Below are 144,179 nucleotides of genomic sequence, written 5' to 3'. Positions count from 1 at the left end.
AATGTGACCTAATCAAACTTACAAACTTTTGCATAGCAAAGAAAAGCATAAACAAAATGAAAAGATAACCTACAGACTGGGAGAAAATATTTGTAAATAATGCTATTGACAAGGGCATCATTTCCACAATATACAAAAACTCGACAACAGAAACAAACAACTCAATCAAAAAATGGGCAAAAGACCTCGATAGATATTTCTCCAAAGAAGAAATAAAGATGGCCAATAATCACATGAAAAAGTGCTCAACATTGCTCATTATTAGAAAAATGCAAATCAAAACTACAATGAGGTACCACCTCACGTCAGTCAGAGCGGCCATCATTAAAAGTCTACAAATAACAAATGTTAGAGAGGGTGTGGAAAAAAGGGAACCCATTCACACTGTTGGTGGGAATGTAAAGTTGGTGCAGCTGCTATGGAAAACAGTATGAAGGTTCCTCTGGAAACTAAAAATAAAATTATTGTATGATCCAGCAATCCCACTCCCAGGCATATATCTGGACAAAACTATAATCTGAGAATAAACATGCATCCCTATGTTCATTGAAGCACTATTCACAATAGTCAAGACGCAGAAATAACCTCAATGTCCATCAGCAGATGAATGGGTTAAGGAGTGGTACACACATACGACGGAATACTACTCAGCTGTAAAAAAGAGTGAAATCATCCCATTTGCCACAACATGGATGCAACTAGAGATTATCATACTAAGTGGAGTCAGAAGGACAAACACCGTATCACTTATATGTGGAATCTAAATTCTGACACAAATCAATCTATGAAACAGAAACAGCGACACAGAGAATAGGCAATGCTTGGTGGTTGCCAGGGAGATAGAGCTGGGGGAGAAATGGAGCGGGAGGTTGGGGTTAGCAGATGTAAGCTTTTATATACAGGATGGGTAAACAACAAGGTTCTACTGTATAGCATAGAACACTATATTCAATATCACATAGTAAGCCATAAGGGAAAAGAATATATATATCATTTTGTTGTACAACAGTAATTAATACAACATTGTAACTCAACTATACGTCAATAAAAAATTGGTAAAAGATAAAATAAAAATAAAACAAAAACCTTTAGCATGTATTTTTGTTGAAAAGCTAAGTAATTTTTAGGATGATTTCTGAAGGTTGTATGCAAATAAATTGACTTTTCCAGGACTCATCTGGTTATGTATACTTTATTGAATGATTTTTTTTTCTATTTGTTACATTGCTCATTTGTCTCATGTTATCGGCACGAGTGCAGATCATGAGAGAATAGTTTTGCTAAGGTCTCCTAGAAAGCTTGTATGGAATGTGTTATATGAGTGTAGGAATTGGTAGATTTATCTGTGCTTTAGTCCGGACATGAGCTTTTCAAAACCAACTGTTAGCTCTGATAATTTTCTTTATTACTTGTATTCTATTTCATCAATTTCTATTTTTATCTTTATTATTTCCTTCTTCCTACTTGATGTTATTAGCTTCTTAATTTAAAAACAAATCTTGATTTTAACATTTTAATTTTCTGATATGGATATTTAAATCTCTGAATTTCCTTTTAAGTCTTTCATTGGCTGAGTTTCAAAAATTTTGATAAATTATGTTTTCAAGTTCAAAATATTTTCTAATTTTCCTTGTGATTTTGATGCATTATTCCAGGATACAAATATTTGGGGGATTTTCTAGGTAACATATTGCAATTGATTTCCAATTTAATCTCACTGTTGTCAGAGAATACATATGATTTCAATCCTTTTAAATTTGAGATTTACTTTATGGCTGAGCAGATGGCTATTATAGTAAATGTTCCGTGTGCACTTGAGTAGAATGAATATTCTGTAGTTTTGGAGTGTAGTGTTTGGTAAATGACAATTAGGTACATTTGATTAATAGTGTCATTAAGATTTTTGTATCTTTACTGACTTTTTCCACTTACTCCATCCAATTACTGAAAGAGGGATGCTATACTCACCAACTGTGACTGTGGAGTTTTCCTTTTCATTTTTCAGTTTTTAACTCGTATTTTTTTTTCTTTTATTTAGGCGCATATATATTAAGGTTGTTGTGTCTTTTTGATGTCTCTTTATCTCTTCTAATACTTGTCTTGAAGTCTAATTTATCTGATAGTGACATAGTAATGCCAGTTTTGCTACGTCCACTGTTGTATATTTCTTTCTGTCCTACATATTTTCAGAGTGTGTTTCTTATAGATATCACCTACTGGCCTTGCTTTTTTATCCAAATATAAAATTACTGCCTTTTAATTGGAGTTTAGTCCATTTACATTTATTGAAATAATCCATAAAGTTGGATTTAAATTCAGCTGCTTGCTATTTGTTTTCCATCTGCCGATGGCTCAGCAAGTAAAACGTCAGCCTGCAACGTAGGAGACCGGGGAGATGTGGGTTCAGTCTCTCGGTTGGGAAGACCACCTGGAGAAGTAAATGGCAACTCACTCTGCTATCCTTGCCCGGAGAATCCCAAGGACAGAGGAGCTTGGCAGCCCTGCAATCCATGGGGTCGCAAAGGGTCAGACACGACTGAGCAGCTAAGCGTACACGCCTGCATTCTGCATTTTGTCTCTGTTGCTGTTTCCCGCCTTCTTTGGGGAAGGAAAAAATACTGACTACTTTTATGTATTCTATTTTATTTTCCCAGTGCCTTCTTAGTTATATTCCTTTTATTTTAAATTTTTAGTTGTTGCCCTCAGGCTAATGATATGCATGCATCCTTAACAAATTCTGTTTCGAGTCATACTGTACTTCTCCAAACTTCACACTTCATATCTAACCTTTGCACTTCTACCTTGTCCCTCCTACTTTACATCTGATACTTTTCACTTGCCATTTTATAAGTGTAATAAGCTTACACTTACTTACTCACCCTTGTCCTTTGTGCTACGTTGTCATGTCTTTTGCTTCTAAAAATGTAAAATCCCCTTATAACCTTATTAATTTTGCTTTAAACAGTCCGTTCACTTCTAAGAAAATTATGAAAAGAAAAAGATCACTGTCATTTAAATGCAATCTCTTATTTATCATTTCTTTGCTCATATGTGACCCAGTCCTCAGCCAAGGCTTCAGGACAAACTCTCCCCTCCTCTGTGCAGCTCCTCCTCTCGACTGTCCTATTTTGCAGATTCCAGCCGCTTTAGAAATCCCAAACTCTGATCTGCGCTTTCAGCCCATCAGGACTACTGCTCCCTGCTCAGATTCCAGGTCTCCACACAATGGTTAGAAAAACACCCCAGGCAGAAAGCTGCAACCATGTGGGGCTTACCTATTGACTTCCTCTCAGGGATCATCCTTTGCATTGTCTAGTTTCCAATGTCTGACAATGGCTGTTTCACATGTTTTTCCAGTTTTTGTGACTGTCTGTCACAGGAGGAATAATCCAATACCAGTCATTCTATCACAGTCCTAAAGCAGAATCTAGCCAGCGTTTGTATGAAAAAACCCAAAATGAAAACATTCTTGGAAGCTCTTGCATATTCTACATCCAATTTTCCAATTCTTAAATATTCATAATTATGAAACATAAGAAGAATGTAAATGCTTTATTTCATGAAGGAGTTTAACGTATCAAACTTGTAAAACTAAGCCAATCAGAGGAACCTGGCCACTTTCAAGCACTGTACTGCTTTGAGATGGGCCATTGAGGCTGAATGATTAGCCAATAAGGCCTCCTCGACCACCACGGCCCAAACAGTCCATCAGAACTGGGGACCCGCAGATTGGGTGGCTTACTGAGTCTGTTTTACAGGGTCTGTTTTCAGCTTTGCATAATGGAGGAGTATGGATGGAAAAATGGAAAACATTTGAGTCTATAAGAGGCTACAGCTAGGGACGCACACCATCAAGCAGCCCAATTCTCCTGCAGGGCAGGAGAGCTAACGATCTATCGAGATGTCAGAGAGAATAAACAAAAGGACAAGACTGCCTCATATTTGAATAGTGAGTGTCTTCATTGGGACCTTCATTAACCCTCAGAAAAAGCATTGTCATTCCCATTTTACTATGCAGAAACTCAGAATCAAACAAGCTACTTGATTTATCCAACATCGCATAGGTAGATGATGATAGAACTCAAAAGGCAGAGTTGTTGTGACTAAATTTACCGATAATTCCTTACTACAGGGACAACTCGGGCCAGCCCTGGGAACAGACAGAATACATGACCAACTATGAGGTGCAATTTGAGAGATGCCAAATCATTCACATCCTAACTTATTAGAGGGCCTAAAATTTCAACATTAGTCATTCATTTTAGCATGAGCCATCAGTAACTTTTAAATGGAAATCTAATTACCTTATATTTGTACAGTAATTCACATTTTCCAAACTGTTTTACATCACATAATAAACAATACCTAATATTTATTATGAGTACTTCTATGTGGTAGGCACTATTTCAAGTGTTTGTGTATATATCGACTACTTTTATCTGTACAATAATTTTAACAAGGGGTACTATAAATATTTCTATCGTACATGTGAAGAAACTGAAACATAAAATGATTAAATATCTGGCCTATGTATTAGTTGCTCAGTCATATCCAACTCTATGTGACCCTACGGACTGTAGCCCACCAGTCTCCTCTGCCCATGGGATTCTCCAGGCAAGAAAAATATCTGGCCTAAGGTCATACAATTAGCAAGTAAGAAGTTAGGATTTGAGTCTAGATCCAGAAGTTCTTGCTTTTAACCATAAACTATTTGTTATGCTATTACATCAATTCAATGTCTTGCAAGATAAAGGAATTATTAAATCATCTTTTAAGGATGAACCAATAGAGATCTAGAAAATTTAAGTGACTTGTTCAAGGTTCTTCAACTAATGACTGGATTAATTCTGGGAATCATGACTCTGAGTCAACTCTTTCTCATTACTAAGCCAAAAGGATTACTAGTTAAGTCATCATTAGCAAAAACACAGACTGGAGCAAAGACAGTAATATTTTCATGAGAGCAAAAGTAAGATATTCTGAGAAGCCAAAGAGCAGCTTGAGAACTCTGAGCTTCTAACTAGTGACAAGAAATATTAATTTCATTCTGCAACCATTTATTGATTCCTGAAGTTCCCAGGACAAGAATATATCTATGAACAAAACAAGCAAAAATCTCTGCTTCCATAGGATTCACATTCTAGAAGGACATAAGAAAATATTACTGTTGATACGGAAGAAGTCTGTTGAAAATAAACAGGTACAATATGAAGCAGAATTGAAAGTGAATTCACCTAGACATTTTTTTCAAATCTACTCCTGTAACAGTTCACTTATTTTCCATATACTTCTTCTAGGAAATAACCCACTGATGTGTCAAATGTAGGTAATTTGAGATTTTTCAAGAGTACAATATCAAACTTATTGTTGATGGTGTAAACTTCAGACTATCACAGGAAGAGATTAAGTTCCTTCAAATAATAAGATGGGATCAGATGGAGCTGGACACAGTTTCACAGCTTATTAGAACACATAAAATCTTTGAGAAATTTTCCATGCCTTAAACAGCAGAGGGTCATACTGCATCAATAAAATATTCTAAAATTCTTCCATTTTAAATCTTCCTTTAGGTTATCAAAGGTTCTTGCTACTAAAAGATGGAAGGCTCGCATCTAGAAGAGGTGGGGACCACTGAGAGGAAGGAAGGCTGCCAACTAACCCTAGTTCTATGCAAACTACCTTCACCGCCATCACTTTAACAGAGGTCTAGCTTCTCCAGTCTTCATTTGGACTCACTTTAACAAACTCATCAGAATTGACAAGGGATGAATTCTTGGTTCAGGGTAGGAAAACCTCTGCTTTGATTCTTGAGCCCAAGTTGCTAGGCAGCAGCTGTTCCCACGCTGAGGGAACCAGCTCTTGCTTTTATCAGCAGTTGTCAATCATGCCCAGCAGTGGGAACCTCCATGGAAAGCTTATTTTTCTTTTCTCTTTTGCTGGCCCCAGCCTCAAAATCTTGTGGGATCTCACCAGAGCCATGCTTAAACTTCAGGGATTGAGGATTCCCAACTCAGAGAAGGAAATGGCAAACTGCTTCAGTATTCTTGTCTGGAAAATTCCATGGACAGAGGAGCCTGGCGGGCCACAGTCCACGGGGTCGCAAAGTGTCAGACATGATTGAGTACACATAAACATACACAATACACCTTTGTTGCTATGATTCAGGAATGTGTTTCCCTCTCCCCAAACAATGACATCCAAGAGAGCCTGTAGTTCCACAGGGCTTCACTCTCTGCGCCCAAAGACTCTACCTTACATTGAAATGCAAAGCCAGTTCCTGTCACTGACAGGCTTGGGTGAATGAATTTATCAAACTATTTGCACTGGAAAGGTGGGTGTGGTAGAGGCATGGGGGGGTAAGCAGAAGAGCACCTGGCAAGAAAGCAGGGAGCAAGCAGGGGAAGAGGTGTTGGCCAAGGGAACAAGGAGTCCAGGAAGGGAAGCCAGGATCACTGATGACAGATCTCAGTTTCCCTAAGAGCTGTCTTGTACTTGGCAGTTAAGCCCTGGTCTCTCACTAAACAGAGCAACCATGTTGTCCAACCATATAAATCAGGAATGGGAACTGGAGGTCAGGATGCAGGCAGGAGTGGGGACGCTGGGATGCGCTGCCAAGATCCCTCTTCAGGAATAAAGGACAAATTACTCACAGCTACTGGAATTGCTTCTGGCATTCCACCCTCTCCCCTTGGGGGAACAGCTCAGCTAAAGGAAACCCTCCCCCACAAGAGGCCCCACATATAATGACTGATTAACACAGTGGGAGAAAGGCCCAGCCCATGACACCTCTGCAGTTTCATTCCCTCTTTATAATTCCCCATACAGTGGGCAGAGACATCTGTTAAGACTGCATCACGGCTCAGCTTTTCCCTCTTCCGAATCTGGCTTCCTCTCCTTCCCTTCCGCAAGGGATAAGTTCAAAGGCATGCCCTAAAAAGTCTTGAGGCCAATATCCATCTGAGGGTTTACTGCTTGGAGACACCAAACTGCGATAATCAAGCAAACCACATCCTACATGGTTAAATGAATGAAAAGACTAGGATGCCTTGGTGTGCCACATGGGGCTGCATATTGCACAGTTTAGGCTGGAACTGGGAAATCTGGCTCAATAACATAAGAAGTCCAAACAGGTCCAGTTTTCCTTTTTCCTTTGAGGGAGATCCTGGAAACCTAGCTTCTCAAACATTCAGTTGAGTTCAGTTCAGTTCATTTCAGTCGCTCAGTCGTGTCCGACTCTTTGCGACCCCATGAATCGCAGCACACCAGGCCCCCCTGTCCATCACCAACTCCCGGAGTTCACTCAGACTCATGTCCATCGAGTCCGTGATCCCATCCAGCCATCTCATCCTCTGTCGTCCCCTTTTCCTCCTGTCCCAATCCCTCCCAGCATCAGTCTTTTCCAATGAGTCAACTCTTCACATGAGGTGGCCAAAGTACTGGAGTTTCAGCTTCAGCATCATTCCTTCCAAAGAAATCCCAGGGCTGATCTCCTTCAGAATGGACTGGTTGGATCTCCTTGCAGTCCAAGGGACTCTCAAGAGTCTTCTCCAACACCACAGTTCAAAAGCATCAGTTCTTCGGTGCTCAGCCTTCTTCACAGTCCAACTCTCACATCCGTACATGACCACAGGAAAAACCATAGCCTTGACTAGACGGACCTTAGTCGGCAAAATAATGTCTCTGCTTTTGAATATGCTGTCTAGGTTGGTCATAACCTTTCTTCCAAGGAGTAAGCATCTTTTAATTTCATGGCTGCAGTCACCATCTGCAGTGATTTTGGAGCCCCCCATAATAAAGTCTGACACTGTTTTGACTGTTTCCCCATCTATTTCCCATGAAGTGATGGGACCAGATGCCATGATCTTCGTTTTCTGAATATTGAGCTTTAAGCCAACTTTTTCACTCTCCTCTTTTACTTTCATCAAGAGGCTTTTTAGTTCCTCTTCACTTTCTGCCATAAGGGTGGTGTCATCTGTATATCTGAGGTTATTGATATTTCTCCCGGCAATCTTGATTCCAGCTTGTGTTTCTTCCAGCCCAGCGCTTCTCATGATGTACTCTGCATAGAAGTTAAACAAGCAGGGTGGCAACATACAGCCTTGACATACTCCTTTAGACAACAACCAAAAAAGGCGATCCATTTCATTCATCAAGCATTGGACAGAGTGACTTTAGGACTTCTCTGAGCATATGTGATATCTCAGAGTCCATCCCCAAAAGCAAAACATGAGATCTTCTGTTTTCTCACATACGACTTTTCATTCACTCTCACTGACATTCAGCTGATAATTTTCTGGTGAGCTATGATTATTTTTGTTGTTTGACATTTCACTCCTTCAAACAATTTACTACCTCCTGCAAACTTAGAAGCTTGACTACAGATGTCCTTTGCCAGTATGTTCCTAATCATGAGAAACGAGATCTGCTTGCATCCCTCTGGAATCCATTATTTAGACCTCTATTAAGTACTTATATTCCTACCTTTTCTTTCATGCCTGTAATTTATACTGTTTTTTCCTCTCCAAAATAATCCTACAAGTTTCATAGTGGTGCATGCTGGGGACTAAGACAATGTGGGGAAACCACAGGGCGACCCTAAGAGAGATACTGATCCAGACCTTCCATGAAAATATACACATCATTGGTGATTGATCTGTGGCCTGGAAGCAAAAAGTCTGGGAAAGCTTATTCATATTTCCCCTTAATCAGTGCTTCAGTGGGCTCTGAACTCCTTCACTGGCCTTGAACCTGGTCCTCTCTCTGGTTGTGACCTGACCAATTTAAGTGTCCTTGCTATGATCTCTTAAGGTTTAAATTTACTCCCTAGGGATTCCAAGTGGACTCAAGAAAAATAGGCCACAAATGTTCTTGTATAATTATTATCTCAAGTTATCTTAGAAACAATAAGATCAGAAACTTCTGACACAGACAGCAATGAACTGTGTAAAATCTCACCATTGCATTCAATATGTGATGAGCTGGCAAATCCAGTGTTACTTTTCAAACAAACTTTAGACAAAATCTTGCGATTCTGGTACTTATTAGAGACTGGTAGGAATAATGTGTGTATAACTTACAACATCACAAAGCACGAAAAAGCACCTATTCCCTCTTATTGATCCATGAGGAACTGGCAAAGGGGAATTTTTGTGAGGTATGAATATGAAATCTCTATTCTTCCTGGCTGTGAATCATACCTCTAAATATAGATTTGCGTGTGTGTGCATGCACACAATTGTGGCATCTTCCCTGTTGACTCAAAAGATTTTATTTCAACTTTTCATTTCTAAGAAGTCACTGTTCTCTCCTATTCCTGTATGCCTGAGTCACCCCTCTCCCCACATTAGCTCCCTGTAAGATAACGCGAGGCAGATTCACACAACTAAAGTACAGGATTTTTTTTTAGGAACAAGCTGCTAATGTTAGTCCTTTCGATGGGAATCAAAACCACCATATCGTATCTCTAGACAAACCTACTTATCTAATGACCACCAATAAGGCAGCATACCATTCGTGCATCTTGAATCATACATATTGAAAACACCTGGGGCTCAATGCTCTGTTCTCATGAATTTATAACCATACTCTAAATCTATTTAGCTCATTGGTAACAATAGGTAGGTAGGTAGGTAGATAGGGACAAGTTTAACTTACACATTTGGATGCATTTTTAGTCCCTCCTAATACTTAACTTGGTAATCTACCTGTGCTTAAAATAGATTTCTTTTTTTTTTTTCTTCATTGCTAGTATTATTCCATAGGACACTCAATGATCGATCACCCAGCCATGTAGCTGAGTAGTGAACAGTTGGAGTTCAACTACTTAGCATATAGCAATATACATGGCAGCTACCCTGCATCCGAGGCCAGGGGCGGTGGCCGAAAGGAGCTACCCCACGTCCAAGGTCAGGGGTGGCTGGGAGGAGCCACCCCGCATCTGAGGTCAGGGGCAGCAGCCAGGAGGAGCCACCCCATGCCCGAGGCCAGGGGCGGTGGCTGGGAGGAGCAACCCCACATCCAAGGAGTGGTGGCTGCACGGGCGCAGGAGGGCCTAGAGGAGCCATCCCATGTTGAAGGTCAGGAAGGGCGGTGGTGAGGAGATACCCTTTGTCCAAGGTAAGGAGCAGCGGCTGTGCTTTCCTGGAGCAGCCGTGAAGAGATACCCCACGCCCAAGGTAAGAGAAACCCAAGTAAGACGGTACTTGTTGCAAGAGGGCATCAGAGGGCAGACACACTGAAACCATACTCACAGAACACTAGTCAATCTAATCACACTAGGACCACAGCCTTGTCTAACTCAATGAAACCAAGCCATGGCCACAGGGCAACCCAAGACGGGCGGGTCATGGTGGAGAGGTCTGACAGAATGTGGCCCACTGGAGAAGGGAATGGCAAACCACTTCAGTATTCTTGCCTTGAGAACCCCATCAACAGTATGAAAAGGCAAAATGATAGGATACTGAAAGAGGAACTCCACAGGCCAGTAGGTGCCCAACACGCTACTGGAGATCAGTGGAGAAATAATTCCAGAAGGAATGAAGGGATGGAGCCAAAGCAAAAACAGTACCGAGCTGTGGATGTAACTGTGATAGAAGCAAGGTCCTATGCTGTAAAGAGCAATATTGCATAGGAACCTGGAATGTCAGGTCCATGAATCTAGGCAAATTGGAAGTGGTCAAACAAGAGATGGCAAGAGTGAACATCAACATTCTAGGAATCAGCGAACTAAAATGGACTGGAATGGGTGAATTTAACTCAGATGACCATTATATCTACTACTGCGGGCAGGAATCCCTTAGAAGAAATGGAGTAGCATCATGGTCACAAATGAGTCTGAAATGCAGTACTTGGATGCAATCTCAAAAATGACAGAATGATCTCTGTTTGTCACCAAGGCAAACCATTCAATATCACAGTAATCCAAGTCTATGCCCCAACCAGTAATGCTGAAGAAGCTGCAGTTGAACGGTTCTATGAAGACCTACAAGACCTTTTAGAACTAACACCCCAAAAAGATGTCCTTTTCATTAAAGGGGACTGGAATGCAAAAGTAGGAAGTCAAGAAACTCCTGGAGTAACAGGCAAATTTGGCCTTGGAATGCGGAATGAAGCAGGGCAAAGACTAACATAGTTTTGCCAAGAAAATGCACTGGTCATAGCAAACACCCTCTTCCAACAACACAAGAGAAGACTCTACACAAGGACATCACCAGATGGTCAACACCAAAGTCACACTGATTATATTCTTTGCAGTCAAAGATGGAGAAGCTCTATACAGTCAACAAAAACAAGACCAGGAGCTGACTGTGGCTCAGATCATGAAATCCTTATTGCCAAATTCAGAATCAAATTGAAGAAAGTAGGGAAAACCGATAGACCGTTCAGGTATGACCTAAGTCAAATCCCTTATGATTATACAGTGGAAGTAAGAAATAGATTTAAGGGACTAGATCTGATAGAGTGCCTGATTAGCTATGGAATGAGGTTCGTGACATTGTACAGGAGACAGGGATCAAGACCATCCCCATGGAAAAGCAATGCAAAAAAGCAAAATGGCTGTCTGGGGAGGCCTTACCAATAGCTGTGAAAAGAAGAGAAGCGAAAAGCAAAGGAGAAAAGGAAAGATATAAGCATCTGAATGCAGAGTTCCAAAGAACAGCAAGAAGACATAAGAAAGCCTTCTTCAGTGATCAATGCAAAGAAATAGAGGAAAACAACAGAATGGGAGAGATTAGAGATCTCTCCAAGAAAATTAGAGATACCAAGGGAACATTTCATGCAAAGATGGGCTTGATAAAGGACAGAAATGGTAGGGACCTAACAGAAGTAGAAGATATTAAGAAGAGGTGGCAAGAATACACAGAAGAACTGTACAAAAAAGATCTTCACGACCCAGATAATCACAATGGTGTGATCACTCAGCTAGAGCCAGACATCCTGGAATGTGAAGTCAACTGGGCCTTAGAAGCATCACTACAAACAAAGCTAGTGGAGGTGATGGAATTCCAGTTGAGCTGTTTCAAATCCTGAAAGATGATGGTGAAAGTGCTGCACTCAATATGCCAACAAATTTGGAAAACTCAGCAGTGGCCACAGGACTGGAAAAGGTCAGTTTTCATTCCAATCCCAAAGAAAGGCAATGCCAAAGAATGCTCAAACTACCACACAATTGCACTCATCTCACACGCTAGTAAAGTAATGCTCCAAATTCTCCAAGCTAGGCTTCGGCAATACGTGAACCGTGAACTTCCAGATGTACAAGCTGGTTTTAGAAGAGGCAGAGGAACCAGAGATCAAATTGCCAACATCCACTGGATCATGGAAAAAGCAAGAGAGTTCCAGAAAAACATCTATTTCTGCTTTATTGACTATGCCAAAGCCTTTGACTGTGTGGATCACAATCAACTGTGGAAAATTCTGAAAGAGATGGGAATACCAGACCACCTGACCTGCCTCTTGAGAAATCTGTATGCAGGTCAGGAAGCAACAGTTAGAACTGGACATGGAACAACAGACTGGTTCCACATAGGAAAAGGAATACATCAAGGCTGTATACTGTCATCCTGCTTATTTAACTTATATGCAGAGTACATCATGAGAAATGCTGAACTGAAGAAACACAAGCTGGTATCAAGATTGCCAGGAGAAATATCAATAACCTCACATATGCAGATGACACCACCCTTATGGCAGAAAGTGAAGAGGAACTCAAAAGCCTGTTGATGAAACTAAAAAGAGGAGAGTGAAAAAGTTGGCTTAAAGCTCAACATTTAGAAAACGAAGATCATGGTATCTGGTCCCATCACTTCTTGGGAAATAGATGGGGAAAGGGTGGAAACAGTGTCAGACTTTATTTTTCTGGGCTCCAAAATCACTGCAGATGGTGACTGCAGCCATGAAATTAAAAGACGCTTACTCCTTGGAAGGAAAGTCATGACCAACCTAGATAGCATATTCAAAAGCAGAGACATTACTTTACCGACTAAGGTCCATCTAGTCAAGGCTATGGTTTTTCCTGTGGTCATGTATGGATGTGAGAGTTGGACAGTGAAGAAGGCTGAGCACCGAAGAATTGATGCTTTTGAACTGTGGTGTTGGAGAAGACTCTTGAGAGTCCCTTGGACTGCAAGGAGATCCAACCAGTCCATTCTGAAGGAGATCACTCCTGGGATTTCTTTGGAAGGAATGATGCTAAAGCTGAAACTCCAGTACTTTGGCCACCTCATGCAAAGGGTTGACTCATTGGAAGAGACTCTGATGCTGGGAGGGATTGAGGGCAGGAGGAAAAGGGGACGACAAAGGATGAGATGGCTGGATAGGATCACTGACTCGATGGACGTGAGTCTGAGTGAACTCCAGGAGTTGGTGATGGACAGGGAGGCCTGGTGTGCTGCGATTCATGGGGTCGCAAAGAGTCGGACACGACTGAGCAACTGAACTGAACTGAACTGAGTGTAACAAGAAGAGTAGGCTACTTATAAGAACCGTTCAGTTAAAGTGATTGAATTGAATTGAAACAGGTCTATAGGCAAGGAATTTTCAGGTCTATGAGTGACAAGGATATACTCTTGGTCTATGAGATTATTCACTTCTAACTACCAACCTAAATCATGAACAGTTACAAGACCCATGTGTTGACATAATCTGATAGATGGTGGCACTGAGATCTCTCCACTCTAGGCAAATCCAGTTGCTACTCTACCTCTGCTCCTGCGGCTAAGTCGCTTCAGTCATGTTTGACTCTTTGCAATCCTATGGACAGAAGCCTGCCAGGCCCCTCTGTCCAAGGGATTCTTCAGGCAAGAATACCAGCGTGGGTTGCCATGCCGTCCTCCTGGGAATCTTCCCAACCCAGGGATCGAACTCACATCTCTTAGGTCTCCTGCATTGGCAGGCAGGTCTTTACCACTAGGGCCCACCTGGGAATTCCCCTACTCTATCCCCATCCTGATGAAATAATGAGAAACTTGGACTCACAGGTTAGAAAGGTGAACGCTAGGATAAAGAGCATCACGTCTGGGATTTCTTACTTTCTGTTAAAACACAAGCATCATCATTTCTTCCTTGTTCTTCCCCAGGAAGTAAAAGTCAAAAGAAATGCCAGTGAACCACGATTTATTCAATGATTGTGTGTTATCCACAAAGTTATACTGGGATTGAATGATTCCTATTTCATTCTACTTCATGCCATTTACAAGTTTTCAATGACCGTTTCTAATATTTTCCTCTTTTCCTTTTTCCTTCTTTTCCTCTCTTTCCTCTGCCTCCTTCCCTTTCTCCCTTCTTTTACTGAAACCTATATGATTTCCAGTTGTTAATTCTATATGGGCAAAGACAGCTATGAAGAGAAAACTTTGTCAGACAGGAACATTTTTTTTTGTTTTACACTCAGAGCTATTTGTTCTTTTGGCACCTTCTGAATACAGCTGAAGAGACAGTGTGTCTCTCTGCATCTGGTCTCTAACAGACTGCCAGACTACTGTGTTATTTCAAGGGTTTGGAGAGTAAACTAAAGGGTTTTCCCTTCCTAGTTTCCTTTATCATCTCAATTGTTTGAAAGGAGTAAGGGGAGGGAGGGAGAACGCAGTTGCCATATGCCAGTCCCTTTCATCTGTAATGATTTTGTGTTTGCTGCTTGGCTATTTGTTTGCTCTTGCTTTGAGGAATGAAAACTGATTTATGAAAGTCAAATTTTATTAAGTTATTCTAGGCTTCCAAAGTTATTTGGCCTTTGGAAACATTAGTGCTTCTAAACAGAGCCAACAGAACTTCTTCTCTCACAACTTTTTGAGTCCTGCAGATACAATTAACAACAATACAAATAAAAACAACAAAAATTCCCTAAGTGTCAGCTTTAGGCATGGGACATGTTTTCATTTGTAGGCTTATGCATACTCATGCATGCATTAAGGAAGGAAGTCAGCTTATGGAGATGAAGAACACAGACCAGTGGTCAGCAGAACTGGGTTCTAGGCTTCATTCTGCCATTCTCTCCCTGCCTGATTCTGGGCAAGTAAATTCACCTTGCCAAGTGTTAGTTGTCTCATCATATTTTAAAGGCTTTATTTCTACACTGATTTTTTACATTTCTCCTTGTATTACTTCAATTTTTTTTTAATTATAAATCTTCACTGAATGAAGATTTGGCTCATGAGGACCCATGACTCTCTTCACTGAGGAAACTATACTTTATCACAATAAAAGTATTTTTATCATGTATTGTACTTTCTCTTGAATTCTACATGAATTATATAAAGACTCTCTTCTTTACCCATTTTGACTGAGGTATGTTGACTCATTAGGAGTATCAACATGGAAAAACTTCATTATACAAATAACTGATATGAGCTAAACTGAATAGACTCTTTCCAATATTTTAATATGATCTTATAACTTAAAATTTAAACTTAAAACTGATACTTAAAGGTTAAACTTTAAATGTATAACTTGTAACTTAAAACAAGACCAGAAGCTGACTGTAGCTCAGATCTGCTGCTGCTGCTGCTAAGTGGCTTCAGTCGTGTTCGACTCAGTGTGACCCCATAGACAGCAGCCCACCAGGCTCCCCCATCCCTGGGATTCTCCAGGCAAGAACACTGGAGTGGGTTGCCATTTCCTTCTCCAATGCATGAAAGTGAAAAGTGAAAGTGAAGTCACTCAGTCGTGTCCGACTCTAGCGACCCCATGGACTGCAGCCCACCAGGCTCCTCCATCCATGGGGTTTTCCAGGCAAAAGTACTGGAGTGGGGTGCCATTGCCTTCTCTGGTAGCTCAGATCATGAACTCCTAATTGCCAAATTCAGACTGAAATTGAAGAAAGTAGGGAAAACCACTAGACCATTCAGGTATGACCTAAATCAAATCCCTTATGACTATACAGTGGAAGTGAAAAATAGACTTGAGGGACTAGATCTGATGGACAGAGTGCCTGATGAACTATGGACAGAGGTTTGTGACATTGTACAGGAGACAGGAATCAAGACCATCCCCAAGAAAAAGAAATACAATAAAGCAAAATGACTGTCTGAGGAGGCCTTACAAACAGCTGTGAAAAGCAAAAAGATAAGGAAAAAAGGAAAGATATACCCATTTGAATGCAGAGTTCCAAAGAAGAGCAAGGAGAGATAAGAAAGCCTTCCTCAGTGATCAATGCAAAGAAATAGAGGAAAACAACAGAATGGGAAAGACTAGAGATCTCTTCAAGAAAATTAGAGATACCAAGGGAACATTTCATGCAAAGATGGGCTCAATAAAGGACAGAAATGGTAGGGACCTAACAGAAGCAGAGGATATAAAGAAGAGGTGGCAAGAATATACAGAAGAACTGTACAAAAAAGATCTTCACGACCCAGGTAATCACAATGGTGTGATCACTCACCTAGAGCCAGACATCCTGGAATGTGAAGTCAAGTGGGCCTTAGAAAGCATCACTATGAACTAAGCTAGTGGAGGTGATGGAATTTCAGAGGAGCTATTTCAAATCCTGAAAGATGATGCTGTGAAAGTGCTGCACTCAATACGCCAGCAAGTTTGGAAAACTCAGCAGTGGCCACAGGACTGGAAAAGGTCAGTTTTCATTCCAATCCCAAAGAAAGGCAATGCCAAAGAATGCTCAAACTACCACACAATTGCACTCATCTCACACGCTAGTAAAGTAATACTCAAAATTCTCCAAGCCAGGCTTCAGCAATATGTGAACCGTGAACTTCCAGATGTTCAAACTGGTTTTATAAGAGGAAGAGGAACCAGAGATCAAATTGCCAACATCTGCTGGATCATGGAAAAAGTAAGAGAGTTCCAGAAAAACATCTATTTCTGCTTTATTGACTATGCCAAAGCCTTTAACTGTGTGAATAACAATAAACTGTGGAAAATTCTAAAAGAGATGGGAATATCAGACCACCTGACCTGCCTCTTGAGAAATCTGTATGCAGGTCAGGAAGCAACAGTTAGAACTGGACATGGAACAACAGACTGGTTTCAAATAGGAAAAGGAGTACGTCGAGGCTGTATATTGTTACCCTGCTTATTTAACTTCTATGCAGAGTACATCATGAGAAATGCTGGGCAGAGGAAGCGCAAACTGGAATCAAGATTGCCGGGAGAAATATCAGTAACCTCAGATACGTAGATGACACCACCCTTATGGCAGAAAGTGAAGAAGAACTAAAGAACCTCTTGATGAAAGTGAAAGAGGAGAGTGAAAAATTTGGCTTAAAGCTCAACATTCAGAAAACGAAGATCATGGCATCTGGTCCCATCACTTCATGGCAAACAGATGGGGAAAGGGTGGAAACAGTGTCAGACTTTATTTTTCTGGGCTCCAAAATCATTGCAGATGGTGATTGCAGCCATGAAATTAAACACACTTACTCCTTGGAAGGCAAGTTATGAGCAACCTAGACAGCATATTCAAAAGCAGAGACATTACTTTGCCAACAAAGGTCTGTCTAGTCAAGGCTATGATTTTTCCAATGGTCATGTATGGATGTGAGAATTGGACTAGAAAGAAAGCTGAGTGCCGAAGAATTGATGCTTTTGAACTGTGGTGTTGGAGAAGACTCTTGAGAGTCCCTTGGAGTGCAAGGAGATCCAATCAGTCCATCCTAAAAGAGATCAGTCCTGGGTGTTCATTGGAAGGACTTATGATGAAGCTGAAACTCCAATACTTTGGCCATCTGATGTGAAGAGCTGACTCATTTGAAAAGACCCTGATGCTGGGAAAGATTGAGGGCAGCAGGAGAAGGGGAGGACAGAGGATGAGATGGTTGGATGGCATCACCGACTCAATGGATATGGGTTTGGGTGGACTCCAGGAGTTGGTGATGGACAGGGAGGCCTGGCGTGCTGCGGTTCATGGGGTTACAAAGAGTCAGACATGACTTAGTGACTGAACTGATCTTATAACTTTCGATCTCTACTTCTATTTTAAGTTTACTCAAAGAGAAAGTTGTGTTGAGTCCCAGCATCTGTCTATAAACAGAGTGTATAATTTCTCTTTGTTCCCTTTTATTATTTCTCTAGCTACCATCAAAATTCTTGTCTTCACTCACAAGCTAAAAAGCTACCTCCTAGATAGTTTTCTTGGAGAAGGCAATGGCACCCCGCTCCAGTAGTCTCTCCTGGAAAATCCCATGGACGGAGGAGCCTGGTAGGCTGCAGGCTATGGATTGCTAACAGTCAGACATGACTGAGCGACATAACTTTCACTTTTCACTTTCATGCATTGGAGAAGAAAATGGCAACCCACTCCAGTGTTCTTGCCTGGACAATCCCAGGGACGGGGGAGCCTGGTGGGCTGCCATCTATGGGGTCGCACAGAGTCGGACACTGCTGAAGCGACTTAGCAGCAGCAGCAGCAGGTAGTTCTCTGGGTACTGTGACTTTTTCTGGTACAAACTGCAGTCCTTAGGGTATGTCTTTTGATCTTTTCACTTGATTATCTCTCCATGAGGCGTGGAGTTTATTCCAGAATTCTCTGAAACCTTTGTATTCAGAAACAGTTTCAGACTCAGCTGTCCCTTGCTACAACCAAATTCACATCTCCAAATTAGTGTCCCAGCCATCTTACACTATCAGAAACAGTAGCTCTGAGGTAGGCAGAAGGGTGAGTGGCCATGAGTCTGGCAATGCTAGGAGGGAGCTTTTGGGGTCTCTCTCTCTCTCTCATGAGGTAGATGGAGTAGCCCAGTGCTACTGACTCCGAGCTTCATTGTGAATGTTAATCAATAAATTAATGGTGCCATTAATTTATTTTAATCACTTTTTTGTAATTTTCAAAACAGCAATGAATAATCAGGAGTGTTGGAAATGAATTTGAAATGAGTTGAGAGTGAGAAAGCAGGAAGTCAAATTAGAAGGATACAGTAAGAGTCCAAGAGAGCCTTGGCAAGCCCTGGACCAGGGAAGCAGTGAAGATGGTTGAGGAAGCTAGAGATTCGTGAGAGGTTTATGAGGTAGCATTGACCTGAGTGAGTCCCTCTGTGGTAAGCAGGTTAGTTCAAGGTAAACAACTTTAATTGTGCAAAATGGAGAAAGTGGAAGCTTCTATGTGGCTTCCAAGAAGTACACGGTAATGCTGAGCTGTTTAATTTACTGGGGGAGGAGTAATGCGGCAAACTTTCCTACACATATTTACATTTTTTTTTCTCTTAGTTATCAGTATCCCTGAATATCATGTTTACTTAACTCTCAGTCACAGCCAGGTAACTTTTAAGGACGTATCTTTATTCTCTGATAACAAAGAGTGACGAGCATTAACTTGCCTTAAATGGGTAATCAAAACTGGAGAAATCATAGGACCAGGTGATGCTGCTATCTGGGTTGCCAGCCCGTGAATACAATTCTGCATCACAGACAAGCAGCCTGAGAATGCTGTAACTGAGAGCGGTCCTAGCCTTGAAATTCCTGTGTTGTTACCCTCACATTCCAGTAAAAACGGTGGATGTCCATCAGATAAAATCTAATTACTAGGAGTGGGAGTGTAGCAATTAACTTTATCTCAATAGGTCTCGTTTCCAAATCTATAAAACATAAGCCTTGTGTTAGTTTATTTTTAAGGCACTAAAAACGCATAATACTTCAATGACTTGCTATTGTTGCTGTTTTATTTGTTTAGAAACAGGCCCAAACAACTATCCAGAATGAGAAACATACTTTTTTATTTTTTTGGCCACCAAAATCACATACTGTAAAACTAACTTAAGGTCCTATGACCTCAAATTTTGAGAGCTTACCTTCAGCAGTTTAATCTCATTCCAGGTTCCCCATGAATTCAAGTAATTGACCATATTATTAACTCTAGTGATTTTTCTAAAAGTCAAATCAGATAATAATATTATATTACTATTCAAAACACTCCAGTTCATCTTTATAAATCACAGCAGTCAGCTCCAAAGTGTTATTCACTCTTATTTGAAAAAAAAGAACATGCAACTTCTATAAATAATATATATTAGTAATATTTTTGGCTGATAAACACTATGGATGAACACTGCATTAATTTGTGATAAATAAAATGTAAAAACAAATGTTTAAAGAGTGAAATAAAATCATGTTATTTACGGATTTCAGGAAAAAAACATCTCTCTCTTACTAAAACAATATCCAGGCCCGTTTAAAAGAAGTTTCAAAATAAGAAGGGAAAAAAGTCTGTATTAGCCCATATATTTATCATTTCAAGTGCTTTTGTTTCTGCACATAGATTCAGATTTGTGTTTTTTTTTTTCCTTTGTCCTTAAATATGTCCTTTGACATTTCTTATAGTTCTGGCCTGCTGATGTTGAATTTTTAACTTTCATATGCCTTTAAAAAAATCTTTATGTTGCTTTTTTTTGGAAGATGTTTGCTGGGTATAGAAATCTAAGTTAACCAATTCTTTTTTCTTTTGGTACTACGAAGATGCAGCTCTGCTGTCTCTTGTTTACTTGCATTGTTTCCAACAATAAGTCATTCTTATCTCTGTTCTATATATCATTTGTGTTTTTATTCTCTTTTTAAAGATTTTTTATCACTTATTTTAATCAATTTGATTAGGATATGCCTTGGTGTTTCTTCATCTTTCATCGGCTTGTCTTTGAGATTCTCAAATCTGTAGATACACAGTTTTCATCAAATGTGGAATAGTTTCAGCCATTATTTCTTAAAGAAATTTTGTTTCCAGTCTTTCTGCTCCTTTTGAAACTCCACCTATATTAAGCCACTTGAAGCTGTTTCAAGGTTCTCATGCTCTTTAGTGTTGTAATGGAATAATTTCCATGCTGTTTTCACTATTGTTTTCTTCTCAAATATCTAATCTACTGTTTATCCCATTTGCTGTTTTTCATTTCAGGCATTGTCTTTTTCATACTGAAATTTCAATCACCTACATCTCTCCTAAAAGAGCTCATGTTTCTCTGTAGATACTTAACATATGGAACATACTTAACATATTCCATATATGGAATATATTCATTGTAACTATTTTAACACCCTTCTGTCTTAATCCATCATCTGTATTATTTCTGAATCTGTTATTGATTGATTTTCCTCCTCATACTGGATTATGTTTCCTGTTTCTTTGTACGTCTGAAATTTTTTGGTTGGATACTAGATATAGTGAATTTTGTATTTTGGCATGCTGGGTTGTTTATGTTCTTTTCAATACTCCTAAACTTTGCTCTGGAATGCAGTGGAGTGCCTTAGAAATGGTTTACCCCTTTTGCAGCTTGGTTTTAAGAGCCACTAACAGACTTTAGTCTCAGCAACTAATCTCTGCCAGGGATAATTTTGACCCTATGAGAAGGGAACATTTGGTTATGTATGGAAACACTTTCAGTTATCACAACTGTAGGAGTGGGAGTACTCCTGGCATCTAACAAGTAGAAACTAGGAATCCTGCTAGACATTCTATATTGCATAGGACAACCCCCCACAAAGATTATTTCACTCCAAATGTCAATAGTGCCAGTGCCAAGATTGAGAAGCCATAGTCTAGGGCTACTGTGGTTCCATTACTGAAACACCCTTCTGAGCGTTCTACCTGGCACTCAGATGTCCCTGTATATTAAGAGAGTTCTCTGCTCTGGCCATGGGGAAGGTGAACTATTTCAAATCCTGGGGATATCCAAGAATTCTTTTCTTTACTCCTTTCTGGTGGCCTCAAGGAGTTTCTTTACACACATGTGCCAATCAGTTTACAGCTGAAATGCAAATGGACCCTTCTGTCAGTCTCCAGAACTCTGTCTCTGTGATGCTCCTGCTTGTCAGCACTTTGCCCTGTGCATTCCAACTATTTGGCTTCTCTGGGTTCTCAACTCCATTTTCTGAACACAGGATGTCTGTCAGGCTCTGTTTGGGATTTCCTTCCCTATGCTCTGGCCTGGAAACTCTCTCTGAGCAGTAAGCTGGGGTACCTGTAGGGCTCACTTTATATCCGCTTCCCTTCTTTTAGGGATCACTGTTCTGCACTGCTTATTGTCCAATGGTTGAAAACCACTCTTTCATATAATTTTGTCTTTTTTTTCAGTCAAGTGATTTTTAAACTAGGCAAAATATAGGAAACAGAGGTTTTGATCTTTGAGCAGTGGCTAATGTCTTAAGATACAATGTGCAATTAAATCAGGGTTCATCATTAAACATATTTCAAATAGTTTTGGTAACTTGAAAGATCTTCCCCAACTTTGTGTTAGCACTAGTTAGACTATCATTGCTTTTATTTCACTGGATAGCTGACAAGAGGCTCACAGTAGGAGGAATGTGTCAGCTCTGCCATTTTCTTGTGGTCGGTATTTGCCTTATTAGTATTGTTTTCAATTTGTCTTATTTGTAAAAAACTATTTTGTTTTTATTATAGAAAAGTGCAATCACAAACAAAGGGAGGATAGCAGAATGAACCTTGACCTGCCCTTCACTCAACTTCAGCAGTCAACTCAAAGCCATCTCATCTCTGTTCCCACCCACTTCTCCAAGTACCCTTCCAGGCCCTGGGTTCTGAAATGAATCCCAAGTATCATATCATTTCATCTATAATTATTTCAGTTGTGTATCACTAAAAAGAGATGACAAACCTAGACAGTGTGTTGGAAAGGACAGACGTCACTCTGCAGACAAAGGTCCATATAGTCAAGGCTATGGTCTTCCCAGTGATCACAGAGTTTGAGAGCTGGACAGCAAAGGCAGAGCACCAAAGAACTGATGCCCTTGAACTGTGGTGCTGGAGAAGACTCCTGAGAGTCCCTTGGACTGCAAGGAGATCCAACCACTCCATCTTAAAGGAAATCAACCCTGAATACTCATTGGAAGGACTGATGTTGAAACTGAAGCTCCAGTATTTTGGTCACCTGATGTGAATAGCTGATTCACTGGAAGAAATTTCCTGATGCTGGGAAAGATTGAGGGCAGAAGGAGAAGAGGGCATCAGAGGATGAGATGGCTGGATATCATCACTGATGCAATGGACATGAATTTGGAAAACTTTGGGAGGTGGTGAGGGACAGAGAGGCCTGGCGTGCTGCAGTCCATGGGATCACATAGAGTCGGACACAACTGGGTGACTGAACAACAACATCTCTGAAAACAGAACCCCACAGTTCCATTACCTCACCTAAAAAAGTAACAGTAATGTCATAACATATACATCTAGCTTAAAACTTTCCTGATTATTTCAAACTTTTTTTATGTGCAATTATTTATTTGAGTCAGCATCCAGATACTGTTCATATATTGTAAATGGCTATATGTCTTTTAAGTCTCTTAATTTACAGGTTCCCTGCTCCATCTTTTTCCTCCTCCTCTTACTCTCTCTGCAACTTACATGTTAAAGAAACATATGTTTGTCTTGTAGTGTTTGCCACACCTGGATTTTCCTTGTGCTTAGTCGCTCAGTCATGTCCAGCTGTTTGTGACCCCATGGACTTCAGTCTTCCAGGCTCCTCTGTCCATGGGGATTCTCCAGGCAAGAATATTGCCTGGGTTGCCATGCCCTCCTCAAAGGGATCTTCCCAATCCAGGGATCACACCCAGGTCTCCTGCATTGCAGGTGGATTCTTTACCATCTGAGACACCAGGGAAGCTCCTAGATTTTGCTTAGCGGTCAGGTATCATTTAATACATTCCTCAGTTCCCTACATTTCCCATAAATTGGGAATTATATGTAGAGATCTGAACAAATTCAAGTTCAATAGTCTTGCAGAAACTGCTTCATGGATAGTGTCTAATTCTAACGGGAGGCACATTTTGCAATGCTAATAGCCCTGGATAATCCCTGCATGAATGATTTCATTAATTCATTAGGGATATGGTATTAGTCTAATTCTATCATTCTTTCATTTATTAATATTAGCTAGAATACATGTATAAGGGCAATCTTTTCTTCATGGTTATATTCTAATTCTCTCATGTCTTCTCTATGTAGTAAACTGGGTATTTCTATAAAGTTAATACTTTAACTTCAACTCCTTTTCCCCATGGGGTAGAAATTGTGTAGGATAAAAGGAGATAAATGTTTAATACATGCTAAGTAGCTTCAGTTGTATCCAACTCTTTACAACCCTATGGACCATAGCCTGCCAGCCTCTTCTGTCCGTGGGATTCTCCAGGCGTGAATACTGGAATGGGTTGCCATGCCCTCCTCCAGGGAATTGTCCCAAATGTTTAATTTTCCCTTTATTTATCAGCTCTCAAAATAATGATTTCTCCCTACCATTCTCCAAAAGTAACTCCCAATTTTTTGTATCATTATGATCTCATGTATTTAAACATATTTGATGTTTCAATTAAATTGCACTTATTCTTGTTAATGCTCAATTTGTCCCATCTCTGAACATTGGGAGGCAATTCAAGTTGATTCTTATAACTGTTTGGTACCTCTCCAGCAGTCCTTGATAGCTTCCGTGTTATCGGTTTGACAAGAGATTTCAGGCTTATGTGATTTTGCTAAATAGAACCAAACCCTCTTCATAGCGATGGTACCATTTTGCATCACCCTACACCACTCCCTAACAGTATATGAGTGCTGGTTTCTCCACAGTCTCACCAAGAAGAGAATTGAGTCAAACTTGAATTTTTGCAAATCTGATAGGCGGGAAGTGGTATCTTGAAAGAATGTTAGTTTTAATTTGCGTTTATCACTGTGAGTAAGACTGGTCATCTTTTCATATGGTTAGAAACCATTTGCTGTGAGCTGTCTGTATCCTGGTCTGTTTTGCAAAAAGCTCCTGGTAATCTATGGTTTCTTTGCAAGACTATGTTAAGCCACGTGTTCACTTTGTAAAGTCAGGTGGATTTCAACTTAGAGAAGCCCAGAGCAGCAGCATTTCAATGTGATTCCAGAGGGAAACTCTTCTGTCAGCAAGTCATTCCCTTGGAACGTCCACCAGGTAGAGTGGACATTGTTTCAGCATGCTTCAGCCTCTTGTCTCTGGACTCACCCAATTGTATCTGACCTCACCCCTGCTCTCCATGCAGAAAGCCCTCCTTGTCAGGGTTCTCCAGCCTCAGGCCTGGAAATGCCCCAAATCTAAGTTCTAATAGGCAGCTGGGAGGCCTCAGATTATACGTCAATCTAAGCCTGACTAGAGAATGCCAACTAAATAAAACCAACATTTAGTGGCCATTTGACTTCTCATATTGGCATGGATTGCACTTCTTATATTTCACTGGAGCAGAACCCAGAAGGGAGGATGAGCTATTGGCTTCCTAGATGTCACAGATAATAAGTTTAGTTGGGCAAATCAAATGTACTTAACTAGAAGACAGACTGAAAAGAAAGTGAATGGTCAGCCTAAAACCACATGTAGACTTCGTAAATCCTGTGGAGAAATTGTTGAGGTTATAGGACTTTTAGATTTTGATTGTGGAAAATCTGGGCATTTGAATATTTAAGTTTCCCAGTGAATTTAGATGCAGGTATTTTGAGACCAGACTTTTGAAACTGTGACCTAGAAGACAAAAGGGGGAGATTTAAAGCACCTAACTTTGCTGGGGTCATCTAAGCACTGCCAGGTGTATAGTCATTCTGTGTTGGCTGCATCCCTGCTGAGAGTGATGTAGCAACACACCCTTGTTCTGACTGTGGGCTCATCTACAACCTTCAGCCCACATTCCTACTCCCCTTGTCACTTGCCTGCAGGGAGCCAACCTACAGATCTGACGTGAGGACTCTGCTCTATCACAGCTGTCTTTCTCATCATAAACCAATATATTGGCATTCTCTTTTATTTTTATGTGTATGATTTTGCTCACTATGGGTCACTCCTGAAAGCAGAGCTTCTCCACTTGCGGCTCTGATGAAAACTGTTCTTGGAGTTACAGAAACAGAGGCTTACTGTCAGCTGATCACTCTCCTCGGGCACCAACAGGTCCAGAAGAATGTTCAGAACAGCAACTTCCTGCTCCAACCATCTGCTCTAATCCCAACAGCGTCTACCCTGCTCAGAGCTCCGCCCCCACCCGGCCTTTGTTCTCATCTCCCAGGGCCACCCACGACTTCACTCTCCCCCAGGGCCCTGGGGAGTCCCTCCCTTTACAGTGCTTTGACTCCCCACCACCTCTTGTCTTCCAAATCCCTCTCCTCCTCCCTGATCTCCCTTCCCCTCCTGGCTTTGGGTCTCCATTGTCAATCACTCAAATCTATCTGCTTTTCTGTTTTTTTCCCACCTGGCAGGATGGAGCTACTGAGTTCCCAGTGTCTGCTGGTGGCAGAATCTGGTTGACAAAAGACCCCTTTCTGTCATCCTGCTCAGCGCATGCCTGACCCAGAGGAGCCGGCTGCATGCCAGACCACAGGGGGAAGGGGAGGGGGGAAAACAGCCGCCCACAAGGTTAAAGCCAGACGCTCCGTTCACTCCAGGGAGTGTCACCCTGTGCTGTGTCTTGGCAGCCAGCTGGCTTTCCTGGGTGATGTAGCATTGTGAATCCTCTGAGCCACATGCATTAGCATCCACACCGCATCGCCAGTCAAGGCAAAGAGCAGAAGGCAGGCTAAACTAGATTAGAGCAATCTGCCTTCACTGGCAGTCCTGGGCTCTTAATAGCGCCAGCGACTGACAGGTTGCCCTTTGAGCTATTTACCTCAATAGACTAGGGGCAGGCCCTGAGCAGCTGCTTTTCTTTACTAACCTGTTATTTAAGCCTCTCCTTTATTCCCTCTATCAAACTGGTCATCGTGTCCTGCCAATTTCGGTTGCTACCGTGACTGTTCTAATTGTTCTCATCCTCATTATCTCATATCCTGGCCCGAGAGGGTCTGATTTCTGTGTTGTCTTCCCTCAGCCCCACTAGAGCGCTTCTTCCTGGCTTTCTTCACCTCACTTGCTCGCTCAGAACCTATGAGGACAATTAGATCCAGGCGCCCCTCCACAGGTCGCAACAACCTAGCTCCACCAGAGACCCGCCCTTCCCAGCATACCCTCCTCTCGGCATGCTGGCCCCAGCTTGGTCCAGTGTCCCAAGACTTCACCCTCATACCTGCCTGCCATGCCCTCACTTGTACTCTTTGCAAATTCTACCTCTTTTTAAAATGCAAACCTCAACCCTCGCTGTTTCAAGCGGGCAGCTGGGATGCAGTGAGAAGGCACTGGGCATGGTGTCACAGGTCCCAGCTTTCCAGCCTTGAGACCACTTCCTGGCCATGTGACCTTAGGCAGGGAATTGATATTTTCTGAACTGCAGTGTTAATAGATAATAATCATACTTTGCAGGGTTTTTGTGCTTTCAAGCAGTTTGTTAACCTGAATCTGATGAGGAACAAACAGGAAATGGTTTTATTTTCTCCAGCTCCTACCCTCCACCATGTTATATCACCTCTCCATTCCTGGCTGTTAAACAACAGGTTCAAATTAACTTACAAGGACAAGTCTCACTTTCAAATTTTAAAAAATCCCATCCAATTCAAATACCCTTCCCTGGTGGTACAGTGGTAAAGAATCTGCCTGCAATGCAGGAGACACAGGTTCGACCCCTGGGTCAGAAAGATCCCCTGGAAAAGGAAATGGCAACCCACTCCAGTATTCTTGCCTGGGAAATCCCACGGAGAGAGGAACCTGGCAGGCTACAGTCTAAGGATTTGCAGAGTTGGAGACGAGTGAGTGACTAAACAACAACAATCCAAATACAGATCTCAAAGCTTCTCCCCCACCCGCCTCTTCCCACCAGCTCAGCTTGACTCATGGCTCAGGAAGCTTTTCACTCCCTATTCCTCTTCCCCTCCTCTTTTGCCTGCTTCTAGGTCTTCTCGAGTCAGGACAGGAGGAAAGAGAAACAGAAGGAAAGTGGCAAAGTCTTTCACTTACCTGGCTCTCTCTTAAGACATCCGTGCCCTCTGTCACGACAGAAGACTAAAGCCTGGCTCTTGTGTGGGGGGCCAATGTGTAGATTCTTTGAAGATTCCTCAAGGGCCCCTGAAATTCATAGGCCTCTATGGCAGGGGGTACATTACCTGCCACCGGCTTCAGCATCACATACCCCTCATCTTTTTATGTGGATGTCTCTCCTTGACAAGAAGGCCTTTTCATTTCAAGGGTTCCGTTAGGATGGAAGGAGCCCACTTTTCTTCCCCAGGATCTAGTTGGCCCTGAAAAGCCTTGTGTTTCTCTGCCCTACCTGCACCAAGCATGCACGCTGGCACCTCCATGTCGTCTCCTGCACCCCTGCCCTTGCGGGTGACTGCAACCTGGCCCCCACCTTCAGACTCTCCAAGCCAAATGCAGCTCAGTCAGAGCCAGCTGGGACAGGAGACCCCGTCTCCCCTTGTTGCAGCACCCCAATCGTTCTCAGCTCACATCTCATGGAGCTTAGGAGGGGGTGGAGCACAGAACTTAGCTCTAGGTCAGCAAGGCAATAACTCTTCTTCTGTTATGACACTTTCAGCCCTCTCTCTCTTCCAGCCTTCTCTTTACAAAGACCATGGATGGGTAATGGCTGTGAGGGATGAAAGACCAGTTTGGCAGCCTCTCAGCTGGTCTTGCAGGATGTGTCTAACAACTCCAGTTTAAAATGTGGGACTAATAATAAAGAATGAAATACTGCCGTTTGCAGCAACGTAAAGGGACCCAGAGAATATAGTACTTTTAGTGGAAGAAGTCAGAGAAAGACAAAACACTATATATGTGGAATCTAAAAAATGACATGAATGTATATTCAAAACAGAAACCTATTCAAAAATAAATTTGTGGTTAACAAAGGGGAGAGGGTGAGTGGGGGGACAAATTAGGGAAACAGGATTAACAGATACAGACTGCTATATATAAAATAGATAAGCATCAAGGATTTACTTTATAGCATATGGAAGTATACTCATTATCTTATACACAATATACACTGCATTGGCCAGAAAATTCATTTGGGTTTTCTGTAACGTCTTATGAGGAAACTCAAACCAATTTTTTGACCAACCCTGTATACCTTGCATGATGGAGTATAATCTGCAAAAGTGCTGAACCGCTATGCTGTATACCTGAAACTAAGACGATAAGGTAAACCAACTTACACAATTTTTTAAAATGTAAGTTATCATCCATTGTACCGAGATTTGCAGGCCTCAGGAGAAGCCCCTTTGAATATCCATCTTATGTAGAACAAAGCGAATAATGTCAAAATCTCTATATAGACACCGGCATAATACACACTCCAGCGGTCATCGTGATATGCGTGTGCTCTCAGAATGGTAAAAACGGTATATACATATGAAGCGTGCGGATGCTGGTGCTCTGTCAGCTCGGGGCAGGGTTTGTTATGTATGCACTGCAAAACGAGATCTATTATATGCCATCTTTTTCAACTATATATATGCATGGGGCTTCCCAGGTGGCTCAGTGGTAAAAAGAATTTACCAGCCAATGCAGGCATCACAGGAGACATGGGTTCAATCTCTGGGTCGGACAGATCCCCTGGAGGGGGAAATGGCAACCCACTTCAGTATTCTTGCCTGGAGAATCCCATGGACAGAGAAGCTTGGTGGGCTACAGTCCATGGGGTTGCAAAGAGCTGGACACAACTGAGTGCACACACATGGATATATATGCACTGAATTTTTAATTAGAAGGTAAACTTCTTGAGAGCAAGTAGTTTTTTCTCTATTCCCCGTAACATCAGAAATGGGGTGGGGCATATCATGATGGTTTAATATTGTTGATTCATTTATTCTCACTTTTTCTTGTTTGATCTTCAATAGTATTTGATTGAGAATTATATTTTCCTTCTGTGATTTTCGTATTGTTTTGTGGGCACAGTTTGCTATAGCAAGGAAGTTATAAACTTGCTGAGTGTAAGTGTCAAAGAAATTGCTTCTTTACCATCTCCTGCTCAGACTAATTAAAGAGCAAAGGTGAATCGAAAGGAATGGACACAGGTTGCAGGAAAAAGGTGAGTCCTCATGAGTTTATTGGATAGAATATAGAGTTAGGTCATTAGTAATATTCTGAAGAATAGTTTAAGTCTTGGAGAGTCTTATCCAGGATATCAGACTAGTTGAAGATAGGAATTGTAAGCCAAGAGCAGCAAGTCTAGATCAGTGTCTGTCTGTGTTTATACTATAGCCATAATACAAAGCCGTAGAGGCTGTGAGGCGCTGAACATTACTGGTGCTCCACCTCAGCTAAGTGCCCAGGAATGTAGTCCCTTGCAAACTTGCAGCCCTGGCCTGGTGACCACCTCACTATGGCCCTCCTGATATAACTCGGCATGTAATTTACACAGACACAACCACCCACCCACCCACATACATTGTGTTAGACATAAGTAAATGACATCCATGTGATGTGAGTATGTTAGCAATGTTCATCTCTACTTGGGATTATCGGTAATTCTTATTATTACATCTATGTCAGGAATTGAGGCCACAGAAGAGAGTTATGAATTCTCAAATTTTCAAAGATAATCTGCCTTGTCTTTTAGAAATAGAAAATTCCCCAGGTAAAACTTGTATATGCCAGTAGGTTAATTTCCCTCGGCACAGAAATGCTGAGTTGAGCTCTTATGTTGTTTTGGACTCCATGAAATACACAGAAGTGGAGCAGTCACGTCATGTTTGCTATTTACCTGCTACCAAGGACAATGACCACCCACCTGGGAGGATATTGTACATAGAAAAATATAACTTTTATTTCTTTCTCAAAACTTGGGAGGTAGGAGGAGAAATTAAAAGAAATGTGGAATGCAAGCAAATAGGAGTAATTATATGTGCAAATGTGTAGTTACACATTCTTTGAGGGTATTTCATTTTTGCCCTTGCAAATTATGTTCTGGAATCACACAGGATGATTGGCATATACCCTAGATCTATACCTTAACTGACTCATTGATTTTGGTGTTCCTCAAAGAAAAGACCCAGGAGAGAGAGGGGAGTGGTATATTGGGAATGAGGGTTGCCTTTGTAACAGCAATTCTCCAAAAATTCTTGTTAAGCCCAAACTCTCTGCCCTCTTTTCTATGGGTTAGAAATGTTTGTCTTTAATGCCAAAATAAATTTATTCTTTGGCATTTAAGAGAAATACCCAAGTAACTTAATCTCAATGTGTTAAATCAATTTCAATTTCTGGGAAGTGAAGGAGTATGTATGTGTGTGTGTGAGTGTGTATAAACCCCTTTCCAGGTCTCTTGGATTGTATTGACACCATTGTTATTTCTTGAGAATAGATTTTTCCTAAGTCGCCCACTCATATTTTGAAACTTGCCAGGATTTGAAATAATTTGGTGCTAAAATTATCCTTGGAGAAAAAGTTCTACACACCAAACGTTCACCCCAAAAAAGGACTCTAAAATGCAAATGTTTGGTTGTTCCTGCCAGGAATCAAGGTTAGAGAAGAAGAGATTGCATCCTTGCCCAAGTTAGGGAGGCAAAAAAATCTGCTGTTATCTCACAGCACTCCATCACCACTGTGGCTTGGACGCATGTTCATCACGCTGCTGTGGTGCTCACTTACCTCACTTCTGGCATTCTGATTTTTGCAAGGGCAGTCATGTCTGACTCTTTTGAAACCCCATGGACTGTAGCCCACCAGGCTCGGGATGTTCCAGGCAAGAATATTGGAGTGGGTTGCCATTTCCATCTCCGGGGGGGATCTTCCCGACCCAGGGATTGACCCATGTCTCCTGCCTTGGCAGGCTGATTCTTTACCACTGAGCCACCTGGGAAGCCCAAGCGCCCTTTGAGAATAAGCAAAGGCAGAAGTGAATCTATGATGTCCACATCCACTGAAGGGCTGGGTTGCATGCATAGGATGGGCAAATGCAGAGTGAATAAATGAGCCCTACTGTTAGTGAAGCATCTTTTGCTACTTTTTAAGGTAGTTTTTGTCATCTAGAAAACGCACACGTTTAAGGAAAAATGTTGATACATCACAGGACTATCTATGTATATAAAACAGTACTGGCACCATAACTCCATGGACGATTATCATTACTCTGATTAGGGTTAGAGAAATTGGTGACTTAATTTTCTTTCATTTTTAACTGTAAGATGGCTAAGTTATTTTGGAAAGCGGTAATGGTTTGTCTAAGAAACTTCAGTTACCTGGGCTACAAAGCCTGTTCATCTCACAGCACCGCATCGACCACACACATAAATATGAACAAATTTGACAGCCTAGAAGATTTGATTGCAAATGTGGACCTCATCATCTAGCCTCAATAATTTGTGTTCCCTCTTTCTGAAAAAGTCCCACTCTAGCACCCTTCTCTACCACCCTCATTCTTTCTCAACCCATCATCCCCCATGCATATTTCCTCTCATTATTCACAAGAGAAACTCTGTATTCTTTCCAATTGGCTTTACCTGTCCCTCTTGCTGGAGAAGGCAGTGGCACCCCACTCCAGTACTCTTGCCTGGAAAATCCCATGGATGGAGGAGCCTGGTAGGCTGCAGTCCATGGGGTCGCTGAGGGTTGGACACGACTGAGCGACTTCACTTTCACTTTTCACTTTCATGCATTGGAGAAGGAAATGGCAACCCACTCCAGCGTTCTTGCCTGGAGAATCCCAGGGACAGGGGAGCCTGGTAGGCTGCCGTCTATGGGGTCACACAGAGTCAACAAACCTTTTAAACTGGTTTTCGTATCAGCCTCACCCTACCTGGCTGAAGGGGCTTCTGGAGGGCAGGGATTAAGCGCTTTACTTCCAGCATTTCATTTGGCACAGGGCAGATTCTCAGTCAACTGTGGGTGAGAGATGTTAAGATGAACTTCCTCCCAGGGTTGGGCAAGGATTCAATGAGATGAGACTTATGAGATTGAGTGTCAAATGGCAAGGTGCTTTCTGGATGTTAGGTAGTTCTGGCAAAATGGAATAATGTAAGTTATTGCACTGTGCTCAGGTTTAAGTAGAAGTTTGCGGCAGCTTATGTTTGTTACAATGTATGAAGGGTGTTGGGAAAGGACTGAATCTTTACTGGTCACTTTCTGTTAGCCAAGTAAACTTTTCATGTATTCTTATTAATTCCTCCAGCACTCCTGTAGGTAGATGTTAATACCTCCACTTTACGGATGAGGAAACTGAAGCTCAGGAAGACCAAGATATTTGACAATTCACACAGCTAGTACGAGGTAGAGCCAAGATTTTGTCCCAGTCTGTCTGTCTTCAGAACCCAAGGTTGCCCCCTACAGGATGCTGCTTTTGCAGAGGAAAGAATCTTGGGTCATAGATTGCAATCACACCTCCATCCCTCCACAGACCTGGGAATGGGGTGTGGAATGGGCATCAGGAGAATTGCCTAAGGCATGCATCTCAGCAGTGGCAGAGCTGAGGATGGTCCAGGACTCTGCACAATTGTTGACTAGAAGTCCAGAAGCCAGACAGGTGCTATCTCTTCTGCACAGCAAAAGGAAAAGATATTCCCACAACGTCAGTCAGTAAATGCACTGGAATTGGAGTCTGACAGTTCATTGTATCTTTCAAACTCTTGATTTTTTTTTCCAGCAAATTAAGGAACACAGGAATTTTTAAAGGGATGGTTAAAGAAAGTCAGTATTATATATCCAGGAAGGGGAAGATGGGAACTAGAATGTATGTCAAAACAGTGATCTGTATTATCACTGTGTGTTTAGAAAATACTTCACAAACTAGAAAATTAGAAATTTATATCTATTATAAAACTGTATTTTGTATCGTATGTAATTTATTGTTCAAATCATGCTAGAGCTAAATCTTGACTCTAATATAAATACCTATTTTATTAGTTTGTCCCAATCTTTCTAATATACAACCTGCAGTAAATCTGTGCAGTGTTTTGCGGGGATTCAGGATTATAACAACAGGACGAAGCAAGTTTGAATCTCACATGAAAGGCACCTGGCTGTCACCTGAACACATTATGCATTTTAATAGTTAATAAAGAACTAACTTCCTTTACTCAGGTTGCTCCATCAGTCATGAGGCAACACACACACACACACACACACCCCTGGGAAACTCCTATGAATTTTTTAAGGTGTTGCTTAACTGTTAATTTGTTTGAAAAGCCCTTCCAGACACCCTTAACGGGGAATTAACTTGCTTTCTCGTCTGTGTACTCATAGATCTTTGCACGGCCTTCTCTGGTAGTTCCTTTTCACACTATGCTATGGTTAAATGCCTCTACTGACAGGCCAAGAAATAAGCAAGAGTAGAAACTGTGTCTTAAATGTCTCAGTCTTCTCAGAACCTACCTCAATGCTAAGTGGACAACAGATGCTCCATAAACATTGAATAAGACCAAACAGAAATGTTTGTTGCACGTACACCCTCATGATACCACTAGAGGGCAATGTAACCAAGAGAACTATGCACCACGAACGCAGTGCCATGATGGCTAAGAAAAGCAGCTTTTTAAAAAACGTATATTATTTCCCAGATGTTCTTCGTATTTTTTGCCATGTCTTTTAGTCAATCCTGTATTTAGGTTGGAGGAAACATTCCACAAATTTAGAAAGAACGCTGGAAACAGAGGCTAAGTGCCAGAGTGCAGAGACTGGGGATTACAGCTCCCTGACCTGGGAGAGAAGATGCTACCAACTACCAGTGTGACTGGAGATGCTCTTCCTTCCTCTCAGATATGAAGCCGTTATTTAATATTAGAGCTGGATCTCTTCGCATTTTAAAATGCTTGATCCTCCACATTAACCTCAGTGTAAAGTTCAGCATCATTGCATTCAAGAGGAAACTGAGGGACAAATGGAGGGCAACCTTCAGTCTAATAAATACTTCCTGCCTGTTTATTTCTGAGGCACAGCCGCTCTACAGCTGGTTTTGCTTCTGTTTAGATATCAAACCATAGGTGGGGCAAGTTTCTCGTGAAACACCTCTTCTGTGGAATGTGAATAAACTTCAGAGCAAAGTCCGCTCGGTGGTTGCTGCTACAAGGCCAAATGATGCTTCCTGCAGGAAGCGCTGCTGCCCCTCCCGGCTTCAGGTAAGCTCTCCACCTATTTCCCTCCCCTCTTCCGGCTTCAGGTAAGCTCTCCACCTATTTCCTTCCGTGGCTCCCTGCGCTCCCCTGATACCTCCCCTCACATCTACCTCGTGCTGTATTTATGTGAGTACAAGCCTTTGCTCCCCTCCTACACCAGAATTCCTCCAGGATCATAGTAGGTTTGTTCATCCTCATAAGCCAAAGAGTATCTATTAGTATTGTACATATAGTTGCATTAAAAAAATAAAAAATATTGTACATATAGTTGGTGTTCGGTAAAGTTTAATTAAACTGAATGGGATTGAGTTCGTGTTCCAATAACTGTGAATCTGAAGCCTGTTTTTTCAGCCTGTTCCCACTTTCTCTTCACACAGCTGATTTAGCAGTAGCACTTATCAGTTTTAAATTTGGAAAGATTTTTGGTTGATTAAAAAACTTCTTAGCATAAACATTTAGAGCCAATACCACAGTTTAGCTAACAGATACAGACTTATTTAATCCAACTAATTACCCTCATCTATATGTGTAGAAGTGGGGTGTGAACAAACATGTTTTCTTGAAAACAGATTAATAACTAATGTCCTTTTTATTGCTTTTCCCTGTCCGTGAAGCCTAGGATTTGAATGATCTGTCTATCTAACTTCATCTACATACAAGTTTCTCATTAGTATCTCTCTAATGAGTTCAAAACACAAGTAATTGGCAACAGTTGAATAATTGATGTTATAATACCGACTTGATAGAATCCTGGCCCAAGTCATTTGTTTGTTTTTATGAAAAACACTTATTAAGTGCCCGTTGGGTATCACCTTCTCTTCTTGGGGATAATGGTGAAAAAGAGAGAAAACAGCCCTGCCCATGTGGTGCTTATATTCTAGCGGGGCTAGAAACGGACAGTTGATGGTTATCAAGATCAAGTAAATCTGGGCAGCAGTATTTGATAATAAATGTATGACGATGTAGACTTTTAAAATTTTAAAATAGCTTGTGGTTTCACTGTTTCCTGTGTCTAGAGACCTTCTTTGCCCAGACCTTCTTTGCACCAAATACACTGAGTTTCCTTCTACCTTAAGCAGCCTGGTCACATTTTCCTGACTCTATCAGTTTCCTATCACAATGTAAAAAAATATCACAAACTTAGAGGTGTAAGACAACACCCACCTACAAACTCACAGTTCTGGAGGGCAGAGGTCCAGGCTGGCTTGGCTGCATTTCCTGGTTGGCTGGGCTGTCTTCTTAGGGTCTGGCAAGGCTGAGGTCAGGTGTCAGCCTTGTGCGGAGGCTCTGGGGAGGTCCCACTTTTAAACTAATTCAAGCTATTGGCAGAATCCAGCTCTTTGCAGTTGTAGGTCTGAGGTCACTGTTTCCTGGCTGGCAGTCACTGTGGCCTCTCTCATAGCTGCTTAAGGACGCTTACATTCCTCCTCGTGGTCTCCTTAGTCACAGCCAGCAAAGGCGCGCCGCATCCTGCTCACGCTTTGAACCTCTACAACTTTTGCTGTTCCTTAGAGAAAGCCCTCGGCTTTTGGGGGCCAGTGTGATTAGATGGGGTCCACCTGGAGAACCACTGTCTTAAGGTCAGCTGTGCTACATTAACACAGTCTTAGGAGAGAGACAGCCTCATATTCACAGGGGCTGGGATTAGGGTGAGACATTTAGGGGGAGCATTTCAGAAAGCCTACCTGCTCTACTGACCAGTGGGAATTTCTGCTTCAAGTAATCAGTCTTTCAGAGACCTTTGTTGCCAGACAGGAAGATTTTAGACCTGTGCCACGATAAGGTTTTTAGAATCATATAGGATTATTTTATTAAATCAAAGGAAAGTCTTTTAGACGTGCATGTTGAAATTTTATAGAAACCCTTTTAAGATTTCTTTTGGTCCCTTTTTCTTCATGTCCTTTCCTTAGAAAATATCTATTTAGGAAACTGACAGGTTAATCACTGATTCAATGAGTACCTTCAAGTCAAAGATATATTAATGCGTTGTCATTTATAGAAATCTTTTTATGCCTAGTCCTCCAAAGTATATTAATAAATAATACAATTTTCTTTTGTCCATTTTGGATCTACCATTCATTAAATTTCAGTATCTCAGTATTTCATCAACAGAATTGAAATATGGTGAGCTGGTGTTGTAATAGGGAAAAAAACTTTGTATTCTAATAGAAATTAGTCACTAAAGGGATGTTGCCTTTAAGCTTATATTATACATAATGGCCTGTCTCTGGCAACCCTGCTTCCCAGGTAATGAACATTAAGTTAAAATACTCTTGTTTAGCTCACAAGAAAGCTCCTGACCAGGCTCACCTGTGAATGACTGCAGGGAGGGAGAAATGAACACTTCCCCGCCTGAAGCTGATGGGACCCAGGAAATGTTTGAGTTTACGCTCTCCTCTTTTAGTAATAAAGGAGCCTGAATTCTAACTCAGGCAAGATGGTTCTTTGGGACACGAGTCCACTATCTTCTCGGTCTGCTGGCTTTCCAAATAAAGTCACTATTCCTTGACCCAACATCTCATCTTTTAATTTACTGGCCTGTCATTTGATGAGCAGTATGAACTTGGACTCAGTAACAATATCTGAAAGGGGAAGATGATGATAATAGTTCATATAAATTTTATGCAGCATTTTTTACTTCAATGGAGTTGAAGTGTAAAGGAACTTTTAGCTTTGTTTAAATGTTCTGATCTGTTGACTATTTATGGTGACAGTTCAATTTTCACTAAGTAATGATCACTTAAAACTCTTTTTCTCCACTTCACCACATAAGAGGAATAACAATGGTTGTTGTGGTTGCAGTGAAATCATTTCTTATGCTAGCAGAGCAGGAAAATGTATGATTTTAGGTTTCAGAAACATTTATCCTTGACAGATGCATTATGGACAAATGAGTCAAACCTTCAAAATACAACTCATTAAATGTAATTTAGTTAAACATTTTTGTATTAACCTACATATTGTGGCTCAGCTGGTAAAGAATCCGCCTGCAATGCAGGAGACCTGGGTTTGATCCCTGGTTTAGGAAGATCCCCTGGAGAAGGGAAAGGCTACCCACTCCAGTACTTTGGCCTGGAGAATTCCATGGACTGTATAGAGACTGCAAAGAGACACAGCTGAGCAACTTCCATTATATTACATTACATTACTTACTTTCCTTAGGGGTTTTCAAAACTAAGCTAATAATGCAAACACCTCTACTCTGAAAATGATACCTATCCAAATGTATTATACTAGGTCCATCACCACCTGCTTTAAAATCACTTGGAGTAACTTGTTTAAAATAAGGATTCCTGTGGCCATCTCACAGTTACAAATAGCTAGGACTTATATCACTGCAAGTAACGACAGCAACTTAACAACAAACAAACAAAAGCACCACACACACACAGCTGTTTCTTAAGAGAAACAAAAGTTAATGAGCCAAAGGAATTAAGTGGCTCATCAATGTCATTAAACACTTGGTTCCATTTTCTCCTTCCTCTCCGCCCTCCATGGTGTCAGCTTCATTCTGCAGAGTGGTATCCCTAACTCCCTGGGAACTTGCTCCCTATACCACATCTTGGAAGAGAGGAGGTTGTTCCTGCAAGTTGTCTACGTAAGGACATGTCCTCCCCTAAAAGTTCTCAGAACACACTTCTTCACCTCTCATTAGGTCATGGGCCCATTCCCAAGCCAAATACCGTGATGGCGAAGTGGAGCTGTGCCGATGAGCTCTGAGCAATGCTTCCACCCGCATGACCAGACATTGAGACACGGTCTCCTCAAGCACGCTGGGTGGGGAGGGGAAGTGTGCATTTACCAAAAGATGGGAAAATAGATATTGGGGAGACTCCACAACACCTACTCTACTTCCAAGATTGAACAGGCACACAGGTGGTACACTTACAAAAATTCTAGAGAGTTTAGAGTACATTTACAAAAATTCAGAATTTTTTACAGAAATTGACTACATGTTGACTACAGCATGAAGGCCTACCTTTCCCTTGTTCCCACCTGAGGATTTTGCAATTTGACAGTCTTAATCTCTGGGTGAAGTCTGAAAGCCTGCATTTTAAAAACCTACCAAGAGAGTTGGCTGCACACAAAAGTTTGAGGAACATGGCACTACATGGTAAACTTCCGGAGATAGTTTCATACTTTTATATCCTAAGCACCCAAGTCTGATATGTTACCTGCTGAATAGTAAGTGATCAGTAACACTGGCTAATTGGTGACTGAATTATCAATTTTATCAACCAGATAAAGGTAGTCAAGTAACTGAGCAGGACCTGATGAGGCCTTCCCAGAATAAGCCCCTGCCAAGTCCTTGGGCTACCTTTGTCTGCAGAAAAATCTTAGTCAAAGAATAAATTGAGTCAGAGAAGTGAGAAGATGCAGAAAGAAAGGAAAACAATCAAGCAAGAAAAAATAATAATTCTTTAGCCATTAAACAAAACCAAGGACCTTTAGTTCTTTGTGAAGGACCACAGATAATACTCTGAGCCATATCCTTTGAGCTGTTTTGCAGATACTGAAACCCCCACCAGGTGGAAGAAGTTCACTGTACGCTACCCATAAGCACGTAGACCCCAGAACAGTTGAAACCAGAAGGCTGATGATGCTGACTCCCAATTACATCACCATCCACCAATCAGACAAATGTCCACGAACTGATCACACACCCAAAACCCCTCTCCCTCACCCTGTCTTTATGAACCTTTTCCTGAAAGCTTTCAGGGAGTATGGGCCTTTTAAGCACTAGCTGCCTGGATTCCTTGCTTGGTGCACAGCAAGAAAGCTATTCTTCTCTACTTCACCCAAAATTCTCTGAGATTTAATCCAGCACTGGTATACAGAGGCCGAGTTCCAGCAATAGTCAGGAAGGCCTCCTAAAATTAAACCTTTCCATGGCGCAGTTTCTACAGTGGGAGATAGCTGAGGGCATTGACAGTCATCCTGCCTTTTCTGGGCTTATAGCCTGGTGTCCCATCTGCAGTGACAGACAAGGGAATACAACCTTCTAATAGAACCACCGCAAAGCATCCAAAATCATCCTTAAAAATGGGTTTCCAAAAGAGGTTTGTAATCAGCATAAACACAAAAGCATATGAGTATTAACATAGTCAAGGAACCTCTTTCATCTTGAATTTTTTACCAACATGTTGTTTTTTTTTTCCCAAATGGAGGCTTTAGTGCCATTTAGCATTCTGTCACAAAGCAAAGCTCTTGCATGGTGAAAAGAAGGGGCAGATCTAAGAAACAATGGTTCATGATCATCAGAATAGATTAGCACAGACCCTCAAACCAGAAGCTCCTTGACATTCTGGAAGGTGTCCTCATGCTAGCAATCCCATCATGGGCCCCACTATCCCGTTGCCAATAAAGTGACTCGACTTCAGCTTTCTGTGAAAAAAACATGACAGAAATAGGGTTATTCCCAGGAAGGTTTAATGCCTCGCCTTTGATTTTGGAGGAAATTTACCATGTGAATGCATCCCCCGAAAGCTAATACCTTCACCAAACTGACAGTGGCTTAGCATTCGTGTTAGCAGTAGTGGCTCAGTTGTGTCTGACTCTTTGTGACCCCGTGGACTGTAGCCTACTAGGTTCCTCTGTCCATGGAATTTCCTAGGCAAGAATACTGGAATGAGTTGTTATTTCCTTCTCCAGGGGATCTTCCCAAACCAGGGATCAAACCCAGGTCTCTTGCATCGCAGGCAGATTCTTTACCACCTGAGCCACTGGAATCCCAATTACATATTCACCTGCCCTTCAGAAATAAACTGTAATACCTGATGTATTTAAATAATGTAAGATTTGCTCAAATCTTTCGAGAATATCCTCTGTTTCTCTCCTGATCAAAACATAACTGTAACATAATAACATTTGCAGAGCCTCAAAAAGCAGGGTCTCAGTGAAACATTAAACATTCATCCATTAAAAATTGTTTGTTGAACCTGTGGGCCAGCAGTTTTCAAAAGGCTGGGATCCTCTGTAACTGTCCTCAAAAACAACTAGAGGCAAGGGAAATTGTTAGCCAACGATGCTGAACCTGGATTGCCATCTTAATAAAGGATGATTAATTCAGTATCTGCAGTAGGAAATGGCCTGTTAGGATGTCAAGCAAGAGGGAGGTGGTAGGTAAGCCCTCGGTAGCCATCCTTTATCATGGCTAAACCTATGCATTTACAAAATCCTAGTGTGTGTGTGCGGAGAAGGCAATGGCACCCCACTCCAGTACTCTTGCCTGGAAAATCCCATGGACGGAGGAGCCTGGAAGGCTGCAGTCCATGGGGTCGCTGAGGTTGGACACAACTGAGCAACTTCACTTTCACTTTTCACTTTCATGCATTGGAGAAGGAAATGGCAACCCACTCCAGTGTTCTTGCCTGGAGAATCCCAGGGATCGGGGAGCCTGGTGGGCTGCTGTCTATGGGGTCGCACAGAGTCGGACACGACTGAAGCGACTTAGCAGGAGCAGCAGTGTGTGTGTGTGTGTTAGTCGCTGAATCGTGTCTGACTTCTTTGCAACCCCATGGACTGTAGCCTGCCAGGCTCCTCTGTCCATAAGTGGTACATAGTAACAGGACATCAAAGGGAATAAAATGCACCTCTGTCCCTGCCAGAAATATTTTTTGAGCAACTATTCTTTGTGCTTTGTGGGGAATAAAGAGATGAATCTGCACAGTTTACTGGGTGACTCCTTCATTTCCCCAGGTATAAAATGGGGACAAGCTGCTATTCTGTGGCAATATTAAAAGTGGGTTCCTAAGAAGAATATATGAACCAGTCCTTGGAAAGTGTTTAGCAGATTCTTTGGTATCCAGTGAGAGCTCATTAATTGGATTTGTTAAAATGCTTCATAATTCAAAAGGCACTTTTGTACATTTCCTCATTTTGCTTCACAACACCAAGGCGAGGACCAGGAAACAAACTAAAGGACAGAGGGATTTTGCCATGACCACAGAATAGGTAAAAATAGGAAAAACCAGAACTAAGAGCCAACTTTCACAAGTCCTAACTCTTTCCAGTATTTTGAGTTGAAATATAGAGGCATCTTTTCTAATTCCAAACAATAAAGTCCATGCATTTGTAAAGGTTACTACAATTTCCAAAAATCTTAGAATTAAGACAAGATATTTTACTTGATTAGGATTGTGTCTTCATAACTGAAACAGCATGTTTAACCAGCAGGGATTCAACCAATTAACTAGTTTGAGGATCAACTAAGAAAAAAATTGTGGGTTCATATGTGTGCAAGCTGAATATATAAGAAATGTGTTTAGCTAAAATGAGAGAAAAACCACATATAGATAATTCAAGCTGGTGTATCAGCTCCTCAGTTTCAGAAACATTCCAGATTCCTTCTGTCTGTCCATTACACTCCCCAGAGGCCTTTAACATTCATCCTCATGATTGCAGACTCATGGTCATAAGATTATAGCACCACATCCACACATAGTACCCTCATTCGAGCGGGACAAAGGTAGCAAAAACTTCCCCTAAACCATCCAGCTGACACCTCATTGGTCAGAATTATGTCAGTTGCCCACCTTTAGCTGCAAGGAAGTCCAAAAAAGAAACCCCTCTTAACTGTGCAGATTCCCAACCACGTTAAACCCAGGTTCTGCCAGCAAGATAAAAGGAAAGAAGGAACAGCAGTGTCTGCCATTCTGACTTGTTTTCATGCCTTTGACAACCAAAGGACATACAGAGTTTCTGTTAACTTAGATCCATGAAAACTTCAAATAGGTGAATCACCCGTGGAATGCTTTTACTGTGCCATTTATTGTTTTATTGGGATTTGTTATTTTGTCTCCTGTGGGTGGAAAATATATACAATTGGGATTAAGATTTTAAAGGGGTATAAATACAGGTACCCAGGTGTCGTTATGTCTTTGGAAACATCTAAGGAGGGCATCCAAAACCAATTTGAAAACATACACAGATTTCAGCTTTTACTCCATTAACATTTTTTCCTCCACAGCAACAGACTAAGGCCATTTCCACACAGCACTGGGCTAAAACAAGATGCAGTCAAATGTAGTTTGTCTCATCTACTTCTGTGAAAATGCAAATTTCTGTGAAAATAGTAAAGAAAAGAACCCAACAACCACCTCCGAAAGAAACTATGTAGTCTTTTAGGTTTAGCCTTTCAGAGCTCATTTAAATCTGTCCATTAGTTTGGAGATGTTTGCTTGCATATATTCTGATGAAGGAAATGAATGGTGGTGGGGGTTTAGTTGTTAATTCATGTCTGACACGTGCAACCCCATGGACTGTAGCCCGCCAGGCTCCTCTGTCCATAGGATTTCCCAGGCAAAAATACTGGAGTGGGTTGCCATTTCCTCCTTCAGGGGATGTTCCTAACCCAGGGATGGAACCCAGGTCTTATGCATTGCAGATTCTTCACCCCTGAGCCACCAGGGAAACCCCAAGATATAATAAAGCTAATTAATAAAGGTGCCACGAATTTGGGAGCTGGCTATTCTTTTAAAGTTCATATGTGACCCTAGAGCTGTGCTGTCCAATATGGTGGCCACTAGTCCCATTCGGTTACTCAAATATAAGTTAACTAAATGACCACAATTTAAAATTCAGTTCCTCGGTCACAATAATCCCATTTCAAGTACTCAGTAGCCACATGTGGCCAATGGCTACATACAGAACAATACAGATAGAGAACATTTCCACCACAGCAGGAAGTTCTATTGGACTGTGCTAGAAAATCTAGACGTTTAAGAAGCAATACCAGACAAAACAATCTAAATGAGTTCAGCTCAATAAAGAAGATGTGAATGTTCTTTTCAGTTCAGTTCTGTTCAGTCGCTCAGTTGTGTCTGATTCTTTGAGACCCCATGAACTGCAGCATGCAAGGCCTCCCTGTCCATCACCAACTCCTGGAGTCCACCCAAACCCATGTCCAACGAGTCGATGATGCCATCCAGCCATCTCATCCTCTGTCATCCCCTTCTCCTCCTGCCCTCAATCTTTCCCAGCATCAGGGTCGTTTCCAAGAATGGAATTTTACTCAACCATAAAAAAAGAATGAAATAAACCTGGAGAAGGAAATGGCAACCCACTCCAGTATTCTTGCCTGGAAAAGTCCATGGACAGAGTAGCGTGGCAGACAGTAGTCCATGGGGTTACATGACTGATCACACGTGCGTGAGGGCAGAGGGAGATGGGCTGGTAGCAATAAACTGGTAGAACTGAAAAAAAAAAAAAAAAAGAAAGAAGGCCATCTGCAGCAACAATGATCAACCTAGAGATTATCATACTAAGTGAAGTAAGTCAGAAAGACAAATATATGATACCACTCATATGTGGAATATTAAAAAGTTATTCAAATGAACTTATTTACAAAACAAAAATAGACCCATAGACATAGGAAACAAACTTTGTTGTTCATTCGCTCAGTTACGTCCAACCCTTTGCAACCCCATGGACTGCAGCACACCAGGCCTCGGGGTCCATCACCAACTCCCGGAGCTTGCTCAAACTCGTGTCCATGAAGTAGGTGATGCCATCCAACCAACTCATCCTCTGCTGTCCCCTTCTCCCCCCGCCTTCAATCTTTCCCAGCATCAGGGTCTTTTCTAATGAGTCATCTCTTCGCATCAGGTGGCCAAAGTATTGCAGCTTCAGCTTCAGCATCAGTCTTTCTAAAGAATATTCGGGACTGATTTCCTTTGGGATTGGCTGGTTTGATCTCTCTGGAGATCAAGGGACTCTCAAGAGACTTCTCCATTACAGCTCAAAAGCATCAATTGTTCAGTGCTAGCCTTCTTTATGGTCCAACTGTTACATCCATACATGACTACTGGAAAAAACATAGCTTTGACTGGACAGACCTTTGTTGGCAAAGTAATGATTCTGCTTCTTAATATGCTCTCTAGGATTGTCATAGCTTTTCTTCCAAGGAGCAAGTGTCTTTTAATTTCATGGCTGCAGTCACCATCTGCAGTGATTTGGGAGTCCAAGAAAATAAAGTCTGCCACTGTTTGCATTATTTCCCCATCTATTTGCCATGAAGTGATGGGACTGGATGCCATGATCTTCGTTTTTTGAACGTTGAGCTTTAAACCAGCCTTTTCACTCTCCTCTTTCACTATCATCAAGAGGCTCTTTAGTTTCTTTTTTCTTTCTGCCATAAGGGTGGTGTCATCTGCCTTATCTGAAGTTGTTGATATTTCTCCTTGCAATCTTGATTCCAGCTTGTGTTTCATCCAGCCCAGCATTTCTCATGATGTACTCGGAATATAAGTTAAATAAGCAGATGGACAATATACAGCCTTGATGTACTCCTTTCTCAATTTGGAACCATCTGTTGTTCCATGTCTGGTTCTAACTGCTGCTTCTTGACCTGTATACAGATTCCTCAGGAGGCAGGTAAGGTGGTCTGGTATTCCCATCTCTTAAAAAATTTTCCACAGTTTATTGTGATCCACACAGTCAAAGTCTTTGATGTAGTCAATAAAGCAGATGTTTTTCTGAAATCCTCTTCCTTTTTCTATGAGCCAAGGGATGTTGGCAATTCAATCTTTGGTTCCTCTGCCTTTTCTAAATCCACCTTGAACATCTAGGAAGTTCTCAATTCACGTACTGTTGAAGCCTCACTTGGAGAATTTTGAGCATTACTTTGCTAGCATGTGAAATAAGTGCAACTGTGAAGTAGTTTGAACATTCTTTGGCATTGCCTTCCTTTGGGATTGGAATGAAAACTGACCTTTTCCAGTTCTGTGGCCACTGCTGAGTTTTCCATATTTGCTGGCATAATGAGTGCAGCACTTGCACAGCATCATCTTTTAGGATTTGAAATAGCTCAGCTGGAATTCCATCAGCTCTGCTAGCTTTGTTCGCAGTGATGCTTCCTAAGGTCCACTTGATTTTGCACTCCAAGATGTCTTGCTATAGGTGAGGGATCACACCATCGTGGTTATCTGGGTCATCACGTTCTTTTTTTGTGTAGTTCTTCTGTGTATTCTTGCCACCTCTTCTTAATATCTTCTGCTTCTGTTAGGTCCATACTGTTTTTGTCCTTTATTGTGCCCATCTTTGTATGAAATATTCCCTTCGTATCTCTAATTTTCTTGAAGAGGTCTCTGGTCTTTCCCATTCTATTGTTTTCTCTATTTCTTTGCACTGTTCACTTAGGAAGGCTTTCTTGTCTCTCCCTATTCATCTTTGGAACTCTGCGTTCCAATAGGTACATCTTTCCTTTTCTCATTTGCTTTTCACTTCTCTTCTTTTCTCAGCTATTTGTAAGGCCTCCTCAGACAACCATTTTACCTTTTTGCATTTCTTTTTTTTCCGGAATGGTTTTGATCATAGCCTCCTGTAGAGTGTCATGAACCTCTGTTGATAATTCTTCAGGAACTCTATTAGATCTAATCCCTTGAATCTATTTGTCACTTCCACTGTATAATTGTAGGGGATTTGATTTAGATCATACTTCAGTGGACTAGTGGTTTCCCCTACTTTCTTCAATTTAAGTCTGAATTTGGCAATAAGAAGTTCATGATCTGAGCAACAGTCAGCTCCTGGTCTTGTTTTTGCTGACTCTATAGAGATTCTCCATCTTCGAGTGCAAAGAATATAATCAATCTGATTTCAGCACTGAGCATCTGATGACGTTCGTGTGTAGTCTCTTGTGTTGTTGGAAGACGGTGTTTGCTATGAACAGTGCGTTCTCTTAGCAAAACTCTATTAGACTTTGCCCTGCTTCATTTTGTACTTCACGGCCAAACCTCCCTGTTACTCCAGGAATCTCTTGACCTCCTACTTTTGCATTCCAGTCCCCATGATGAAAACGACATCTTTTTTTGGTGTTAGTTCCAGAAGGTCTTGTAGGTCTTCCTAGAACCATTCAACTTCAGCTTCTTTGGCATTAGTAGTTTGGTCATAGACTTGGATTACCTTGATATTGAATGGTTTGCCTTCAAAATGAACAGAGATCATTCTCTCCTTTTTGAGACTGCACCCAAGCAATGCATTTCAGGCCCTTTTGTTGACTATGAGGGCTACTCTATTTCTTTTAAGGGATTCTTGCCCACAGAACTAGATGTAATGGTCATCTGAATTAAATTCACCAAAAGGGAAAGGGGATGGGAAGGATAAATTAGGAATTTGTGATTAACGAATACATACTACTATGTATAAAATATATAGTCAAGTGCTACTGTATAGTACAAAGAACTATATTCACTATTTTGTAATAACTTAAAATAGAAAATAATCTGAAAACTTATCATTTTGCTGTACACCTGAAATATTGTAAAACAACTATCAGCTCAGTTCAGTCTCTCAGTCATGTCAGACTCTTTGTGACACCATGAACTGCAGCAGGCCAGTCCACTCCGTCCATCACGAATTCCCGGAGTTCACCCAAACTCATGTGCATCAAGTTGGTGATACCATCAAGCCATCTCATCCTCTGTCATCACCTTCACCTCCTGCCCCCAATCCCTCCCAGCATCAGTCTTTTCCAATGAGTCAACTCTTCATATGAGATGGCCAAAGTATTGGAGTTTCAGCTTTAGCATCAGTCTTTCCAATGAACACCCAGGACTGGTCTCCTTTAGGATGGACTGGTTGGATCTCCTTGTAGTCCAAGGGACTCTCAAGAGTCTTCTTGAACACCACAGTTCAAAAGCATCAATTCTTCAGTGCTCAGCTTTCTTCATAGTCCGACTCTCACATCCATACATGACCACTGGAAAAACCACAGCCTTGACTATATGGATATTTGTTGGCAAAATAATGTCTCTGCTTTTCAATATGCTATCTAGCTTGGTCATAACTTTCCTCCCAAGGAGTAAGAGTCTTTTAATATCATGGCTGCAATCACCATCTGTACTGATTTTGGAGCCCCCAAAAATAAAGTCTGATGCTGTTTCTCCATTTATTTGCCATGAAGTAATGGGACCGGATGCCATGATCTTAGTTTTCTGAATGTTGAGCTTTAAGCCAACTTTTTCACTCTCCACTTTCACTTTCATCAAGAGGCTTTTTAGTTCCTCTTCACTTTCTGCCATAAGGGTGGTGTCATCTGCATATCTGAGGTTATTGATATTTCTCCCGGCAATCTTGATTCCAGCTTGTGCTTCCTCCAGCCCAGCGTTTCTTGTGATGTACTCTGCATAGAAGTTAAATAAGCAGGGTGACAATATACAGCCTTGACGTACTCCTTTTCTTATTTGGAACCAGTCTGTTGTTCCATGTCCAGTTCTAACTGTTGCTTCCTGACCCGCATATAGGTTTCTCAAGAGGCAGGTCAGGTGGTCTGGTATGCCCATCTCTTTCAGAATTTCCCACAGTTTATTGTGATCCACACAGTCAAAGGCTTTGACATAGTCAGTAAAGCAGAAATAGATGTTTTTCTGGAATTCTCTTGCCTTTTCAATGATTCAGCGGATGTTGGCAATTTGATCTCTGGTTTTTCTGCCTTTTCTAAAACCAGCTTGAACATCTGGAAGTTCACAGTTCACGTACTGCTGAAGCCTGGCTTGGAGAATTTCGAGCATTACTTTACTAGTGTGTGAGATGGGTGCAACTGTGCAGTAGTTTGAGCATTCTTTGGCATTGCCTTTCTTTGGGATTGGAATGAAAACTGACCTTTTCCAGTCCTGTGGCCACTGCTGAGTTTTGCAAATTTGCTGGCATATTGAGTGCAGCACTTTCACCATCATCTTTCAGGATTCGAAATAGCTCAACTGGAATGCCATCACCTCCACCTCCACTAGCTTTGTTTGTAGTGATGCTTTCTAAGGCCCACTTGACTTCACATTCCAGGATGCCTGGCTCTAGGTGAGTGATCACACCATTGTGATTATCTGGGTCGTGTAGCTCTTTTCTGTGTAGTTCTTCTGTGTATTCTTGCCACCTCTTCTTAATATCTTCTGCTTCTTTAAGGTCCATACCATTTCTGTCCTTTATCGAGCCCATCTTTGTATGAAATTTTCCCTTGGATTCTCTAATTTTCTTGAAGAGATCTCTAGTCTTTCCTATTTTGTTGTTTTCCTCTATTTCTTTGCATTGATCACTGAGGAAGGCTTTCTTATCTCTCCTTGCTATCCTTTGGAACTCTGCATTCAAATGGGAATATCTGTCCTTTTCTGCTTTGCTTTTCGCCTCTCTTCTTTTCACAGCTATCTGTAAGGCCTCCCCAGACAGCCATTTTGCTTTGTTGCATTTCTTTTCCATGGGGATGGTCTTGATCCCTGTCTCCTGTACAATGTCATGAACCTCTGTCCATAGTTCATCAGACACTCTGTCTATCAGATCTAGTCCCTTAAATCTATTTCTCACTTCCACTGTATAATCATAAGGGATTTGATTTAGGTCATACCTGAATGGTCTAGTGGTTTTCCCTACTCTCTTCAATTTAAGTCTGAATTTGGCAATAAGGAGTTCATGATCTGAGCCACAGTCAGCTCCCGGTCTTGTTTTTGCTGACTGTATAGAGCTTCTCTGTCTTTGGCTCCAAAAAATATAATCAATCTGATTTTGTTGTTGACCATCTGGTGATATCCATATGTAGAGTCTTCTCTTGTGTTGTTGGTAGAGGGTGTTTGCTATGACCAGTGCATTTTCTTGGCAAAACTCTATTAGTCTTTGCCCTGCTTCATTCCGCATTCCAAGGCCAAATTTGCCTGTTACTCCAGGTGTTTCTTGATTTCCTACTTTTGCATTCCAGTCCCCTATAATGAAAAGGACATCTTTTTGGGGTGTTAGTTCTAAAAGGTCTTGTAGGTCTTCATAGAACTATTCAGTGTTACTGGTTGGGGCATATGCTTGGATCACTGTGATATTGAATGGTTTGCCTTGGAAACGAACAGAGATCATTCTGTCGTTTTTGAGATTGCATCCAAGTACTGCATTTTGAACTCTCTCGTTGACCATGATGGCTACTCCATTTCTTCTAAGGGATTCCTGCCCGCAGTAGTAGATACAATGGTCATCTGAGTTAAATTCACCCATTCCAGTCCATTTTAGTTCACTGATTCCTAGAATGTAGACGTTCACTCTTGCCATCTCTTGTTTGACCACTTCCAATTTGCCTTGATTCATGGACCTAACCTTCCAGGTTCCTATGCAATATTGCTCTTTACAGCATCGGACCTTGCTTCTATCACCAGTCACATGCACAACTGGGTATTGTTTTTGTTTTGGCTCAATCCCTTCATTCTTTCTGGAGTTATTTCTCCACTGATCTCCAGTCACATATTGGGCACCTACTGACCTGGGGAGTTCCCCTTTCCGTATCCTATCATTCTTCCTTTTCATACTGTTCATGGGGTTCTCAAGGCAAGAATACTGAAGTGGTTTGCCATTCCCTTCTCCAGTGGACCACATTCTGTCAGACCTCTCCACCATGACCCACCCTTGGGTGGCCCCACATGGCATGGCTTAGTTTCACTGAGTTAGACAAGGCTGTGGTCTGTGTGATCAGACTGGCTAGTTTTCTGTGATTATGGTTTCAGGGTGTCTGCCCTCTGATGCCCTCTCGCCACACGTACCATCTTACTTGGGTTTCTTTTACCTTGGACGTGGGGTCCAAATCAACTCTACCTCAATTTAAAAAAGGAAAAGAAAAAATGAGTGTGTCTCTTCACTTGAAGCATTTTTGTTATTCCCCTTTGGAAACTGTTTTTATAACACCTTACAAGCCACATTAAGAAAAGCATCTTATCTCCCTCTATTCTGAGTTACTGAGCGCCGCAACAGCACGTGCCACACAGTGTGCTATATTGGAGCCTCAAGTTGCAATTAAACATGACCCTTCTCCTCTCTGGACTGGAACAACAGACTGGTTCCAAATAGGAAAAGGAGTACGTCAAGGCTGTATATTACCACTGTGCTTATTTAACTTATTTGCAGAGTACATCATGAGAAACACTGGGCTGGATGAAGCACAAGCTGGAATCAAGATTGCTGGGAGAGATATCAATAACCACAGATATGCAGATGACACCACCCTTATGGCAGAAAGTGAAGAAGAACTAAAGAGCCTCTTGAGGAAAGTGAAAGAGGAGAGTGAAAAGCTGGCTTAAAGCTCAACATTCAGAAAACGAAGATCATGGCATCCGCTCCCTTCACTTCATGGCAAATAGATGGAGAAACAGTGAGAACAGTGGCAGACTATATTTTGGGGGGCTCCAAAATTACTGCAGATGGTGATTGCAGCCATGAAATTAAAAGACGCTTACTCCTTTGAAGGAAAGTTATGACCGACCTAGACAGCATATTAAAAAGCAGAGACATTACTTTGTCAACAAAGGTCCATCTAGTCAAGGTTGTGGTTTTTCCAGTGGTCACGTATGGATGTGAGAGTTGGTCTATAAAGAAAGCTGAGAGCCGAAGAATTGATGCTTTTGAACTGTGGTGTTGGAGAAGACTCTTGAGAGTCCCTTGGGCTGCAAAGAGATCAAACCAGTCAATCCTAAAGGTAATCAACCCTGAATATTCATTGAAAGGACTGATGTTGAAGCTGAAACTCCAATATTTTGGCCACCTGATGCAAAGAACTGACTCATTGGAAAAAACCCTGATGCTAGGAAAGACTGAACGCAGGAAGAGGCGGCGATAGACAATGAGATGGTTGGATTGCATCACTGACTCAGTGGACATGAGTTTGAGCAAGTTCTGGGAGTGCGATGAACAGGGAACCCTGGCGTGCTGCAGTCCATGGGGTCGCAAAGAGTCGGTCACGACTGTGTGACTGAACTGGACCAAACTTTCAGAACTTACTTTGCTACTGTTCTCTAGATTAGTACCACTGTATACAATTACAGTAGAATGTTACCTATAATTTAGATCTTTTAATTACCTTGTAGTTTTGTCTTTGCTTTCACGGAAATAACCCGTTCTCTAAGTTCCCCACCCCACCCCCAAACTCTTATACCCCACAGGTATGATGAATCAGCTCACGTTTTCCATCTGGACTTAGGAAGGTGAAATGTTTCTCCTGCTTCACTCCCAAGTTTTCCTGGGCTAACGAGTTTGAACTTGGATGCCACCACTGTTGCACTTTTTGTTAACATTTGGCAGAGTTGAAAAGCATCTTTTCCACACTCCTGTACAGAGCAACTGGAACGCTGTGTCCTGTACCACAAATTCTCAGCCCTACCCCGGGCCTTCAGAAGTGTCTTGGTGGCGGTTAGGACTCTGTTCCCCCAGCCCACTGGAGCCATCACTCTGCAGCATTCCAGAAGCCCCTCTCCCACTCTCCATTCTCGAGCACATGCAGATGATGAAAGGATAGGGTGGTGTATTGAGAGCAATGTATTTAACAGGAAGTAAAAGGGAACATCAATGAATTATCTCTTTTTTTGCAGGGGCTGGGGGGACTGGGAGAATGTAACTTCCAGGTGAATTAATCAGCATACTTGTTTAGAAGTGGATAATCTATTCTGGCACAGTAGCAGAAATTAACATTTCTGATTTGCCTTGTTTTGCCAATATTGAAGCATTTGTTCTATTGAATGTGAGTACATGTACAGACAAACTTCTATTTAGTCTCACACATGAAAAGAGAAAGCATAAGGCCTGTAATTCAACTGGTTTCTCTTCCAAGCATTTTAATCACAAATTACTAAATCTAGTTTTAAAGGATAGCAAAAGGATACAGTTGTTCATTCTATCCAAGAGGGATTGTTTCCAGGTCCCCATGGATACCAAAGTCCAAGGATCCTCAAGTCCCTTGTAAAATGGCATAGTATTTGCATTTAACCTACACATATGGTCCTATGTACTTTAAATTGTCTCTAGATTACTTATAATACCTAATACAATGTAAATGCTATATAAACATTTGGTGGCAAATTCAAGTTTTGCTTTATGGAACTTCCTAAAAAAATTTCTTTTGAGTATTTTTGATACACAGAGGCTGAGCTTGTGGATATGGAGGGAAGATTTTGTTATTTTCCCCTAGTATTTTTTCTATTAGCAGCCATGAAATTAAAAGACACTTGCTCCTTGGAAGGAAAGCTATGACAAACCTAGACAGTGTATTTAAAAGCAGAAACATCACTTTGCCAACTAAGGCCCATATAGTTAAAGCTATGGTTTTTCCAGTAGTCATGTATAGATGTGAGAGTTGGATCATAAAGAAAGCTGAGTGTCCAAGAAGAACTGATGCTTTTGAATTGTGCTGGAGAAGACTCTTGAGAGTCCCTTGGACTGCAAGGAGATCAAACCAGTCGTGTCCTAAAGGAAATCAATCCCGAATATTCACTGGAAGGACTGATGCTGAAGCTGAAACTCCAATACTTTGGCCACCAGATGCGAAGAGCAGACTCACTGGCTAACCATCAAAAGATCCTGATGCTGGGAAAGATTGAGGGCAGAAGGGGACAACAGAGGATGAGATGGTTAGGTAGCATCACTGACTCAATGTACATGAATTAGAGCAAACTCTGGGAGATAGTGAAGGACAAGGAGTCTGGCCTGCCTCAGTCCATGAGGTTGCAAAGAGTCAGACTTAGCAACTGAACAACAATAATTTGTTCTATCAATATAGCTTGGCAGCATAGACTATCTTGAACTGTAGTTAAAGCCTTCCATTTATAATATTTCAGTTGCTGCTGTATCAAAAGATCAGAACAATGACCTGCTAAAAGTAGGAAATAATTATATATTCCTCCTATAGGGTGAATATTTCATAGGTTTGAGAAGAAATGAAAATCCTAAAAAAAGAATTCAAGAAAAATAGGAGAATGTGGCAAAGTAATGTGTGTCCCAGTCATTTTCCCTCCAAGACTAATTAGCACTGAAATACTTTTTGCCAACTATAGGGCACTCCAAACCTTTTTGCTAATTAACATTTAAATAGGTGATGACAGCAACTATATTAAAACTAGAAAGCCCTTCTATAAATGAAAGTCGGAATTTATAATATAGAAGGCAATCCTGAATACTAATTATTATAGTCATTACATGATTTACTTCAGATCTGTTTGTTACAAATTCTGGGTTTGAAGGAAAAAACATGCAACCTCGTTTCGTGGTGCACTATAACTAGTACTCAGTTATGCTAATAATTCTGAATTATGTAAAATAACAGATAACCCAAACATCCTCCCAAACAAGTTTCAGAGATATTTTTAGTTATTTGGATCTGGGTACCCATGATTTGAAAATTCACTCATCCTCAAGTGAAATAACAAAGCCGCTACCGAGAGCTGTGTATATGACCGTCAAGAATCCCCTGTTTTTAATAGACGATGCAGCACATCCTTACTCTCTCCTTTCCCTTAGATCAGCAGGTGTCTCCGCAGCTCCAGTAGACTGAGAGAAGGAAAAGGAGGGGGCGAAAAGGAAAGGAAATGTCTGTGTGGCTTGGTCGTGGGGGTGGGGATGGGGGATGTTTTAATATCATGATTAAAATCTTTCCTCCTCACTTTTAAAGTTCGCACCCATATTAACGATCTGACATTAAGGATTATGCGGCGGAGTTTGGGTCTGTCCATCTGCAACTTATAAAAGGAAACGAACAAGGAAGGGATAGGAGGCAGCAAAGAGGTGCGGGGAGAGAGCGGATGTAGGCGCGTGGGGACGGGAAGGGAGAGGCGGATTTGGCAGTCCAAGTAGGGACGGGAAGAACAGGAATGGAAAGTGTGGCCTGGCCGTCCCGCCCTGCGGTGGGGAAGGTGGAGCCCACGGCGTCTCATTTCCCCTCTCCCCACCTCAGCCGTTTCTTCTGTAGATGGGGGCTCTTGGGGCATCTACAAAGGGTCGGTCGACTATCAAAGCAAGGTTGCCTGCTGAGGACGCCCAGGCTCGAGACCTCGCTCTTGGGGCAAGCGGGCGGGCGGGCGGGGTGGCAGGGACGAGCAGCGGCCCGAAGGCTACGGGTTTGCAGGCGCTGGAGAGGAAAAACCCCCGCGGGTCTAGGCGCCCCAAGTCAGGGCCGTCCGTGCAGAGGAGGCTGCCGCGCGCGCCCCGCCCCACGGCAGCCATTCGGGAACGCTCTATCCCCGCGCGACCTTTGCTGGCTTCGCCGTGTCCCCCAGAGTACCGGCTCGCTAGTCCCGACCCCCTCCTCGCCGGTTCGGGCGACGGTCGGCAAACAACATGGCGGCCCGGCTGCGGCGCCTCCTCTCCCGGCCCCCGGGGCAGCGAGGGTGGCAGCGGCCAGCGTCCGGGCCCCGCTCCCCGCGAGCCGAGCCGGGGGCGAGGAGCGGGCGACAGAGGCGAGGAGCCGGCGGGAGCCGCGGGCGGACTGGCCCCGCGAGCGGGGGCGGGGGCGGGGGCGGGGCGGGCATCCGGGCGCGCGCGCGACGCGAGCGCGGGCGCGGCGCGGGCGCGGGCGCGGGCGGGGGCGGGCGGGGGCGGAGCGGCGGCGGAGGCTGGACGCGGTGGCCCAGAGCCCTCTCGCGGCCGCGGCGGCAGCAGCGCCAACCCCAGCCGCAGCCTGGCCGCCGCCGCCGCTGCCGCCGCCTCGCGCTCCAGCCGCCCGGCCCGACATGAGTGAAGCGGATCGGGTGCCCTCGCCCGCCGCGCCGCCGGCGGTGGCGGCGTCTGCGCCCGAGGAGAAGAAAGGGAAGGAACCCGAGCGTGAGAAGCTGCCGCCCATCGTGTCGGCTGGCGCCAGTGCCCCTGCGGTAGGTGCCGGGCGGGGGCCGCAGGGCGCCCCGACGGCCGGTCGCGAGGGGGGCGAGGGGCGCCCGGGGACCCGCTTCTCCTCCAGGGAGCCCCGGACCCGCCCGGGGAGAAGCGCTCAGGCTGCCCTTCCTCGGGCTGAAATCGAGTTGTGTCTCGGGGACAGCCGTGATCATTTCTCGAGCTGCACCTTCCACCCTCGGGGAATGCCGGGGTGGCCGAGTCAGCTGGCTGTTTTCGGTCATTTTCTGGTTTGGGGGCTTCCCTCTTTCTCTAAGGAAATGACCAGCTTTTTGGAGTCCATCGTCTCTTGGATGAGGATAAGGTGTCAGGCAGGCGGGAGTGGGTTTTCCGCTGAGCCGCCTGCCGTGGGAGAGCGAAGATTTCTCCCCTTTTCTTCGCTTTTTCTTTCCGTTCCTCCTTCAGATTGAACAGGCTCTGAGGCGAGTTTCCACTTAATTGTGACCTTTCGTTTGCTGTCAGGATAGTGGGAGGTAGATGTCTCGGTGATGGGTTTTCTTTTTCATATGGTACAGACATGTGACGTAAGGTGGGGAAGCTTTTTTAACCTTATATTTAAACTCAAGGGGTGTAAGCTTCTCGGGGAGGATTTCCCAGCTGGATTTTCTTAAGGATTATTTGGAGAGCGCTTTCAGGCTTCAAACTACAGATTGCCAGATGATGTAATGGGACAGCCCCTCTTCCCTACTTTTACTGGTGGTTATGACTGTTTACTTTGGAGCGCACACACACACAAAATTAACCTCTAATTTTTTAGATTTTTTCATTTGATCCCATATTTATATACTTCTTGAAACTTCAGTACATTTAAAGAGCATGACTTATGCAGCCTGTGTGACAAAATAGTAAAAGTTTAGAGAACATGATACATTTTCCTTATTCCTGGTTGCAATTCATTTCCTAAAACCTCCCTCTTAAATGACTAAGAACTTACTAAAATAGCTAACTCTAATTTAAAATGTTATAGAAATAACGTTTGATTCAGTAGGTTTTTTGGAAAATGTCTAAGGATTGTGATAACTGAAAATTGTTAGAACGCGCACCATACCTTAAATCACAGCAAAGTGTAGACAGACACTTAAAAAAAATTACTACAGTTGATTGGTAAATTGGAGTTGCAGGTAGAAATTACTTTGGGAAATGCTTTGAGGAAATTTGTCACTCAGCTGCTTATAGACCCAGTTCTTGCTGTTGATTTCCTGGGCTTTTGGAGCTTATCTGGGATGTTCTTAACTGGCAAATAGTATTTCAGCAGTTTATTTCTAAGTCAGTTTAAAACAATGAATGCGTGCATGCTTATACGAACAGTTGTGTTAATCGGTTTAGGTCCTCAAGTAAGGACGCTCCCCAAAACTTACTTATTTCTGTGTAATTGAAAAATCGAAGGCTTGGAAAAAAACTTGGAGAAATTGATACAGTGTGGACATAGGTCTACAGACTGTTATCTTCAGGGGCTTTGAAATTGAGAGTTCTTTGGATTTTAGAAAGTTAATTTATATACATCATGTATACTATCCACAGTGGGGTCCTGGCCAGTTCCTCATAATTAAGCATACTAATAACTCTGCAGTGAAAAGTGTGGGTTGTTCACGCTAAATGAGATAAGGTCTATCAGTAGCTTCCTATCAGTTCAGCTCAGGTTGGATTGTCAAAAAGTTCAGTTCAGGTACATGTTTAGTTACCAAATAAGCTCTTTCAGTATTAAGAGCTTAGAGGATTTCATAAGTGTGAACAAAGGAATATAGGCTTGTACTGCTGGACAGACAGAAGAACAGAGTTCAGAAAGTTTCTTAAGGTCTTGAATAAAACCTTGGAAAAACAGGTTAAATTAGAAGAGGATAAGAATGAAGACTTGAGATTTTTGAAGGCAATTTCTGGCGCCTTACAAGCAGAGTGGGTAACATTGTTTTTTGTGTGTTTTAATGACAGGTTTTTGTTTTTTTAATGACATTCAGAATTTCAGACTCTTTGAAATGATAGAGTTTATCATTAGCACTGAGGTTTTGAGTCACGTCAGGCGAGAAAAGGAGTTCTCAGGTTTTGCAGCGAGAGTTAGGAGAGCAAGGGGGAGGATGAGAAACTTAGCCAGTAATGAAGATACTTGGTGTGTATTTGTTAAAGAGAGATTTCTAGAGCTGGAATTCTGAGTGATCGCAGTGAAAAGCGTTAGTCAAGAAAATGTGCACTTGAGCCTCCTGAGGGCGAGAAAGCCAGGCAGCCTGGATGACGTCCAAGCTCACCAGTATAGATGGGAAAGCCTTGGTGTGGGGGACAGGGAAAGACAGCTTGTGGCCTGGTTGGTTCTTTTTTAGCCTCCATGTGGATCAAATAGAGCTTCTGGAGGTTTGCTTAGGAAGCTGAGTACTATCAATAACTTATCTTTTTGAGCTATTTTAGTGATGCTTACTTTTTGCCCCAGGTTAACAGCTCTGTCTCTGTTACTTGAGTTTATGACTTAATTACTGTAACCTTACAGTACTGACATTTCCCAGAAATCACCGTATTACATTTTTATGGAGTTTGGAAATAATTTGGAGTGACAGCTCCCTAAAATAAGTAGAAGGCCAGGTTATGATGACCCTGATTACACTTGAAGAGTTGGGACTGTATCCCAGAAATTTTTTTTAAAAGGTGCAGGAGTGGGATTGAGGGTGCTGGAAAAACAACCCTACCGTGATTGAGCCTACAACTTCCTAAGCATGCAGGAAGTCCATTCCAGCCAGGAGGTGCCTAACACACAAACCCGACTGACCACCAGGATCCCTTGGTAGCTTGGTGAAGTCCAGGTTCCTAGATCTCACTTTTGCTCACCAGTTCTCAACTTCTGCTGCATGGGGGAATGGGAACTTTTGAAGCCATCATTGCTCAGGCCCAGATGCAGGCCAATTAGATCAATTCTGGGAGTGGGGCTCAGGCACCTATTTTTTTTTTTTTTTTTAATTCTCAGGGGTAGCTAAGATTGAAAATTGATGCTCTGTGTACTGAATAAAAAGTTCCTTGGAGTCTGTGTTTTAACTACACTGCCCCAAGTCTGCTTAGTTTATGGAGCAGCATTTGAAATGGCATAGTCAAAGGTACAGGTTAAGTGAATGAGGCCCAACAGAAATCAGGTGTAGTGGGGAATTGAGAGAAATGGCAGTTAAGGTGGTTCCTAGTTAGAGTGGCTCAAGGGCCCAAGATAGAGCCCTCAGAAGCCTGTCAGTGTCTGGGGTTTGGCCTTGCTGCTGTGGAGAAGTGCTGCAGGCCCAGGGAGCTCACGGGAGCAGGAAAGGTGAAGGACTGATGCTGTGAGGATTTACTGAAGTTGACAGATTGGACTGGAGAAGAGTATTAGAAGTTAATTGCTGATGTAATATGGAAGTTAGAAAAAATTGGTGAATAGGGAAGGAGAAAAGGGTCAAAAGAGGAGCAGATAATAGTGATAAGTGGAGATGAGTCTGTCTACATCATTTAAATCACGTGAGAAGAAAAGGGGAGATTCTTCATGGCATAGGTTTATGGAAAATGAAGTGGGTTCAAGAAAGAGCTGCTGCTGCTGCTGCTGCTGCTGCTGCTGCTGCTAAGTCACTTCAGTCATATCTGACTCTCTGCGACCCCATGGACAGCAGCCCACCAGGCTCCCCTGTCCCTGGGATTCTCCAGGCAAGAGCACTGGAGTGGGGTGCCATTTCCTTCTCCAATGCGTGAAAGTGAAAGTGAAGTCGCTCAGTGGTGTCTGACTCTTAGCGACCCCATGGACTGCAGCCTACCAGGCTCCTCCGCCCATGGGATTTTCCAGGCAAGAGTACTGGAGTGGGGTGCCATTGCCTTCTCTGAAAGAAAGAACTAGACTTTACTTAGGTCAGGGCAGTGAAGGGGAATGAATGAAATCAGTTTAGGATGGAAACGGAAAGTTTGCCCACAGTGAAGGTCAGATTTGTCAAGTAGGGGGAAGGTGAGAGCAAGTCTTGAGGTATGTGGAGAGGATTTGGTAGGAAGTCCAGTAATAAAAATGAGAAGTTTGTACAGATTCTATCAGGGGTGTGTCACCCGGCTTGATGGATCCGCTGGGCCACAATGTAACTACCAGTTATTGAACCTCTATTATGTTTAGCTTTGGGCTAGATGCTACAGAAAACGCAAAGTTTAAAAAAGAAAAATAGATTCCTGCCTCAGGGTAGGCAGAGCTAACACAGGAAAACCCAACAAAGCAAAGCAATGTGTAAAAGCCACCATGTGCCATAAAAACAATTTGCGCTCTAGGAGGTCAGAGAAAGGAAATCAGTGCGTGCAGAACTGTGAAGAAAGGCCTTCAAGCAGCGGTAATTATTTAAGCTGGCTGGCCATTGAAGGGTGATAGGATTTGGATGGGCAAAAGCAAGTGGGAAAAGAACGTGAACAAGGCTTAAAGGGAAGAATTAGGGAGTAATAAAGTCAGCCCAGTGGAAGCATGCTGGCAACTTGTGGGAGGTAAATGAGATTGCATGGGGGCTGGGCCGGATCAGCAGGCAGGGACGTTGGGACTTTTTTTTTTTTTCCTGTGCTTCACAGGAAACCATTGGAGTTTCTTAAATAAAGGAACAACAGAATGAAATTAGTGGAAGTGATTAGAGGTAGTTAGACTGGAGGAGGGAGGAGAAAGAGGGCAAAGAAGGAGCTCTGCAGTTCATACGAGAGATGATGGAGCATCCACTAGGGTCATGGCCATGTGATAAGGTGTAAGGGATGGAAGAATCCCTACAAAGTGGAATCTAGTGGAATGAAAGAGAAGACTAATAAAGGAAAAGAATTCTAAAGTTTGCAGATGAATTCTCTCAGAGGAAAAGGCATAAAAAGGCAGCCCAGCCAACAGGATTCCAAATAAACATATGTATGTGTGAACTTTGGTAAAACTTGCCCATCTAGGTGTTTGGAAGAGTCTTATTTTTGGAAAATCTTGTACTTTTCTCAAGAGTTGAGATAGGGAAGAGTAGAGGTTGTTGTAGTGAAGATGTCTTAAGTAATTTAATAAACCACAGGTATATCATGTATCCATATGTGAAATACATATAAATAATACAAACGATTGCTGCTGCTGCTGCTGCTGCTAAGTCGCTTCAGTCGTGTCCGACTCTGTGCGACCCCATAGACAGCAGCCCACCAGGCTCCCCCGTCCCTGGGATTCTCCAGGCAAAAACACTGGAGTGGGTTGCCATTTCCTTCTCCAGTGCATGAAAGTGAAAAGTGAAAGGGAAGATGCTCGGTCATATCCGACTCTTAGCGACCCCATGGACTGCATGCAGCCTACCAGGCTCCTCCGTCCATGGGATTTTCCAGGCAAGAGTACTGGGGTGGGTCGCCATTGCCTTCTCCAATTGCTACTATTTATTTAGTACCTTCTCTGTGCTAAGCATTGTCCACACGTCTCTCATCTAGTCAGTTGGTTCAACCACAATTCATCACCAACCACCTGATCATTCTAATCATGAGGAAGATTCTGTTCCCAGTTCACACGGACAGGAATCTCAGAGTCAGGCTACATATAGTGCACCTTGCCAGAGGGTGAAATGGCTGGTAAGGGGGCAGAACTCGGTCTCAGCTGAGACTTTTCTGACTCAAAACAAACAAACAAAAACACCCACGCTCTTTCCCTTACTCCGTGTACTGTCTGTGGTCAGGGTCCGTGTGGTTCTTAGAACCCCCACCTATAGCAGTATTTCTTAGATTAGGAAAGAGGATGTGGTCCAGTAACAAATTTGTTCAAAGCCTTGTTACTAGAGATAGAACTATTTAGGAGAGAAATATGTATCTGATAATATCAGTTTTCATTATGGTATTAATGTATCATTAAATTCCTTGTAAAATAAAGCAGTCTCATTAAAGAAGTGATCAGAGAGTCTTAAGACACAGAAAGGGAGGGCTGTAGCTATATAAATACTTAGCCAGAGTGTGTTTAATTTTGAGTGACTTTTAAAAAAAGTCGTTTGTCCACTTTTTTTTTTTTTTTTTTAACTTTGAAGCCATGTTATAGTTGCCTGCTTATCCCTTGCATAATTAGTTCAGGGTGTTAGGACACACATAATTTGACTGTATTTAACAACTGAAGAAAAATGGTCATTGTAAGTTATGAACCAGAGAACTTCCAAAGTGTCCAGTATGTTGTTATTTAGTTAGGGTGTGTCCAGCCCTTCTGCAAGGCTATGGACTGTAGCCCTCCAGGCTCCCCTGTCCATGGGATTTCCCAGGTGAGAGTATTGGAGTGGGTTGCCATTGCCTTCTCCAGGGGATCTTCCTGACCCAGGGATTGAACCTGAGTCTTTTGCATTGGCAGGCAAATTCTTTACCACTGAGCCCCAAGGGAAGCCGGTCCAATATGATACTGCCTTGCTATTTGTAGCTCCCTTTCTAATCTATCCGGTGGCTATGGTACTTCCCTTTACAGCCTTTTCTGTAGATATCACCTGTATTACTCTGTAGATATTACTGATGCACCTCCCTCCTCTTCCTGCACTCCACACACATGCTCACATACATGCCCTCTGAATTAAAAGGTATCCTGCACTCTCTGAAGTCTTCAGGGCTGGGGAATTCCTGGGTTCAGAAGAATTTTTTTGAAAGGGAAAAGTAATGGCTTTAAGGGTACTGCTGGTGTCCCAGGGTAGCAGCTTATTTTGGCATATTGTTTGGAAATTAATTTGCTTATATTTACTTGAATTGAGGAAGAGAGAGTAGAAAAAGATCAACAGAATATGAATAAGGAAGTGGGTGAAGCTGAGAAACCTCTGGAAATTTGGTGTTTTCTACATTTATTATGAGGATACCTTCTTGCACTTTAAAAATGTTAGACTGCTGAACCTTATATGAATAACTAGTTGTTGCTAAGTTGATATTTATAACTTGCCAACAGTTTATTTAGTAAGCAGTCAAGAAACGTTTTGAGGGGAATAATTATAATAGATGAATGTGCCTTTTAAAAATAGAAATTATTGAAATTTTACTAATTCAGCTTAATTGAAAAATCAGTCTGAAGTTTGAACCTAGTCATTAAAGAAAACTTTGTTTGTTTCAAATTAACTTGGTTTCGATCCTTTCTTTTTTTGAAAGAACAGTAAATTGAGAATTGTGAGTTCATCAAATCACACAGTTTAAAAGTAGCATTTTGCTGTATAAGGGTAATCTGTTGGTATTGCTTTTTTCCCCTATGTTGTAAAATAATAAAATCTCCCAAGACACATTGCCATCCTGATAAGCAAACACTGAAATTTCTGAGCTTCTGGACTAACATTTCTTTATATCAAGTAGGGTTAATTTTCAGTTATCTATAAGATCAAATGCATTGTAATTTTTTTGGTGTTAAACTTTTGTTTCAGAAACCCTGTCCTTCTTAGTCTCCCTTGAAAGTTGTGGTTTATATCACTTAAAGAAAACAGTTCAACTTGAGTTGGTGCCTTTTAGTTGGGGGAGGAAGGTTCACACCTTGAAAGGAGCCAACTTTTCACTTCTTAATAGAAGGAGGTAGAGCACTGATTTTCTAACCCAGCATCCTAATAGGGAACTGTGAAAAAACGCACAAAAAAGAAAAGCAACATCTTTTTACCTGGGAACAGGGCCTGAAATAGTCTCCTTTGTTAGACCCTAAATACAGCTGAAGCCTCTCATCTGGTGTGGCCCTAACAGGTAGTTTAGGTCAGTTTATTTTAAAAGTTAGTAAAGCAAAGCATTGTCAATCTAAGGGCTTCCCTGGTGACACTGTTTTAACTTAAAACATATAAATGTACTTTGTTCACCAGTCTTCTGATGCAGAAACCTTTGCTCAGTATCTCAGGAAGCCGTTCAGTCTTTTGTAGGTTTTTTCTGTGTATCATAGGTATTCCGTGTACTCACAAGACTGAAGGATCCCTGCTTTATATTAGGAGCACTGAATGTATTGCCAGGCTTCCCAGGTGGCGCTAATGGTAAAGAACCCCCCTGCCAATGCAGGAGACAAAAGAGACGAGGGTTCAATCCCTGGGTCAGAAAGATGCCCTGGAGGAGGGCATGGCAACCCACTCGAGTATTCTTGGCTAGAGAGTCCCATGGAAAGAGGAGCTGGGCAGGCTATAGGCCATAGGGTCTCAGAGTCAGACACTACTGAACCGACTTGGCACACACAATATGTTGCCAAACTATTTACTTTGGGGTTTGAAAGATAAATTTCATTGAGGTGTGGCCGAAAGTGTAGAAATTGCCATTGTCTCTGTATACATATCTGAAATGACCAAAGCAAGAAACTCAGATTTTATTCCTTCAGGTATCTTTGATTCTTCATCTACATATTAGACCATGTTTACATTTGCTACATCAGATCTTTTTCTCCAGAATGATGCAGAGAAATGACGAATCAAAATAATAATTCTGTCCTGTTTCTTGAGATTGTATGTTGGATTGGATCTAGTTTAGGAAAGTATGTTTTCACTTATATCAGCTCTGTCCAGTAGAAATAAAATGTGAACCACATATGTAATTTTAATTTTTCTAATAGCTAATTAAAGATAATAAAAAGAGGTAAAATAAAATTTAATAGCATGTTTTTCAATCCAGTATATCCAGAAACTTAACCATTTCAACATTTAATCAGCATGGACACTTAATGAGATATTTTACCTATTTTTCATACTAAGTCTTTGAAAACTGTGTATTTTACACTTACTGGCACATTTCAAGTCCTCAACAGCCACATGGGGCAAATGCTTGTATTAGAGCAGATGTAAATGTTGCCTTCTTGTTCTCCCAAGATTTCTTAGATTCATTCTGCATGCTGATTACTGTTTACTTCCACCATAGCAGTCCTCAACATGTGGTCCTCAGTGTCCTTGAAGATGTCCATGAGGTCAGCACTGCCTTTGTAATGATGGTAGGATGTTATTTGTGTGGTCTTGTTCTCACTCCTCCTCTCTAGTGTACAGTGTAGTTTTCTGTGTGACAGATGATACTGCAACAAATTGAATGCAGAAACAAATAGAAAAATCGTTTTGCAAAAGGTAAACCATGTCACTCTTCTCACTGATTTTTGTTTGTTGGGAAAATAGTTGTTGTCCGTAAGTGGATTTATTGGTGTTTAAACAGGAATGAGTACACACATATAATAATTTTTAAGAATGGAAAGAGGTCCTGAAACCAGAAAGTTTGAAAACCACTATGCTAATGTATCTAGAATTTCCTTTGTGTTATTACCATTTGTGCTTTTTGTTCTGTATTACCGATGACAGGTATTCCACGTAAGTGAATTTCCCAGCTAGCCAGGTGTTCTTGGACATTTTAGAATACCCGTTTATTTACTGCATGAAGCATTTTCTGAAAGATGTACATCCCTTATCAAATAAAAGCTCCTGAACATGATTTAACGTATGCTGGTGACTGGATCCTGCATGACAGCTTTGTATCACCAGCCAAACAAGACGGCTCTATGTAGAATCCATCTACCTGTGCATTTGTGTGTTATCTCTATAGTAAATAAAACTTCTGCCAATCTGACCTATATAATAGCTAGAATGCAGCATTAATTTTCACTTGATATGGTATAAAATGCTAACATTTCCAGCTGTTTGCAAAGCTGGTAGTTTAAAATATGTTTGCCTTTCAGTCGCCAAGTCATGTCCAACTCTTTGTGACCACATAGACTGCGGCATGCCAGGCTCCTCTGTGCTCCACCATCTCCAAGAGTTTGCTCAAGTTCATGTCCATTGAGTCGGTGATACTATCTAACCGTCTCATCTTCTGTCCCCCTCTTCTCCTCCTGCCGTCAATCTTTCCCAGCTTTGAGGTCTTTTCCGGTGAGTCAGCTCTTTACCTCAGGTGGCTGAAGAATTGGAGCTTCAGCATCAGCCCTTCCAATGAATATTCAGGGTTGATTTCCTTTAGAATTGACTGGTTTGATCTCCTTTCTGTCCAAGTGACTCTCAAGAGTTTCCTCCAGCACCACAATTCAAAAGGATCACTTCTTTAGCACTCAGCCTTCTTTATGGTCCGGCTCTCACATCCTTATATGACTACTCGAAAAACCTTAGCTTTGACTATATGGACCTTTGTCGGTAAAGGGATGTCCCTTTGAATATGCTGTCTAGGTTTGTCATAGCTTTTCTTCCAAGGAGCAAGCATCTTTTAATTTCATAGCTGCAATCACTGTCTGCAGTGATTTTGGAACCCAAGAAAATAAAATCTGTCGCTACTTCTGCTTTTTCTCCATCTATTTGCTGCGAAGTGATGGCACTGGATGCCGTGATCTTAGCTTTTTAATGTTGAGTTTCAAGCCAGGTTTTTCACTGTCCTCTTTCACCCTCATCAAGAGGCTCTTTAGTTCCTCTTCACTTTCTGCCATTAGAGTGGTATCATCTGCATATGTGATGTTGCTGATATTTCTCCCGGCAATCTTGATTCCAGTTTGTGATTCATCCAACCCCACATTTCTCATGATGTACTCTGCATAGAAGTTAAATAAGCAGGGAGACAATATGCAGCCTTGGCATACTCCTTTCCCAGTTTTGAGCCAGTTAGTTGTTCCATGTATGGTTCTAACTGTTGCATCTTGACATGCATATATGTTTCTCGGGAGAAAGGTACTGTGGTCTCGTATTCCCATCTCTAAGAATTTTCCACCATTGTGATCCACACAGTCAAAGGCTTTAGCATAAATGGTCAATGGATGTTAAGAATAATGAATTTTGTAAACAGTACAAAATAATGAATTGTGTATACAATTTAAAATATTTCACCTCAAAGATATATAGTGAGAGATATATATAGTGAGAAATATAGTGAGATATTTTGGTTTTAAAAAGTATTTCATGATGGAACAGCTGCTGCTGCGACTAAGTCGCTTCAGTTGTGTCCGACTCCCTGCAACCCCATAGACGGCAGCCCACCAGGCTCCGCCATCCCTGGGACTCTCCAGGCAAGAACACTGGAGTGGGGCAGTGTTATTCTTTTAACTGCTGTTATTCCAGCAGTTATTCTTTTACCAAAGATTGGTTTAGGAAATGCCCCGTGGTTAGGGCTCAGCCGCTTCCACTACAGGAGGCACTGGTTCAGTCCATCGTCAGGAAACTATGACCCCACACGCTGTGCAGTGTGACCAAGAAAAAAGATTGGTTTAGAATGTGAATGAAAATGTTTTATATTCTAAGGCAGCTTTTGGTGGAAGAGTAGATGACCAAAGTAAATTTTATCCGAATTTTGAATATAAAAAGAACTTGGTATTCAATGTAAAATATAAAAGCTATGATGGAAAACCATGAGTATCCTTCTTATTGACCTCTAATAGAAAAATATGATAAATCAGAAATTTAACTCAGATGTAGTCTGCTGCTGCTAAGTCGCGTCAGTCGTGTCCGACTCTGTGCGACCCCATAGATGGCAGCCCAACAGGCTCCCCCGTCCCTGGGATTTTCCAGGCAAAAACACTGGAGTGGGTTGCCATTTCCTTCTCCAGTGCATGAAAGTGAAAAGTGAAAGTGAAGTGGCTCAGTCGTGTCCGACTCTTAGCCACCCCATGGACTGCAGCCCACCAGGCTCCTCCGTCCACGGGATTCTCCAGGCAAGAGTACTGGAGTCGGGGTGCCATTGCCTTCTCCAAGCAGATATAGTCTGTTCCTCAGTAAATGTTGGAAGTAGGAGCTCATGTATTAAAATTTAAAATAAGGTCAACAGGATTTAATTATAGATTAACAGGGAAAAACAGGTATTCCATTTAATATCATTCTATTTAATTTTTTGAAATTATATTTAATTTCTTGAAACTATTATAATCTTACATATAATCTGTGTGATTATATAGTCAAAAAGACCATTGAGGTCTATGTTAGCTGCTTGAAAGAAATATGTTCTTTGATTAGTTTTGCAATCACCACATAAAATTTTTCAGCTGTTCGTTAAACTCATGGTCAGCCTCTACCTAGAGAGTTGAGTCTTGTTTATTACACTGGGTGCGTTTTGAGGTTTTCTCCTCAATGAATTCTCAGCGTCTCTTTCCCCCTGTGTTCCCTATTTGTACTTCTTCTTCCTCTGTAACAGCTGGTTGGGTATCCTGCCACTATCTGTTCTTGAACACATGCAGCCCACTGTTTGTAGGCTGGCCACATTCCAGGATGTCATCTCTAGTGTGGGACTTACTTAGGACTCATAGACAACAGTTGCTCATAGACAAAACTCCTCAGGGAACCAGATGTAATAACGGTGGTAGGTCCAATTCTTAGAAGACTTGTAATGTTCCCTAACCTTAAATTTACTCATGTCCTATTAGCACTCAATAGCATCTTGATTCTCTAGTTTTTAGTCAGTTTACCATCGAACAACATGCGACCCTGCATTCTCATGGAAGTATTAGGCTATGGGAATGTTTCTCTTGTGCAAGCTAGTGTGGGGGCATCTGCTATTTTGAGAATTTGTTCTTATTTATCTGTAGTACACTGTCAACCTGTGAAATTGTCCATGATTTATTTCTTGTCATCTCAAGTGTGAAGTATCAAGGGTACAGTCATCTTATAAGCAAGAGACTTATTAGACCAGGGATTTATTTTTTTTCTCATGTTAAGCTTTTTTGATCACAAGGAACAGAAAATCAGGCCATATATGCCTCCTTTTGGAAAAGGGGGATTTATGGAAATAACATACATAGATAGAACCAGAAAGCAGGCAGGAACAGAGACCAGCTGCTCTCTGTGCGCCTGCTTTTCTCTCATTCTTGGCTGCTTGCTCCTTTCCGTATTCCTCCATCTGAAATCTGGAAAGACCTTCTCTGACTGACATATTAGGAAGCATCAGTGTCCTGTATGCCAGGCCACCTAATGTGTGGCCACCCGATCGACAGATGGCTGCCTTTTGGTTGAGTGCCTGTCCCTGCTCCAATCTGTGGCCTTTGCTGCACAAAGAACAGCAGTAATGCTCTGGGGTCGATAGACGCGACCCCTGGATTTGGCAGCCATGATAACACGCTCAGTGTATCTTCCCTCACATCTTTGTACCCTTCCATAAAGCTTCTGGACAGAGCAAATCCTACTCAGTGCTTTCACCTCCTGACTTCCCATGCGTTTGCCAAACTATTTCATACAGCTTCTGCCACGAGCAGTGGCAGTTTCTCCCGAAAATCTGTTGTCTCCTTTGTCCCCAAGATTTCACAGCTGCACATGCTCGTAGGCACACTTTAGACCTAGCCACTGTTCATTATTCAGCATTGCTGACCACTTTTTTCTTGATGATCCTTCCTTCATTTTTAACATATGATCTTCTCTTAGATTTCATATCTTTTTTGGTCATTCATTCTTCATGTTCTTTGTAAGCTCATGTCATATTTGCCAGTGTTTCCATGGTTTTGCCCTTATTCTAGTTTTGCAGAGCAGTTGCTACATGACAGTAGCATGATGATAACCCTGTCAGCTAGAAAAATTACATTATTTTGGCATGAGACACATATTTTTGCCTAGCGACCATTGGTTCCCTTTCTAGTCATTCCACAAATACATTTATATAACCCAGTCTAGAATTTTCTTCAGTTCTTCAGTTCAGTTGCTCAGTCGTGTCCGACTCTTTGCAACCCCATGGACTGCAGCACGCCAGGCCTCCCTGTCCATCAACAACTCCCAGAGTCTACTCAAACTCATGTCCATTGAGTCGGTGATGCCATCTAACCATCTCATCCTCTGTCATCCTCTTCTCCTCCCGCTTTCAATCTTTCCCAGCATCAGGGTCTTTGCCAGTGAGTCAGTTCTTCCCATCAGGTGGCCTAAGTACTGAAGTTTCAGCTTTAGCATCAGTCCTTCCAATGAATATTCAGGACTGATTTCCTTTAGGATGGACTGGTTGGATCTTCTTGCAGTCCAAGGGACTCTCAAGAGTCTTCTCCAGCACCACAGTTCAAAAGCATCAATTCTTTGGTGCTCAGCTTTCTTTCTGGTCCAACTCTCACATCTATACATGACCATTGGAAAAACCATAGCTTTTACTAGATGGACCTTTGTTGGTGAAGTAATGTCTCTGCTTTTTAATATGCTGTCTAGGTTGGTCATAACTTTTCTTCCAAGGAGTAAGCGTCTTTTAATTTCATGGCTGCAATCACTATCTGCAGTGATTTTGGAGCCCCCAAAATAGAGTCTGCCACTGTTTCCATTGTTTCCACATCTACTTGCCATAAAGTGATGGGACCAGATGCCATGATCTTAGTTTTCTGAATGTTGAGTTTTAAGCCAAATTTTTCACTCTCCTCTTTAACTATCATCAAGAGGCTCTTTAGTTCTTCGCTTTCTGCCATAGGTGTGGTGTCATCTGCATAACTGAGGTTATTGATATTTCTCCCAGCAATCTTGATTCCAGCGTATGCTTCATCCAGCCTAGCGTTTCTCATGATGTACTCTGCATATAAGTTAAATAAGCAGGGTGACAATATATGGCTTTGACATACTCCATTCCCGATTTGGAGCCAGTCTGTTTTTCCATGTCCAGTTCTAACAGTTGCTTCTTGACCTGCATACAGATTTCTCAGGAGGCAGGTAAGATGGTCTGGTATTGCCATCTCTTTAAGAATTTTCCACAGTTGTTGTGATCCACACAGTCAAAGGCTTTGGCATAGTCAATAGTCTTTAATCATATGCCCTCTTCTTTATGGTGAGGTGGCAAAGTATTTTTCCTGAAATTTGAAATAAAGCAGTTTACATTGTTCATTTCATTTAGTTTATGATTTATCGAAGTGTTCTCTGATTCTCATTATGACCTGAAATAACTCTTGCTATTTTGCCATACCTTTGGCTGTCATTCTTCATTTCCTTAACTCCTTTCTCAGTTTAGACTTATTTCTCGCAGTAAGTAGACGTGATGTATCCTTCTGGTATTGCTCCCCTACAGTCTATTCCCTACCTACTGACAGTGATTTTCCTAAGATACAGATATAATTATGTCACGCCCTTTTTACAAGTCCTCCACGACTGTTCCCTGTCCCCTTCCAGGATTGGAAGGATTCATAGTATTGTCCCTGCCTATCTTTCCAATCTCACCTCACTGGACCATTCTCCCTTTCTGATTCTGTACTGCAACTACACTGCTCTTTAAATCCTCTAAGTTGCTCAATCTTAGATAACATCAGTGACAGTTATCAATGAAAAAACCTTTGGTATATTAATTTATTGTAAACATTTACAGCTAAGTTAACAAAGTTCTGGGCTTCCCTCGTAGGTCAGTGGTAAAGAACCCACCTGCCAGTTCAGGAGATGTAAGTTCGATCCCTGAGTCGGGAAGATCCTCTGGAGAAGAAAATGGCAACACACTCAGTATTCTTGCCTGAGAAATCCCATGGACAGAGGAGCCTGGTGGGCTGCAGTCCATGGGGTTGCGAAGAGTTGGACACGACTTAGTGACTAAACAACAGCAACATGGCAAAGTTCCAAGGGGCCATCATTGACCTCATTTTATAGGCTGGCTACTTTTATCAACTCTCATGCATAAATGAAATATATGTATATCAAATTTGACATTCATTCCCAGTATTATTTAAGGTGTTTGATAGGACAAAACATACAAATAAACAAACTTGGCCCCAGAAGTTAATACAGTTCTTACGTAAGTATCATAATATTTATAGCAAGGAATGATAATACTTTTTCAAATGTATGGGTTATTTTATTTTTCTAATCAGTTCTGTGAACTTGAGCATAATGTTTTAATTTATCAAAGTTATGCAAAGTATGTAATTTACTAAGACTTTTATAGAAAATGATTGCATATGACTCTTTTATTAATCTTTTTCTCCAATTTTGTCTCTCCTCCTTGGGAATCTACATTATAAATCTGTTAGAGATTAGAACTGATAGTTGTTAAATGCTTTTGTTGATTCAGTCAGTTACTTGTGGGTTTTTAAATTATTATTTGAAGATTCCACAAGTGAGTCAAGCAATGTTCTCTGGAATCTCTTATTAAGAAGGGGTAGAGGAAAGAGGAGGAAAATAAAATAAAATATTGAGCCTTTCCCAGATTGCTAGGATATCAGAGGGTTCCTTAAAGTACAGTTAGCTTTTCCACTTACGTTGATTTCCTCTGGTTAGGTGAGTTGCTCCCAAAGCTGTTAAATTTCATTCGGCATATATCTATAAAAGCAGAGAAGAGAATATCAGCTGCAAGTGTTGTGAAAACAGGCTGATAAATGGAACACACTTACTGTCTCATGCTCAGCTCTTAATAAGTGATAGCTACTGTAGTAAGCAAGGTCATTCAGACTAGTTTGAATTCCCACTTTCCAGCTCTGTGAACTTTGGTATGGTATTTCAGTTTCCTCCTTTGTAAAATGGGGTGTAAATATGTACCTCATAGAAATGTTGTATTAAAGCACCTATTATAATTAGTAGTATGCATCTGCTGCTGCTGCTAAGTCGCATCTGACTCTGTGCGACCCCACAGACGGCAGCCCACCAGGCTCCTCTGTCCCGGAGATTCTCCAGGCAAGAACACTGGAGTGGGTTGCCATTTCCTTCTACCAAGCACTCAGTACATGACTTGTTTTAAGTGTTGTTGTCACAAGAGTAATCATTTATGGAAAATCCAGTGTGGCATAGGCTCTGTACAAGACCCTTGTTGATACTATCTGTGATTCTGAAACTTCAGGCATCTGTTAGAAGAAGACTTTATTTCAGTTGTTTAACTTTTGTAGGCTGGATCATGTAGGCTAATCCTAACAGAAATACTGATTCAGACTTCATTGAGCCTAAATCTAGCCAAAAAGCAAACAAGCTAACAAACAAGAACCAAAAAACAAAACAAAACAAAACAAAACGTGTTCTGTGAGCAGCCAAAGATGGTGCATACACAGAGTTGTATACATGTACTTTCCTTAGGGAAGCATTCTTTAAGTTCTCATTTAGTGCCCATCACATTTCTGTTGCTTGTTAGCTGAATGACTTTAGGTGAATCTCAATACTGTTTTCCTCATCTGTGAAATAAAGGGGTTAGATAGCTAATTTTTAAAAAGTCTCAAGTCTAGAAACTTTTAAATTCTGTGTATCTGATTTTTTCTGGGTTATTTTCTATACCAATCTCTCTAAAAGAAAAATAAATTTACTCTGAAGTATAAGCTCTGTGCACAGGATTCACTGGATGTCAAGCTCTGTGATGAATAAGGAATTTCAAGTCCAACGTGAAGGACCAGTATATATTTTTTAAAAAAATTATAATTTCAGTGGAATAAGTTAAGTAAATCTCAAGCATAAATAAGAGTGATGGATTTTTGTGGAAATGGTGGCCACCAGAAAATGCTTTGCAGAGAAGTTATGACAGAATGGGTTAGACTGCACTTACAAAGTTGTCCCAAATTTCAGTGTTTGGCAATTCTAAAGGTGCATTTACTGTTAGTTGTATAAGCCGCTGTTGGCTATCAGTGCCTCTGCTCCACATAGCGATTGGGGGACCTGAGCCCATGGATGCTCTCACATCTCGGCTCGGAGCCTCTGTGATTGTCACAGTGAAAGGAGGAAAAGGAGCTGGTGATTTACCACCAGCCTTAAATGCCTTAGTACTTTCTGGTCCACCGATGGCCAACACCACCTCCACGTGCAGCCTGTTAGAATTAGATAGTTTCATTTAGCTGTAAGAGAGTGGGTGATGTGGGAGAGTAAATATTTGGTGAGTGTATATTTTTGCTACATGGTACCTGAGCTAATTCTGAAAAGGTAAGTGAAAATCAGTCTGGTAAATGTAGAAGAAAATGAAAAAGAAGCTCTCCTCTGAAGGCAAACAAATTAACATATCTTCAGTGTAAAAAGGTGAATGTTAGGGAAGAATTTAACCACTGTGTTTGATTAAGCATCTGGAAACTGGAATATAGTGTAAGTTGTAAAGAGCTGAGAACTGAGAATAAGCCCTGAGCTAGCTTTATAACTGAGTATTGACCTGGTAATGTGATTTTATTTATAATTAAAGTGCACATTGATTATATATTATGAATTTTATAGGTATTATTTTGTGGAAAGTATGTTAATGGATAGATTTTATGCTATAGGCAGATTGCTCTGTTATTTGCACTTAAGTTGCTTAGCCCTGTTTTTTTTAATCCCCTTATACTGAAAGTCTAATCACATATTTGGAGAGAAATGAACTCTAAAGGGTTTATCTTTTTACTTGAGCTTTTAAAGTTGCATCAGAAGACAAGAAAACGCATTGCTTTACACACATTATCTCAGCTAAACCTCACAATAACCCTGTGAGAAAGGTGCTGTTATTATCCCTACTTCCAAACTCTGTCAACTTACAAGCCATTAGATGGTATGACTATTTTCATTTTATACTTAAAACAATTGGTCCTAGAAAAGGTAAGTCAATATTATATATATGTTTTATCTATCATGCATCTGTTATCAAACTAAAATCTCTATTATAAATGTTTATGATTTTTACAGTAAAATTAAATACACCTAGTAGGAATTATGCTGCAGTGTTAACTTTTCTGTTTTTAGGGTTTGGACAGAGGATTCAAAGGCCAGATTTCTGCTTTCAGCAGTGTTATTTCAACTGTTAACCAAAAGAAAGAAGCGACTGAAAACAGAAGTTCACCTACACATCTTGCTTTCCCTAACATCAAGAATGGTAAAGATTTAAAAATTTTAAAATAAATGTAATCACAATTATTAAAAGTGTACACAGTCTATATATCTTGGCTGAAAGCATATTAATGAAATATTAAATAAGTAGATTTTAACTTATGGTTGCCAGGGGGAAGAATGGAGGAGAGAGATAGGTAGTTTGGAATGAACATGTACACACTGCTCCTTGGTAACCAATATGGACCTACTTATAGCACAGAGAACTCTGCTCAGTGTTATGTGGCAGCCTGGATGGGAGGGGATTTGAGGGGAGAATGGATACATGTGTCTGTATGGCTGAGTCCCTTTCATGTACACCTGAAACTATCACAATATTGTTAACTGGCTATGCTCCAACATAAAATTTAAAAAAATTTTTTAAGTAGATTTTAATTATTCAGCATTGTTCTGCTAGGTCTGGTCAGTCAATACAATTTTAAAAAAAGCTCTATAAATATTTACAGAAAGGAGCAAAGTCATTATATTTACAGAGAAGGCGATGGCAACCCACTCCAGTACTCTTGCCTGGAAAATCCCATGGATGGAGGAGCCGGGTAGGCTGCAGCCCATGGGGTGGCTAAGACACGACGCTAAGGCATGACTGAGTGACTTTAATTTCACTTTCACTTACCTAGAGTAAGAGAATTGACACACAAAATTCATGAATAAGAAAGTTTGGTTAGGGAGCCTGACACAATAAAAATATATAAAAATTAAGTAGATCTCCTTTATTTGAGCACTAACCAATTAGAAGACTTGATGGAAAATATATGAAATATTTAGAAATAAACCAAAGGGAAAGTGCACAAAACCTATACGAAGTAAACCTGTAAAGTTTGATCAAAAGACTAAAAGAGGATTTTAATGGGAAATCTGAAATATCGTAGCGATATCAGCTACACCAATTTGTTCTCTAACATTCGATGAATTTTTCAACAGTGTTTTTGGGAGAAAACTTAAGAAAATGATGCATGCTCTATTTGATCTATATGAATAAAGAAGAGGATATAAGAAAAAGTAACAAAGGAGCCCATTCCTTTGTCGTAACGTATATTATAAAGCTGCACCAGTGATACTACCGAGATAGTCAAATAGGTGGAAATGGATCAGTAAAACATACTGTATATACAGGATGCTAAATTACTTTAAAAATAGATTTATGGAAACTTTCCAACTTTTGGAAAATAGTAACTTTAGATTTTTTAAAACTACAAACGTACTAGAAGAAAGCACAGCAAGTTGTTTTTATAGTAAATTTTTGGCACGATGACAACGCCAACCGCCATAAAACAAACAAACAAAATCAATGTTTGCAGGATAAGAAAATTTTAAACTTCTGTAGAAATTTTGTAAGATCATAAACTAAGATGTCATAGTCAGTGAAAAATAAATTCTTGTGTCATAGAGATCATTAATAGATCAGAAAAATGAATGTTCCAGGAGGGGGAAAAAAAAAAGGTAAAGGGTATGAACAGACCAATCCAAAAAGGAAATATGAACAATTAATACACAGGCGAAAGGAGGCTCAGTCTCACTAGTATTAAAGAAGTACAGATTAAAACAAGGAGTTAACATCTCCCTACCTAGTGGCAGAGAAAAAAGGCATATGTATCTGTGGTCTTGTCTGTGGAGTGTGAAAATTGGCACTTTTATTGAGTAGAAGGCTTAGAAATTGATACAGCTTTTCTGGAGAGCAAATTATTTGACATATATTCAAATTTTAAAATATTCATATACTTACTGACCCAGTATTCCATTTCTAGGAATATCTTCTAAGGAAATAATATGTGTTGAAAGATACATGGAAAGAATGTTTACCATAGATATATTTGAAAGCTATCTGAATAAACTGGTTGACTAAATTGTGATGATCCATATTATAAATACCATGCATGTATTAAGAGAAATATGACATATATATAAATTTTCTAGGAGAAATACAATACATTGTCAAATGAAAAATGCAAGTTACGCATTAGTAGGTAGAATATGACTCCAGTTTTTTTAAGTGTGGGTAATCCTTTTAGGCTTCTTTGAGCAGATACAGAGGTATGGAAGGATGACCACCAACCTGTCTGTGGTTTCCTCAGAAAAGTAGGATTGGCTGGATATTGCTAATATGTTCTGTTTCTTTATGTAACTCTATACATTTTTTAATCACAGGAATCATACATTACTTGCACAATTTTAAGCGCCCCTTACCCTGTAACGAAACAAATCGGCAAAGGTTTAAACGTCCCTCACACCTGAACAAAACGAAACAAACCTCAAAATGTTTAAGGACCTTGTTCCTGGTAAATTGCCTGTGCCCATAAGCTGCAGTCCATGGGGTCACAAAGAGTCAGACACAGCTGAGCAACTGAACTAAACTGAACTGATAAGCTGCACATGGCAGAAATTATTCTTGGACATATTTTCTGTTGACACTCCAAGGGATTGCTAGACCTATTCTGCACTCTTACCAGTTAGTATTTATATTATCTCATTTATCAACCTTTGTCCCTGATAACTGCGCTCTTCTTTTATTTATATATATACACACAAACATTTCACCACCTCAGTCTTACTCTAAGGAGGCACCAGTGCTTGTATGTCACAGTCCCACAACAAAACAAATTTATAATTGTGATTCCATTATAGATAAAATTATAGAAATAAAGAAAATGAGCCTATTCGATGGGGGAGAGAAATTGAGAGAGATGATTTCTATTTTAGACCTTAGCTAGATAGTAACTGTAACTTATTTGAGTAGTATTTATGATTTAGGGAAAACTTTCATGCGATTTTTTTTTGAGCATCATAGCAATCACATAAAATATATATTAGAATTGCTACGATATAGTTTTCTGTTGCTGCTTAACAGATTATCACAAACCTAAAGACTCAAAAGGGTACTTCCCCAGATTCAGTCCCTGGGTCAGAAAGATGCCCTGGGGAAGAAAGTGGCAACCCACTCCAGGATTCTTGCCTGGGAAATCCCATGGACAGAGGAGCCTGGAGGGCTACAGTCCAGTCCATGGGGTCGCAAAAGAGTTGGACATGACTTAGCGACTAAACAACAATAACAATGACTTAAAAACACCACCACGTATTAGCTCACAGCTCTTTTAAGTCAGATCTTGGTGAGTGTGGCTGAGTTTTCTACTCACAGTCTCAGCGTGGAGGCTGGGCTGGATTCTGGGCAAGAATCCTCAGGTTGCTGGCAGAACTTATGTGCAGTTATAAGACTGAGGTCCCATCTCCTCACTGACTGTCACCCAGGGCTGCTCTCAGCTCCCAGAGGCTGCTCACGGGCTCCCTGGCTGTCTCCCAGCCTTCTTTTTCAGGGCTGCCAGGAGGATCCCTTGTGTCAAATCCCGTTCATGCTTTCAGTGTCTCTGACTTTATCTTCTGCAACCAGTGGGAGAAAACCCTCTGCTTGTAAAGATCTCATGTTATATGGTTTTGCCTTCCTGGATGAATCTCCCTGGATTAGGAAAAGACAGAGGAACCAGAGATCAAATTGCCAGCATCTGTTGGATCATAGAAAAAAGCAAGGGAATTCAAAAAAATCATCTAGTCCTGCTTCATTGATTACACTAAAGCCTTTGACTGTGTGGATCACAACAAACTGGAAAAGTCTCAAAGAGATAGGAATACCAAACCACCTTACTTGTTTCCTGAGAAGCCTGTATGCAGGACAAGATGCAACAGTTAGAACCAGACATGAAGCAATGGACTGGTTCTAAATGGGGAAAGGAGTACATCAAGGTCGTATATTGTCACCCTGATAATTTAACTTATATGCAGAGTGCATCATGTGAAATGCTTGGCTGGGTTAATCACAAGCTGGAATCAAGATTGTCGGGAGAAATATCAACAACATCACATATGTAGATGATACCATTTTAATGGTAGAGAGTGAAGAAAAACTAAAGAGCCTCTTGATGAAAGTGAATGAGGAGAGTGAAAAATCTGGTTTAAAACTCAACATTCAAAACACTAAGATCACGGCATCTGGTCCCATTACCTCATGGCAAATAGAAGGGGAAAAAGTGGAAATAATGACAGATTTTATTTTCTTGGGCTCCCAAAATCACTGCAGTTGGTGGTTGCAGCCGTGAAATTAAAAGACACTTGCTCTTTGGAAGAAATGCTATGACAGACCTAGACAGTGTATTAAAAAGCAGAGACATCACTTTGCCAACAAAGGTCTGTATTGTCAAAGCTGTGGTTTTTCCAGTAGTCATCTATGGATGTGAGAGTTGGACCCTAAAGAAGGCTGAGCACTGAAGAATTGATGCTTTTGAACTGTGGTGCTGGAAAAGACTCTTGAGCATCTCTTGGACAGCAGGGGGATCAAACCAGTCCATCCTACAGGAAATCAACTCTGAATATTCACTGAAGGACTTCTGCTGAACCTGAAGCTCCAAGTCTTTGGCCACCTGAGGGGCAACAGAGCATCAGACGGTTGGAAGACATCACTGACTCGATGGACGTTAAGTTTGAGCAAACTCCAGGAGATAGTGAAGGACAGGAAAGCCTGGTGTGCTGTACTTCTTGGGGTCGCAGAGTCAAACATGACTTAGTGACTGAACAACAACACAGTTAGTAATCTTAATTAGGTCTGCACACTCCCTTTGGTCATGAAATGTGATCCACCAGGTGGCTGAGAATCCTGAGGCCCTCTTAAATCTCTGCTTATAACATACATTTAATAAATAAAAACAGGAGCTCAGACAGGGTAAGTGACTTGGCCGTGGTCAGGCTGCTAAGTGGCAGACCTGCAGTTCGATCCCACATTTTCTGACAACAAAACTCTTGTTCTGACAGACAGAGGAAACTCCTGATTGACTTGTTTCTCTTGTCTGATTAATCATATGACATTAATCACACAACTCTAATTACATCATCTCTAATACTCCCTAAAGCTTCCAAAATTAAATACAAGTTTTTTACCTTGACGCGCAAGGATGTTCATAATATGACAGCTTTTCAACGTGATCTCCCTCCTTTCTCCTCCATACAACTTACATTTCATCTGTTCTCCCGGATGCCTCATACCTGCTCACTGCAGAGTTTTTGCAGTTTGTTCCCACTGCCTGGGAATGCACTCTTCCCTCCTCTCCAGCTGGCAGATCCTGTCTGTTCTTCAGTGCTTCCTTTTTACTGAGCCCTTGCTGATTCTCCCTAACCGTTGTCATTCTTCCCTTCTTACAATATAGGTGTTTCTTTTTTCTTACCTATTTTAGTCTCAATCTTGTGTAGTATCATTTGTGTACTTTAAATCTCCTAGACTGTATGTTTCATGAGGGAATAAATACCTTTGTAACCCCTGCAGAGCCTAAGGGCAGTTCCCTTGTCCATCGGGGGGTCTTAGCAAGTATTTATTGCATGGAGTGAAACAAGAGACAGCTTGGGATGGGAAAGTGGGTGCACTCAAGCAGTAACAACAGGAGCCACGCCAGCAGCTTTACTGAGTGCCTCTTGCGTGTTGGACAGTTCTCAGCACTGAACATACACAGACACATGTAGGTCCTGCAGCAGCCTCTTATGTATCAGTCAGTCAGTCACGTCTGACTGTTTGCAACCCCATGGACTGTAGCCCACCAGGCTCTTCTGTCCTTGGAATTCTCTAGGCCAGAATACTGGAGTGGGTAGACATTCCCTTCTCCAGGGGATCTTCCCGACTCAGGGATCGAACCCAGGTCTCCTGCACTGTAAGCAGGTTTTTTACCATCCGAGCCTCCAGCCTAAGATTGGAATTATTTTCCCAGGCCAAGGGTAGGGAAACTTAAGCCACAGGGAGTTGTAAGTGCCTTGCCCTGCGTGAATTTTTATAACTGATGAAAGAGACAGAAAAGGAAAAGCGAGTTTAAAAGGAGAGTTGGTAAAAGGAAATAAGCCCTGAAGGAAGTCAAAGAACCAGGTTGTGCCCTGACTTGAAAATTCAAGGGAAAAGAGAATTTAAAGGAGAGGATTTAGTCAGTGGTGCCACTGTTGAGAGAGCACAAGATGAGTGAGTGCTGAGGCAGAGCTAAGGATTTGTTGGTCAGTGTGCTTGTTGGTGACTCTGAGAACCATTTCAGTAGGAGAGTTAGCAGGAGAATTCAGGTTGTAAAAAATTAAGGTATGGGTTAACAGTAAGGTATAGGTTAACACTAAGGAGGCTTCCCTGGTGGCTCAGACGGTAAAGCGTCTGCCGACAATGTGGGAGACCCAGGTTCGATCCCTGGGTTGGGAAGATCCTCTGGAGAAGGAAATGGCAACCCACTCCAGTACTCTTGCCTGGAAAATCCCATGGACGGAGGAGCCTGGTAGGCTACAATCTGTGGGGTCGCAAAGAGTCGGACGCGACTGAGCAACTTCACTTCACCTCTAACAGTAAGGATCTAGGGGCAGTGTAGACAGCCTTTAGAGTAGCTTGAACCGAAACGAAGAAAGAACAGTGGAATTTTGCAGGATCGTGTGATCAAACAAAAAGATGTGATGCAGGGAGAGGGTGAAGTTTCAGTAGAAACACAAGCTAATAAAATGCACAGAGAACAGAGCGGTGGTAAAAGGACAGGCTCGAGGAAGAGGCAGGCAGAAGGTTTCAGGGGTTGGCTCCAGCAAGGAGAGAAGGGCACTTCCTGCTTAGACTGTGGACTTAAAGGAAGGGAGGAGGTAGGAGAAGCAAGCAGGAAACTCGCTCGCTCTTGCCCTGAATTCAGTCATCTTCTTGGAAAACGTGTTAGTCTTCTAAGGCTGCTGTAACAAAGCACCACAAACATGGTGGCTTACAGCAACAGAAATTCATTCTCTCCTGGTTCTGGGGGCTAGGGGTCTAAAACCCAAGTGTTGGCTGCACTGGCTCATTTTGAAGGTTCTGAGGAAGAAACTGTCCCGCGCCTCTCTCATACCTTCTGCCGCTTGTCAGCAATTCTTGATACGCCTTGACTTGCACGTGTCTTCACGCTGACCTCTGCCTCTGTCTTCACGTGGCCTTCTCCCCTGTGTATCTTTCTGTGCCCGGGTTTCTCTCTTCTTGCAAAGGCATCGGTCACTGGATTAGGGCCCACCCCAATCCAATATGACCTCATCTTAATTGGATTATATCTGCAAAGACCTTATTTCCAAACAAAGTCACATTAACAGCTCCCGGGGAGTTAGGACCTCACCATATCTATTTGGCAGACACAGTTCAGCCCACAACAGAGGGTTAGGAACCTTATAAACACTGAATTACCTGCTAAGGAGAATGACAGGGAGTCAAAAAGAAGCAACGCATAGCCATGACTTTCTTTGGACTGTTTGTTCAAATTCCTTTGCTTTTGATTCCCACTGATTCCTCTATTCCATTCTTTCTATACCACTACTATCTTGACCTCTGAACCCCGCTTGCCAACTTGGTGCCCACACCTGCCTGCCTCCTCCCTGGGTGCATGTATTGATTCGGAATGTGGTCCACATATCTGGGCTCCCACCGCTTGGCCCTCTCGTCTGTTCCATTCTCGTGGAATCTGCACTCAGCCCCACCCTGATCTTGGAGTGTATATATATCTTTATGTATATATCACCCTGCGGGAATAGACCTCTTAGCGGACTTCCTCTTCTGTGTTGGAACTGCTGGCGCTGACTTCCCGTAACCGTTCTGTCTGGGTGCTGCTTGAATTCAGGCGTGACGTGAAGTTCATATGTCAGGGCTGCTGCAAAAGAACTCTTTTATTGAGTGGGAAGTTAGACCAAGTCTTCCAAATGTAAGCATGTTTATAATTCCTTGATCTTTTGCAAAGCCTCTCTTGCCAATAAGATTGTTTCCTCAAAGATGCCTCATTCTTGGCAGTTATTCCAGTTTCCTCTCTCTCGCGGGACCCATGCTGGGTATTCTCTTAGCAGCTTGTCTCCCCGTCTGATCTTCAAGTGGTATTAGAGAAGCTGCAAAAGCCCAGCGTGGGTTTACCTAACAGCCCAGGGATGCCTCGCTTCCCTGCAGATCACGTGACTAAGTATGCCTTTCGAGTTGGCTGTCCTTTTAAAGATCAGAGCAGTGTGGGAGTTTTACCTACTATAACAGCTGCCGGGGATGATACATCTTCAGAGAAACAATATAAGTGGCAAGTAACGGGGGACAGGGTGAGCTTTACGTCCTCTCTTACTTTTTCGTACCTTCTTTTCTACCGTGATTATGCTCCTGTCAGATTATTTTAAGACATCTTTAAACAGCGCAGGCCATCTCTGAAAGAAGGGAAGTAATTCCTCTCCATGCCTTTTCAAGTGCCTTTGCACTCTCTGTTATTTCAGGAAAAGTTGATATGAACCCTGATGGCGCCCAGGGGCGCTGGGCCTCTCCCCGCTCAGTCCGCTTTCTGAGTTGGCTCTAGATGAGCCATGAGGTGCCACAGTGAACTGTGTGGTCTTTACCTGGAGAAGTGTGTCCCATGGTCCATGCTGCTCCAGGAGCCCAGGGAAGGACAGAGCGGTCTCAGCTCAGAGGGTGCTGGGTCTGTGAGTGGTGGGGTGCTGTGAGCTGTGTGCAGGTGGGTGCCACAGAGTTTTCACAGCCTCTCCCGGAGCAGCTTTAGAGGCAGGCAGGGAAACGCACTGTGAGAAGAAACGCGGCACAGGACTTGGCATCTGGGGAGAGAAAAGGGCTCACAATAGCTGCTGTAAGATTTCTGCCTTAAAAAAAGTATCTCCAAGTACTTCCCTGGTGGCTCAGACGGCAAAGCGTCTGCCTCCAATGCAGGAAACCCAGGTTCAATTCCTGGGTCGGGAGGATCCCCTGGAGAAGGAAATGGCAACCCACTCCAGTACTCTTGCCTGGAAAATCCCTTGGATGGAGGATCCTGGTGGACGGAGGATCCTGGTAGGGTACAGTCCATGGGGTTGCAAAGAGTCAGACACGACTGAGCAACTTCACCTTCACTTTCAAGGGCTCAGATGACCACATCCCCAGGATTCCTGGGAGAATGAATTGATTTGGGGCTAAATCTCCAAGATCCTTTTCTAGGTCAGAGTGACTCACCTTGGACCTACTTTTTCTTAACCACGCCTGTGGGAGTGATTTATCTGTCAAGAACTTAAGAGTACCTTGCTGCATTGAATTATTCATTCATCTGTCTCTTGACCAGTCTATAAACTCTTTAAGCTTTTTTGTGGGGAGAGGGAAAGGGCTCATCTAATTTTTAAAATTATAGTTAATTTTTTGAATGGCCAGCACACTTCTGTGTTTCAAAAATCAAAATTATAAAGATAGGTGTGTTTTAGATGTCTCACTTTCACTTTTGTATTCTTGCCTGTGTTTTTATGCAAATGAAAGCAAATATAAATATACACGCCGATTTTCCACTTTATCTTAAAAAGTAACTGCCTACATATTACCTAGCACTTGTTATTTCTGTTGTTGTTAATGTATCCTGGATATCTTTCTGTATCAGTGCATAAAGAGCTTCCTTACTCTTTTTTTTATATTCCTTTATATTGGACTTACCAAGATGCTATTAAAATCAATAAATTGTTTATTTTGTCTCTTGCATGAATGGCTCTGAACATGTGCCGCTTGTTCCCATGTGGCTTATCTGTAGGATATTCTTAGAAGTGAAATTGTTGGGTTCAGGAGTAAACTCATTTACAGTTTCTGTATATCCCCAGGATCCAGTGTCCATGGTACTCAGAGTCTTTACTCAACAAATAATTTGAGGAAATATGTGGGAAGAACTTTTTCTGGGTTTCTGGCCAGTTCATCCTGTAATCTGTCTCAGCTACAGTTCTCTAATATATGTCCAGGGTAAGACATTTATGCTATTAGAGGTAACCTTGTATAAAAAGAGCTTTTGAATATTTTACAAGCAGCCTGGGTGGCTCAAATGGTAAAGCGTCTGCCTACAATGCAGGAGACCCGGGTTCGATCCCTGGGTTGGGAAGATCCTCTGGAGAAGGAAATGGCAACCCACTCCAATACTTTTGCCTGGAAAATCCCATGGACGGAGGAGCTTGGTAGGCTACAGTCGATGGGGTCGCAGAGTTGGACACGACTGAGCAACTTCACTTTTGAATATTTTATGACTAGACCCAAAAAAGAAAGTTTTATGTATGCTTCTGCTGAAGCTTTACAAACACACACACTATTGAACTTAGTAAGAAAGTACATCTCCGAACACCAATGAATATGTCACTTTTATTTGGCTCTGATGACTCTCTGAGTCAGAGTGGGTTCTTTTCCCCGTCTTTCTTCTTTTCTCTCTCCTGCCTTCAATTTTATTTTCTGCCAAATGTTCAGAAAAGTCATCCTATAGACAAAGATGTAAACACCACCTGTTATGACTAATTCACTCTGGTCTCTCCCTGTTTCCACGGCTTGCCACTACTGAAGTCAGAAGCAGTGCAGAGTACTGAACCAGTAGAGGGAGCCTTCAGGTTGTAACTTACTTGTTACCTGCCCAGCACTCGCACATGGTCAATTAGGATATTAAGTATGAACTGAGTCTTTGAGTTTGCTATTGCTGTGGTTGGCCGTTCAGTTGTGTCCAACTCTTTGCGACACCATGGACCGTAGCCTGCCAGACTCCTCTGTGCATGAGGATTCTCCAAGCAAGAATACTGGAGTGGATTGCCATGCTCTTCTCCAGGGGATCTTCCCGACCCAGGAATCGAACCAGGGTTTCGTGCATTGCAGGCGGATGCTTTACCAGATGAGCTACCAGGGAATGACTTGTCATTTGGGACCTTAGACATTAAACCTAGACCTGATGGCCCTTCATTGGCTCGTCTATAGACTGAGGAAATGGGGCATTATGAGTGGCAGAATATCTGCTACACCTGAGGTTTTTTATTTAAAGGGTTAGTTTTCCAAGATACTGATCTTGTTTGATCCTTGTTGAGTTTTGTTTTTGACATTTCATGGTTTACTAGCTCCTGCTGCTGCTGCTGCTGCTAAGTCGCTTCAGTTGTGTCTGACTCTGTGCAACCCCAGAGACGACAACCCACCAGGCTTACCTTTTTTTTTTTTTTTTTTTTTTTTAGTTTTCAGAGTAAACACCTTTTGAAAAACAATCTTTCTTAGAGCATCAATCTATTAAGCTGAGAAAAGCTTAGTTTCCCTGAGTGGATACAGCACCATTCCCCTGAGGTGGCCCTTGAAGTTCTTCTTAGGAGCCTTGGGAATGATCAGCTTAGGCCATCTCTTTCATTTTATAAGGTCACACCCAAGGCCCAAGGAGTCTGAATGATTTGTCTAAGGTTATGAAAGTCAGTAACCCAGCCAGCGACAGGACCTCGGCTCTTGTTTCCAAGACTGGTGCTTTTTCCATTACTTATTACTTACTTAATTGCAAATTATTTCGGATAATTTAGGGTATAGCGTTTTGCATCAGCGTGTCACCAGCAGCGCACCGGTGCATCATCGTTTGCTTTCCTGCAGCAGGGGATAAGGATTGGAGACCCGGTTCTCTTGTTGAATGCCTAACCTGCATAGAGACTCCTGTTGCTTTCGATGCTGTTCTTGTTACCTGTGCTGACTGCCTAGAAGCTACCTTCAGTCTCCTAACCACGTGGCCAGTTTACAGTGTCAGTCATCACCTCGGTGATGGGGCCGTGGAAAGCTACATATTACTGGTCTCCAGCCAGAGTCAGCCCATGATAGCTTCTTCAAAACAGTGAGCTGGTAAATTTTGGCTAATAATCTCATGCCTTTATATGTGGTTATATTATGATCCTCACATTTTTAAAAATACACTACCAACCCCCACCATAACCCTTACTCTTCTCACATGGCATCAAGTATTTTACTTTATGTTTCTAAGCAACCAACTAAAATTGGCAACAGTATATTAAAAGAAAGGGAAAATGATTACTGCTTATCAGTTTAGCACAGAGTGTTCCCATGTATTGGCTGAATGAAACCTAAAGGACAGGTTCACTGATAAGTGTATATTGTGACTTTTTTTCTGTGTATTATGATATCCTATATTGCAGAGAAAGCTGTAGATGATAGAACAAGATTTGCTGTTCTATTTATAATATCAGTTTGAGATTTAATTAATCCTTCTTCACCACCGTTATTGATTTTCTCTTTTGAGTTAGGTTTTAATAACCATCTGCGAGAGCAGGCTGGAAGCCTGTCTCTGGAAACAATGCCTTGATATTCAGGGACATGAGAGCAGCTGTGAGCTGTTATCCTTCCTTTCCTAATAGCTGAATGTCACATCCTGTAGTTTGGCTTTCATTCACTAATGTGAGCAAAGGACTCTGCCTTTCTTTGTGACTCAAGTCCCATTAACATAGTACGTTAGCATTCTGCACTACTCTTCAGCCCAAGTTACCTTCCAAACTAAAAATAAATTCCATCTGGGCCTCTGGTTCTAACCTCATCCTCTAATCCTCTCGGCTTTGGCATTACTGATTTCTCTTATGTAAGAATCTCCCCACTCTCAATCTTTGCCAAAATCCAGTTCTCTTACTAACTAAAATTTCTCTCTTCCACCTCAGCGTGATATTAATAAAAATGAGTGGGTATAAAAATGTGTATATATGCTCTGTGAGTGAATAAGTTAATTTATATGTGAATGAGCCTGTTTGTATCTAATAGTGGGTGTTTATAGCCAGGTTGAGAAAGGTATGTGGGAAGGGATAGGAAAGGGTAAGCCTGGTGAAGAGGAAGAGAAACTGGAGAGGAGCCTCAAAAAGTAATAATAAAACAAGACTGGTGTTGGAGAGAGGTTCTTTTCTGCAGCTTTCTTTCCCTTTAATAATGATTGCCAAACATAACACCTAACAAATCATTTACAGAGCTATCTAATTTTACTAACTGATGAACTTCTGTCTGATTTGTGCTTAAAGTACAAATTGTTAGAAATTAGATATTTCCATATTTAATAAAGGGTATAAAACTAAATTGTAGAATTGAATTAAAGAAGGTTAATCAGCTGTTTTATTCACTATATTATCGCTGTCTTTGTTCTCTCTAAATCACTGAACTGTGTTCCTCAATGTGATCCTCAGACTTGCGTGTTAGAAATGCAGATTCTTGGGCCCTACCCCAGACCTACTGAATCACAAACTGTGAGGGGGCCCAGTAATTTTTGTTTTAGTTCAACGGGGTCTTCAGGTGATTCTGATGTACAGTAAAGTTCAAAAATTATTCCTCTTGAGTATAAGAAATAAGCAGTTCTGTGCTGTCTTCTAATGTGAAAAGTTTATTTTAAAAGATATTCTAAATTTGAAGTCAGTGAGATATCCAAAGATAATGCTTGATTGGGAGAGTGAATAAGGAAGGAAGGAAGAACCTTACAGCTATGTTACTGCTGTGATGATTGTGTTCTCTTAGTTGAAATATATTCTGATTACATTACAGTAATGGAATTACATTTCATTATTGTAGAATTTAGAATCTACAGAATATTAATCTATTGGTTTGTAAGTATTAATGCTTAACAAAATATAGTAACCAAAGTAAAATGCTTAGTAGGTGGATTCAGCAGCAGAATGGAAGGGACAGGAATTAACGAGCTGGAATATAATGAAGTCGCTCAGTTGTGTCCGACTCTTTGCGGCCCCATGAATTGTAGCCTGTCAGGCTCCTCCATCCATGGGATTTTCCAGGCAAGAGTGCTGGAGTGGATTGCCATTTCCTTCTCCAGGGGATCTTCCCAACCCAGGAATCGAACCCAGGTCTCCGGCATTGCAGGTAGACGCTTTACCGTCTGAGCCACCAGGGAAGCCCAATATAGAACAGCGGAAATCACCCAGTCTGAACAATAAAGAGAAAATAGATTGGATAGAAAAAAATGAATCGTCTCAGAGACCTGTGGGACTGTAACAAAAGATAGTACATTCTTGTCATTGGAGTCTTAGGAGAGAAAGAAGAGGGTAGGCTGAAAAAGTACTCAAAAAATAGTTGAGAACTTCCCACACTTGGCAAGAGACATGAACCTCTAGGTTCAGGAAACTGAGCAAATCTCATACAGGGTAAGCCCAAAGAGCTCCTCATCAAGTCATAGCATAATTAGACTTCTAAAAACTAAAGACAACAGCAACAAAATATTAGAAAGTGGCCATAGAAACATGATACCTATACTGATAAGGGGAAATCTTTCAAATAACAACTTCTTATCAGTAACCATAGAGGCCAGAAGGAAGTGGCTGAGAGAACTGCCAATCCAGAATCATACATCCTATACCCAGAATCCTTTGGTCAGGAATGGAGAGGATATTAGGACATTCCCAGATGAAGGAAAAAAAAACCCAGAATTTGTTGCCAGTAGATGGTCTAAAAGAATATATTACAAGGTTCCCTGAACAGAAGGAAAACAGTGGAAGAAGCAATGTTGAACTCAAGAAGGAACATGATAAGCAAAAAATACAATAGGCTTTCTGTTTGGATTATTATTTTTTTCTCAGTGATTTTTGGGAAATATCTCTAGGTGCTCATCTTCTGTTGTATGTATTTCAGATTTTCCCTCCAACTTGTAACTTCCATTTTTTAAATTCACGGTATTTCTGGTGATCAGAAGTTTTTAATTTTAACATAGTCAAAAGTATCAATTTGCTTACAGTTGTACTTTTTGGTTACACCTATAAAAAAAAGGAACTTCTTTGTCCCAAAAGCAGAAGGATTCTCCTATTCCTAATTTATACAGTATGTGATAGGAATTCAACTTCCTATTTTCCCCATGTGGTTAATCATATTTTCAAATTCTTTGTTTCTTCCAATGATCCACCATATATTTCATATATTGAACTTTTATGTATGGATAGATATGATTCTGGGTTCTCTATTCCATTGGTTAACTTATCTAATCCTATGTTAGTAAAACACTGTTTTGGTTACTATAAATGTAGTACAAAAATGTTTGAGGGTGGAGCAAGGTCCCCTCTTCTTACTCCTGTTTCTTTGGAAATGCTGTAGCTATTCTTGCGCATTTGGTCCCCCATATGACTTTTAGAATAAATAAAGTCCAAAATATTGCTGGGATTAAAAAAAAATAATTTTATTTATTCATTTACGGCTGTGCCGGGTCTTCGTTGCTGTGCAGGCTTTCTCTAGTTACAGCGAGCGGGGGCTGCTCTCTAGCTCTGGTTCATGAGCTGCTTCTCATTGTGGTGGCCTCCCTTGTTTGGGAGCATGGGCTCTAGAGCTCGAGGCCGTCAGTAGTTGTGGTTCCCTGGCTCTAAGGCACAGGCTCAGCAGTTGTGGGGCCCAGTCTGTTGCTCCATGGCAAATGGGATCTTCCCGGACCTGGGACTGAACCTGCGTCTTCCTCCCTGGCAGGTGGATTCTTTGTGTCTGAATCGCCAGGGAAGCCTGGGATTTTATTGAACTGTTTTGAATCTGATGACCAGTTAGGGAAAATTGTCTTCTTTAGGATCATCAACCACAAATATGGTATTGCTTTCTATTTATTTAGATCTTTTTTTCAATCTGTAAACAAACTTTTAGTATTTTCTCTACGGAGATTTTACAATTTATTTATTATTATTTTTTAATAGTTTTACGAATTTTAAAAACTGTATTTTATAGTTTGTTGCTGGTGTTTATAAATGCAGTTGACTGCTATATATTGGTTTTTTAAAAATCCATGCACCTTACTAAACTCTTAGTTTTTCTATTTTGGATTATTGACGATATTTGGATTTGTCTGTGTTTATAATTAAATCATTTGAAAATGAAAGTACTGCATCATAAATTATAAGAGAAGACTAGAGCTACATTCTAAATAAAAGTCAGTCCTTCAGTATTTTCACTGTGAAATAAAAGAGAGAGAATTAATTGGCTTCCAGTGTTGGACTGCTCCAGGACACAGTCCCCAGAGCTCAATTCTCAGGCTTCTTCTCTGTTTACCCTCTCCTTAGGGATCTCGTTAATCGAGCATTTTTACTATGAGCTATAAACCTTCACAGCTCCCCTGCACTCAAGAGTCATATCTACTCAACACCTGCATTTGGATGTCTCATAAACATCTTACCTTAAAATGGCCAAAAGAAAACTTTCTGACTCCCACCCACCCCAACCCCTGAAAAAACACAAAACTTCCTCTAGTGGTCTGGCATCCGGTCCTATCACTTCGTGGCAAATAGATGGGGAAACAGTGGAAATAGTGGCTGACTTTATTTTTCTGGGCTCCAAAATCACTGCAGATGGTGATTGCAGCCATGAAATTAAAAGATGCTTACTCTTTGGAAGGGAAGTTATGACCAACCTAGACAGCATATTAAAAAGCAGAGACATTACTTTGCCAACAAAGGTCCATCTAGTCAAGGCTATGGTTTTTCCAGTGGTCATGTATGGATGTGAGAGTTGGACTAGAAAGAAAGCTGAGTGCTGAAGAATTGATGCTTTTGAACTGTGCTGTTGGAGAAGACTCTTGAGAGTCCCTTGGACTGCAAGGAGATCCAACCAGTCCATCCTAAAGGAGATCAGTCCTGGGTGTTTATTGGAAGGACTGATGTTGAAGCTGAAACTCCAATCCTTTGGCCACCTGATACGGAGAGGTGACTCATTGGAAGAGACCCTGATGCTGGGAAAGACTGAGGGCAGGAGGAGAAGGGGACAACAGAGGATGAGATGGTTCGATGGCATCACTGACTCAATGGGCATGGGTTTGGGTGAACTCCAGGAGTTGGTGATGGACAGGGAGGCCTGGCTTGCTGTGGTTCATGGGGTCGCAAAGAGTCAGACACGACTGAGTGAGTGAACTGAACTGAGTGGTCTAGTGTTCTCCGTTTCCGTAAATGGTCCCAGTTAATGGTCAAGCTAAATTATCAAAGTCATCTTTGGCTCATCTTTCTTTTAACAAATCCTGGCATTTCTACCTGTCTGCCAACACATCTTCCTATCATTCTATATTCAGAATATGTCACAAATCCTACCATCTCTCATCAGTTTACTACTACCACTCAGGCCTAAGCCACCAGCTATCTCTCACCAAGCCTATTGCCTTACCAGGTATTGATAGATACTAAGCTATAGTAACTGAAATCATTTCATACAAAAATTAACAGGTCAGTAGAGTCATATGCATTAGCCCAATAATAGGCTCCAGAATATACAAGAACTTAATAGATGATAAAAGTATCAAAAAACAGTGTGCAGTGACATACTTTTATACATGGTATTCTGAAATGGGCCATTTAGGGAAAAAATACATTTTATATTGCATTGCCTCATAAGTTCTAGAAATGATAAAATTTATTGAGCATTTACTATTTGCTAGGCAATGTGGTAAGTATATCCTTCACAGGTACTGCAGTGGAAAAGAAGCACAGATTAGAAGAGGTACATGGTCATCTGCTCTCTAGGTCTCTCGGGAGGTAAGGCTTGGCTCATTAAAAATTACTAAAGGAATATGTTGATTAAGTAAGTAATGGAAGTATTATTTAAATACTTTCCTGTTTCCAAGACTTGTGGACACAGTTGGGGAAGGAGAAGGTGTAATGAATTGAGAGAGTAGCTTTGAAAAACAGACTCTGCCATATGTAAAACAGATAGCCAGTGGGAATTTGCTATATGATGCAGGGAGCTCAAACCTGGTGCTCTGTGACAACCTAGAGGGGTGGGATGAGGTGGGAGGTGGGAGGGAGGTTTAAGAGTGAGGGGACATAGGTATACCTGTGACTGTTTCATGTTGATACATGGCAGAAACCAGCACAATATTGTAAAGCAATCATCCTCCAATTAAAAATGAATAAAATGAGAAAAATTACTCTTCTGTTTTCAGAAATAAAATTAAAAGGCAAACAGATTTTAAAGAAGGTAACAGCAGAAGCAGCATTGTTTTTTAATCTGAGTCCCTAGTAAAACACACACACCACCTCTATAGCAAAATTAAACACCTTGTACATCATTTACTACAGAATTAGCTCATAAAATGTCCCTGTAAACCCCAAAAGATAGCAGGACAAACCACCAGAATCAGATGTAAGCAGAAGGAAGCATCTGGGCTGTTTGACGGACTCGAGACCAAGAGATTCCAAAGAAGCAGCAGGTATTCACTGGATACAGGTTTTCCTGGTGGCTGAGATGGTAGAGGATCTGTCTGCAATGCGGGAGACAGGGGTTTGATCCCTGGGTCAGGAAGATCCTCTGAAGAAGGGAATGGCTATTCATTGGAAAGCTCAGGAGGCCAATTGGAGAACAGAAACTGAAATTGGGAGGGGTTTTGCCAAGAGCAGGTGCATGCAGGTGGCCCACGTGAGGTCTGAAAGGAGCAGGTAACCCCTGTGAATTCTCCCAACTAGCGCTTCCTTCCAGGCTGGGGGTAGGTGTGGAGGGCATCCTGAGATTAGAATCAAATTTGAGCAGCTCTGGGACAATAGCGATTAAACCCAGAGAAAACCAGAATAAAAGTGGGGCAGGGAAGCAGGGCCTGGAATCCCAGAAAGCAAGCTACCATATATTTGAGTTCTACATAAAAACAAAAAAAAGGAGAGCTACACCTCCTTCTAAAAATTTGGAGAAAATAATTTCAAATCAAATTGGCTACAAAATTTATAATTTTTATTACAAAATTTTATTGTAATAAAAAAAATAATAGCCACTTGAGCAATGAGAGCACATCAGAAACACATGCCCACAAAAAAAGATAAAATTCTATTTCAAAATGAGCTAAAATTCATTAAGAAAATGACATGACACCTGAAAGAATGCCATAAATTAGAATCACAAAAAATGAAAGCTGAAGTGACAGTGAAGGAAATAATTAGAATTTAATCTTAGAAATAAACTGGAAGGAGCATAAAAGCAAACAAATGTAAAAGCACCTTATGAGACCTAAAAAATGAGAAAATACTTAACATTTAAAAAAGAAATGAGGAAAGAGTTATAAAGAAATTGAGAGAAATTAACTAACATTGGAATAGACAGAGCAGGGAGGGGCTGGTAGCACTCTATTTCTTGACTGGTTAGCGTTTCACAGGTGTTTGCCTTGCAGTAATACTTTAAGCCATACATTTGTTTTACGAGCTATTTCTGTACTTGTTTTATTTTACCATGATAAGGTTATGAAATGCAACAAAAAGGCCAGTCATTGAACCAGTAGGTATTTGGGGGAAAAGAAAAGTACATAAACTGTTCATGCAAATTGATAACAAGGTGCTGAAACTCCAACAGAAATTGCAGAGACTATAAATAAGTGACCTACCTATACGATTGACCCTTGAACAACATGGTTTTGAACTGTGTGAGTCCACTTACAGGCTGATTTTTTTTTTCAATAAACTTCAGTATAGAAGTACTGTACTACTGCAGAATCTGTGTTTGGTTGAATCTGCAGATGCTGAACCGAGGGTGCAGAAGGCCAACTGTAAAATTATGTGAGGGGTTGGTGCCCAAGTTCTGCACCATTCAAGGAGCAACTATATTCAGAAAGCTAGTAATCACTAAAAATATCTAATCTCACTGAAATCTCTAAAAGACAATTTATGGGAAGGGAGGCGGTGAAAGAAAAATTCTATGTTATATCTGTTTTTGTTGTTCATTCCCTACGTTGTGTCTGACTCTTTGTGACCCCATGGGCTGTAGCCCACCAGGCTCCTCTGTCCATGGGATTTTCCAGACAAGAATACTGGAGTGGGTTGTCATTTCCTTCTCCAAGGGATCTTCCCAGCCCTCTGGAGGTGCAGGGATTGAACCTGCATCTCCTGCTTAGCAGGCAGATTCTTCACCACTGAGCTACCTGGGAAGCCCCATATTATATCTGTAGATAACTTTTAATGTCATATAATTTTTCTATCGTGGGTGAAATTGGGTAGGGTGACAACAGACTCTCCCAGTAAGTGCCCTTCAGTGTGGTAGGTTTTTCTATTATACTGTCCCAAAGTGAATGCAATAGAAAATAATCCATTCATTTTCTGTTCATGTTGACTCAGCATGGCATTTTTATAATTTGGAAAAGTTTATGATTAATTGCATTGACTACTTTATCCTTCACAGTGAGAGACCTACCACCAGTTTCACTTGATGTTAGACAAAAACAGCGCATCTCCACAGATCCATTATCATCTGAAATAAAAGCCCCAGTTCTTCCAGAACCCATCCTTCCAGTTCAGCCCAAAACTATGAAAGACTTTCTGTAAGTTTTGGCTCATTGTTACATGTAGACATATAATCAACTGCATGTCAGCATTTCACATCATTTAATATTTTTGTGTTGGAAATTAATTGAACTTATGGCTCCTAACGTATTATAAGAGTGAAGGCACCAAAGACTGGATGTCTTAAATTGAAGGTGAGAACAAATATATAATGTTGCAACAAAAGAAACACTAAATAAGAGAAAATGAGTCAAAACAAGCAAGCAGAGATGAAGGAATGTGTCCTTTTTAAAAAATAAGATTTCATTTACTAAGTGACACACAGACCATGGAAGCTACCTTGCTGCTATTAAGTTGGTACAAAAGTAATATTGGTTTTCGGCCATGAATTTTAAATCGTAACTAGGCTCAAACACATCGTTATTAATCAAAATAGGAACTACTACAGTTGATACATTTTTCCCAACAAGAAATAACTTCTTTCATTCCTGTAGCATAAAAGTCCATGCTTCAGAACTCAGTGAACTCTTGGAAAGCATTTTCTCCCTCCTGGTGGTTGTGGAGGTGTTTTCCCTGCAAAAAGTTGTCAAGATGCTTGAACAAGTGGCTGTCAGTTGGTAAGAGGTCAGGTGAATATGGCAGACGAGGGAAAACTTCATGGCCTGATTGGTTCAAGTTCTGAAACATTTGCTGTGTGCTGTGTGGTCGGGGGTTGTCGTGGAGAATTGGATCCCTTCTGTTGACCAGTACCAGCTGCAGATGTGGCAGTTTTCAGTGCATCTCATCGATTTGCTCAGCAGACTTCTCAGATGTCATGATTTCGCTGGGATTCCAAAAGCTGTAGTGGATCAGACAGGCAGGAGGCCACCAAACAGTGACTTTGGTCCTTTTCTGGTGCAAGTTTGGCTTTGGGAAGTGCTTTGGAGCATCTTCTCTGTCCAGCCATTGAGCTGGTCACTGCCAGTTGTTGTATAACGTCCACCTTTCGTCACAGGTCACAATCCAATCAAGAGATGGGTGGTTGCGTAGAATAAGAGAAGATGACACTTCAAAACGATGGCTTTTTTGATTTGCAGTCAGCTCATGAGGCATCCATTTATTGAGCTTTTTCACCTTTCCAGTTTGCTTCAAATGCCGAATGCCCTTAGAATGGTCAACGTTGAGTTTTTTGGCAACTTCTCATGTAGTTATAAGAAGAACAGCTTCAATAATGGCTCTCAGTTGGTCATAGTTAACTTCCCATGACCAGCCACTATGCTTCTCATCTTGAAGGCTCTCATTTCCTTTGCAAAACTTCTTGAATCACCACTGCACTGTACATTGGTTAGCAGTTCCTGGGCCAAATGTGTTGTTGATGTTGTTAATTGTCTCCACTGCTTTATGACCCATTTTGAACTCGAATACGAAAATTGCTCAAATTAGCTTTTTGTCTAACATCATTTCTGTAGTCTAAAATATAAAATAAACAGCTAGTAATAAGTCATTTGCAAAAAAAATAAAGCAAGAAATGTGCATTAAAATGATGTATCATAACATAACCACATTTATTTAAGAGTGTATTCCCATATCAAAGGGCAAAGTTCAACAATGCAAAACCACATTTACTTTTTGCACCAACCTAATAATAAAAACCAAATGGATACTCAAAGGACTAAGTGAGAAAGAGAAAGTAGGGACAGAATGTAAACAAAATCTGTCAAGGAATTTGGCTGGAAAGGAAAGAGAGATCATGATAAGGAGCATGTCAAAACGAACTTTTAAAAACGATTTGTGTCTTTATTTTGCCTGCACTGGGTCTTTGCTGTTGTGCATGGACTTTCTCTAGTGAGGCAAGTGGGGGCTGCTTCCTGGTTGTGGTGCATGGGCTCCTTATTGCAGTGGCGCACCTTGTTGCAGAGCCCAGGCTCTAGGCACACGGCCTCAGTGGTTGTGGTGCTTGGGCTTAGTTGTTCCGTGGCACGTGGGATCCTCCCAGACCAGGAGTCTAACTGGCATCCCCTGCATTGCAAGGTGGATTCACAACCCGTGGACCACCAGGGAAGCCCAAAAGTGAACTTTTAAAAAAGCAAATAAATGGGAAAATTGAAGCTGGATTAGTATCTTAATCCAATTAAGAATTATAAATTCAGAAACTACGTATTTACATTAACTGGAACACATTCCTATATTCAGCTTCATTATTTCAAGTTACATGTTGGGTAACATTTATCTGTAAAGAATCAGTGCTGTATTATCTGAATAATGTTTTTATCTGTTGTGGCTAATAAATGCTTTTATTTTAGGGAAGATGTAGAAAAAGCTAAGTCATCAGGAGATTGGAAAACAGTATATGATTTTTATCTTACAACATTTGATTCTTTTCCAGAACTAAGTGCTGCATTTAAGGTAATAACACGTAAAGCACATTTTTCACTTTTTAAATTTTCCCCCCAAAAAGACACTGAATTTACCTCTTTTTCTACCCAGTATTGGCTTAAGCAGCTACTTAAGCAAATATAAATATGTATTAATTCTGAAATTATAGGTATCACAATAATTACTTAAGTGATATCTTAAAAATTGTTTTTATTTGTACTAATGTAATACTTGAGATGGTTAGATAACCTCACTGACGCTATGGACCTGAATTTGAGCAAACCCCAGGAGACAGCAGAGAACAGGGAAGCCGGGCGTGCTGCAGTCCATGGGATCACAGAGTCAAACATGACTTAGCAAATAACAACAACGTTTGACTCCATTCTTTAAGTTTTTGGAAAAGAAATTATTAAAATAATCCTTGTGTATTTATTTTCCTTTGTAGCAATTTAGCCGTAACATTTCTTTTATATCATCATACTAAGAATATTACAAATTATGAAGGAATAGTTATGATTCAGATGTTACTTAGAATAGTTCTTAAAGTGTTATATACACTTAGTTCTTTAATTGAATTTTCAGAAAGATGCTTCTGCCTCTTTTAATACTATTGAAGACTCTGGGATTAATGCTAAATTTGTGAATGCTGTATATGATGCCTTACTTAATACTGTAAGTATCATTTATGAACACATGCAAATCATACAATTGTTTGAGTCTATACTGTACTTTGAAATCAGCCACAGAAATGTTGTAAAACTCACCTTGTAACATAATTACATAAGAAACTTTTTTGGTAAATTTGGTTGAAATTCTCAGAAAGTTAGGTTATTTTTTAATTCTTATATTTTTTTAATTAAAAAGTTTTTCGAATTCTGTAAGAAAAATTTCTTATCTTTTTTTAACATAATTTGGTTGTACTTTATAATGAACTGTGGACTTCACTGCTAATTATAACATATAAATATGTATAAAATGTATGCCATCATTTTATATTGTTAAACATGCTATTCTTCAGTTTGTGTTGATGATTTAGTCTTGTTGATCCAGAGACGGTGAAATTATTTTTCTTTTTCTGTTTTTCACTGTTACATAAAACTGATGGTAATCATCAAACAACCACCACGTGTGTTTGTGCAGGTTGTACAGTGCACATCCCAGGGAACATTTTCATTGTAATCTCTCAGAAGTGAAACTGAGACCACCATAAATGGCAGTAATCGGTCATCAAGTCCACTTTTAACCACTGAAACATCTGTAAATATAAGTAACATATAAAAGTCACCTAAATATCTAATTGTAATTATTTCATGATTTTCTTTTGCCTACAGCCTCAAGACATTCAGAAGACAGTATTAAAGGGAATCATTAACAGCCTGTTACAAGAATGGAAAGGGTAATTGTGACCAATATTGTAGTTGTAGCTCATCAGTATAGATGGTTAATCTGTTCACCTCATCCAACTTTAATATATATGTGTGTGTTTTACTCAGAAAAGATTTTAGTTGATACAGTAAAAACATAGAATGAAATTGTAAACCATTTATAACAAAGCTTTTTAACCCGAGACTTATGACTTATTAGGAAGATCCACATGTAAGCCTCAGAGGATCTGTGAATTCTTTAAAACTATATAAAATTTGTTGTGTAGAGATATATGTGCTTTACAAAAATAGGATGAGTGGTTAAGTCAGTAACCTAGAATGAAATAATATGAGCATTAAATATATACTTGGGCTTCCAGGTAGCAGAGTAGACATTTCCTTATTTCTAATATAAGCAAACATAAATTTAGCCACTAAAATACTTTTTTCTGGAACTAAATATTGAATTGTTATATAAAGAATGGACAGTGTAATTGATAGTGTTTGGAATATGCAGAACACAAAAATACAGTTTTAAAAGTACATATTTAAATTGATATTACTTAAATAACAATTTAAATAATAGCTGCTGTTAAAGCCAAGCAATGCCGTTAATTTATAATTTAAATGTTTATATTAAGCCTGGTTTGAAAATACCAAACCACAGTTCTTAAATATGTTAAATATACCGTATATATTTTAACATTGTTCCAATTTTCAAAGAAATTTATGGGTTTTATAGAACATTGAGAAAAGGCAGAATAGTATTAAAAAAGTAAAAATGTAACTGTGCAGTTTTTTTCTAGTTGTCTTTTTAAAACAATTGAAATCATATTATATTTTGCATGTGATTTTTATCTTAATATTTTCCTAGTTTATCGTTCTAGTAATACTTTTGCATTTTCCTTGAATTTTATGTTTCTGGTTGAATATATAATGCCTCATTGGAGATGAAGAGGAAAAATTAGAATGTCCAAAGAATGCTTAGGAGAGTGAGGAAGTCCAGTGGTTTGAAACTGCAGGACCTTAGTCCCCTCTGAGCATGCTCCCACAGCTTTCTAACCCCTGCTCCTCAAATGTGTACCTGAGACATTAAAATAATTTGATGCAACTTACTTATGAAAGAATCATGTGGTCTCTACCCCCAAAATTGTGTTTTATTTTGGACTTATAGTAACAACAACAAGATGTATAGCTTATTGACTGTTTACTATGGGCTAATCACCTTTCAAATGATTTTGCATGTGTTTCTCATATTGAATCTTCACTGCAATCCTGTGAAATAGGTAATAGGATTATTTTCACTTCACACTTGAGGAAATTAATTTACAGAGAAGTAAACTGCCTAGGTTAACACAATAAGTGCCTTAGTCATAATTAGAACCCAGGCTGTCTGGCAAAAGAGCCTATGATCTTAACCACCATTTCTGTGCCCAAAGCTGTACACTGTACTAAAATACTGGTGCATAGGACAGGAAGATGGACATTTTAATGGTACAGCTATAAAACGGAAAAAAAAAAAAAACAGGACTCTCATCACCAGGAATTTTAATGTTTATGAATTGCTTTGATCTTATTAAAATATTTTCAAATATAATTTCTAAAATAAAACAATAGTCCCATTGAGAAAATAATCTGAAAATTATATAGACTACTATAGAAAGAAATAGTTGAGATTTTATTTAAACCCAAATAATTTAAATCATTATTCAGTCAGATAATTCTTCCATAGAGGAATATTACTACTAATTTTAAAATTATATATATATAATGTACATACATACATATAAATTTCAAAATTTAATACACATTTATTTATATGTCAGATGATGTGGCTTTACATTTATAAAGGGCATCTAGTACACTTTAGGCAGTGATTTACTTTTATGTTTTCAGATTTAAGTCTAGGTTTTAGCTTTTATCAAGTTAATTCCCACAGAAACATTGATAATTTTTATTAGATGGTGTAAGATTAAGCATCTCTCATCAGTTACACTTCTTTCTTTTTCAGTCCACGAACAAAAGATGATCTTAGAGCATATTTTATACTTTTACAGGTAAGAAAGCAAGAACTTAGTTGAAATTGTATCATTCAGATTTCAGTCTGTACACGTGTAAGTAAAAAGACGTCCACTACTAAGTATTATTTTGAGCAGCGTTTCTGATACTTTTTAGATTATAATTACTTTTAATCAGAGAATTGAAGCTATAACAAACAGTGGGAAGCTAAATGATCTCCAGAATTAATATTTTAATTTAGCTCTTGCCTTCCTGCTGTTGAATTCTGGAACAAAGAGAATAGAAGCTCTTCTTCCCCCTCGAGTCAACTTCCTTTCTTGTAACTAGGTTTTTAAGGGGGCTTCAGAACTCTTTTTTGTTTCCCAGTTAGTAGGTTTCTAACTTTTCAATAAATATTTAAGCTAGAATTCTAATGGAAAAATCAAAGTGGTTGTTTATGTTTGCTAAAGCAAAGATGATGAACTTTTTCCTCTCAAGAGATACAGATTCATTGATATAAATAAATAAATAAGGTCCAAACAAATGAAAAGTAATTTTAACTTTTATAATTTTTTGAGAAGTATGGTATTCCCATAGTTAGCATACTATATTTGTATTATTCTTCACAGTTTACCGAAGATGGTTGTATAGATTATTATCTCATTTAAAGATAAGAAAAATTATGTTAAATAAGATATAATGTTTAATTTAATATTATGTCCAATAAAAAAATATGGAAGATATGGGTAGAAGGAGGAGAAGAGAGGAAAAAAGAAAAAGAAGAAAAAGTGGGGGGAAATAGGGGGAAACAGATAAAAGGCAGTTGAGAGATGTAAGGAGAGGAAGGGGAGGTAAAAAGGTAAGAAGAGAAAGACAAAACTGGAAAAAAAACAATAAGGGAAATATATGTGAAGATAGTAAAAGCTAGAAAGTGACAACATGAAGCTGAGATTTTTAGGAGAGAGTATTTGATCCTCAGTAAACTCTATGCATAAGAGCTATCACTTAAATGAGATTATCGGCTGGGGTCACTACCTCATTTTGAACCATCCTGACCATAAGTCAGGATGGTTTTGAAAAACGTGGTGCTCTTTTCTTTTTTGCAATTTCAGTTTATTGTTCAGTAATACTCATTTTTACCATCAAGTTCTGAAATGTACGTTGTGAGTTTTAGATTTTGGAGATGTAACTAGAGTTTGTGCTTGGTTTACAAGCTCTCCTTTAACGTTTAAAAGTTCTCAGGAGCTGTTAGGTGATTCCTTTCACATTGCAAAAGTTTCGTTACCAGCTTTTATTTTTCTAGCATTCTCTGTCCCTCCCCTTTTTTTTAAATCAAGAGAGAACCAGGTTTTTGCTTAATTGGAAAGGAGTGATTCCCTCCATTTATACTAGGCAGTGAGCTAGGTGCTTTGTGTTATAGTTTTTTTTTAATACTCAAAACAGTCTCCAAGATAGAGATTATCATTCCCATTTTCTAGATGAAGAAGTTGAGCATCAAAGTTTAAGGAACATTCTTAAGGACATATAGTAGTAAGTGGTAGAATTAGCCCTCAGACCTAAATCTTTCTTAATTCAAAGCCACTGGACCATTGTGGAAATCCAAGTCTCTGCTAATTAAATAATGAAACAAATAGATTCTTATTTTAAAGGATTTCACCTAGTATTTCATAATCTCAAATTTAGTTTTCTGAATTTGCCACTTAGCTCATTAAGCTTAGTGTCTTTCCTTTTACATGTTAACACAATTTTAACACAATTATCTTCAATATCTTTTTCAGAATCCTCAATTTAATAACACATCTACGTATGTCATCTATGCCCACTTGCTACGACAGACAGCCAGCTTAGTGGAAGCTGACCACCATTTCCTAGCTCACTGGTTTAAAAAGTAAATTACTCTATGATATTAAGAACTTTTGATTTTATAATGACGTTAAATGTTTTCAGGTCTTTAGAAATGACGCAGTGCTTCAGAAGCCAATTACAAGTGTTTTATTTAGTACTACAGAGAGGATACATTAAAGCTCTGTTTTGTGTGTGAGTAACCATTTTGCTTGTACCAGATGTTGTTGAGATTTCTGTCCACTGCTTTTGTATTTTGCACAGCACATTCCTATCGTTGGACATATTAGCCATCAATTTATGAAAGTACAGTATTTTTTTCACAGTACTGTACTTACATTAACAATTACTTTTCCCTATGACTAATACAAGCTAAAGAAGCTAAATCGTCCCAAAATTAATGTTAAATACAATCATTTCTCATTATTAGCAATAGTTACGTTCTATAAAGCTACTGTGAGTACTGAATTGGTGAATAATGAACTATTATTCCCACTCAGAAGGGTTAGATTCCTACAAGCCTTTGCTCACAACGTTTCCATCAGCATATCAGTACATAGCCTTACTTTATCTGTGTTTCATTTTAAAGACACCTTATTTGATAAAATCATTATTTTACTAACATTCAACTCACAGCCAACAAAAGGTGGAGAATCTGCCTGCAATGCAGGAGACCCAGATTCAATCCCTGGGTTGGGAAGATCCCCTCTAGAAGAGAACGGCAACCCACTCCAGTATTCTTGCCTGGAAAATTCCGTGGACCAAGGAGCCTGGCAGGCTACAGTCCATGGGGTCACAAAAAGAGTCAGACACAACTGAGCAGCTAACACACCGCCAACAGCATCATAAATCATGTCTGAGCAAAGTTTATTGGACACAAGTACCTTCTCCGTAAGGCACATCACATCCTTCTTAGGAACACTAGTCAGAACTTTAGAACTAGCACTAGAGTTAGGGGCAAAATCACAAATGAAAAGCATAAGAATTTGAAAACCATGACCCGAGTAGATTGCATAAAGAATACTTATTTGCAGTATGAGAGCTAAAACAAGGAGGCCGAGCGTCACCTTAATCATCCTCAGCATAAGCAACTCCTGTTTTTGGTCACTCTTTGCACTGCTATGAAATGACCACAAAAGCGCCACAATTATTTATTTGGGGTTTAGAATTAAATAGTAGGAAATGGGTGAATTTGCAAATACAGAGTCTATGAATGAGGAGTGACTGAATACTAAAAGCCTTAAAAGCGAAATGCTTAATGCTAACCTTGTAGTAATCTTGGTGTTTATTTCTTATTTAATTAAGAAATGATATTTGAGGTAAAATTTTGCATCTTTTTAAATGGGGCAATTAAAGAAATAGAATTTGGGGAAATAGTCTAAAGTTTTATGCATAAAGGATAAACTTTGATCTGTAACAAATATATTGCCAAGATAGAAAATGTGAATTTTGATTGGAATTATTTCAAAATCTTTACCAGATTATCCCAGAAGAGGTTCAAACCATTGGTAGAGAGATTGCTGCAGTTTATTTCTTTACGCCTGTTTCCTGCAAAACCTGAAGAATTTCCACCTATATCAAAGTGTTCGTGGTGGATCCCATCAGCATCTAAAGTATTGGCTTTACTTAGTAGGTTTTATTATTCAATCATCTTTACTTTGCTTTTATTAAATATAAGGATTTCAAAATACTATAGAGGCATGATGTACATCTTCAATCATTCCTTTGAGGAGGAGAGTCGTAGTACAGTATTTTCTATTTTGCTAATGGATTTCACAATTAATGTATAAGCGTGAGAAAGGTTTATGCACTTTATGGAGCAGAATTCTGTTTTATGGCTGCCAACCGCATATGGCCTCCTAAGTAGTGGTTCCTAAGAATACACGAACTTATATCCACTCCTGAGTGTGCCATTCGCTTACTCCCTTTACTATGCCGTTATAATCCTCACCATTCAGGTTCTCTTTTAAAGCAAGTAATTATCGGCTGCATTTTGACCTTAATTTTAAAGCTACCTTCTTCATTCAGCACTACAATTGCTGAAAAGAGGAATTTCTAGATAGAGGCTTTCCGGTGGGCATTAAAATATTCTTCCTACTAGAGTGAATCATGTACGTATTGGGAAAGATCATTATGTTAGAATTTATCTTTACAGATACTGCGAACAATTTGGTTCACCCTCCCCTTATTCCTTATACTGATTTCTATAATTCTACATTGGATCACATTGACCTCATGGAAGAATACCACACCTGGCAGAGCTTTGGAAACTCTCACAGGTATGATCAAAAGTTCATTTGAGTATTCACCTGAATAAAATACTATTCAAAATAATGACTGGCTTTTAAGTGTGTGTAAGTAAATTTACATGTACACATACCTTAACATATAAACTTTTAAGTGTATTTTAGATATCCAGCCTTGAAATCATTATATCATTATATTTCCTAAAGCATCATCTTTTTCTATTTCATCTGAATCTATGTTTTATGTTAATATATTGACTTTTGTTTGGTTAGTTACATCTTTTTAAGAAGGGAAAAGTTCTTAGTATGCAGTTTCTTATAAATTTTCTTATTCTGTGTGCCATCACCCAACACGGAGGTCAACAAACGTTTTCTGGAAAGTACAGGATTATAAATGTGTCTGGCTCTTTGGGCTATGCAGTCTCTGGTCTGCCATTATAGCACAGAACAGCCTTAGAAAATATGTAACTGAAGGGATGTGTCTGTGTTCCAGAGCTTTACTCACGAGCCTGGGTTGTAGGCCATGTTGGTCCCATGGACCATGGTATGCTGGTGCCTGATCTCACACAGTGATCACACATGTGTGCACATACACACGTGAATTCACTCCTTTTCTCCCTTTTCCTGTAGATGAAGTGTTTGTTCTTTATACATAGCATTAAAAGAATGGATGGGACAGAGAGAGGGCGTCACCAGAAATGGTTTGTTACATTAGTGTAATAGATTTTCAAAAACACTTGGCCAAATTCTTCATGACCCTGCACCTTATAGTCACAGTTTGGATTAAACCAGAAAGACTATCCCAGACATAATTTATTCCTAGACTCTGAGATGTCCTATAGAATGCATTATTCTAAGAGAGACTGAGAGATATGATATGGATGTAAGTAACCCAAAACCCCAGAATGGGTTCAAGCTTCCAGGAACCCTTTCCACCAGAATTGACCTAAAACATAGACTAGAATTGGAGAAGGCAATGGCACCCCACTCCAGTACTCTTGCCTGGAAAATCCCATGGACGGAGGAGCCTAGAAGGCTGCAGTCCGTGGGGTCGCTGAGGGTCGGATACAACTGAGCGACTTCACTTTCACTTTTCACTTTCATGCATTGGAGAAGGAAATGGCAACCCACTCCAGTGTTCTTTCCTGGAGAATCCCAGGGACGGGGGAGCCTAGTGGGCTGCCGTCTCTGGGGTCGCACAGAGTTGGACATGACTGAAGTGACTTAGTAGTAGTAGTAGTATAGACTAGAATCCTGGATATATTTCATTCCACACCTGAACTGAGTAAGAATTCCGTTTCTGGGGGACCGTGGCCAGTATGATGGATTTTTTTCTTGACAGAGTTTATTCTACAAAGATATTTTTTGTCCCACTGTAATGTATTTGTAATGTTTTAGACAAATCTACAATACAATGCCAAGAGTTACTGTGCATATTTCAGTGACATCTTTTAATGCAAAGCTCCTCTAAACACTGTATGGTAACATTGGTATACCAAGAATGAGTTATAGAGGTTTGATCCTATGATCCCTTCAGCCCTTGGGACCTAGAAGGGGATCAGAGCCCCAGGGCAAGTCACTGTCTGGCCAAGGCTAGTCTCTTGTGTTTATCTCAGTGTGTCATACACATAGTATCATTTGTCTATGTGCTGTGACTAGAGAAGGGCTAAGAACACTATTTTAAAGTACACAATTAGACCAGCATTATCCTACTAAGTTCGTTGCACTTCTTTTTGTTTCCAAATTTTCAGTTAGCACTTTGTGATTCAAAATTATTACACATTAATACTGAACAATTTTCTTACTTCTAACAGTTTCATTCCAAGAGGAAAACCATTTCATTTTCAGGTCATTCCATCTCCTTTTTCTCCTAATGCCTGCATCACAGTGTGACCAGTGGTCACACACGTGCTGATCAACTGTCCTTGGATGTGTTCCAACTACGGCTGATGGATTCATTGCAGCCACTTCTGTGGGAGTCTAGCTCCCGAAGGGTCATTGCTGCCTTACTAATTCTCTCTGAATGCATTTTATCTGTGTGCTTTATGGCTCTTTTATATAACAGAGTGAGCTCTGACCCAGGAAAGAAGTTATTTTCATAACTTTTGATCATGTGTGTTTACAAATACATACCATTTCATATTACTGCATCATTAAATAACAGTGCTAAAGCAGCGCTTTTTCTTTTCTTTTATTACTCTTAAATGTGTTACTTTTCCTACCATAGTTCTTGCTAGATTTCCTCGTTTCTGATGTATAAGCATTTCTGATGCATATGCATACTCACAGAGTAATGCATTCTTATATTAATTTCTGCACATGATTTTCTGTCCTAATCCTTCATCAGCACTCCTGCCTCCTGTTTCTGATGTTGGCCATATTTTGCCCAGGTAATGATGTACAAGTGGCTGCATAAACTGAGATTATTGGTATAAACACTGTAAGCTGTCAGCACATATTTCAGAACATTGGATGTAGCTTCCTCTAGGGAATAAAGCCACTGCACATCAGATAATGATGTATAGGTCACAAGGCTGTGGGATTCAAAGAAATGATGCACATAAAATCATTTTGTGAATGGTAAAACACAGTACGAAAGTAATGATTTAATATTGTTGGAAGCGGTACCTTAGATTCCCTTAGTATAATTTTGCTAAAAATACACCATTTTGCTTTTTCTGTTTTCACTTGTTGAGCAGGTTTTCCTTCTGTCAGTACCCATTCGTTATTTCTATAGCCGCAAAAAAAATCATTATTCAAAGAGACTCAGAACAACAGATGATAAGCATCGCAAGGGTAAGCCAGCTATGAAAACATTTATGCTGACTATAATCAATATATAGTAAATAATTTAACAAATAAGTCAAATGTCATGTGAATTGTTCTAGCATAATCAGGAAATGTCAAAAGTAAAATTCATATCATACTCCCTCAAAAAATAATTAAACCTATTCATGATACAGGGAAAAAAATGCTCCTCATCAACTTCTCATTGTTTTATAAATATAGTAGGAAGGTTAAATGCCTCTCCCAGATCCAAAGTAGTGGGAACTTGGACATCATTTTGTAGATACCATCCCCCAGGGTCACTGGCAGGGCACTGGTGAGAAAGAACTACAGGGAGGACAGGAGAAGGGGTGTTCTTAAGAGCAAACCACTCAAACTACCGACACGTTTTCTAAATTTTATGGAAGTCAAATAGAAACAGCTGGAAAATTAGAAAATGAAACCAAAAGTGTAGTCTTAGAAAACTGGGAAATATGTCCATAGATGGTGAGAGGTGTTTTATTGATTCTTAGGGGACCAAAATGCCTGCAGGCCCATTGAAATGGGTAGCAGTCAGGCCGGCTTTAGGCAGGATGGAGTTCATCTCTGGGCCTGTCCTGTCCACTGCCTACTATGATTTCTGCATAGCACAGTAAAGTTATAGATGAAGTACATAATTACTTAGATTGTGCTTTTTTAAAAAAACAATTAGAGCTCTAGACTCTACATTTTTATACTCAAAAGTTTTTGAGTTTCTGCTTTTGCGACACGATTACTTCCAACTTTAAAACTTAGAGAGGTTGGCTATAGTCTTCTTAAAATAGACCCCAAGAGAGACCTGTAGAGTAACAAGGAATGATTTCTGTGTCTTGTTCAAGGGTATAAAAAGAATTCTAAGGCATAAATTATAATACTTCAAATACCGTAAAAGTAAGAATTGTTGATTCTTCAGTAATTTACCAGAAGGTGAGTATTGCTTGCTATCACAGAGCAGGACAAAAGATTTGCGTGACTAGTGACATCCCAGAGTCAGTTTACACTGACTGTTGGAGTATTAGAAGAAACTATATCGCTTCTGTGTACCAAAGGAGTGGCATAGCCATGTTACCCTGCCGAAAAGTAGGTTCCAACAGGCATATTTAGCACCAGGATTATTAATCCTGGTTAGATGTTGGCTCAAAGATTAGTCTGTATAGCTAGCCATTTTGATGATTAGCGTTTATGCCACTTCATGTGTCTTTTTAGTGTTGTTTTCTTTTTAAGCCTTGGGCTATGATTTTCTTCTATTTATAAGAAAAAAATCTGAAGAGCTAGAAGTTTAAGTTCCTCTGAGCAGTTTTCTGCTGTGCCGCTCACACTGAAGATTTTAAATATCTTCTTTTAAATTTCCTTCCAATGAAAAGGAGAGTGGCAGCTGTAGAGTGTATCCTGGGCTGTCTTCCTCAGAGCATGGGCACAAATGAGTAGCGATTGAAGAGTCCAGTCGTGTTCTCAGCTATGGGTATTTCCCAGCATTTTAGCTTGTAAACTGCCATACCATTTGGAATTAATGACTGGTGACTATTTTGACACAGGATAACATTATAGATGGTTAATATAAGCAAGAACTTAGATAGTATAATTTAAAGTTGTCAAAGTGATTTCCCAGATTAAAAATAACTTCCTCATCAGTCTGTCTACAATTCTACCACTGTTGGGTTATTTCTTTCATCTGAAGCACTTTCAATGCAGTGTGAATTTCTGATGGGAGGAGCAGCCGCTAAGCTTTGTCTTCCGTTAGCATCCTAGTTTAAATTTGTGTGCTGGATACTTCTAGTGTGACGGCTTCCCAGGAGCTCGACTGGGAACAGAAGATAAGAAAGGGTTGGAAAAACAGGTCCGTGACACTGCATACTATGCTAGGAATATAGATCTGTTTGAGCACAAAAGACAGGACCGAGAGAAGAGGAAAGAAAAAAAAAAAAACTACTGCAAGTCTTTAGAATCGAATACTTGGAGAGATGAATAAGGGCTCTGAATTAGTGTATTATAGTAGCCTACAAAATCATGAGAGTAGCCTTACTATATAGATTTGGGGTATTAAAATTTTACCTACTAAAGCAAGTTGCTGCATGTATTTAAAACGTTGGAATGTTTATCTTTAAGCTGTGCAATAATTCATTTTCTTTACTACCAAAGAGGATGAGGTAGTCTGAAAAAGAGTTTAGATAAATATATTATACATATAAAAGCATGTAGACTTTATATGACAAATGACATTCATATATTTCTTATATTTTTGTAAAACATCCCCTTATTTCCAACACTCAGGCATAAATATTGTTAACATTGTAGGGAATTTGCTTTTGATAGTCCTCACCTATATTATCTTTAAAAGGCATCAGAGTTGAAACAATATTGTGTATACAATTTTGTTTCCTCGCTTTTTTTAGTTGTACATTCCTTAAACATTTTCCATGTTATTTACATAATTTTATAACCATCATTTTTGATAACTGTGTTATAATCCCACTAGAGATCCATACTTAGTATATTTCTAAAGCTTTGCTCTTATAGATGGTGCTGTGATGAATGTCACCGTATAAAATATTTCCTCTGGTTAGTATTGGGACAAAGGATATGAACATTGTTGATGGTTTCTGAAATATGCTGAAAATTACTTTCTAAAAGTAGATTTTAGAGTAAATCCAGTATCTTAAAAAGCATAAGCCAAGCTAATCATCAGAAGTATGTACCTTGTTCCCAATGTTCCCACCTTGTTTGTGTCTATTAAACAGAAAACTTTGCCATGTAAGAAGTGAGACATATAGAAGCAGTAATGCAACATTCTTTTACTGTAGAAGTTGAATTATTTGGGGGTCCTCCATTTTGTATCCCCTTCTGTTATCAATGTCCCAAAATGAAATAATAAGGCATTTTCAGAAAAAATTTGCATAATTGAGTTTATGAAATTGTTTATGTGAGAGATGGTAAAGAGAACAATATAAGTTATTTTTACCTGTGTTTAAATGTGTTAAATGAGATTATAGTTCAAGTAAAAATGACAATGTTTGCTTTCTTTTTCAATCAGCAAAGTCTGGTGGATAAAGTATCTCGAAGACAGAGACCTGATATGAATATGTTATTTCTAAATATGAAAGTAAGGCGGACACATCTGGTGAGCGACTCTCTTGATGAGGTATAGATTATTTATTCCAGAATAGTATTAATTGATTAAAGCTTTAAATGATTTGATAATATGGCTTATTACTAAAGTCTTAGTAAGCCTTCTTTATTTCTGTATGCCAGTGGTGTGCTTCCTTATATTTTGATACAATGGTTAAAAACAGTTCTGTATTCACAGTTAAGCCTTATGTTCATTTTTTTTAATGTTTTTTAGTGGTTTGTTGTTAAATATTCAGGAAAGGATTTCATATGGAATACTTAAGTGAGTAATTCATATTTCTGAATATATAATGTAGATTCTAGACCACCTTTGTTGACTGGTTGGGTGCCTAACAAGTCATTTTAATTCCTCCAGGCCTCAGATTACTCATCTGTAAAATTGGAAGTCTTATCTACAAGGATATATTGGGTATATTTAGGGTCAAACATATTGATACTTTGATTGTATGTACATGTATTATTAAGCTTTAAGCATGTACAGTTCTTCAGCCAGATTTTCATGTGACTATTACAATATTTGATTTAGTTATGTGATTTTTTTAAACTTTAGCGTTGAAGGCAAGTTTAAATGAATTACTTTGTATTGTATAAATTAAAATCTTGGAGTCAGTATGATGCCAGTAGGCAGTAACCTTGAGCAAGGTACCTGACTTTCCTAATTCTGTTGCTTGATCCATACGACAAACAGTACAATAGGGTTGGGCAGATTTACTGGATGGATGGATGAAGTTTCGTGACATTGTAAATATGATAATACATTTCCCAGAATTTAAAAGGCTAATTTCCTTTTTACTGCCTTTTGTTCTCCTCTATCTTATAATTTCCTCAAACAGTTAACTCGGAAAAGAGCAGATCTGAAAAAGAAGTTGAAAGTTACATTTGTAGGGGAAGCTGGTTTGGATATGGGTGGCTTGACTAAAGAATGGTTCCTCCTCCTCATTCGCCAGATTTTTCATCCAGATTATGGTAAGTTAATTTCAATGAAAGTGTTTTCTTCCTGATCGTTAGATGTAAGTAGTCACTCATTTTTAATCTATGATTTTACAGATTTTTTTGTCAATCATAAATGTTGAATAATTTTTTAAAGACTGTTAGTTGCATTTTTTAAATTGACCAAATTAATGATTATAATACTTATTATCTTACTGGGAATCCTACACGAAATGTATTAGCATAGAAGCATTCACATGTTTTCTAACTAAGCCAAATATGTAAACATTTGTCATTGAAATAAAAAGAGCATTAAAATTTTTAAGATCAGAGCTATAGTTTGCTCTTCACTAATATTCAAAGTCTCTTTCATAAAATAATGAGCCATTTTAATAAATAGGAAGCATTAAATAAACCTTTGAACTGTAATTTGGTTTCATTTGATTTAGAGAAAACACCTATATAATCCTGAGTATTGTTAAGCGTTTTCTTCAAAAGAGTTTTAAGTGTTTTTCTTATTCTTTATTTTTATTAACTTGGTATATATGTTTATATAATATTTCTCTGGTAATGGGAAATAGAGATGACAGTGATGAAGTCTCCAGATAATCCTCAGAATTAATTTTGATAACTTATAAACTATAAAACTATAGTTTCTATAAATCAACTGATTAGTTTCTGTCTTTTTACCATTTCAACCCTTGGTTCAGTATACCAGTGAAGAATAAAAGGCTCTTGCACACTCTGGACCCATATTTGATATATTTTAACATGAAAATTGTTCTGTAACAGAGCTATTGCTGAACTGTTTTGCTTCTAATAGATAAGATGTCATGTGCATGTTTACCATTCTGATTTTTTATATCAATCATATTGTTGAAATTATGCTTCTGTTTTCCAGGCATGTTTACGTATCATAAGGATTCATACTGCCATTGGTTTAGCAGCTTTAAATGTGATAACTATTCTGAATTCCGATTGGTTGGAATTGTATCCTTTGAACTTTCCACTAGGAGGTGCTAGTAGATTAGAGATTTTTAAGAATTTTATCTGCATTTTGGAAAACTGTTCTCATTATTTTATTCAGATTAAAGATTCTTATTAACTTTACTAGTAGATTTTTCAGTAGTCTTTATTATTTTGTAATATCACAGCTCTATAGTTATCAGCAGACTTAGTTAACTGGAAGGAGTGACTGAACTGTTAACGTATTTCTCTGAAAACCTTATCTCAAGTAGCATTTGCTATTTCATTTACAACCTAAATTATCAGAAATTTAAGACATTTTTTAAAGTCACAGTACCTTTCCTTTTCATACTGAGCTATTCTGGTAGTTCTTTCACTTTGTGCTTACTTCACTCAATTTTCTAAATTGAAATTATGAAGATTAAATCTAATGTGGCCTCAGATCCTGAGACGGTCATAAGAATTAAACATTGAATGGAATGGGAACATTTGAAGCATACGGCATTATTTTATAGTGTTTTTTTAAAATGATATAAATTCCTACACCATCCTCTGATTCTTTCAGGTTTGTCGGAGAGCGTGTTCCTGCTTTGGGTGGGAGATTGGACAGGATACCTTCTGCATTCATTTTTAAATTCTGAAAAATATTAAGTATCTGTGGAAGAAAGAGAAGAATAAATAAATGAGCAAACCCTAGGGATACATAGGTTAAAAAAATATATATCTACTTTAAGAAGCTTATCATCTAGATGGACAGATGACCACCCGTGCAGGTAGTTTGTTCTCAGAGTCAAATGACCATTTGGCATTAAGTGCTGAGGAATTCTGAGAAGGAAACAATTCATTGTAGTCCTCCCAGAGAAGGTAGAGTTTTTAAATGGAACCAATATATTTTATTAAACCAGGACTGGAGAGAGTGGGACCCGGCCTAGGAGAATGGCTGGGAAAGAGTCCACACTGCTGGCTGTCACAGGGCTATGTGTAGGTCCACTTGATGGGAGCAGGGGGCTCTCTGAAGCTATAGATGGTGCTGGCAAAAAAAGATTCAGTTCAGTTCAGTCGCTCACTCATGTCCGACCCTTTGCAACCCTATGGACTGTAGCATGCCAGGCCTCCCTGTCCATCACCAACTCCCAGAGTTTACTCAAACTCATGTCCGTTGAGTCGGTGGTGCCATCCAGCCACCTCATCCTCTGTCGTCCCCTTCTCCCCCTGCCTTCAGTCTTTCCCAGTATCAGGGTCTTTTCCAACGAGTCAGTTCTTTGCATCAGCTAGCCAAAGTATTGGAGTTTCAGCTTCAGCATCAGTCCTTCCAATGAATATTCAGGCAAAAAAGATTAAGAGCCATCTGATAGAGGGCTTTGAGTATCATCTGACTTTGTGGTATTTGTTGGAATACATCCCGAAGAATGTATATGGAAATCAAGAAACTGCATGGAAGACAAAGGACTAGGGAAAACCACAGGCTGTGATAGTGAACTTAATCGGAAATTTGATTGTGTGTTGTATCTAAAGGTCCAAAGTGCCAAGCCCACAGCAAGGAACGTGTAACAACTCCTACACTCATATTTTCATTCTGTTATTTACAGTAGTCATTTGTTGCGTGTTTTAACTTCATTGAAGGCCTGTGTTATTAATGCTTCTCCCTACACTAGGAGTCATTTGAATTTCCTGATAAGTATCTTTGTCATACTTTACATTCTTATCATGGCTTAGGTTTGGCTTATTTTGACTTTCTAGTGTTTGTAATAACGTATTAGCTCTTACACTACATTTTTAGAGTAGTATATGTGATATCGTGAACTTGCTTACCGGATTTTTTTTTTTTTTTTTTTGGCAATAGGCATTAGTTTCTATTCAGTCATTGCCCCAAAGAGCATATTAAATGTATTTAGATGTTGTATATTACAAGTTGAACAGTTATATCTAAAATTAACTTATAACCACCACTATCTCATTATTATGTGTATTGATCTCACACACAAACTATAGAAAGGTTGCTGCCCTGAAAAGCAGGATATTGTATATGAAAAATGTGTGATGACGGTGGACTGTGGTCACATAAGTGGGTGAAAAATCTGCCGAAGGTGAAGAGAACAAAACATTTAGAAGTAATAGGTGTGGTGATTGCTGCTGCTGCTAAGTCGCTTCAGTCATGTCCAACTCTGTGCGACCCCATAGACAGCAGCCCACCAGGCTCCCCCGTCCCTGGGATTCTCCAGGCAAGAACACTGGAGTGGGTCGCCGTTTCCTTCTCCAATGCATGAAAGTAAAAAGTGAAAGTGAAGTTGCTCAGTCGTGTCCGACTCTTCGCGACCCCAGGGACTGCAGCCCACCAGGCTCTTCAGTCCATGGGACTTTCCAGGCAAGAGTACTGGAGTGGGGTGCCATGTGTGGTGATTAAGAAAATATAATTGGCTCCATACATAATTCCAGTTTTAAAATTTCAGAGGGGCTTCTTAGGTGGCTCAGTGGTAAAAGAATCTGCCTGCCAATGCAGGAGGCATGGGTTTGATCCGTGGGTTGAGTCTATCCCCTGGAGAAGGAAGTGGCAACCCACTCCAATATTCTTGCCTGGGAAATCCCATAGACAGAGGAAGCCTGGTGGGCTACAGTGCATGAGGTTGCAAAGAGGTGGACACAACTGAGTACACACACACACAAGCATTCACTAACATTTCAGAACCAAAGATTTATTGGGCTATCAGTTCTCACAGTATTGGATTTCTAATACAGTTATTATTAAATATTAAGGCCTTGGCGTTTACAAGAAATGTTATAATGAAACCTATAGTAATAACTATAAAATGTTTTGAAGATCACATGAAGAGCCATAATCTAATGGTTTTTTAGAAGCAGAATTACCAGAAAGGCGTTGGAACTAAGGATGGGGCAATATATTGTAGTGCGGGGATTTCAAACTCCACCCCGTTTGCACCACATGGCGTCTCCAGCAGAATTCCCACACTCCTACCCCTGCTTCAACCAGAGCAGCTTTAGTGTGAAAGGCAGTGTGCTTCTCCTGCATGAAGGTGCCCTAGAGCAGAGCCTGTGAACCTACTTTCTTATCTGTTAAAAACCTTCCTTCAGGATTATAATTTTTTTTAATTGTAAAGAAAAATGCTTAGGACTTACCACTACAGTAACTGGTCATAAATGGTAACTACAGTAGTATGGTGCTTGCTTCTGTTATTGCTATTGTCATAGTTATAGGAGTATATTAGAGCTTATTTTCAATATCTTTCCTCTAGAACACACTGCTCGATCTCTGTTGGTATGGTTACCTATAAAATAACAGAAGTGTTCCTTAGATGATTATTAGCCTTTTTCTGCCCTAGCAAATTAAAATATTGGCTATTTTCTAATCTTTTAAATTGTTTTTAATGATTTGTCCAGACCATATGTTTAGATTTCAAGTCAGTGAAAGTAATGACTTCCTTAAGAACTTGTTATTATAATCTTTGACAGTTGAAATGTCATAAAATTTGCTCTAAAACCCCTCATTTATCAAATGGATGAAGTTACATTCTACTGTATAACTGATAAAAAAAATATATAGTTGGGCAAAGTTTATAAATATAACATCTGTAGCTTTTTAACTTAACACTTTGAGTAAACTCCAAGTAATAAGTCTTTCAGGTATTACTGTGGGAGATTGTGTCTTATCAGTAGTGTGTGTGTGTGCAGACGTCTGTGTGTGTGTTTCCATATGCCTGTTCAATACAGCTCTCTCTGCGTAGCCTGTATTTAGCCAGAATGGTCACCAAAATCAACGGCATGTTCTGCAGCGAGTTCTGAATAAGTTGCTGCTGATAAAATCACCACCATCTTTGTTTAAATTTAGAAGTTTTCTTATATGTTAAATACTTAATAGAAATGTGTGAACTTGCTATTGTGATCTTAGATGTGCAGTTTTCTAGGGAAATCATTAAATACTGTTACCTGAACCTCTCCTTTTTACATGATTTTTGGTAATCAGGGAATTATATTATGTAAAATAAAGGGAAAATAAAGGAAAGAGTTAGCATGTGGGATTAATTACAAAATCAGTGTTAGATCTGAAAGAAGTATGCAAGAAATAGATACATAATTCAAAACTCATTTGTTGTCATGGATTTTATGTTAATGCTTAACATTTAGTATGCATAGCTTATGGGACTAGCTGTTTATAACAGCATTACTCTGGATATTCGTTTCCCCCCCTGCTGCTATAAGAAATTATTGAGCCCTCCCATCGTTCCTAGTGATCAAAATACGCCAGTAGGCATCTGCAGTGTTACCACTGACGACTTGTGTCAAATTATGCCTGTAAGTATACAGTTGTTTAGTATCTTATCCCTTACTGCTGAATCATCTTTCTTCTACCACAGTCTCTCTCCTCCTGATAACTGTTTTTATGTTTAGATATGGTTTCCCTCTACATTTGTAACCCATCTCCTCTTTTGTCTAATTTTCTCCTTCCGGGTAGAGATACATAACCCACTTTGCAGCACTTAGTTCTCCCAGCATAGTGGAACAAGCTTTGAGTGAGAGGCAGAGATTTGAATCTGGCCTCTACAACTTACTAGCTCTGTGAATTTGAATAAGCTGTTTATGTTTCTGAACTCTAGTTTCCTTATGTGAACAATGGAATAGTAAAGCTTACATATTGGGAAGATTACATGAGATGAAAAAGTACTCAATATTCAATACTTGATTGCTTCTATGGAGTCTTATCATGTGTCACTATGCAATATCGTTAACAATGTCTGCAGCAACACCCTTAATAAAATTAATGAATTCCACAGACCTGTCTCTGATATTCTGCTATTCAGAGACGAGATTTCCAATCATCAGATTTAATCCAGTGTTAAAATTTAGTAGAAGAATGGATAGTATGCTCATCATCCTGACAATCCCCTACAATAATAATACTTTTCCCAGCTGAATTTCGATAGCCGTTGGTCAGCAGAGAATTCCCCTTATTATTAGTAAGTAGCCAAATGTGGACATCCTCTTTGTTCATTAAGGGCCTATTTAAATATTGCTGTGTTTTAGTTAATGGTCAGATCACTTTGGTGTAGGATTGGAACCTTCCTACCAAAGCTGAAAAACCTCTCCAGAACATGTGACCAATTAGAAAACCATTCTTCATGTGATATCAAACACATTTTTGAAAGTAAGTTTGGATTCTTTTGAAGAGCCTAAATCCATATTTTTACAAGACTCAGTAGTTGGAAAAGGTAATAGAGTAAATTCTACTTAAGAAAGATTTGCCCTTTATAGTCTTGTATTTTGGCCACATACTACCTATGACCCTGGACAATTTACTGAATTTGCCTATTTGTATAACAATGGGAGTTATTGTCACAACTATACACTCATATATACTGGTGTATAAAACATATTAATACTGTATATGCTAATGGCTGAACTAACTTCTCAATTTAGATTTCTGTGATTTTCTTTTTGTCTTATATATGCAGTTTTTGTCAAATTTTTACCAATAAATTTCCTAATGTTATTACTGATTTTTACCAATAAATTGTCTTATTTTAGGATTAAAGCTATTTGAACTTGGGTCATTGGATCCAAGTTTTTAGTTAATAATAATGGATATTTTATGAATGACTATACCAATATGTTTTTTCATATTATGAGCTGAAGATGATACTGAGTTAATTTCGTATTCCTATATTGCCTCTTTAATGATGAATCAAGATTGTGCATAAACTATGAGATCAGCTGAAAAAAACTGAGTGTCTGTGCAGGCATGAATGAAGATAGAAAGGAAGCCAGAAAACTGCTGTGTTAGGATAGTAGAATGCAGGGAATTTTTTTTAATTTTTAAAATGGAATATCAATTTTTAATGGCATCTATTAAAATTAGCACCTAATTCCCATTTCATATATGGCAAAATATATCTAGAAAAAAGTTTTAAGTGCTTTTCTTATTCAGTGCTTTGTTTCCCATTTGTATCTATACAATATGTATTTCAAGAAGAGTAAGCAGGCAAGCAAAGAGAAACCCATAGTGATACATTTCTTAATTTAAACACAGTATTTGTGAATAAGGATTTAAAAAAGAAAAACTCAACAAATAAGCAAAATATTCAATGATGGAGCCTTCAGTATAGCGTTAATAGGCCAGTGCGTTTCCGTGACCATGTTAATGGAAACTCCATTGCTTTTGTAGAGAAGGGATCCATGACTCAAAGCATCAGAACTGTCCCATGGCAACAACAAATCTTCCCCAGGCAGCCTTGTGAAAATTACCCTTAAGGGTTTCAGTTGAGAATGGAGAGGCTAAGTATAACCTTGAATCAGCAACTGTAGTAGCTTTTTTCTTTTCTGTTTGAGTCACTCTCCAATATGGTCTGTTAAATAATACCAGGGTATTCAAATAGTGTACAAAACCTTTATCTTCATGCACTTTTAATTTTATATTTATAAAAATCATTAAAATGCTGAACTATGGGCTAACTAATAATATTTTTACATTTAAGAATTTAACTATAGATAAAAAAATTAAAAATTGAGTTTTAAAAATACAAAGGCTGGGAATAAAAGTCCCTACAGTCGAATAACGCAGATCTGAGTATATACTTTATTACCTAATTGACTTTGTATTTTATCACTAAAAATTTGATCTTTAAAAGAATATGGTAAATTCTTTCAATTGGATTAATCTACTAGTTCCTTGAATTCTTTTAAAAAATTCAGATCTCCTAATTATAATTTTCAGCAGCCATAACTTTATTAGTAATTGAAACAAATGATAAGAATCATACTAAAACCTGTCACCCTAGATTTGTTTTTAAATTTATTTTAGTGAAATGGAAAACTTAATATGTAAAGTGTGTAACATCATTCTAAACATGCTGTTCTTTATCTTTCTGCTAATATTTAAAATAAAACATTTTTATTTTAAATGAAATTTAAAATAACTGGAAATTTTAAAAAATACTGGCTTAATTTTTCTATTTATAAATCTCTGTTGAGGGGAAACATGAGTTACAGTGTAGGGATACATTTCTTCCAGTGTTCTCAACTTTTTATTGGGAGGAGAGAGCCCTTAACTGAAATGTAAAAACCACTTAACACATATGAACTGTGTATTTTTATGTTTAAAAGAGGAATTATAAAATATTAACGGATTTTTTAAGACTATAAACTGAGAATGAGAAATACTACAAATTCATAAACCGTGATATTGCAGATAGCAGTGAATTATGATAGAAACTATACTTTTAGCTTATTGCATAAGAATAGACCCCAGAGTTTTGCCTTTATGGGTATAACTGGATATTTTCCTTCATGTGACCTTTCCAATAAATTTTTCCAAACCTTTTACATGGGAGAAATCATTAACCAGTATTTTTTACCCTGGAAAATATGTCCCAATATTATCTTTATTTCAAAATCTGAGTTTATCTCACATGTAAGTGAGCTATAGTAGATCTGGTTTACTGTTTTGGGTAGTACTATTTGATTTAAAAACACAAATAACAGGTTTCTCTTTGCAGGAGTTGGCCCATGGATTAAGTGAACTCCTGTCATATGAAGGCAATGTTGAAGAAGATTTCTATTCCACATTTCAGGTACCATTAAGGGCAAATAGCTTTCTGTTAACCAGGTATTTTATATATGAAAAATACCTTTTGTTACCATATACCCATCGTTAGAAAAGAGGAACAAGGATTGATCTGTACATACCACTCCCTATCTTAAAGGATCGTAACCCGATAAAAACAGTGAAAAAGTAAGTGTTAGTTGCTCAGTTGCATCCAACTCTTTTTGACCCCCATGGACTATAGCCTGCCAGGCTCCTCTGTCCATGGTATTCTCCAGGCACGAATACTGGAGTGGGTTGCCATGCCTACTCTAGGGGATCTTCCTGACACAGGGATCAGACCCAAGTCACCTGTACTGCAGGCAGATTCCTCACCATCTGAGCCACCAGGGAAGCCCAAAGACATTGAAGCAGACATGTGTAAGTAAGCGATCAAGGAAAGCCAGCAAGGGTGAGGGTACTCTGCAAGGCACCTGGCCTATATCCTGGACGCAGTTACTTTCTCAGAGCTTTTCACCTTCTAGAAACAAGCCTCTTCTGTTGGTTCAGTACAAGAAGGAGCAGAAGTTAATCGATCAGACAAAAATTCTCTCATTTCCACTCGCCTAAAAATAATCGGAAGGTGGAAATGATAGTAATCCACATAGTTCCAGAGGCCTGAGTGCTACCCAAAAGGTCACACAAATTTTTTTAAATGTCAGTGAAGTGTTTAGCTGTATTCAAGAGGGTTAAGACCTCACATTTTTATTCCAAAATGCTTTCTGACACCATTCTTAATACAGATATCACAAGAGCCTAACCTTTCTGTATTTTGTAATTTAGAAAAGGGGGGAAAACTTTTGTTTTTAAATGTTACAAACCTGTTCACTGAAGTCTGTTAACATATACCAATAAATGTGGTGTGTCGGTATCTCCCATCAGGTGTTTCAAGAAGAATTCGGAATAATTAAGTCCTATAATTTAAAGCCAGGTGGTGATAAAATTCCAGTTACCAATCAAAATAGGAAAGGTAAGTTAAAAACAACATTTCTTAATTAAAGTGCAGTAGTGTTTGCCGTTTACTTTTATTATTTAACAGATGTAAAATTGCTTTTCAGAATATGTACAGCTTTATATTGACTTTCTTCTCAACAAATCCATCTATAAGCAGTTTGCTGCATTTTATTACGGATTTCATAGTGTGTGTGCTTCAAATGCCCTAATGGTGAGTTTAAAGCTTCATGCTTTCAGTTAGGGTTTGTAATACTATGATATTGACAAGTAATTCTTTAAAACATTTTAAATTAAAAAAAAAATTTTTTTAACTTTTAAATTAAAAATTTTTTTAGCTTTTAAATTTAAAAAAAAATTTGTTTTCTAGTTTTAAAACAGAGCTGGAAATAAAAATGGTTCTCTCATTTCAGCCTTAATTCTCTAAAGGGAAAAAAGACCAGTCAACTCCATCCCCCCCCCACCCCACCCATCATGCTATGTCTTAAACTATGTCTTCTAAGCTTTAAAAAATTTCCCCAAGCAGAGTGGATGAAGAGATCCCCAAGGGCTCCAGATCTTTAAAACTGAGGCACAAAGCACGGAAAATGGTTAACACATAAGCTCCAGGCAAAAGCTATAACTTCTCACTGTTTAAGGAACAGGTTTTTATAGCTGCTTCATTCCTCTTCAGGGGTCCCCCAGCAACTCTGAGTGGCCTTTTACCCACAGGAAGTAGTTTGTCTCCAGAGTCATGGTGGGCTCTGGTCAGTCTGACTTTTTCTTAGCCATGTGAGTATGGGTCAGCTGCTGTTGAGAACACCGTATCAGAAATGTCATAAAAGTGTCTCTTCATCCCTGCTCCTCTGGGCACACTCCATCAAGCCATCACCACTCAGTTTTATAAGGAGGGTTTGGAGTGAGGTGTCCATGTGAATTATTTTGTGTAGGAGAGAACTTGCTTTAGAGTGACGGTCTTTCAGTTTAGTTCAGTTCAGTCACTCAGTCGTGTCCAACTCTTTGTGACCCCATGGACTGCAGCACACCAGGCCTCCCTGTCCATCACCAACTCCCAGAGTTTCCTCAAACTCATGTCCATTGAGTCGGTGATGCCATACAACCACCTCATCCTCTGTTGTCCCCTTCTCCTCCCGGCTTCAGTCTTTTCCCAGCATGAGGGTATTTTCAAATGAGTCAGGTCTTTGCATCATGTAGCCAAAGTTTTGGAGTTTCAGCTTCCATATCAGTCCTTCCAATGCATATTCAGGACTGATCTCCTTTAGAATGGACTAGTTGGATCTCCTTGCAGTCCAAGAGACTCTCCAAGAGTCTTCTTCAACACCACAGTTCAAAAGCATCAGTTCTTCAGCGCTCAGCTTTGTTTATAGTCCAACTCTCAGTATGTGATGGTCTTTATCACATGTTTATTGAAAGTACCTTTGAATATGGGGCACTTGTTGATTTCTAATTAAGTTTTGTCTGCGATGCATTGTATTTATAGGGGTGGAAGAAGGGGAAATAAGTAGTGTAGCAAGTCTTCATTTTTAAATTCTAATCTCTTTGGGTGGGAGACAAGCTATGTAGGAGACTAAGCTGCTTCTCAGACGCCACATTGTGCACAGGAGGCTTCATGGATGTTGGATCCAGGCATGTCAGTAGATGCTAGAGCAGCTGAAAGAGTTTCAAGCTGGGTTTTGGGGAAGAGCTGTAATTTGGATTTATGCTAAGTCATCTGCTTGTTTTTCTAGCTAGTTGCTGTTATTTGCAAAAGGGGGATCTAAGAGTCGGACAAAATTTATAAACTTTCAGAAGCAAACATATCTCAGTAGGAAAAATATAAATGGAGAATATTTTTCCTTAAAAAATGGTGTGATTTACTCTAAGAAGGTCATGATTTTTGTTGCTTGATTCAGTGGAAACAGTTGCAGCTTCACTTTTTTTGATCATCACTTCTCCTCATTTTTGATGCAGCTGCTTCGCCCAGAAGAGGTTGAAATTCTGGTCTGTGGAAGTCCTGAACTGGATATGCACGCCCTCCAGAGAAGCACACAGTACGACGGCTACGCGAAAACTGACCTGACTATCCGGTGAGTTCTTTGTGCTTCTGAGAGCGAGGCTGCTGAAGAGGGAGTGCAAGAGAATGTGGCTGGCTTATTAGAGTAGCTTGCGATCTTTGAATCAAGTTAAGTCGCCAGAAATCTTGTACAGCCCACACTGCCTTCTTTTATCCTTTGAAAGTAATGTGAGAATATTCAATATGAAGTCACTTAGCAGTCCCCTTGGGAGAAAGTGATAAAGGTACGTTTCTACAGAAGTCCAGGGAGTTGACTTCTTTTAAAAAATAACTTTGGTCCTAGAATTGCAGGGATGCCATGCTTAAAAAAAGCCTTTCAATAGCACTGTGTTGAAAAATACAGAAAATTATATAGAAGAAAAATGGCTTATGTACTCTCCGTTGTTGGACTTTTTTTATAATGATGTTAGTCAAAAATCTAATTTCTATATAGAAGCCTGTTGTCCCTCCATTTCAGTTTGAGAGTAGTATGTACCTTTAAGGGAAGTTGTTTCCCTAGAGCTTACTTTATATTATTTTATTCTCATCTGCAGGACTTCTGTCATTTTATATACATTTTATATAAATTTCCTTTGGTGTTCTCTAGATACTTTTGGGATGTTGTGCTTGGATTTCCTCTTGATCTTCAAAAGAAGTTGTTACATTTTACTACAGGAAGTGACAGAGTTCCTGTAGGAGGAATGGCTGATTTAAACTTTAAAATCTCAAAGAATGAAACTTCTACTAACTGGTAAGTTTCCAGATTGTCATTCATTTTTTTTTAATCTATAGGTTTTGCTAATAATAGTATGCTTGGAATTAGAAGATTCTTTCAATATGAAGTTGTTTTCGTAGAAAAATCCTCGAAGTAAACATGGCTTTGAAGTAAGATAGACTATGGCTTAAGGTTCTTTATTAATTTTGAGACATATCAATACTAACTGATAATAATTCCTTTCCATCAACTTTTTACTTTGCTAAGTCAATTACTTTATCATCACTTCCAGAATCTAGCTTGCTTTTCATGGTATTTAGATTGTCTGACCTTCATTTTTCCTTAAAAGTCTTTTTATTTAAGATGCCAGGTGAGTTTTTTTGGCTATTACTATAATTAGTTACAGAAGTCCTGTTGTACTGGAACACCTCTGCTGCTGCTGCTAAGTCGCTTCAGTCGTGTCCGACTGTGCGACCCCATAGATGGCAGCCCACCAGGCTCCCCTCGTCCCTGGGATTCTCCAGGCAAGAACACTGGAGTGGGTTGCCATTTCCTTCTCCAGTGCATGAAAGTGAAAAGCGAAAGTGAAGTCACTGAGTTGTGTCCGACCCTCAGCGACCCCATACCTCTAGTGCTGGTCTTTGTTTTTTTTTCCTTAATCTAGTGTTCTTTGCATATGAAAGTGATGCTGATGATGGCTTTAAATTATTTTCTAGAGTGTTGGTGGGGTAATGTTGATCTACTTATTTCTTTTCCCAATCTCATCGTAATTTCTAAAGCTAATTTGAGTAGATACTACTTTGATTATAAATATTTTTTCTCCTGCCCTAAATATTCCCTGAGTTCTGTCAGTTCTTCCTTTCATCAATTAGAATGAAATCTGTCCTTTCCGTTATCACTGCTGCCACCAACAGCTGTTCTGATTCTGTGCAGTTCATATAAACTGAGGGAAAGGGTCTAAGAATTCTGCTGGAATCTTGGATCTAGATAAAAGTGTCATCGGGTAGAGGGTTGGGAGATCTAATCAGAAAGATTCAGAGGATGAAGGTTGCATGTATCTTGAGGGCAGCAACAGGAGAAGTGTGGGTATCAAGTGTCTCAGAAATGTTCTTATGATTTTTTGACAGTCAAGGCTAAAATAATGTTATTTTCCCTACTATTCTACTGGGTCTTTTCCACCCATTTGGATAGTTTGCCTTATGTGATGAGGCAATTGAGATCTGGAGACATGAAGCCACTTGAACAAGATCTCACAGCCAGAAAGTAAAGGAGATGGTATTCAGATTGATTTGTCTGACTCTAAAAATAATGCTTCTAGAATGTAAGGTTTGTGAGAGCAGCGCCATTGTCTTGGTAAACCCAGCCACAGGGTGTGGAATGGTGCCTCATACACAGCGGGTGCTCCAGAAGTATTTGTTCAGTAAAGGAATGGATGAGTCATCTCAGTCTAGTAAAATAGATTTGAGTATGTGTGTGCAGGTACTTTGAAAGTTGCTTAGCAGTCATTCTGTGTGAATTTTAAGACTTGGTATCTTTGAAGAAAATGTTTCCCCTAGGTTGCCTGTGGCCCACACCTGCTTCAATCAACTTTGCCTTCCCCCCTACAAGAGCAAAAAGGACCTGAAACAGAAATTGATCATTGGAATTTCAAATTCAGAAGGTTTTGGACTGGAGTAACCAAGAAGACTTGAAATACATTTATATGTAGCATTCACTTCCCTCTTATTGTGCCTTTAACCTTTTCATGTTTTCTGTCTCAAAATACCTTGAAAAAGCTCACCAACTTTAAAAGACTGACATTTTTATAAAAAAAATCAAACATGAAGTGTGTTCAGTAGAGGCATGGTTTTCTAAAAACACAGCACAGTTTGAGTGTGGAAAAGACCAGATGGCAGAGACAGGTGGGTCCAGCCCCTCTTTTTATAGCACTGTATCACCCTCCATAAGCAGTGTGTCACAGGTGTTCCACTGGGGAAGCATCATGCAGTAAAGAACGCGGCGATGACCGAGTGGGTGGAGCCCAGTGGCAGAGTGTGTGCTGCTCACACACAGTAGCAACATGGATAGCTACATTATCATTAATGTGGGGCATGTAGCCATATTTTCATATAGCGATTAAACAACAGTATAATTGCAAATGCAATTTACAGGGGTTTTTTTTGATATACTGGCTTTGGTCCTCTAAAGATTCTTTTCAACCGTTCCTGAAAATCAGCATGTAAATAACTACATAATAGCCTGAGAATAATGGGATTTTGATAGTGCCATTTATTGCTAAAGATTTATTTTTACAAAGTAAATTCAGGGTTTTAGATGTGTGTACAGCTTTTACAAATCAATAAAGATGATTGTACAAGAGTGTAACTATTTTCAGACTAATTGGACTCAAGGTTATATTCTTTTAAGTATCGTCAGTCTGCATGCACGTGCACAGTAAACTAGTTACTTTGAACACTCTGTAATGTTTGTATAATCCTTTCTTCTTAAGGGTCAGAATATTAGAAAGGAAATAGATCTGACTAGTCACTGATAAATTAAGTCAGTTACAAGCACAAAAAGAGAGAGCTGATTTATATATACTTTGATTGACTTACAAGACTTATTTATAGTATTTTTTGATCACCTGTTGTACTGAAACACTAATTTTTGAAAACAAGTAGGGTAAGATATTTGACAGAAGTGAATACGATAACATTTGTGTCAAAATGACATGAAGCAAAGCAAAAGACACTCAGTGACATAGCTTGATGTAAAGATAAGGTTTAACATTTTGGCCCAAATGTTTGTTTTTCACTGGATTCTGAATATAGCAAATTCAAAAGTACCCTTTTTGGAGTTTCTTAATAAAGTAGCATGTAAAAAGAAACTGCATTTTAAGTCAGACAGTAAATGGTTTTAATTTACAGCAAATGAAGCAGTTTTATTAGCACATTACAGTATTTCCAAATCGACTTCTGTATTATACTTTGATAGCTTTCCTTCAGAAAACTCTGAAGGTGTATTTGCAATAATAATGAAGCCAGCATTTAGTACCAGCACATGGTTCACATGCAAATAACACTTTCCCGATTTCCAAGTTACACTTCTCTCTTATTGCTATGATTCCTACACCCCCACCAGCAGAAGTCTTCTAGGGTGGAGGAACTGATCAGCCTGTTCTGCATTGCCAGAGCCAACTTGTGCATCTTGGAGGAAAGGAGTTAGTTCATTTACTATTCTGTTGGAGACAGAAGTGGTTCCACTTTTCCACTTGGACATACTATTTAAAGGATTTTTCTTCTTAAAATTCTTGGAACACCTACGAGATTTAAGGGCATGTTGGTTTTGTTTTGTTTGCTCTGTTTGTAATCCATGTGCAAATAAAACTGCTTCTCACACTGCTTGAACTAGAAAGTAGGGTGTTTAATGTAGGTCACTGCTAACTAATAAGCACAAAAGAATCATGTATAAGAAACCAGATTTAAGTGTCTAAATAAAATGTAAACAAAACTTCTGTTTGGTAGAGATGGGAAACCTGTGTTGGCTTGGTCTGCATGTCTGTGATGTGCTTGTGTATCAATAGCTATGTCATTTTTAAATAAGAAGTATACAAGCAAGCCAAATTTTTAAATGGCAGAGCCCATAAATAACTGGAAAATCTTTGTTGTCTGTTGTTGAAATTTATAATCATTTATCACTAAATTGCACATTGCCTTTATTTATTTATGCTCTGGTTTTGGTTTACAGTGTAATTAATACCTCATTTTTTAAAAGAACCACTACTGTTATATTTCGTTAATTTAAACAGCTAGAAAATTCATGTAGTTGCTTTCTTTTTATATAATCTGTTCATGAATTCTTGATTTTTGTATCTGCCACAGTAAATTAAAGCATTGCACAGTATTAATCAGTATTTACAAAATGTTCTGTCCTTTTTTAATCTTTGTTTAATTAATCATATTTTTGTCTGTATGATCAGAAGTTTTTAACAGCCCCTCTTTTTTGTACAAATGTGTATTGTATTATATTGTTAATTTCTGGATAAATTTTTTTCAAATATTAAAGTTATATAATCAATTACACTTCAGTTCATTTTTTTGAACATTAGGCAGTGAATTAAAAGTTTAAAATACAAATGCAAACTACTCTATTTGTTACACTGTCTTTTAAACTGGTGCTTTGGAAAATTAATACATACTCCTTCAAGAGATGTGTGTTGTTGACACCAAATGCAGCTAACCTCTAGCAGCATTTTTCGGTATGAAACAACGTATAGGCAATGACTGGATGATCACACAAATATCCCACCAAATGAACATTATATCACCATGGAGGTCACCTGGAAATGAACTAAGTATGACATTTCATTGGCCATCAGTCAACAACTTCAGATCTGTTATCCCCTACCAAAACCATTAGTTTGGCCGTGTTTTCCCTTACCGCATTTTCCTTGATTAATGAACAAAGAGAGGAGATTCTAAGAATGTAGGAGAGAATGTCATGGGTGATAGATGGGAGAAAATAGGTAGCTGAGTGGAAGGCTGAGGTGAGTTTTCACAGGGGAGGGTACAAGACCGGTTCACCCAGAGGGCCTGGTGAGTGGTTAAGAGCTGAGCTTTGAAACTGCCTGGGTTTGAGTTTACTGTTCAATACTTGTGCTTCCTTGGGCAGGTTAATCTGTTCATGCCTTAATTATCAAATGATAATAATTTGTGACATGAAAATAACCCTGTCTCAATGACAGAGTTCTGGGGCGAAATAAATGAATTAGTGTGTGTAAAGCACTTACACACTCCCTGGCATACAGCAAGCAATATAATGTGACACCAGAGGAACCGTGGATCCAGTTGGATTACCTCTTACAACCACTGCTTCTGATAATACATAATTCATAGAGTTGTTAAATAAACCTATACACACACCTATATACTTCTATACGTGTATGTATAGCTTATTGTAAATATATGTATTAGATGTATATTGTTGTTTAGTCACTAAGGCGTGTCTGACTCTTTGTGACCCCATGGACTGCAGCCTGCTGGGCTCCTCTGTCCAGTGGGATTTCCCAGGCAGAAATACTGGAGTGGGTTGCAGTTTCCTTCTTCAGGGCACCTTCCTCATCCAGGGATCGAACCCATGTCTCCTACATTGGCAGGCAGATTCTTTATTGCTGAGCCACTAGGGTTACTCTATAGATATATGCTTATATATTATATATATATATATATATACACACACACTCATATAAAACGTAGTTAGTATATATAAATAAATAAGTACTTATGTCATGCCTAACCTATAATAAGCCTTATATGTTTGATATTATTACCATTACCTTATTGTTATAGCTCATGTATTGCAGAGATCTGGTTGTAGCCTGACTTCTTTTATAATATGAATTTAAAAATTTTAAATACAGCCCATAACATATGATTTTATATAGTTTATTTAGACTTAACTGCATAGTTACAGTTTCTTTTAATGTTCTTAACACCCAGTTCTGGGTTTAAAATTAGTAAGTTCTTTTTCCACTTGTCTGAAAATGACTTTCTTTCACCTCTATTCATGAAAGATAAATTCATCAAGCATGCATCTCTATTGTGATACTTGACTGTTCCCTTAGGACTTTTAATGTATAATCCACTATCTTTGCATTTCATTGTTTTTGTTAAGAGGGTGGTTGTTTGTTTTTAACTTACACTGTGTGCATGTGTGCTAAGTCACTTCAATCGTGTCCAACTCTTTGTGACCCTGTGACCTGTAGCCTGCCAGGCTCCTCTGTCTATGGGATTCTCCAGGCAAGAATACTGGAGTGGGTTGTCATGCCCTCCTCGAGGGGATCTTCCTGACCCAGGGATTGAACTCATATCTTTTATGTTTTCTGCATTGGCAGGCCAGTTCTTTACCAATAGCCCCACCTTTAATTAACAATGTTGTATTAGTTTTGGTTGTACAACAAAGTAATTTAGTTATACACGTATCTATTGTTCTTCAAATTCTTTCCCCAATTAGGTTGATACATAATATTGGTCAGAGTTCTCTTTGCTATTCAGTAGGACATTCTTGGTTGTCCATTTTAAGTATTGGTAGTGTTGATGGGAAGTTAGTTGTCAGTATAATTGTCATTCCTTAGTAGATAATCTCTTTTACTCAGGCCACTTTTAAGATATTGTTTTTTTCTTGTGAAACTACCAAACATCACAGACAATATGTATATTGTATATATTTTTTTATCTCTTTTAGGATTTGTTATGGTTCTTGAAACGAGCAATTTCTGTCTTTCAGTTTTAGAAAATTCTTCAACCATTTCCTCTTTGAACACTGTTCTTCCCTCTTCTCTCTAATCCCTCTTCAGTTCAGTTCAGTCACTCAGTCATGTCCGACTCTTTGCAGCCCCATGAATCGCAGCATGCCAGGCCTCCCTGTCCATCACCAACTCCCGGAGTTCACCCAAACTCGTGTCCATTGATTTGGTGATGCCACCCAGCCATCGCATCCTCTGTCGTCCCCTTCTCCTCCTGACCCCAATCCCTCCCAGCATCAGAGTCTTTTCCAATGAGTCAACTCTTCGCATCAGATGGCCAAAGTATTGGAGTTTCAGCTTTAGCATCAGTCTTTCCAATGAACACCCAGGACTGACCTCCTTTAAGATGGACTGGTTGGATCTCCTTGCAGTCCAAGGGACTCAACAGTCTTCTCCAGCACCATAGTTCAAAAGCATCAATTCTTCGGCGCTCAGCTTTCTTCACAGTTCAACTTTCACATCCATACATGACCACTGGAAAAACCATAGCCTTGACTAGATGGACCTTTGTTGGCAAAGTAATGTCTCTACTTTTGAATATGTTATCTAGGTTGGTCATAACTTTCCTTCCAAGGAGTAAGTATCTTTTAATTTCATGGCTGCAATCGCCATCTGCAGTGATTTTGGAGCCCCAAAAAATAAAGTCTGACACTGTTTCCACTGTCTCTCCATCTATTTCCCATGAAGTGATGGGACCAGATGCCATGATCTTTGTTTTCTGAATGTTGAGCTTTAAGCCAACTTTTTCATCTCCTCTTTTAGTTTCATCAAGAGGCTGTTTAGCTCCTCTTCACTTTCTGCCATAAAAGTGGTATCATCTGCATATCTGGGGTTATTGATATTTCTCCTGGCAATCTTGATTCCAGCTTATGCTTCTTCCAGTCCAGCGTTTCTCATGATGTACTCTGCTGCTGCTGCTAAGTCACTTCAGTCGTGTCTGACTCTGCGACCCCCTAGACGGCAGCCCACCAGGCACCCCCCGTCCCTGGGATTCTCCAGGAAAGAACACTTGAGTGGGTTGCCATTTCCTTCTCCAATGCACGAAAGTGAAACGTCAAAGTGAAGTCGCTCAGTTGTGTCCGACCCTCAGCAACCCCATGCACTGCAGCCTACCAGGCTTCTCCATCCATGGGATTTTCCAGGCAAGAGTACTGGAGTGGGGTGCCATTGCTTTCTCCACATGATGTACTCTGCATATAAGTTAAATTGGGTGACAATATACAGCCTTGATATACTCCTTTTCCTATTTGCAACCAGTCTGTTGTTCCATGTCCAGTTCTAACTGTTGCTTCCTGACCTGCATATAGGTTTCTCAAGAGGCAGGTCAGGTGGTCTGGTATTCCCATCTCTTTCGAAGAGTTTTCCACAGTTTATTGTGATCCACATAGTCAAAGGCTTTGGCATAGTCAATAAAGCAGAAATAGATGTTTTTCTGGAACTCTCTTGCCTTTTTGATGATCCAGTGGATGTTGGCAATTTGATCTCTGGTTCCTCTGCCTTTTCTAAAACCAGCTTGAACATCTGGAAGTTCATGGTTCACATATTGCTGAAGCCCGGCTTGGAGAATTTGGAGCATTACTTTACTAGCATGTGAGATGAGTGCAATTGTGTGGTAGTTTGAGCATTCTTTGGCATTGCCTTTCTTTGGGATTGGAATGAAAACTGACCTTTTCCAGTCCTGTGGCCACTGCTGAGTTTTCCAAATTTGCTGGCATACTGAGTGCAGCACTTTCACAGCCTTATCTTCCAGGGTTTGAAATAGCTCAACTGGAATTCCATCACCTCCACTAGCTTTGTTTGTACTGATGCTTTCTAAGGCCCACTTGACTTCACATTCCAGGATGTCTGGCTCTTATTAAACATATGTAGGACCAGCTCAATCATTAAATCCCTCTCAATGCCTAATATGCTGTTTAACCAAGGTGTATTTCAATAGCTGTATTTTTCATTTATAGAAATTCTTTCAGTTCTTTTTCAAATCCACCTGCTCTTATTTCATACTGTTGTTTCTTTCCTGTGGTTTTTTAAAAAATAATTTTCAGTGTACTTGTTTGATATTCTATTTTATGTTTTTACTCTCCCCAGTTCTTGAAATACTGATTCTTGTATTTGTTCATCTCCTGGCTCTCATAGTAATTTATTTCCTTGTGTCACTTATAATTTTGCTTTTAATTTAATTTTGGGCCCTAAGAAATGCAAGTGTCCTAGTAGAGTAATTTGATATTGTTGTCAACAAAGACCCTACAGGTTTCTATACCAATTTGTATGTGACCTCCTCAGATTAGGGCTCCTTTCCCACTTGTGTATGTTTGGGCCCCTCCCCTATAGTGGCACAGGTTGGGGTTTATGAGTAAAGTTTTCATAGATATAGCAGCCCTGTTAATTCTGGGCTTTATGAGGTGGAATCAGTTTTGGCTCCTCACCTTGAATAGGGTTTAAGGAATGTCTGTTGAATTCATATGGGCATTAATATCCATTAGAGAGTTCATGACCCACATGAGTCACCTAATCTTGCTTTTTATTTATGCATTTCTTCCTCATTTCCCATTACTGATGATTTCCCTTCTCCCCTTCCTTTTAATCTTGGACATTTATATTCTAAGACTTTTGTAGCTATATTTTGCCCCCAAATTATAAGTTCACGGTCCTAAGTGGCCTCTTGCATTTCAGCTCAGCCTACACATGCCCTGCCCCTTGGTTCTTTTCACCCCATTCAGTGCATAAAACTTTTAAATGCCTTGTTTCCTATAGACGGTATACACGAATTTATTTATGTGCTAATTTACCATTTTTGTATTGCATACCTATTATATTTCAGTTAGAGGCTGATCTTCAGTTCCATACATCATTTGCTTATTCTTTACAAACATAAGCAAATGTGGTTCTGAGTATTTACCTTGCAAAGCATTAATGTGTATCATAGCAAGAATACTTCTCTAGGGCTTTCATGATAATTGTACAACTCAAAGTTTTCACACCATATAAAGTTTACAACTCAGATATACGCACCATAGAAGCATTAGTCACCACTGAGTTAAATTGGTAGATTTTTTTCAGCATCACAACTTGACTTTTTCTGTGTGTGCAAACACACACACAAATTTCAGTAGAAAAAGCATAGAATTATTTCAGCAGGTTTCTCAAGGAGCATAAATCTTGTGCTGTTTCCACCTGCATATAGGTCACCTCTGCTTACAAGACCTTCAGTATGCCTTCCTTACTGCTGTCGCTGGCAGTCTTAATTCTCCTGATTAGCTTGGCTCATAAACATTGGTCTCATGTTGACTTTTCATTCTCTTTAACCTCATGTCTGCAAGCCTCATCTTTATGCTGTTTCTCAGTTTTGACCCTTCTTTCTACTCCATTCCCACAGACCCCTCCTTGGTTTAGACCCTCAATAGCTGACTGGCTTCTCTGACTATAGACTTACTCTTCCCCCATTTATCATAAGGTCCCCACTATTAATCTTTATCAAATTCTGTTCTTACCATGCTTATCTGACCACCTCCTAACTCCAAAGCCTAGCCTGTGTTCCACTTTTATTTTGCATATTCCCCAGGACCATCTTCCAAAAAGATCGCTCCTTTCCTGTGTCCTATGGACACCCTGCACAGTGGTATCACTGCTCAGCCCAGTGCTTCTGAGGTCCTCCTCCTGCCTTCTAATCAGCTCCTCCCTCAGCCCCAGTCCAGCTCAGACCTCCTGCCCTCTAAACCTCCCCAGACTAGGATTTTCTCTCCTCCCCTGCCAAACCTTGTGCTGAACTACCACCATCACCACCCCTCCCCCAGACAAAGAATAAAGCTGGCTGGAAGGCATCGCTCCCTCTTTTGCACACCCATCCCACCGTCTTCATTGCCCAGGTGGCTCTTAATATTTTCAGACTTTCTGTGATTCACTGTGTGCACGTTAGCCACTTGAGAACAGAGGCGTCTCCTGTGTCCTCATCCAGCCCAGAGCAGGGTCAGTCAACTCAGATAAAATCCTACTGACTTGTTGACTTGACTGGGCAGATGAAACACTCATCAAATTAGTGGAATGAACCAAAAACCCTCATGGGTAAATAGTCTCGTCTATAATTTGTTACCTTTTGCCCTGACTCACAGACCCACCATTAGCCTGGCTGTCACGACTTGGGAGAGGCAGCCTCAGGGAAGCGCCTCCTGAAACCCGGCCCCCCAAACGTACTGCCACGTTCCCATCAGTCTAGGCAGCCTCTCACTCCTACACAGAGCCTTTAGCCTGCCCACCGCCAGTGACCAAATGGCACAAAACCAGTGAGCAGTGGTGCCTTCGCCGGTTAACTATGAAAGGGGGGAAAAGATGGTTGTAGAGCAGCTCTGTGATATCACCCAGATTCTGAGGGTGTGTATGTGAGTGACTGTGAGTGTATATGAATGTGTGTGTATATGTGCGTTTATGTTCTGAAAAATTTTATCACAGTTAATGTAATCACCAGTGGGATTATGCATGATTTTACCTTTTTTTGCTTTGTCATGCTTCTTAAAAAGTTTCCTTGCAATGCACACTTTGTAATAAGAGAAAAAACCCTTCGTTTAACTTTTTAAGCCAGTTATCCAGTACCCCAGGTCTTCCCTGGTGGCTCAGTAGTAAAGAATCCACCTGCCAGTGCAGAAGACGTGGGTCCAGTCCCTGGGTCACGAAGATCCCCTGGAGAAGGAAATGGCAACCCACTCCAGTATTCTTGCCTGGAATCCCATGGACAGAGGAGCCTGGCAGACTACAGTCCATAGGTTCACAAGAGAGTTGGACACGAATCGCTGACTAAACAAAACATCCAGTGTCCTAAGTATCTATAGAATATAAATTGAAAGAGCAGAAATGGATGTTTATTGATCATCTAAGATGCATGAGGTGCACCATTTCACGTTTCATTTAATCTTTACAACAGCATAAAATTGATGTTATTGTCCCCATGCTAAAGATAAGAAATGGGAACTCAGGCCTGGAAGCTTGCCCAAGGTCACACAGGCAATTAAGAATTTGAATTCATGTATCTCTGGCTCTAAATATCACTATATCCCATTTCATATGCTTCCTCAACTAGTTAGGCTTCCCAGAAACTCCCAAGCTTGAACTGTTCTGATAGAAATGGATAAAACTTGCTCTCCCTGTTTGGACAAGGAGTCAGAGTCAATCTGAGTTCTAGCCCTAAGTCTGACACTCAATTGCTATATAACCTTAAATGATTTTTTTGCTTCTCTTTTTGTCTTCCAAAAAAGTGACATATCCTTAGAATTTTAAAATATAGTACAGATTACAGTTTGCTCTGGGTCAAGGAAGAAATCAAGTCTATAATAAGGACTACTTGGAAATCCATGACAGTAACAACAGACTATATATTTGATCTCATGGGATATAGACAAAGAGTATTTGTGAGGAAATCTGTAGCCCTAAATATTTTACTTACTAAAAGATAAAATTGTGTGTGCTTAGTTGCTCAATTGTATCTGACCCTTTGTGACCCTATGGACTATAGCCCATCAAGCTCTTGGTCTGTGGGATTCTCGAGGCAAGAAAACTGGAGTGGATTGCCATTCCTCCTCTAGGGAATCTTCCTGACCCAGGGATTGAACCCACGTCTCCTGAGTCTCCTGCATTGGCAGGCGAATGTTTTACCTGCTGAGCGATCAGGGAACCCTACAAGATAAAAGGAATGAATTCAATAAATAAAATTTCAGGGAAGGAGACAACAGGGAATAAAGAAAAAAGTATCAATAAATAGTTCAATTAGAAAATACAAAAGCAGCATAATTGAGGCATAAACTCAAAAGGAGATTTGAACTTTATAAAATCTATAAATTTCTGGAAAGTTATAATCAGATAAAAAGGAAAACCACACTAGATTAGAAACAAGAAACAGTGGCAGAGAAGCAGGGGTGAGCCCCAGGGCTGCTTGATCCTGCTCAGTAGGCATTCATCACACTCAGGGCCCCCTTCCAGGGCTGCTCCATCCCTCACCCCAACCTCTCCTCTGACCTCTGCTCTGCCCACAGCGCTCTGGAGAGCGGGCACACACAGTCGCAGGCTGGGCTCACAGGATGCAGATGCTGATGTGAAATCGTGGGGTTCACAAAGGCTATTGGGAATCAATGCCTGTGAAAGGAAAAGAAGAGGAAGCCCCATCGGGCAAAAAGAGAGGTCCGCTGAGGTAAAAGCCAGTCCTGGCAGAGTCATGGAGCCAATGCTGCCACTCAGAGTTGTCCTCAGTCGGCCAAAATGGCCAGCCTTCCTGTCAGGCGTCGGGCAGTCAGGCGGCCCCGGGAAGGGTGTGACGGCAGGCAGGCAGCTCTCTGCAGCTGAGGCTACCCGTGAAGCCGCTGACAGCCGGCAACTGTCCGCCCCTGGGCAGCAAGCCATTCCCTGGGGGCTCCGGAGGCCTGCAGTCCCACTCGCAGCCACACCTAACCGCCAGGGAGTCGGAGAAATGTGGACCAGCTGCCTGAGAGGAGAGCCCAGAGTGGTGGCAGCTGACAGTCAGACAAGGCCTCAGCACTCTCTCCAACTTTACAGAGGAGCCTGCACTCGGGAGGGAACTGACTCGGCAGCCAGTCTGAACTGCATTTGGCCTCGGGTTTACCACACCTGCCAGAACCCTGAGGGGAGCAGACACAGGGACCTAACCCTAGCAATAGCGTCTGTAAAGTGCCTGGACAGGAGGTGCCCAATCCGTATGGCTTCTGTCTCAGCCCTCATGACTGGATCTGACCTCTTTGACAGCATGCCCAGCCCCGCTGGAGTCCCTCTCATCACGACTCAGAGTGAAGTATTAAGTAAAAGGGAGAGATGAAAATGGGTTACACAACTGCCCTTGTTTATGTACTGGCCTGTCAGCTCTGACCTCCACGGTGCTGAGGGCCTTCAGTCACCTTCAGGTCCAAGAGAGAAATCAAGACCTAGAGTAAGTCCCCCACTTTGTACCAAGTGACCCACTTTTTCCTTTTGACTGTCAGGTCTGAGGTTCCCATGGTCAGAGGAAGAGTTGGGCAGGTCTCTGTGTTGGTCACAACTGCCCAGCCCTCCTCTTTGGCCTCCTGCATGAAAGCATTGGGAAATTCCAGCCAAACACAAGTTCTGACCAGCCAGGGAGGCTGCCCGGGTGAGTTCCTAATCACCTGGAACTAGGATTGGGTGATTCCCTTTGGGCTGCCAGCTGGGGTAAGTGAGGGGTGGGCCTGGCTGCGCAGGCAAATGTAGGCCCACCCCTCCCCCTGCCATGCCTCAGTGGTGCCCAAAGCTGGGGTTCCCCTTAGGGAGCTGGGGAACCATCACAGAACCCGGTGGAGGAGATCATCTCAGACCTGCTCAAGCCCTAGCCCACTCTGTGACCTTGGGAAGTAACCTCACAGAGCCTCATGATCCAGCCACTAAATGGAGCCAGAATATGAAGTCCCCCTGTCTCTCTGGTGGCCTTTAAACCAGGAGATCCTGCGCATCCTCTTGGAGACCAGTGGGCTCTCCTCTGTCATACTTCTTTTCATTTTAATAACCTAAAATGCTTCCCACAGGCCAATTCTGGTTGATTTCTGGTCGTCTGGGATCACAGATGGGTCATGATTTTGGTGGTGGTGTTCAGTTGCTAAGTCGTGTCCAATTCTTTGTGACCACATGGACTGCAGCACGCCAGGCTTCCCTGTCCTTCACTATCTCCTGAAGTTTGCTGAAATTCATGTCCATTGACTCTTGCCCTCGATCTTTCCCAGCATCAGGGTCTTTTCCAATGAGTTGGCTCCTCACATCAGGTGGCCAAAGTATTGGAGCTTCAGTGTCATCATTTAGGACACAGGCTGTGTGGTTGGATCCAAGAGAGGACCAAATGTCATCTCAGCATGCAGACAAACTGATGAATGGAGGTGTACTCAGTTCCTATTGCTGCTCTAACAAACTACCACAGGCCCAGAGGCTTAAAACAACATGGACTTATCGTCTTAACAGTTCTGGGGCTCCAATGTGTGAAGCCAAACCGTTGAGCTTCACAGTTGGGAGGTTGTGGCTGGACGGCTCTGGCTTACCTGTAGTGTTTGTGTTGGGTTTAGGGGACTGTGAAGAGCCTAGGGGGAGGTGAGGTGTGTTTGGAGCCCATAGGCTCTGAAGAAGATTTGTAAGAAGGGCGAGTCGCCCTTAGGCTCCTCCATCAGCCAGCCGAGAGACAGAGGTCATCATAGGACCGACTTCCAGCCCTGGTACCACATCCGAGACAGGGGGCTCGGAAGAATACACAAAGCTGCCAGCGTAGGCAGTGTAGCCAAAGTCAACCACGTTCTGTTGCTTGGAGAGAATGAGCTGAACGACAGGGACAAAATGAACAACTTTCGCCAACTGATTTCTCAAGACAGAGGAGAGATCTAAAACTTCTCCTGAAAATAGCAACACAGCTTGAACATCAGGAAGTTCACGGTCCACCTATTGCTGAAGCCTGGCTTGGAGAATTTTGAGCATTACTTTAAAGGAGCTACCCCACGTCCGAGGTCAGGGGCAGCGGCCTAGAGCGCCAGGCTGCGACGGTGCAGTAACGGCCAAGAAGAGCTACCGCGCCCGAGGCCATGGCGGCCGGGAGGAGCGACCCCGCGCCCGAGGCCATGGCGGCCGGGAGGAGACACCCCGCGCCCGAGGCCATGGCGGCCGGGAGGAGCGACCCCGCGCCCGAGGCCATGGCGGCCGGGAGGAGACACCCCGCGTCCGAGGTCATGGCGGCTGGGAGGAGACACCCCGCGCCCGAGGCCAGTGGCGGCCGGGAGGAGACATCCCGCGTCCGAGGCCAGTGGCGGCCGGGAGGAGACACCCCGCGTCCGAGGCCAGTGGCGGCCGGGAGGAGACACCCCGCGTCCGAGGCCAGTGGCGGCCGGGAGGAGCTAACCCGCGTCCGAGGTCAGGAGCGGCGGGCGGGAGGAGACACCCCGCGTCCGAGGTCAGGAGCGGCGGGCGGGAGGAGACACCCCGCGTCCAAGGTCAGGGGCGGCCCGGAGGAGACACACCGCGTCCGAGGTCATGGCGGCCCGGAGGAGACACACCGCGTCCAAGGCCTGGCGGCCGGGAGGAGACACCCCGCGTCCGAGGTCGGGGCGGCCGGGAGGAGACACCCCGGGTCTGAGGTCAGGGGCGGCCCGGAGGAGACACGCCGCGTCCGAGGTCATGGCGGCCGGGAGGAGACACCCCGCGTCCGAGGTCGGGGCGGCCGGGAGGAGACACGCCGCGTCTGAGGTCAGGAGCGGCCGGGAGGAGCTACCCCGCGTCTGAGGCCAGTGGAGGCCGGGAGGAGACACCTCGCGCCGAGGCCAGGGGCAGTGACCCTGAGGAGCCACCCTGTGTCCAAGGTTGGGGCGGCCGGGAGGAGCTACCCTGCATCCGAGGTCAGGGCCGGCGGCCGGGAGGAGCAAACCCGGGAGGGGTGGCTGCGCAGGCGCAGGAAGGCCTAGAGGAGCTATCCCACGTTGAAGGTCAGGAACTGCGGCGGTAAGGAGATACCCCTCTTCCAAGGTAAGGAGCAGCGGCTGTGCTTTCCTGGAGCAGCCGTGAAGAGATACCCCACGCCCAAGGTAAGAGAAACCCAAGTAAGAGGGTAGGTGTTGCAAGAGGGCATCAGAAGGCAGACGCACTGAAACCATACTCACAGAAAACTAGTCAATCTAATCACATTAGGAGCACAGCCTCCTCTAACTCAATGAAACCAAGCCATGCCTGCGGGGCAACCCAAGACGGGCGGGTCATGGTGGAGAGGTTGACAGAATGTGGTCCACTGGAGAAGGGAATGGCAAGCCACTTCAGTATTCTTGCCTTGAGAACCCCATCAACAGTATGAAAAGGAAGAATTGATAGGATACTGAAAGAGGAACTCCCCAGGTCATTAGGTGCCCAATATGCTACTGGAGATCAGTGGAGAAGTAACTACAGAAAGAATGAAGGGGTGGAGCCAAAACAAAAACAATATCCAGTTGTGCATGTGACTGGTGATAGAAGCAAGATCCGATGCTGTAAAGAGCAATATTGCATAGGAACTTGGAATGTCAGGTCCATGAATCTAGGCAAATTGGAACTGGTCAAACAAGAGATGGCAAGGGTAAACGTCGACATTCTAGGAATCAGCAAACTAAAATGGACTGGAATGGGTGAATTTAACTCAGATGACCATTATATCTACTCCTGTGGGCAGGAATCCCTCAGAAGAAAGGGAGTAGCCAGCATGGTCAACAAAAGAGTCTGAAATGCAGTACTTGGATGCAATCTCAAAAATGACAGAATGATCTCTGTTCATCTCCAAGGCAAACCGTTCAGTATCACAGTTATCCAAGTCTATGCCCCAACCAGTAATGCTGAAGAAGCTGAAGTTGAACGGTTCAACAAAGACCTACAAGACCTTTTAGAACTAACACCCAAAAAAGATGTCCTTTTCATTATAGAGACTGGAATGCAAGAGTAGGAAGTCAAGAAACACCTGGAGTAACAGGCAAATTTGGCCTTGGAATGCGGAATGAAGCAGGGCAAAGACTAACAGAGTTTTGCCAAGAAAATGCGCTGGTCATGGCAAACACCCTCTTTTAACAACACAAGAGAAGACTCTACACATGGCCATCACCAGATGGTCAACACTGAAATCAGATTGATTATATTCTTTGCAGCCAAAGATGGAGAAGCTCTATACAGTCAACAAAAACAAGACCGGGAGCTGACTGTGGCTCAGATCATGAACTCCTTATTACCAAATTCAGACTCAAATAGAAGAAAGTAGGGAAAACCACTAGACCATTCAGGTATGACCTAAATCAAATCCCTTATGATTATACAGTGGAAGTGAGAAATAGATTTAAGGGCCTAGATCTGATAGATAGAGTGCCTGATGAACTATGGAATGAGGTTCGTGACATTTTACAGGAGACAGGGATCAAGACCATCCCCATGGAAAAGAAATGCAACAAAGCAAAATGGCTGTCTGGGGAGGCCTTACAAATAGCTGTGAAAAGGAGAGAGGCAAAAAGCAAAGGAGAAAAGGAAAGATATAAGCATCTGAATGCAGAGTTCCAGAGAATAGCAAGAAGAGATAAGAAAGCCTTCTTCAGCGATCAATGCAAAAAAATCGAGGAAAACAACAGAATGGGAAAGACTAGAGATCTCTTCAAGAAAATTAGAGATACCAAGGGAACATTTCATGCAAAGATGGGCTCGATAAAGGACAGAAATGGTATGGACCTAACAGAGCAGAAGATATTAAGAAGAGGTGGCAAGAATACATGGAAGAACTATACAAAAAAGATCTTCACGACCCAGATAATCATGATGATGTGATCACTAATCTAGAGCCAGACCTCTTGGAATGTGAAGTCAAGTGGGCCTTAGAAAGCATCACTACAAACAAAGCTAGTGGAGGTGATGGAATTCCAGTTGAGCTATTTCAAATCCTGAAAGATGATGCTGTGAAAGTGCTGCACTCAATATGCCAGCAAATTTGGAAAACTCAGCAGTGGCCACAGGACTGGAAAAGGTAGTTTTCATTCCAATCCCAAAGAAAGGCAATGCCAAAGAATGCTCAAACTACCACACAATTGCACTCATCTCACACGCTAGTAAAGTCATGCTCAAAATTCTCCAAGCCAGGCTTCAGCAATACGTGAGCCATGAACTCCCTGATGTTCAAGCTGGTTTTAGAAAAGGCAGAGGAACCAGAGATCAAATTGCCAACATCCGCTGGATCATCAAAAAAGCAAGAGAATTCCAGAAAAACATCTATTTCTGCTTTATTGACTGTGCCAAAGCCTTTGACTGTGTGGATCACAATAAACTGGAAAATTCTGAAAGAGATGGGAATACCAGACCACCTAACCTGCCTCTTGAGAAATCTGTATGCAGGTCAGGAAGCAACAGTTAGAACTGGACATGGAACAACAGAATGGTTCCAAATAGGAAAAGGAGTGCATCAAGGCTGTATATTGTCACCCTGCTTATTTAACTTATATGCAGAGTACATCATGAGAAATGCTGAACTGGAAGAAACACAAGCTGGAATCAAGATTTCCGGGAGAAATATCAATAACCTCAGATATGCAGATGACACCACCCTTATGGCAGAAAGTGAAGAGGAACTAAAAAGCCTCTTGATGAAAGTGAAAGTGGAGAGTGAAAAAGTTGGCTTAAAGCTCAACATTCAGAAAATGAAGATCATGGCATCTGGTCCCATCACTTCATGGGAAATAGACGGAGAAACAGTGGAAACAGTGTCAGACTTTATTTTTTGGGCTCCAAAATAGCTGCAGATGGTGACTGCAGCCATGAAATTAAAAGACGCTTACTCCTTGGAAGAAAAGTTATGACCAATCTAGATAGCATATTCAAAAGCAGAGACATTACTTTGCTGACTAAGGTCCGTCTAGTCAAGGCTGTGGTTTTTCCTGTGGTCATGTATGTATGTGAGAGTTGGACTGTGAAGAAGGCTGAGCGCCGAAGAATTGATGCTTTTGAACTGTGGTGTTGGAGAAGACTCTTGAGAGTCCCTTGGACTGCAAGGAGATCCAACCAGTCCATTTTGAAGATCAACCCTGGGATTTCTTTGGAAGGACTGATGCTGAAGCTGAAAGTCCAGTACTTTGGCCACCTCATGTGAAGAGTTGACTCATTGGAAAAGACTCTGATGCTGGGAGGGATTGGGGGCAGGAGGAGAAGGGGAAGACAGAGGATGAGATGGCTGGATGGCATCACAGACTCGATGGACGTGAGTCTGAGTGAACTCCGGGAGATGGTGATGAACAGGGAGGCCTGGCGTGCTGCGATTCATGGGGTCGCAAGAGTTGGACACAACTGAGCGACTGAACTGAACTGAACTGAACTGAATGTGTGAAGTGGGTCTTACTCAGCTGAAACTGAGGTGTCAACAGGGCTGCCTTCCTTCCAGAGGCTCTGGAGGAGAATCCATTTGTTTGGCTTGTTAAGCACCTGGAGGTTGCCCGTGTTCCTTTGGCTCGAGGTTCCTTCCTTTTCCATCGTCAGAGCCACCGATGTAGCACTCTGACCCTTCTGCTTCCTCTTTCACTATGAGAGCATCTGTGGTTACCTCAGGCCCACCTAGATAACCCAGGATAATCTACCTCATCTCAACATCCCTGTTTAATATGCAAATTCCCACTGGCCAGGTGACGTAACACAGGCACAGGTCCGTGGGTTCAGAGGTGGACATCTTTGGAAGCCACTATTCTGCATACCACAGACAGGTTTCCATTGTCCAACAGTCCAGTTGAAGGCAAAAATGGACACAAACAAAATGATAAGGAATGGTCAGAATAGGGAAGCCCCTGGCAAGTGCATCTTCCATTCATTCACTGATTTCCTACACCAATCCAACTATCATTCCTGTGATGGTTTTTTCAACTATATCTAAAGCATTTAAAAACTAATTTCAGATAGTCTCCATTTCCTAAATACAGCAGAAACAATATTGAAACTGGAAAAAAAAAAAACTTTATATAATTCAAACCCCCCTTTGTTTTTAATTCCCCAGTGCTTTAGGAAGACCTCTTCCTGTTAAATGAAGCAAATAGACACATGCTAACATGGACAGACATCCAAATGGGTTAAGTATGAAAAACAACCTTCAGAGCAGCATGTTCAGCGTCATCCAATTTCCATAAAAGTCATAGAATTATTTTTGGTTTTATGTTGAAAATACACATGAGAATATAAACCAAACTGTGAACTTGGTTGGGAACAGCTAGGAAATAGCCATAGAATTCCAGGAGATTTTATCTTTCTAAATCGTCGTGTCTATAGTGTTTGATTTTAGTTATGTGTATTATTCTGCCTGCAATGCAGGCAACCTGGGTTCATTCCCTGGGTTGGGAAGATCCCTGGAGAAGGGAATGACTACCCAGTCCAGTATTCTTGCCTGGAGAATCCCAGGGACAGAGGAGACTGACAGTGGGTCACAAAGAGTTGGACACCACTGAGCAACTAACATACACAAGTGTATTATATGAATTATACATAATAATTATTTTGTATACATTATATAACTTACTATGTATGTATATTAATATCATATAGCAACATATATATATTAGAATATATATAATATTGACAGAATAGTAACATAATATATCATAAATAACAATTATATAATGTGATAAATATAATAAACTCATCTTAATTTTTGTAACTATAAAAAATAGGACAGTTCTTATTTGTGTTTGAAGACTAAGGGGCTCTTCTAAAACAGCTTTTTCTGGAGAATGACATCAACCAGAATTTCAGGATTCTGTTCAGTTGTTGTGAGCCTTCAGCCTTACCTCTGAGTACTATCTGTTCCCTTCTTTCCAACTTTCCCTTAGAAATCTTAGCTCTGCCCCCCACCATTGCAATCACAGGAAATGTAGGTCAGGTAATTAGTAACTAGGGCTTATTTTGTTTGGAAAACAGTACATTCGGGCAAAATAGGCCAGTTCCCATTCCTGAGGGCGGAATCCGAGAGCTTTCTCAAGGGGAGGGGTGCTGAGGTCACAGAACTCCAGGGCCCCCTTTGTACCCTGGGGCCCAGAGCTGGGTCACCCGCTAGTAAGCAGCAGTGCTGCACCCCTGAAGCCATGTTCTTGCCCCTTGACTGCCCCTGGTCAACCACAGAACATGGTCCTCCCTGGGGCTCCCCCCTGGGGCTCCATAGACGGGCAGAGCCCAGTTGTGCAGTCATGGTCCCCTCATGCCCCACTCACCCTAGGCTGGGACACGGGTGACCGTAGGGAGTGACACTGGGAGCATGTGCCACCCAAACAGTCAGAGATGCACACATCACAGATGGCTGGGCTGCTCCTCCCTCAAACCAGCGCCATCTGAGTTAACACTGCCATCTCGATGGTCTCTTTGGGAGCTCTTGGCTCCTTAAGTGTGGAGTTTTACACCCAGTTTTACAACCACATTTGACTGCACTAAACGTGACATGACTCGCGGATCCCAGGCTGGTTCTGGCTAGTGACGCTA

General features: G+C 40.6%; 1 protein-coding gene across 1 annotated transcript; it reads left to right on the top strand.

Annotated features, from left to right (window-relative positions):
- HECTD2 (HECT domain E3 ubiquitin protein ligase 2) lies at positions 55,232-126,979 on the top strand. Its single transcript, XM_018041486.1, has 21 exons — positions 55,232-55,446; positions 73,888-74,017; positions 93,902-94,040; positions 96,285-96,387; positions 96,940-97,029; positions 97,689-97,753; positions 99,733-99,778; positions 101,498-101,607; positions 103,042-103,190; positions 103,717-103,840; positions 106,507-106,603; positions 109,644-109,751; positions 110,572-110,704; positions 111,570-111,658; positions 115,784-115,942; positions 119,140-119,214; positions 120,108-120,195; positions 120,284-120,390; positions 122,127-122,242; positions 122,816-122,959; positions 124,480-126,979. Exons 1-21 carry the CDS (start codon positions 55,309-55,311, stop codon positions 124,598-124,600), a joined length of 2,331 nt encoding a protein of 776 aa, XP_017896975.1. The 5' UTR covers positions 55,232-55,308; the 3' UTR covers positions 124,601-126,979.

The sequence above is a fragment of the Capra hircus genome, chromosome 26, assembly GCF_001704415.2.
Source record: "Capra hircus breed San Clemente chromosome 26, ASM170441v1, whole genome shotgun sequence".
Classification (NCBI taxonomy): Eukaryota; Metazoa; Chordata; class Mammalia; order Artiodactyla; family Bovidae; genus Capra; species Capra hircus.
This window is presented reverse-complemented; position numbering and strand designations above follow the sequence as displayed.

Coding starts and splice junctions, on each gene's coding strand:
- HECTD2 (XM_018041486.1), top strand. CDS start 55,309: ATGAGTGAAGCGGATCGGGTGCCCTCGCCCGCCGCGCCGCCGGCGGTG. Junction 94,041..96,284: donor AAAACTATGAAAGACTTTCT/GTAAGTTTTGGC, acceptor CTTTTATTTTAG/GGAAGATGTAGAAAAAGCTA. Junction 101,608..103,041: donor CTAGCTCACTGGTTTAAAAA/GTAAATTACTCT, acceptor AATCTTTACCAG/ATTATCCCAGAAGAGGTTCA.